This window comes from Haemaphysalis longicornis, unplaced genomic scaffold (assembly GCF_048455015.1).
Source record: "Haemaphysalis longicornis isolate Haplotype H1 unplaced genomic scaffold, Haemaphysalis longicornis Haplotype H1 scaffold_1, whole genome shotgun sequence".
Taxonomy (NCBI): domain Eukaryota; kingdom Metazoa; phylum Arthropoda; class Arachnida; order Ixodida; family Ixodidae; genus Haemaphysalis; species Haemaphysalis longicornis.
The window spans coordinates 46769588-46913766 of record NW_027526203.1 but is presented as its reverse complement, the minus strand read 5'-3'; the positions used below and the strand labels follow the sequence as shown (position 1 = coordinate 46913766).

The 144179-nt window shown below is 48.5% G+C and overlaps 2 protein-coding genes and 1 pseudogene across 3 annotated transcripts; all 3 read right to left on the bottom strand.

The window, feature by feature from the left end:
• Nucleotides 1-2275: 2275 nt before the first annotated feature.
• Nucleotides 2276-4290, bottom strand: LOC144163850 (uncharacterized). Its single transcript, XM_077694532.1, has one exon. The coding sequence runs from the start codon at nucleotides 4280-4282 to the stop codon at nucleotides 3431-3433; it is 852 nt and encodes a 283-aa protein (XP_077550658.1). The 5' UTR covers nucleotides 4283-4290; the 3' UTR covers nucleotides 2276-3430.
• Nucleotides 4291-4621: 331 nt separating this feature from the next.
• LOC144167349 (uncharacterized) lies at nucleotides 4622-5240 on the bottom strand (annotated as a pseudogene).
• A 48978-nt stretch (nucleotides 5241-54218) lies between these two features.
• Nucleotides 54219-140029, bottom strand: LOC144176169 (protein Dr1-like). 2 transcript variants are annotated; one of them, XM_077705199.1, is made up of 6 exons: nucleotides 139897-140029; nucleotides 139239-139333; nucleotides 126684-126770; nucleotides 110390-110626; nucleotides 98677-98840; nucleotides 54219-61127 (listed from the first exon to the last, which is right to left on the bottom strand). In XM_077705199.1, exons 2-6 carry the CDS (start codon nucleotides 139273-139275, stop codon nucleotides 61008-61010), a joined length of 645 nt encoding a protein of 214 aa, XP_077561325.1. In that variant the 5' UTR covers nucleotides 139276-139333; nucleotides 139897-140029; the 3' UTR covers nucleotides 54219-61007. The 2 variants fall into 2 exon arrangements, with proteins under 2 accessions (XP_077561325.1, XP_077561326.1); XM_077705200.1 differs by lacking the exon at nucleotides 126684-126770 and having other exon boundaries at nucleotides 54220-61127.
• Between the last annotated feature and the right edge of the window lie 4150 nt (nucleotides 140030-144179).

Below are 144179 nucleotides of genomic sequence, written 5' to 3'. Positions count from 1 at the left end.
AACTGTATGGTGGGATCGAAACTATTTCTTTTTATACATAGCTTGCACGTGACGTCACGCTCGAGCGCTCGCGCGGCGGTAGCCATATTGGTGCAGTGGTGCCGGCATTGCGGCGTGAGAAGTTCGGGGAGCGCACGCGGTTGCTGCTGAGCTAGTCGCTTTTCGCGCTTTTCCTGCGGCATGCCGCTGGTAGCGAGCAAAAAACCTTTAAACGCGACCTACTGCTCGGACCTTACGGGGCCTGCACGCGTGCGGTATGCGGAAAAGGCGCGGCTGTGCGACAACGAGGACCCATTCATGCTACGACCGGGCATGGACACGGCCGGCGATGTGGACTTGTTTCCGGAGATACGTTACGGCGACATACTCAACTACCTCGTGTTTTCTACCAACTTCCTCACACTAGAAGAGATGAAGGCATTCAAGTCTACCGAAGCACATAATTACTTCACGAGCGGGTGGGTGAAGTCCCTGTCGGCTAAACAGCTACAAGACGACAAAGTGCTTCTGCTCGGAGAGGTAAGCAGCCGGGATCTTTTTTACTATTTCGTCGCTGCGGAAATCTTGCACGGAATGCTCGAAATAAAAACGGTCGCGCTAGAACAACTCTTCGCTGTTGCCGGTTACGTTTTGAGACACGATCAACAGTAACGAGCGCTCGCGCAGAGATGTGGGCAAGAAAAACTTGTGCATTGCATTTTTTTCTCTCGCAGGTGAAATTCGCAAAGGTTGCGGGACCAGCCTCTGCATGTGTGGATTTTGTGCCAGAAAAGTGGGGTCGTGCTCACTCCTCATTGCACCTGTATGGCAGGAGCAGGTGAGGCCTGTTCTCATGTTGGAGCCTGTCTGTATGCAGTTGAAACAGGTGTGAAGATGAAAAACGCTACAAGCTGCACCTCAAAAATGAACATCTGGCTTCCTGCGTACGTGTAGAAGGTTGAGTTCAAGAGGCTAAAGGACATCGACTTCACTTCGTCGAGAGGGAACAAGCGAAAACTGGACGACATCATTAACAGCAGCAGTTCAGCAGTGAACGAATAAAAAAAACGAATGGATATCCCACCAGCAACCCAAGAGGAGCTTGGCGACCTGTACAGAGCATTTCAGAGCACAGGTGTCACACCTGCAGTATTTTTTGTGCTTCCAGAGTATTGCTAAAGCTTTCAGGAGCCTGTAAAAACACAGCCTGCCCACTTGAGGAAGCTGTATCTCGAAGAGAACTTGGAAGACAACCTCGACACGCTTTTGAAGAAGGCTGACGACTTTCTTGCCACTTTTTCCATCAGCGACGACACAGTGAAGACAGTTGAGGCTGCAACAAGGCAACAAAGTAACACGCCAGACTGGTTCCTTTACCGTGCTGGCAGAGTGACTGCTTCAGTGATGAAAAGTGTGTTCCACACGAGTGTGCAGATTCCTAGCTTATCACTGGTAAAATAGATTTGCTACCCTGAAAAAAATTCCCTCAGAGTTCCTGCCGTCATGTGGGGCTTAGAACATAAGCAAGATGCTTTCGAGGCTTTACAAAGCCAAAGAAGATACAAAGCACCAGAACTTTGAGTGCCACAGGTCTGGACTCCACCTGAGTGCAGCTTACCCGTTCATCGGCGCAACACCAGATTCCATCACCTCGTGCAGCGGCTGCGGGAGAGGTGTTGTGGAATTTAAGTGACCATTTTTGCTAAGAGATGCTCAAGATATCACCACAAGCATTTCATGTCTGAGTTACACTGGCGGAAAACTTCAGCTTTTGGACAATCATGCGTACTACTACCAAATTCAGACTCAGATGACAGTGTGCCATGTTGACTTTTGCGACTTTGTGGTGTGGGGACCAAATGTGCTGCACATCGAGAGAGTGAGACGCAATGATCAGTTTTGCAGAAACATTTTTTCTTCCGCAAGACAGTTTTTCCGGAACGTCATTCTGCCCGAGTTGCTCAGCCGATACTACACGAGGCAAGACAGAAGTCGTGAAGAAGAGCCAGCAGACACAGTACAGTACTGCTTCTGTCGTGGACCGGACACAGGCAAGATGGTAGCTTGCGACAACGAGGCGTGCAGCTACAAGTGGTTTCATTTCTCCTGTGGCGGACTGAAACGGGCACCAAAAGAGAAGAAATGGTTTTGTGCCGAGTGCAAATAAGACAAGGACTAATGTCAGGCTTCCACAGTTTATTTCACCACAGCTGTGCCTGCCAGTGTGAAGCAGCAGCCTATCTTGATGAAATTTGCTAAAAGAGCACGCTAATGTTTCTTGTAACTGGAATGTAGAACGAGCTTGCAGTCTTAAAATAAAGGACCACGTGGAGCGACAGCGACAATTGTCGCTCAAGTGTAACTGAGTGGATGCGGTGGGCTAATACGAGCGACGAGCTGTTGCCGACACCTCTTCATACACTGACTTCTTTATTAAGCCCGCAGTGCCATGTTTCTTTCAAAACGAACACTCTGCACATGACCGCCAGACAACATTGAACACACGTAGCATCACAATACAAAAATGTGTTGAAACTGCATTGTACAATAATTGTATTACTGCCAACCTACAAACAACACCGAAGTAATGAATCTCAAGAAGTCACATCACGTGCAGTGGCAAGGGCAGTTGCACAAATTTGTAAATTCGAAGAGTTGTAAATGTAATGCACGACACACAGAATATGGTACGCCTGAATCACAGTAGCACATAAGATCCAAACAAAAAGGTAAATGGTCACCTTGCCACTTTAGAGTCGTTGGCTGGCAAAAGAGCATTCTGCCGAGAATGCTGCTCTACACATTTCGAACAAAACAAACAGCAGAAACAGAACTACAAAATTCAAGCGTAACCACAGTGGCACTGTAGAAATTCCAGTTTGTGTTGTAGTGTCACAACAAAGTAGTGCAATAATAATATACAGACGAGGTTTCTACAGCTGAAAACTAACTAGTGCCCAACTAATTTTCAAACGCACAACCACGTGGGATATATCTTCCTTTCTTTGACTTGAACCATAACTTTGCTGCTGTTTGAAATCATAGTCGGTACAACATGTTCCATTGCATTCAAATTATAAGTAAAATAACTGGAGTAAAAAAAGTCTCTATTGATTATGAGGTTTAACGAGCCGACAATACGCAGGCGATGAGGCACACCATACTGGAGACTGGAGATCTCCGGATTAATTTTGACCACCTGGGGATCTTTAACGTGCGCCAAAATCTCGTACACACGGGCGTTTTCGCTTAAAAAGAATGTTTCCAATCACAGCTGACGATATCATGTCATTCGTCAACGGAAAGCACTTGCTCAATTAGCAGACTGTTTTAGTGATGCTACTATTGAAGGGCACAGATTAGAAAGGGCACAGCAAACAGTAACAATTTTGTCAAGTGGAGTCAAATTATCTCCAGGTCGGCAAACCACATAGTCGATGGGCAGCGTGGCCTACAGGATTACATAGTTATTTCTGATCAGCCCGATCACCCCCTCGACATGAATCCTGACATTGGCTAGTTTCCTGGTGCTTAGCACGTCTGCTGCCGACAGTTGCTTCTTGCCCTTGGTGAACGCTGGCACGTGAAGTCTCGCACAGTAGAAGCCCACACTTTCAGACACATTGAACCCTCGGTCTGCAAGAACTACGTCGCCCGGAAGTAAGTTGTCCAAAAGACCGCAGTGCTCTGTTATGTGTCTATCGCTAGCACGCCCTCCCCAGCCTTCAGAGATGAAGTTAACAATGCCTTGAGGTGCAATGCCAATCAAATACTTTGCCGTATTGCTGCATTTGTACTGAGACCATGTCTCACTTCGGGGCAAGTATGATGAAGGCCTTTCTATCTTTATCTCAAAACAGTCAATGATGACTGCAACATTTTCCCCAAAAGAAGCGTAGAAGGCTTGAGGCATTGTGCGTTGCACAACACTTCTAGACGGCCACAATATCTGAGACTTAAGGCGGCAGTAGGCAGCATGCAGCCATTTGTCGAATATGCGCGACACTGTGGCCTCTGACACGTTAAACCTAAAAGCAAGGTCAGTGATGTGCAAATGTAGCTTTAACTTCATCAAGAAAAGCAGTAACTCCTGAAACTTCAGCAAGCTGTTGTTAGCGTTATGCGACACAAACTCCGCTACAACGTTGAACAGTGCGTAAAGGATCTGAAAATTCGCCATGCCGGTGTAGTACACAACTTTGGTGTCGCTACATTTCAGCGCATCTTCAGTCAGCTCCAGCAGCTTGTTTTCATTTCGCGCAGCGTAGAGGCGCTCGTTTAGGGATAAGCACTCCATCTCCATGGCTTCAATGTCACTCATTGTCAAGTCTGTCTGGACTGGCATCCCTGGAACAAAATTAAGTTGTTGCATGGATGATCAAGCAGCGCGAAAAATTCGCTTGAGATGCGGAGAGGAGTTATTGGCGACGGGACTGGCAAATAAGCATGCGGAGATTCAACATCTTCGGTACTCCACCGGATAAAAAAAAACTTTCTCTCCACTTTTGACACGCTCGGTTTCAAACCACGACGACGAAAGTAGAGAACACAGGACTAGCGCTAGTCCTGTGTTATCTAATTTTGTCCCGTTTTTATCGCGCTACTTAACCATGTTTCACAGTTCGAACTAACAAGCCCACATTTACGTGTTGGCGAAAAAACGCTCGCCTGTTTCGTCACTGTTCTCTACCCCGACTCCTTCTTCCGCTGGCGCCGGCGACGACGAAGAAACGGCAGCTGCGTCCGGATGCGTCGTCTGTGTTGTTGCCATTGCCCAGGCTCTACGCTCGGCGTCAGCTGCACGGGCCTGGTTCCGTCGTCGTGCGAGCGTGGCGTTCGGGATCTCCCTGTTTCGCGCTGTAGCCGAGTAACAGCGTCGGGGCCCAGTCGGGGTCCGCCTCCTCCCACAGCTGTGACGGTCTGCCTACGGACGCAAGGGCATGTTTAAAAACGAGATTCTCCGTAGTGCTTCTAAGTCTCACAGATAAATAATTATCGCGCACAGGTTGATGGCTTACCTTTTACAAAGTGTGCGCCACAAACACGTATGCCAGTCCGCTTAATGTTGGGATCGGCGCGGTTTATCCGCGCCAGCCACAGACTGCGTCGTTTCACACATAGCTCTTTCGTGCGGTCGCCCTGATGCTCGATTACCTTCGGAAGGCGAAAAAAGTTTTTGTTTGTTGGACCAAAACAAAAAAAGTTTTTGTTTTGGTCCAACATGTATGGTTCGAACATCCAACAATTGCACAGATCACCATTTTGACGCGCTGGCAGTGGACGCACGATCGCTACGGCTGACTGCACCACTGCACCGGCATGGCGGAATGGTATCCCAGGGTTCCTCGCCGTGACGTCAGTGCAAGCCATGTATAGTAAACTGCGCCGACAGTGTTCACACTTTCTTGACCACGTTCGCTTCCACTGACATCAAATGTGTGCTTCGAGCTCGGTGTAACAGTGGAGACAACTGCGAATGCGATGGGTTTATCAGGGCCCCCGGGAACGCAAGCCAAGCAGCGGCGCCATGTTAAGCCGGCTGGTATGTGTACTGCCGGCATAGCCCGGTGGAACACCAAAGGGTAGGTAAGTCCCTGGATTTTTTTTTCGACGGGTGGGGGGCGCAGACTGTAAGAATTAGTGTTTGCAGACAACTGTAAGGGCCAGGAAATTATGCCTATTTCGTCGTCGTAAGAAGCCCGCGCCAACACCGTTCTCCGATTCCCGGGACCGTACGGTAAATTTGACGTGCTTTAGAGAGGATTCAGTTTCCCAGTGCGGCGGCCGTTTTGGGATCCAGGCGAAAAATGAAAACACTTGCACATGTGAGGTACTTCCGTTGCCGTATTGACAACCGTGATGCCATAAAGAAATTGCATTTTTACACGCGTTTCATTGCTCACGTCAAGGCACATAGAACCCAGTTGGAATTTTGTATTTTTCAGTATTCCATGGCCACTGCTTGTCATTTTTGGTAGGCGTAGCAAAAAGTTAGGTAACGTTTTTTTTCGTAACTAGGTTTTCGCGTCGTCATTTCGGCTGGTGACTTTTCTGGCACGTTGAGTAGTGTGGATTCTGTGGTGATTTGCAAATTTCATTACGGTGCGTTTAAGTGGTACAGTTTTCACATCAAGCAACATTCATGAGTAACACCAGCCCCATCTAGTTATGTTCGCCACGGCTGTCGTCTGTCTGGTGTGTCAACTCGCGGTTTGCAGAAACATGATAGCATTGGCAGCGCAAACGCGGCGCGCCGCCGGCGTGGAGGTCGCTCGAAGCGGTGGCTTCTAATGTTGTTACAGATGAGCTGGCTGTTGCTCGGTGCGCGAATTTACCTATGCTTTAGCAAAAGATATTGTTGGCAGTTTTGTTCCATCTTGAATAAAATGTTTTGCGCCATACTATTGGTGGAAATTGTTTCATAAAAATAAACTAGGGCACATTACCCTCCGCATGTAACAGCGAACAGACTTTCTTTTCGACGTGCAATTGACGTGTTTCCGTCATATAAAATTATGGCAACGTTTTCTCTCATGCCTTTGCACTGAAAAAGCGCTCGGCCTTCCTATGTATATGAAGAAAACGTCCTTTTGGAGTGCGTTTAATCTACAAGCAGTAAGAAAGAAATAATTGCCTAAACTACAGCGATGCACTAGCCTTATTTATGATATTTTCACATATCTGCTAACGCGTTTGTGATACTTAGCTGCCCCCCTTCAGGCTATACTGCTTTACCGCCGATAAATAACGCCACCGTTTTGTACCCTGTCCCTTTTTCACCTGCCGTTTCTTTTCTTCACGCAGTGCAAACACAACAGAATGCTACCCGTAACTCAAGATTTTTGAAATTTTTACAACGCTGTTTCTATTCCAGTGCTACGAAATTCCCGAAGCAGCAGCTCCCGGGCAAAAGATTGCTGGGGGGATTCTACAAAGGCCATCTACATCATCGGAAGTGGTGTACCTAGACCATAATTGAAGCCCAGAGAATGTACTTTTTATTTGTTTGGTATTATATTACATGAAGGACTTGAGATACCCGTCAGCTTTAGGCCAAACGTTGGGCGTTATACAGTCAGTAGCCTGAAAAAAGACGAGTTTCCTCCCTGTTTTGTAAGCAGCAAGCTGCTGAAAATTCTATAAATGAAAACAATAATTTTATTTCGACAGGTCGTTATTTGCCCTTCCACAAAAAAAGAGATTTTCATTTGTGTGTTCCATAATGGCAATCAGCTAATATTTGTATTTGTTATTTCAGTATAAGTCTTTTGTGTTCACATTTGCATTTTGGATATCAAATAAAAAGTAAACATCGTTTTCGACATGGTGTCATTTATGTAATTTTCAACTCACACTTGTGAATGCTCAATAATTCGAGAATGAATAAATACTTTACATTTACACACCCAACTCAGTTCTCTGTTCGTGTCCCAAGCTTGTATGAGTAGACTATCACTTCAAGATCCGGATTGGTTTAAGGTATACAGATACTTGCTTTACAGCTTTGCTTGCAACATGACATTATGAATATGGGGAGTTTTTTTTTATTTCGTGGTATGTGCATTGAGGCCTGATAAATCAGGTGGCAAAACACTGAAATTATGAAGATAAAACCTCATTGCATGTAAAGTGGGTTCATGAAGATGTTCGAGAAGGGCACAAATTACAAATGTGTTAGTGCAATTGCAGCCATTGCAACCCATTTATTTGTTGCATTGTTTTATATGGTCTAAACTTCCGATGCACAAAGCTGCGTTCAAGCCCAAGTGTTATTTTTTTGGTGAACTGCCTTAAAAATGTTGAAAATGCTGAACCGCGACCTTGCGCTTCCGCGTGCAATAATATAACTCGTTAATAACAGAAGCGCGAATGAAACGAGGCAACTTAAAATATACATAAATTCAGAGAATCGTCTACTAATGCGCAGCATTCTTATGCCTCCCCCGCAGGGGCGCCTTGTCTATTCAAGGTGATAGTAGTGGCGACACCGCGGACCCCGGGCCCATGTGGGTTGGACCCACCCACGCCCTCGGCTGTGCGTGGCTTTGCCGTGTCCGGAGAAAAGGGCATCCTGGTGGTTGAGCCAAAGCCAGGGTTGTTGTTGTTTTAGATCTTCATGGCCCCCTGGCAGCGGCAACACACCACTTCGGCCCCCGCTTTCCTTAGACGGTGCCCCCAGTCTGACCCGACCTGGGGGAATCAAAGTCGCCTTTTCCTGTCCTCTTCTCCATTCTTTCCCTTTCCTACGTTGTTTCCTAACCCTGTCCTGTCATCTTCTCTCTTCCCCATTTTTCCGTTTTTTCTCTAGGCGGCGAGGGTTAACCCTGTGCGAGGACATCACCCTAGATTCCGACCATAGGGTTATAGTGGTGAGGTACAGTTAACGTGTGCTTCAAAGCCACGTTCCCTTGTTGGGCTCGGTGGTGGGCGACTGGCCTTGCCACCGAATGATTCTATGTTCTGTGGCTATTTTCTCAACTCCCGAAAAACACCCTGATCGACCTCCTAAAAGGGGTCGCACCGAAGTACTCGGCACCCAACCACCTCAGGCAGTTTTCAGCAAGTACCTAGTTGTGCACTCGAACGACGAAAAACCTATCACCGACCTGTCAGTACTCTTAATTGCCAAGTGTATTGAAAACATTGTTGGCAAAGACTACGATGCCAAAAAGATGCCCTCTGGAGACCTCCTTGTTGAAGTTATGCGAAAAAACCAAAGCGAGAACCTCTTGAAGCAAGAAAAAATTGCCAACTTGACCGTCACCGTTACGCCACACCGCACGCTAAACACTGTCCAAGGTGTTATCTCTGACAAAGAACTCCTCCATGAGACAGATGATGATCTCCTTGAGGGACTGCATGGCAAAGGTGTTGTTGGCATCCGTAGAATTATTATGAGAAGAGATGGAGCAGAGATCAAGACCCGGCACATCATCCTAACATTTGCTAGCTCTACCCTGCCCGAGACAGTGAAGGCAGCTTTCGTTAGCTGTCGTGTACGCGCCTACATTCCAAACCCGAGGTGATGCTTTAAATGTTAACACTACGGTCATGGAACTGTGGCTTGCCGTGGCAAGCTCACCTGCGCGAAATGTGGCGAAAATGATCACTCTTCTGATGACTGGGAAAACACAATCATGAAATGTCTGAACTGCAGTGGCTCACACTCTGCATACTCACGATCTTGCCCATCTTTCAAGAAAGAAAAAGAGATCATTCAGATCAAAGTAACCGAAACTATAAGTTTCCCTGAAGCACGCCAAAAGCAGATTTTTTCGGCTGCATCCTATGCAGACGCCGCCCGCCGTGGTTTGGGGCGACATTTGGTCAGTACTGCGACACAATGCAGCTTAGCTGATGTGTCGCTGTCATTAACCCCCTCTGAGCAGCCACCAGCTCCTGCCTCTACAGCAGAGGCCCTGGTGGTTCCTCTTCTTGCTGGGCTGCCATCCACAGCCGAGCACCCCACCGCAACTTCCGCGGAGCCCGTGGAGAACGTGATGACGGGTGCTGTTGGGACTGGTCCGGCCTCTTCCAGTCCAGCTCCATTGGCCCACATGACACCCGAGGGCTTTGGGAGCATGAACACAGGGGGCCCTACACATACTCCTTCCCTTCCCGCACCGCAGGTTCCAACCAAGAAGCCTGCGGCGACCTCAGGAACCAATCCACGAGGTGGATGTCGGAAGGACACCCTTTCGGTGCCGCCTGAATTGCGAGACGAGGGCATGGACACTTCGACATCTCAACCTACCCAGCAGGCGCAAAATGAGCGCCGCAGCACTTTTGGCCGTGGGAAAAAACCTCCTCGTAGCACAGGCCCTAAACAAGACTCGCTGACATGAACCAAAATACGCAAATTCACAACTACATTTTTATAATCTTTATTTCATAATTGCTGTTGAAAACATAGCTCAACGGAACTGTAGGGGTCTCATAAAAACTTAGGTGATGTATATGAACTCCTTTATCAACATCAACCCAGTATTGTTTGCCTCCAAGAGACGCACCTGAATCCCAAGCAGAGTAACTTTCTGAAACAATACACTGTCTTCAGGAAAGATAGAGATGCCTTTGCTCATTCATCTGGTGGGGTTGCCATTGTGAAGCGAAAATCCATTCCATCGCAGTCCATTAGACTACTCACCAGCCTTGAGGCAGTTTCTGTCCGCGTGATGATTTTTGATTACGGTATAAACCTTATACGTACCCCCGGATCATCAATTGTCTACCTCGGAATTTGAGTCTTTCGTGGATGAGCTTCCTGAACCATTTATCTTAGTTGGAGATCTAAATGCACACAACAAACTCTGGGGTTCGGGGCGAACTGACGCTCATGGCCGCTTTATTCAACGGTTCCTGGTGCGTGTTTGTTTAACAAAAACCAGCCTACATATTATTTTTAAGTGCGAATGCACTTCTTAAGCGAGCCTGAATCGTCCGCCGCCGTAGTCCGCATAGCAACAGCTGCGGGTGCGCGCGCTCCTCGTCTTCCCTAGCAACTGGGGGAGATGGGCGCGCGCTGCCTGGCCAGGAGTGGGGGATTGGCCAGGAATCGAGCGTGAGAAGGGCTAATGCACCCGCTTAAAGGAGTACTGACACGAAATTTCAAAGCTGAGATCCGCTCTAGCAATCAAGTACAACGACAACACAAATAGGTGTCTGTGAATAAATGCATCTTTCTTCCTTTGTAGTTGTGTGTGTGTGTGATCTCTCTTTCGCGAACATTACCGAACCGCGCAAATTCAACTCGTGCATTCGCACTTTCACATTCTTCCCCTCGGGGAAATGCGGGGAATTTTTTTTTATTTATTTAATTTTTTATTTAATACATACTGCGGACCACACTTAGGTCCAAGCAGGAGGGCATGGTACAATGCAAAGAGCAATACAGCAAAACATACACAAAAAAAAAACAATGCACAGTTACTCAGTATCGCAAGTACTTCATTTGGTTATCTGGTTGCAGTCTGAAATGGTGCGCGGAAAAAACGAAAATTTGAACGTGTCCGTTCTCGCGAAGTACGGAGTTAGTGCATTTGGTTGGTGATGTCTTGTCGGTCTTGTGTTTAATGGAGAAAGAAAAGGGGTTGGATCAAGGGCAAGTTTGCGATTATATAAAAGAGACAGAAAATCAAGGCGGGACTTCTTTCTACGATCTTGAAGGGAACGAATATTATTAGCTAGCATTAGGTCTGTGGGGGAGTCCGTTCGCGAAAACCTAGAATAAACAAACCGAATGGCCTTCCGCTGAATCCTTTCAAGTTTCTTAATGTTTTGTTTAGTATGGGGGTCCCACACGATACTCGCATACTCCAGCTTCGGCCTAACGAAAGAAAAACAACTAAGAAGCTTAACGTTTGGAGGGGAATTTCTGAGCTTATATCTTAGGAAGCATGATTTCCGGAAGGCAGACGAGCAAATATTATCTATGTGCAAGTTCCATGATAAGTTGCTTGTTAATGTAACGCCGAGGTACTTATAGCTGTCAACCTGTGTGAGTGAAGACGATCCTAATTTATACACGTGTTCACTGGGGTTTTTCTTTCTTGTTACACAAAGATATACACTTTTTTCCAAATTTAATTCCATTCCCCATTGTACACACCACTTACGCACGTTTTCAATGTTTTTCTCGAGTTCGTTCTGATCATTAGTACTTATTAGGACTTCCCGAAACAAAACACAGTCGTCAGCGAACAATCTAATTTGAACAGTAGGGTCAACGACAGTTACTAAATCGTTAATATACAACAGAAAAACCAATGGTCCCAAAATACTACCTTGTGGAACCCCAGAGGTGACAGGAAGACACTGAGATTGTTCTTCGTTAATTTTTACAAGCTGTTGGCGGTTGGATAGGTAGGCTGCAATCCAAGAAACAAAAATATCCGGAATGTGAATGTTTTCAGGTTTTGCTATTAATTTGTCACGTGGTACCTTGTCGAAAGCTTTTTTGAAATCTAAAAATATAGCATCAATTTGGCCATTGTTGTCAAGACACGCTGCAAACGAATGAATTATTGTCACCAATTGTGTTACCGTGGAATAACCTTTTCTAAAACGATGTTGAAAATTTGTTAGTACGGCATTTTCGTCTAGAAATTCAAAAATCTGTTTGGAAATAATATGTTCAATGATCTTGCAGCATTGAGACGTTAAAGATATCGGACGGTAATTTTTAAAGCTGGACCGGTCACATTTTTTAAAAACCGGAACAATCAGAGCAATCCTCCAGTCACTCGGCAGCTTCCCAGTGGACAAATAAGTGCGAAATATTACAACCAGAAACTTAGCAAGTAGTTCGGCATATATGCGTAAAAAAACGTTTGGAATTTGGTCTGCACCACAAGAAGACTTGGTTTTCAAATTTAACAGCATAGATAGTACACCAGAGTAAGATACAAAATCAGCGTCATAAATGCCAGGATCCAATATAAACAGTGGACACGTTCGCGCAGGAGAAAACACGCTGTGAAAATAATGATTAAAATGTTGAGCAGTGATTCCAGGGTCAGAAATTAGGTCACCATCGACTTTCATTTCCCTTACAGGCTGCTTTTTGTCAGTTATATAATGCCAAAATTTAGCAGGATCATTTTTCATGAAGTTTGGCAGGAGTGTTTGAAAGTAGTAATCCTTTGAGCAGCGCACTGTGTTTTGCAAGGCATTTTTAATCTCTCTGATGACGTCAGGCTGTGCATTCTTCTTCTTTAATCTTTTGAGTTTGCGTTTCAAATGAATGATTTTACGTGTTATCCAGGGTGTACGCTTGTGAATTTTTTTGCGCTTGCTCGGTATGAAGTTGTCAATGCAGTAATGGCACTTGTCCTTAAACCGGTCCCATAGGTTGCAAACGTCATCACCGTCGAAATCAGCAAGACATATTTCTAGATATTCAAGCACAGATTTGTCGTTAGCTCGTGAGTAATCTTTGAAACAACGCGTCGTGGACTTATCTTGGGAGCTTAACTTGAAAAGGGGTACAGTAACGCATACTAAGTGGTGGTCAGATATTCCTGGTTCTATTGCAACAGAATATTTGTCAAAATCGCGGGGAATAAATACAAGATCCAAAACAGAACTACAGGGGCTCTGTACACGAGTTGGTTCGTTTACAACTTGTATTAGGTTATGCGTAAGCATGATGTCAAACACTATGTTTGTGTGCTTCAAAAATTCTGAACCAGCCATCAATCGCTTCCAGTCAATCTCCGGCAGGTTGAAATCCCCAATCAGAAAAATGTTGCTGTTCATATATTTTGACATGTGCTCTCGAAGTTTAATTAGATATTCCGACGATGAATCAGGAGGCCTGTAAAGCGCGTAAAGAACAAAAGAGTATCCCCAACACCAAACCTTTATGCACAAGCATTCAAGTTCGTCTATACCAGGCAACAAAACGGCCTGTATGTTGTTCCTTAAAAGAACGGCCACGCCCCCGCCTCTGGAAGCCCTGTCTTTACGTATTGCGTGATACGACGCGGGGAAGACGCTATCATCTGTTATTTCGCTTCTGAGCCAAGTTTCTGTCACTACGATAATGTGCGCGTCATTTTGAAGCAAGATAATTTCAAACTGGTCAGTTTTATTTTTTAGACTACGAGCATTCAGATTCAGCAGGCGCAGTTGCTTTTCTTTGGTTGTGTTCGCATTACTGTTAGGGGTGCTCCTGGTTTTTTGGTTGATTGGCCGTGTGGGAATGTTTTTGTTCACGATGCGTGGTTTAGTGCCTGTCCTTGTTGCCTCGTCACTGGACGATTTGGCTTTCGTTCGTCGTTTTTTCGTAGAAGTATGCGTTCATCTTTTTCGGTATCCCAAGTGTAAACGTTGCTATTGATGAATAGTTTGTCGAAAACTAACGACACTTTTTCTTTTTTGTCGCGGTTCGGTTTCGAACTTGCCCACAGCTTACGTCTGACGTCTCGCACTCTACAGGAAAAATCTTCACCAATGGAGAAATCTGAATTTTCCAGCTTAGATCCTTGCTTAAGAATTGAGATCTTGTCGTTTGCGTCTTTTGGCTTAAAAATAACTGGTCTAATTTTGTTTGGTGCTGGCCTACCTATTCGATGGATGCGCTCAATCTTAATTGGTTCAAGCTCCAGTATGTCTTGAATTACTTCTTTGTTGACAATATGTTCAAGTGTGTCACTGGTCTCGTTTTCATTTTCCGGTAAGCCGTACACTATCAGGTTTGATCTTCTACTATGGTTTTCGAGCTGTTCAACTTGCTTTTCAAGTTGCTGAATTAGGGTACTCATAGAAGCTATTTGAGTTTGGCAAGCAGCAACTTTGTCCTCCAGAATCGCCAAGGCGTCCAATTTTTTCTTTATATCGGTTAGTCGCTTTTCTTTTATGTCCTTTATGTCAGCAGCTATACTTTCTAGCTGTTTAGCAATTTTAGCCAAGTCAGGACCAGGATTGGCCTCGATGTCTCCGCCCAGGAGGAGCAATTGTCGCAACAAGCCAGAAACATCATAAGACACACCAGAAGACCATGGGCACGGCAGCACAAGTAAGAACGGGTCGCTTGAGCGAAAGCATTTTCCATAACGTTTGCTCACCTGTAGAAGGAAGACAAACGGGTTTTCAGACCACCGCATACTGGCTGTGCCGCCGTGCCCAGTGGCCGAGGAGTGAACAGGACGCTCATATATAGCCGGAATCCGCAACGGCGCCGCCTGGACGATTTCTGGTATCAGTGATGCACGCGTGGCTGATAGCTGCAAAGGCAGATGGTCCGGGTGTGCAGATGGCGACCGGCGAGGCAAGATGAGGCTGGTCGCGGGGTGCAGCGCATGCGCATCTCCCACTTGCAGATCGGAACGCTCGGCAAGAAGGGGGCCCAGCAATCCAAGGAACTGTAGAAGGAAGACAAACTGGTTTTCAGACCACCGCATACTGGCTGCGCCGCCGTACAACACACACAACACGTACTCACACATAGACTTGGCAATTGGTTCTGCTGTTGTTTTTCCACTCGTTGAGTGGCAGGTGGAAAAAAACCGCTTGGAAGTGACCATTTCCCAGTATTCCTGAGATGCCTAGACAGAGACCCCTACACTACCATTTCAACTAAAAGGTTTAAAGAAACCGCTGCGGACTGGGAAAAATTTAAGCTGAAATCTCAACTCACACACCCTTCCATAGAACACTTGGGTATTGATGAAGCTTGTAGCTTTATCACAGCACATATCCTTGACGCTGCAGAGAACTTCATTCCTCAGACTTCTGGCAACACAAGTAACCTAAGGCGGCCCTGGTAGAATGAAGAGTGTCGACAAGCACGCCAGGCACAGCACAAGGCGTGGGGCATTCTTCGCAGGTACCCAACTGCGGACAACCTTGTAGCGTTCAAGCGCACCAAAGCCAGGGGAACGCGCATTCGCCGTCAGGCCAAAAACAATAGCTGGAGGTCCTTCTTAACTTCAATAAATTCTTTCACCGATACACGAAAGGTTTGGAACAGGATAAGAAAACTTAATGGACAAAGCACACATGGCTTACCCCTTGTAGACACCACTGGTGGCACCCTAGAGGACCAGGCAAACGCGTTGGCACAACACTTTGAACACGTCTCAAGCTCTTCCCATTACACAAGCACATTTATACACTACAAAAAGTCGGCTTAGCGGAAGTCCATACGTGACCCCAAGCAATCAAATAACTCCTATAACTCTCCATTCTCCCTTCACGAGCTCATGGCTGCGTTGGCTGGTTGCAAGTCTTCGGCGCTAGGTGCAGATCACATAACGTACAGCATGATCAAACACCTTCATACAGACACAATCAACTTTCCTGTTTTTATTAGATGCGACGCATCTCTTGCTCTGAGGCATGTCCCTCCTGCGTCGGCGTCGGCGGCGTCCGCACGCCACCTGCGCATGCGCGACTCTCCTCCGCTCTTCTCTCCGACAGCTGTGCGCAACACTCTTACTCCGTCTCATTATCATAAACAACAGCTGCGTGCGCGCGCTTCGCTCGCTTCGCTCCGTTTCCCGTCGCGCAAGTGCGCGCATGCGCGACTCTCCTCCGCTGTCTCCTCTCCTTCAGGCGCTGTGAATATAAATCGGGTAGCGCGCTGCGGCGGTTCAGTCAGCGCTCGCTCTCGTTCGACTCCGCGTGACTTTGCTTGACGACTCCATGCTTGACTTGATTCTTCAAATGAAGACGTGGTGGAAGCGACGGTCCCTTCAGCGAGTGGGCTGACACAATCCACTACCATCGTCAGCTCAAACGCTCAAGGCAACGTTACGACCAATTGAACCCCCCGATGCGTCGCATCACATTAAGGTTCCCTCGCGGGAAGATGGGCGTAATTTTTTAACAGAATATGGCGTGCTGGGCACTTTCCGAAGGCATGGAAACAGGCTATCGTTGTGCCACTCCTGAAACAGGGAAAGGCTGCCTCCTGTGTTTCAAATTATCGTCCAATTGCCCTGACCAGCTGCTTGTGCAAGCTGTTCGAAAAAAATGAACAACAGAAGGTTACTATACTTCCTGGAATACAATGGTATTCTTGACAGCTGCCAGGCAGGTTTTCGGTCAGGCAGATCAACAACAGACCATCTTGTCGCCTTTGAATCCTATGTGAAAAATGCCTTTGTTAACAAACAGTTTTGTATGTCCATATGTTTTGATCTAGAAAAAGCATATGACACTGCCTGGCGCTACAGCATCCTGCGGGGCCTAAAATCTTTTGGTATTTGTGGGAATATGCTTAACACCCTTGAAAGCTATCTGTCTGAACGAACATTCAGAGTGAGGGTCGGGGCTGCAGTATCCGCACTGTATATGCAAGAAAACGGTGTTCCTCAGGGTGGAGTACTTAGTTGCACACTTTTTATAGCGAAGATGAACACACTTGGAAAAGCTCTGCCCCGTACCATTTTTTACTCCATTTCTGTGGACGATGTTCATATCAGTTTTCGGTCCCTGTAACCTATCTATTTGTGAGTGGCAGGTACAACTTGCCACAAACAGGCTTGTGAAATGGACAGAAAAAAATGGCTTTAAGCTAAATCCTCAAAAGAGAACATGTCTTATTTTCTAGGAGGCGTGGTATTCCCCCCCAGCCCACCGTCCAGCTCAATGGAGTATCTGTGCCTGTAAAGAAGGAACACAAGCTTTTGGGCATTATGCTAGACGAAAAGCTGTCATTTATTCCACATACAAAGCTACTCAAAATAAAATGTATAAAGGCAATGAATATCCTGAAAGCAGAGGTCGGCGAACTCACTCATGAGTCCACTCACTCAGACTCATTTGGACTCAAACTCACGCGTGAGTTTGAGTGAGCGCGAGGCTAGTGCGGCATGGTGAGTTTGAGCTTGAGTGAGTTTGAGCCGAGTGATCCCGACTGAGTTTGAGTTCGATTGAGTTTTACTACGCCCGAGACCTAGTGAATTCTGAGTCCATTTTGAGTTCTGAGTATATTTTGAGTTTGAGTCCATTTTGAGTTGGAGTCCATTTTGAGTTTGAGTACATTTTGAGTTCTGAGTACATTTTGAGTTTGAGCCCATTTTGAGTTTGAGTCCATTTTGAGTTCTGAGTACACTGAGTCCATTTTGAGTTCTGAGTACATTTTGAGTTTGAGTTCATTTTGAGTTTGAGTCCATTTTGAGTTCTGAGTACAATTTGAGTTTGAGTCCATTTTGAGTTCTGAGTACCTTTTGAGTTTGAGACTATTTTGAGTTTGAGTACATTTTGAGTTCTGAGTACATTTTGAGTTTGAGTACATTTTGAGTTTGATTACATATTGGGTTTTGAGTACATTTTGAATTCTGAGTACATAGGAGTTTTGAGTCCATTTTGAGTTTGAGTACATATAAGTAGCCTAGCAGGCAGCTATGGTTGCCTGTTAAGTTTTATGCGTCACTGTGGGCTCGGAATTCAGATTACCTGCGGGTACGGCGCACCAATCGCGATCTGCATGATCGGTTGGGAGGGAGGGGGTGTCTGATTTTTTTTAGTTTCTTGTTGAATTTTCATGGCCATAAGCACTTGCTGTATACCTAATTTTCGCGGCGGGGCGCGTGAGTGATAATCGTCTGGTGAGGTTATAAAAAAGGCTTGTCTTAACTTTTCCTCCTGATGGATCCACTAAGAGCGTGGGAAAGGGTGGTGGGGAAGCACACGGCGGCGCTGGCGTGCTGGTTGTTCGCCTGCTACTGTTAACGGCTTGATATACTAGGGGTCACAAAGGAAGAAGTGAGAGCCGGGGGGAAATGGGGCGGGGGCTGTCCTTTCTGCTGTTTCAAATGAATTAGCTGAATTGACTGGGCAGCGCCCCTTAAGACAGAATAATGACCACATTAGATTGGGTGAAAAGTGAAACTGATGAGGCTAAGGCGTGTAAGGTATCAAATGAAAGGTCCGGATTAACGGAATCAAGTGGGGTAAATAAACAAATGCTTCCTGATTGTAGTCATCAGGCAGTCATAATGAGTCGTACATTGGGTTAAAATTCAAAATGACGCTGTGAGGGCATGTGGGGAATCAAATTCAAGGTCTCGATGTGGGGAATCATTCGGGACGAAAATGAGTTATGGATATATCATGACGTAGTCATGGTAAGTCTTAGATTCGGTTAACATTCAAGTTCATGACGCTAGGGCGTGTGGCGTATCAAATTAAAGGTCTCGATGAGGGTAATCATGTGCTTCCTGATTATTATCATGACATAGTCAAAATGGGTCATAAATTAGGTTAAAAGTCACAATGATGCCACTGGGTGTCCGGGGCATCAAATTGAACGTTCCGATAAGGAAAATCACATGGGACAAAAGTGTGGTAGGGCTATATCATGAGATAGTCATAATTAGTCATTGATTGGTTTAAATTCAAATTGATTCCGCTAGGATGTGATGGGTATCAAATTAATGGTCTTGATGAGCGGAATCACGAGGGAGAAATACAAAAATGCTTCCTGGGTATAACCATTAGATTGTCATGGCGAGTCTTATATTGGGGTAAAATTCGAAGTGACCCCGCTAGGGCGTGTAGGGTATCAAATTTACGGTCTTGACGAGGGAAATCACGTGGTACAAATAAAAAAAGGCTTCGTAGTTCGAACCATGAGATACTCATTATGAGTCATAGATTGGGTTAAATTCAAGGTGAGGCCGCTGAAGCATGTCGGGCGTCAAATTGTAGGTTCCAGTGAGGGGAATCACGTCGGACACCTAAATAATGCGTCCTGGTTACAGTCACGAGAGTCATGGTTATTTTGACTGGTTGAATTCCATATCACCCTGCTAGGGTGTGTGAGTATCAAAATAAAGGTCTCGTCGAGGGGGATCGCGTGGGACAAATATAAAAATGCTTTCTCGTTATAATTATGAGGATATAGCAAAAGGTATACAGCAAAAGGTACACACTCACACGCTCACTAACTCACTCACTCACTCACGCACACTCACTCACACTAACACTCTCACTCACTCTCACACTCACACTCTCACTCTCACTCACACTCTCACTCACACTCTCACTCTCACCCTCACTCAGACTCTCACTCTCACTCCACTCTCACTCACACTCTCACTCTCACTAACACTCAACTCACACTCTCACTCCCACTCTCACTCTCAGTCACACTCACACTCACACTCTCACTCTAACTCTCATTCACACTCACACTCTCATTCACACTCCCACTCTAACTCACGCTCTCACTCACACTCTCACTCTCACTCCACTCACACTCTCACTCACTCTCACTCACACTCTCTCTCACTCTCACACTCACTCTCGCTCACACTCTCACTCACACTCTTACTCACACTAACACTCTCACTCTCAGTCACACACTCGCACTCTCACTCTCACTCACACTCACACTTACACTCACACTGACACTCTCACGCTCACTCACTCTCACTCTCACTTTCATTCTCACTCACACTCGCACTCTCACTCTCACTCACTCACACTCTCACTCTCATACTCTCACTGTCACACTCTTACTCTTACTCTTACACTCGCAGTCTCACTACCACTCTCACTTATACTCTCACTCTCACACTCTCACTCACACTCTCACACTCTCATTCTCACTCACTCTCACTCTCACTCACACTCACACTCAACTCACACTCTCACTCTCACTCACACACTCACACTCTCACTCACACTCACACTCACACTTACACTCACTCACACTCACACTCTCACTCCCAGTCTCACTCTCACTTTCACTCTCACTCACACTCTCACTCACTCACACTCTCACTCACTCTCACTCTTACTTTTACTCTTACTCACACTCTCACTTATACTCTCACTCTCACACTCTCACTCACATTCTCACTAACACTCACACTCAACTCACCCTCACACTCTCACTCTCACTCACAGTAACACTCACACTCAACTCACCCTCACACTCTCACTCACACTAACACTCACACTCAACTCACCCTCACACTCTCTATCTTACTCACACTCACACTCAACTCACACTCACTCACACTCACTCACAGCCACACTCACTCTCTCACTCTCACTCACACTCACACTCTCACTCACTCACACACTCACACTCACTCTCTCACTGTCACTCTCACTCTCACTCTTACTCTTACACTCACACTCTCACTTATACTCTCACTGTCACACCCACTCTCACTCACGCTATCACACACTCACACTCACACTCATTCTCACTCACTCCACTCTCACTCACACTCACACTCAACTACCCGCCGCGGTGGCTCAGTGGCTAAGGCGTTGCGCTGCTGAGCACGAGGTCGCGGGTTCGATTCCCGGCCGCGGCGGCCGCTTTTCTGATGGAGGCGAAAAGCAAAAACGCCCGTGTGTACGAGATTTCGGCGCACGATAAAGATCCCCAGGTGGTCAAAATTAATCCGGAGCCCTCCACTACGGCGCGCCTCATCGCCTGCGTTGCGTCGGCGCGTTAAACCCCACAATCAATCAATCAATCACTCACACTCAACTCACACTCTCACTCTCCCTCACACTCTCACTCACTCACACACTCACTCTCACTCTGACTCACACTCACACACACTCTCCCTCTCCCTCACACACTCACACTCACACTGACACTCACACTCACACACTCACTCTCACTCTCACACTCTCTCACTGTCAATCTCTGTGATGTCATTTGAGTTCTGAATTCATTTTGAGTTCTCAGCCCATTTTGAGTTGTGAGTTCATTTTGACTTTTGAGTCCATTTTGAGTTTTGAGTACATTTAGAGTTTTGAGTTCACTTTGACTTAAAACTCAAAATGTACTCAAAACTCAAAATGTACTCACTTTGACTTTGAGTTTTGAGTCCATTTTCAGAGTTAATTGGCGTATTCATGGGAGGTTGTGGCCATTACTACACCAGGGTGGCCTATCCTGCTCTGGTGAGGGAGTGCATTACCGGCAATGGTCGCCGCGGTCAGGCCGCACCCCAAGCCCATTTGTGCAATTCCATCAATACGCGGATTTTTTTCTTTTTTTTAATCCGGTGGGAATTCTCCGGCACCAGGATTCGAACCACGGTCCTTCTGCACGCGAGGCGGGTGTTCTACCTCTACGCCATCGCTGCATCTCAGCGGGCAATGGAGCGGAAAATGATAGGTGTAACATTAAGGGACAAGAAGAGAGCGGAGTGGGTCAGGGAGCAAACTGGTGTTAAAGACATTAGTAGAAATTAAGAAGAAGAAATGGACGTGGGCAGGGCATGTAATGCGAAGGCAAGATAACCGCTGGTCATTAAGGGTAACAGAGTGGATCCCTAGAGAAGGCAAGCGTGGCAGGGGGCGGCAGAAAGTTAGATGGGCAGATGAGATCAAGAAGCTTGCGGGGATAAATCGTCACAGTTGGCACAGGACCGAGGCAATTGGATAATAATGGGAGAGACCTTTGCCCTGCAGTGGGCGTAGACAGGCTGGTGATGATGATGATGACGATGATGATGATGACGATGATGATGACATTTTGAGTTCTGAGTACATTTTGAGTTTTGAGTCCAAGTGAGTTCTGAGTTTCGCGCTCAAGGTGAGTTTGAGTTTGAGTGAGCGCAGATGTGCCGCTCAGCATTGAGTCTGAGTTTGAGTGAGTGGTGATTCGAAAAAAAAATTATGAGTGAGTTTGAGTGAGCCGCGCCAACTTTGCCGAGGTATGCCTGAAAGTCCTATCCCACCACTCCTACAGCGCAGATAAGTGCCTGCTGCGTCTGTACAACAGCTAGGTGAAGTCGCGGTTAGTCTATGGGAGTGTAGTATACGGGTCAGCTTCGAAAACCGCTCTAAAAATGCTTGACCCTCTTTTGAACCTGGGGCTTCGCCTTTCGTCAGGAGCCTTCCGAACGAGTCCTGCACAAAGCCTATATGTCGAATGTGACCAGTGGTGCCTGGAAGACCAGCGCTTATACACTGATCTATTGTATGCTGTGAAGACAACATCCGTAAAAAATCACCCTTCTTCGTTTATTGTCAATGACATCCCTGCCATGCACTCGTTTCTCAATCGGTCGTCTATATCTATGCCTTTTTCGTTGAGAGTGAAAGTTCAAGCTGAGGATCTTGGGATTTCTTTTAGCGAGACCTACAAAACTTCGATCACAGACCTTGTTGCTCCTTGGGAAATGTCCCCGGTTTCTTGTGATTTATCTTTTAAAGCCATTAATAAAAGCACTGCACCAAGAAAACTCATCTTGCAGCACTTTCTACACCTTCGATACAAATATCCTTACACAATGTTTTACACAGATGCCTCCAAGCCCGCCCATTCTGTGTCATGCGCTGCACATCGCCCGAACTTTGCTTTCACAAAGACAATGAACAAAAATACCAGTATTTTTACAGCTGAGGCACACGGCATTTTAACCACCGTGGAACACATTACAGAAACCAGATAACACAGATCCATTATTTTTACAGACTCCCTGAGTGTAGTACTAGCTCTTCATTCAGGAAAAACCAACAAGAAACTTTATTTTGAGCCGTCTTATAAAATCCATAATGTCTGCCTACGCTCTAAAATTGACTGTAGTAGTGTGCTGTGTACCTGGGCACAGCGGAATTTCGGGCAATGAAATTGCTGACCAGAATGACGCTGTGGCGGCTCTCTGTAGTGTTGCAGATATCCTACATGTTCCCTACCTAGACATGAAGCCACTAGTTCGGAGTATACAGGTCGGAGCATTCACTAATGGAATACTAACAAGTTACTTGTCCCAGTATACACTAGGTTCTTAGTAACTGGAGGTAGTAAATGTAGCACTTGTCAAAATTACTAACCGAAGCAGGCAGTAAGCACCACTACCCCCACTAGTAAAGTCCCAGCGATAGCACTTTTCTGAGCTACATGCGTTTACTAACTGGCCATGCACAACCTAGTCATAAGCACGACTAGTGCTACCACTTCCTACACTCAGTTAATTTACTAACGATGCCGTTGTTAGTGCCAGAGCCTACGTACAAAACCGCGGGGTAGTAAGGTTCGTAAGGAGTTAGTAAATACGGCCGTTACTACCTTTTTACGACCTTTTTTATTAAGAGTGTATGCTTCGGAGGCTCTGGCAGGTACAGTGGGACACACAAATCGAAAACAAACTGCACATTATAAAACCACACATAGGGTAATACAACACACAGAAATGGAACAGGTTCACAGAAATATCAATATGCAGATTAAGAATAGGTCACACACATGCTACACACTCATATCTTTTAAACGGAACCCCACTACCAGCTTGTGAGAAATGCGGACGAAGACTTACAGTCCTCGATTGAATGCTTGGCATACCATGACGCAAGGAAACCACACTTCCCCGAACTATACACCTACACGATACCTTTACACCCATCATTGTTTTTATCTGATCAACCCCTCATCAGAAGTGAACGCCTTCTAGCCTACCTCGCTGACATTGGACTTTTCCCACGCATCTCATACCATGTGTGAGATCAGGGCCACCAGATGTAAGTAGTGAGGGTGGTTCTGGGCGTTTTCATAACGTGCCAGGGATGTCACTGCCATCCCTGTTTTATGACGCCCCCAGCACGCACCTTAACATCGTCATTGTTACCTCTCATCTGATTCATCTTCGCTTTTTAGAGTAAGGGCCCTTTACACCCATATATACACTATTTTTATCACGTACATCCCATTCATCGCCATGGCATTTTAATAGCAAATGTGACAAAACAAACATTGTCTTGGCGCTCTTTGGCCTCAGACGCCCTTGCGCCAATAAAACATACATAGTAGTAGTTCTTCTGCCGCTTCTCTTGAGTGTGAGTCTTTTAGAGCCAATTTTCTTGTCTAATTCCTGTCCGTCGAATTATCTCTATTTACCCTATTATACGATCACAGGTGTCACTTGCGCCAAATCTGTATTTTTTTGCAAATGAAGGGAGTTACAAGGCTCAGCAGTTTCCGTATTTTTATATTTCTCTTGTTCTTTCGTTTTTTCAAAATTCTCTTCGACCAATGATCTCCGATACGCTATGATAACGATTACAAATAGAATTTCCGCTAAATCTGCATTATTGTGGAAATGCAGGGCGTTATACGGTTCGCCATGTCCCGTCATTTTTTTATATTGTTCTTAATTTCTAGTTTCTCAAAATTTCGTTTTACCAATGATCTTCATTTACGATATTATAACAATTAAAGGTGGAACTTCCGCGAATCCTGCATTTTTCTAGAAATGCAGGGCATTACAAGTTACACGGCCGAGCGCTTATCCGGTGTGCACGAGAAAACGCTGATATTTTTTGTGTGCTCGCGATCTATAAAAAAAACGCAGTATCTAGAGGGTCGTCCGACGGCTCTTTACCTGGGCGTCAACGCGACAATTCTGCAGGCGTCGCGACACAATGTTATGTAGAGTGAGTGATTTAATATTGGTTTATTACATTACCAGATGCGTAATTTACTACCGCGCCCCTATTACAAAAACAAAGGTCAAGGCATGTAACCGCACCTTCAGAAGAGCTATGACGAGCAGAAAAAATTCAGTACGCCATTTCATGCTTGGTATACTTGCCACTCGAGACGAGACAGCTCTTATTTTCAGAACGACAGTGTGCCTTACGTGTTAGTTATTTGCAAGCATTGTCATAGGGGGCACTTTCCGCCAATGTCCAAGAATACTTTTGGTAACAAGGCAGAAGAACTGTTATCAATTCCGTTTGCATCGATGTAATAAATCCCCGCACGGCGCATCATACTGTTGGAACGGGCACACAGCATGACAAAAGGTTTCCGCTCGTACCAATGTACTTAAATTCCCGCAAACCGTAGTATTATGCCTCTTTGGTAGAGTGATTCAAAAACGGTGGTCGAAAGAAAGCCACTCGCCGCCGAATGTGTTATTGAAGACTCCTGCTTGACGCGCAACAGCATGCAGAATACTAGCCAATGTTTGCACTCCCCAGCAGCCCGTGGGTAGCGGCGCAGTGGTTATGATATCCGCCTGTTGATGTGTTGTAGTAGACCCAGGTTCGATTCTCCGTAGGGTTACGTGTATGTGCTTATGTGTACTTTGTGTGTCTTGTATGATGTAACATGTGTTGCAGCATTCGTCACGGGGTGCTGGCGTTGGCCTGGCAATGCGTGCGAAAAAAAATGGATGAAATCAATTCTGGCCGAGTGGCTTTTTCTTTTGTGAAAAGCAGCTTATTTGAGGGGCCGTATGATTTGGGGGCCGCTTCGTAAGCGGGAATAGATTAGCATAACGTGCCGCGTAAACAAATACGGCCAGCGGCGCGCCGAACACACGGCCCGGGGTTTAGGTGGCCCTCTGGTTAGGCGGCCCTCAAGAGGGCCGCTTAAACGCCAGATCGTGTGTTCGGTGGGCCGCGTGTTTGGCGGGCCGCTTGCGCTCGAGGCCATCTGAACCGCCGCTTTATAAGCGGCTTTAAATTGACGCAGCAGCCCGCCTGCATGCGGGTCGGATAACCAGGAATTGACTAAGAGTGTACCGCAGCATGTATCAGAAGCCATCATATTATCCCATTCGATATCAGTTATATCGGCAATAACTTGCTCTTCCGACTCTCCGTCGTACCACACACTATTGTTTTTTGTTCCAAGGCACGTGAAGGAGGTACGTTTGGCTTGGGTTCCTTGCCATACCGACATCAGGAGCAACGAGCCAGTGGACAATTAAGTTATTCTCGCTGTCGCAGCTCCCGTTCAATTCGGCATACCTAATCTGGCTCTTTTTGCATCTTCAAGATTAAGACGACATTGGCATTTAGACGCTACTCGTTCAGATTCACTCCTATCGTTTGAAAAGTATCAAGATTTAAAGTTCGGGTGGGATGTTCATTTTTGTGGTTCTCGGCAATGCGAAGTGACCTTTACCGAGCTCCGCTGCAAGATTCCAAGACTAAATTTCTATCTATTTGGAACGGGGCTTTCATCTACGGAACTATGTGCGCGGTGCCAGGCCCCTGAAACAATGGCACATTTTTTTTTCTCCCCTTTCGCCGCTTCTCGGCACCTAGACAATTACTTTTGAGACCCAATTGAGCGTTTGGAGGTTGACTTTATCGATTCCACTTATGTTATCTATTGGCGCAACAAATTTGGGGTATGCAAAAAGGAATCTATATAAATGTATTCAAGATTTTTTTTCCGCTTCAGGTCGTTTGAATTGCTAAAGGGTGCTAATTAATGGGTAAATCGGGTTTTAATCGCAACGAAGTCTCATTTTACAGCCTCCGTCTTTCCGGAAATAAGTCACTATTTTGAGGTCCTCACGAATTTCAACATACGGGTCAGCCCTGGACAATCCCCCTTGTGGGTACGTGCCAAAAACATTGAGGACATTATGCCACACATCCACATGGGACAGGGACTGAAAAGGGCGCATCCGATATGTCAGTAAAAAAGCTGAACTGACATCCATACCCACATGAGCAAATATGGCTAATGCGTACGCTCAAACGGTGTTGGTACTGTAAGACATGTATTAGCAATCAGACAAAAGGAATTTTAATGTACAATCTGTGCAAGAAAATGTTTAATTTCGTCCAAGAACATGAGGAAGAAAGGTAGGAAGGACAAGACAGCACGTGAAAGGCAGGGAGATTAACCGGGTAAGAGGGCGGTTGGCTACACTACACATGGGAAGTGGGAAAGGAGGGATTTAAAGAGAAAGTAAGAGGGCGGTTGGCTACACTACACATGGGAAGTGGGAAAGGAGGGATTTAAAGAGAAAGAAAGGGTATATAGGAGTCGGGGAGTGGAGCTCGAGGAGCGAGAAACGAAAAAGTTAAGGTGACTACAAAAACAAAGCCATGCGCGATAATAAGGCCTAAAACCGCACAGATAAACTAGTCTAATCACGAATGAAAGACAAGCTTTAGCACGATGTACCATGTTAGAATCGTTAAAACCGTCTGCCATTTTTTTCTCCTGTATTTCCCTTCCGTATTTTATATTATTCGATTCTATTGTGTCTGAGCATTTTCTTTTTATCTCTTAGCTGTTATGAAGGGTTCTCATTAAGCGGTTTATTATGGAAACTTTGTTACTAAATCAGTGAAAGTTGCCCTTCTAGGGTGGGTATGAAGCAGGCTGTGCATGTGGACCATGATGATCGAGTGCCTTGCTTGCTTGCCTCGCCTCGTGCACTACAAGCAGCCCTCGTGCCTGCCTGCCGGCATCGTTAGCGGCAAGCCTTGTCTGCCTTCTCGCCACTGCACGAAATCCGCAGTGTCACCCCGCCTCCCATCAGTGTTCCAGCAAAGGGCCTAGCGCGGCCTGGAAATGGCATCCCGCGCCGAGCTGCAGATGCCGGGGGGATCCCTAGTTGTAAGGGAACCTGCGAACATACTCAACGGAGTGTGATTTCCCGTCTGCTTGACACGATACTGCAGCCGGCAAGTATATTCCTGCGGTGCAAGTCGTCTTGGGAGGATGCAGGAGTATAGCAGGCAGAAGAGAGTGCGTGATCGCAGCCCTGGTGGTGTTGTCCACCAATTTTGTTTTCCTTAGCCTTCGGACGAAACAAAAATCGAACAAATTATCCAGAAAACGTGGCTGGCTATACTCACGAGAGTCATTTACACTGTACCCTAAAAATCAGAGGTATATAAACACAAAGTTAACTGGAAACGAACACTGGAAACCGACTGAACTGGACTGTAGGTTGTCTATTGAATGTAGAAGCATGTGTGTTGGCTAAATTATTTTTTTCTTCCAAAATATCAAAATGAAAAAAACAAATGGCTGCAGCTTACCTCCACTAACCCTGCATATGCAAAGCAAAAGCTTGTCTTAGCTAGCATGGTTACCGTAAAGTTCCGAGCGAACGTCCACCCCCGAAACATCGCCCACCCCCTTTTACGAGTGAAATATTAAATTTACTAAACGAGCCCAAAGATCACCCTCCCCCTAAAATTGAAGGCTTTAGCTTTGATGAGTGAACAAAAATGCGAATCATCTATTTATGTTTTGATGGGGTGACTTATTGGCCCTTTTCGCTCTTGAGCCGAAAGTGCGCCCATATATGGGTTTTTTTTTTATATCCCTGCAGTTTTGGTTGGCGGTGCGGCCACTTGTAGTTTTTCGCACCAGACCTGAAAGATCACCCATCCCGTTTTTTCGTTTGATACCTCTGTACTCAGGGTGGATGTTCTGTTGGAACTTTACGGCAAGTCGACCTTGCGAGCAGAATGGCTGGCTCTTCCTCAGTCCCCGATCTCCGACGCTAGCCTCGTGGCACTTGGCATTCTGGACCCTCTCCAGTGAAGCAGCTCGTTGGACGATATCCGTTGGGTGGTCAGACGCCGCTTGCACTGACTGCACGAGGATGACTAGCTGTGTGGGCAACAGCCGGCGAGAGGCAGTCGTTCGACGACATTTCAGACAACCCTAACGAGTAATCTGAGATGAGCCGAAACAAGTTATAGCCTCAATAAAACGATGTTGTGTACGGAATTTATTTTTTTTTCTTTTCATTTTTCAGCTACAAGGTAAGGGGGTCGACCTATATTCTGCATTATATGGTATGCTCTTCACACCTTTCACAGCACACATGAAGGCTTGGAATTTATCCCACAGAGGCATAAAATCTCATTGAAAATGGCATAGCTTAACCAATCACACGTGCGAACACAAATTTTACTTTGTTCTTGTCTTTTCGACCTCAGCTCCACCTTCACATAATCACCTGTATTTTGTGAGCAGATCAGTTGATAGTTTGTGCCTGCCTTGTGAACGTCCCGTGGTTTTTCTTCGTTGTATGTAAACAGTCAGCACAGCCTAACATGAAAGGCTGAAGCCAGGATGGCACTTCCCATACACCTCCTTTTTTGCGTATTCGTCTTCTGCACTGCCCCCCCAAAATGTTCAACTGATACCAACTCGCGCAAATGTTGATTCTTTTTAGCCTGCAGTAGGCAGTGATGTACAAAGAGCTAGAGACCGGGCAGATGGCATTGAAACAAAGACAAGGAGTTAGCTCCGACCAGATGTCGGCGAACTCACTCATGAGTCCACTCACTCAGACTCATTCGGACTCAAACTCACGAGCGAGTCTGAGTTTGAGTGAGCGCGAGGCTAGTGTGGCATGGTGAGTTTGAGCTTGAGCGAGTTTTATAGCCGAGTGAGCCCGACTGACTTTGAGTCCGATTGAGTTTTAGTACGCCCGAGACCTAGTGAATTCTGAGTCCATTTTGAGTTCTGAGTATATTTTGAGTTTGAGTCCATTTTGAGTTGGAGTCCATTTTGAGTTTAAGTACATTTTGAGTTCTGAGTACATTTTGAGTTTGAGGCCATTTTGAGTTCTGAGTACATTTTGAGTTTGAGTACATATTGAGTTTTGAGTACATTTTGAGTCCTGTGTACATATGAGTTTTGAGTCCATTTTGAGTTTGAGTACATACGAGTAGCCTAGCAGGCAGTTTCATGCGTCGCTCGGAATTCAGGTTACCTGCGGGTACGGCCCCATTCGCGATTCGCATGATCGGTTGGGAGGGAGTGTGATTTTTTTTAGTTTCTAGTTGAATTTTCATGACCCTAAGCACTTGCTGTATAGCAAGTTTTCGCGGCTGGGCGCGTGAGTGATAATGGACCTCTCCCTGTATGTAAACACCGTGACATCACGAAGCGCACGTGCGCGACAGGTGGCGCCTGCTGGCGGCCGCGAAGTGCGGTGGCGGTTGGCACAACGCGCCTGCGCCGACGTCCCGGCATAGCCGCGCGGCGCCCGAAAGGAACGATGTGCCGTTGGTTCGGGCCGTCACTGGCCACCTACATTGCAGGCGGGGTCTAGCTATCCTAGCTGTGGCCGTCGCACCTCTCCATGTAGCTTTCCGCATCTACAACCTCCGCAACACTTTCGTTTACGGTAAGGTCAACTGAAGGGCGACGCTTTCGGGTAATCAGTGCACGACAGAACAGCCTAAACGAGTCATTCTGAAGGTTGGTGCTGTTGTGACGCGTTCCAAGGATGTTTTTTTAAGATTCTTTGTGTACAGACACATACCAAGGAAAGCTCATTCATTGTTGCTTTCCAGGTCCGCTTAAGCTAAGCGCGGTGCCTCAGGCAGCGTATACGCGCCTTGTTCTTGGTCCCTTTGCGTCGCCCGGAGACAATCCGTACACACGATTTCATGTCGAGGGGAAAAAGGCAAGGTTAAGCATGAAAGAATTAAAAAGTAAAATGAGCAGCAATTCGAAACAAAAATATGAAGAGCAAAAGCCAAATATTATTCCAATAAAAATATCGCGATGATGTCATTCTCTACATGATTGGCCGATTGTTTTGTTACCTTTTTCTCCAGTGAAATCGCGAAATGGTTCATCGTCATTGTGAGAGTAACATAGCAGCCCGGTAGTCATTATTTCATGATAGTTAAAGTTAGTGTCCTTGTACGCCCGCTGCATACACCAGCGTCGGGAGGCCGCAACAAAAGAATATATTCACTGAGTTTGTTCGCTTAGGGCAAACTCATTTTTCGAGTTTTTTCGAGTCGCGTGAGCGGCCCATCTCGCGCCGAAGGCACGATGATACATGTGAGCACGGCAAGCATCTCTGCTTTGCCGCATCCTCAAGGCAGAAAATAATTGATCAAGGTAAAACTTTATTGCACTTACAAGCAATGAATTTCATTCGTCTTGAACAGATCCCCCCATAAGACCACACTTGTCTTTGTCGAGCTGGCGGCAGGCGGCTATCGCGGATCCCTCGTCGAAACATTTATTTCGCGTCGCCTAAGAAGGTTAGGCATTCATTGTGTTTTTTATACACTACTCTCCCTCGTCAAAACATGACAATAATTCGCAGCAAGAAAATTTGCCTCTGCCCCCCCCCCCCCCCCGGCATATTTCACTTGACCAAATTTCTGCTGGTGCTGCATGATAGCAGATGGTCGGCATCATTTCATGGCACGAATCAGCGCGGACCGCCAATGTAGACGGTATGACTGCGCTTTGGAGAACAGCAGAAGTTCGAGAATTGGAAATCTTGCTATGAGTAAGAGCAGACCATGTCGCTGCTTTGGCTGCCAGCCTCTTCGGCACATTGTGCGCATCCACAACACACGCCGAATTTACCTTTTTGGTGACTCCGAAAAGTCTGATGCCGCTAATTCTGCTCGCAACCCCGCACGGGGCACCTTGAGTATTCATGGTGACGGTGAGCAGCGACACCGCGGACCCCGAGCTCCCAACATAAGCCGTGTCCAACCGTGGCGATGTGTTTAAAGGTGAAGGGTAGAAGCCGTAAACGGTGGCCGTCGGAGCCTTGGTCAAGCTCCGGCCGATGGGCTCCCTGCCTGTCTACCAGGCAGGGAGCTCCGGGACCTCTTTGACTACCAGGGTAAGGTCAAAGGAGAAAGTACCCCCGTCTCCCTGCTTTTATACTATGCTTTATGGTATTGTCTAAACCCCCCCCCCCCCCCCAAACCGTGATCGGTCCCTGAAAAGGGGCCGCACCGAAGTATCCTTTCCTCCGTTGCCGTCGTTAACCTTTCCTGAACCGGACCATTTTTCTCGATTTCTTGTGATGGAATCCCTCAATCCAACCCACCCTCTTGCATCTCAGTCAGTCTTCTTGATCGCCAAGTATCTTGAAGCCATAGTAGGAAAAACGTATAAGTGCAAAAAACAAAGGTCTGGTGAACTCCTCATCGAAATAAATGACAAGCAGCAGTCCATGAAGCTTCTAGCTCAGACTAGACTGGCTGATCTAGACATCAGGGTCACACCCCATCGGAGCCTCAACAGCTCCCAGGGTGTGATATCCGAGACAGATCTTTTGAACGAAACGGATGCGGATCTCCTTGCCGGCTTGAAGGATCAGGGCGTCACTGCCGTGAGACGCATCACTATCCGCAGAGACGACAAGGAGATTCCCACCAAGCACACTATCTTGACTTTCGACCGCGCAGTTCTTCCACAACACATCAATGCAGGTTTTATCCGTTGCTCCATCCGTCCGTACATCCCGAATCCGCGGCGCTGTTTTAAGTGCCAGCGGTTCGGGCACGGTACAACCTCTTGTCGTGGCCGAACGACGTGTGCGAAATGCGCGGCGCACGATCATCCGACTGACAACTGTCCATCCGAAACCCTCACTTGTGTGAACTGCGGTGGTCCGCATGCAGCGTACTCCCGCAAGTGCGAAAAATTTCAATTGGAAAAAAAGATAATTAACATCAAGGTCACGGAGAACATCACCTTCCCAGAGGCGAGATAGAGGTTCGCCTCTTTCCCTCTGGGGAGGTACGCCGACGCAGCTCGCCGGGGGGCGGAGCGGCGTCTGGTTTCCACAGGGACCCAGTTCAGCGAGTCTGACCTGGTCCCTCCCCCGCCCCCCCCCTGGGTTGCCTCAGGCAGCCCAACCCGCCACCACGCCGCTTGCTAAGGCAGCAGCGGTTGTGGTGCAAACGTCTTCCGTCGGGACCGGTGCCGCTCCCGCCTCTGTCTCCCCGTCCTCCAGTGCGTTGGAGGGTACCGAGGTGATGGACACCACGGGCCCTGCACCGGTTCCCACCGCACCGCCCGTGCCACCTCTGGCGCTCCGGACGCCCTCGGCGGTGGCGGCTCAAACGAAGGGCTCCCGAGGGGGGGCCAAGTCCGGGGGGCCCGGTCCGTCGGGCACCCCTCGGACATCCGACGACGATATGGATGTCGGGCCGTTCCTGCCTGCAACGCAGCGCAAGGAACGCGTCCCGACGCCAAAGCCTCCCGACAAGCCTAAAAAGGCGAGAGTCACAGCCCCGAAAGACGACACATAAACAAACACACACACTCCAGTAGCTCTCACACTAAATAATGGGAAGAGAAAACATAATTCAATGGAACTGTAGAGGCCTTCTTAAAAATCTTGACGATGTATACGAAATACTGCATGCTAATCAGCCAAGTGTTATGTGTGTTCAGGAAACACATTTGAATTCCAAGCACACAAATTTCTTGAATAGTTACATGGTCTTCAGAAAGGACAGGGATGGCTGCACACACTCCTCTGGCGGTGTGGCCATAATCGTCCGGAAATCCTTAGCATGCCACCCTGTCACTTTAAACACTATCCTTGAGGCTGTAGCAATACGCTTAATAATATTTAATAGGTTGATAACGGTATGCTCCATATACATTCCTCCTGATGTTCCACTTTCGAGCTCTGACGTTGAGGCGCTGGTTGACCAGCTGCCCGAACCGTACATTCTAACAGGCGACCTTAATGCTCACAATTCTCTTTGGGGCTCTTCTCGTACGGATGCCCGGGGTCGCCTGATAGAGAGGTTTCTTACATCCTCTGGAGCATGCCTTTTCAACAATAAACAGCCTACATATCATAACATAGGACAAAACACATACTCATGTCTTGACTTGGCTATTGGCTCCGCAGTTCTCTTTCCTCTTCTCGAGTGGGGTGTGGGAACTGACCCATATGGCAGTGACCACTTCCCCACCTCACTTACATACATAGGTAAAGGCCCATGCAGTCCATCTTCCCATAATCGGTTCAATGAAACACGAGCTAACTGGAATACATTTACAGAGACATCCAAACTACACCACACATCCATAGGACACCTACACGTTGAAGAATCTACCCAACTCCTCACGGCGCACATCCTCGACGCCGCCGAAAAGTCCATTCCCCACGCCTCTGGTGCCCCGCGCAACCAGCGGAGGCCGTGGTGGAATGAGGACTGTAGGCGGGCGCGAGAGGCCCAGAACAAGGCGTGGGGTGTCCTTCGTCGGTACCCCACGTCGGGAAACCTCCTCTTGTTCAAACGGGCCAAGGCGTTAGGAAAACGTGTGCGCCGTGGGGCAAAACGAGAGAGTTGGCGTACATTCATAACATCCATAAACTCTTACACAGACACAAGGAAAGTATGGACACGAATACGTAAACTCAAGGGACAACAAACACACAGCCTGCCTCTGGTCAGCACTACAGGGGACACACTCGAAGACCAGGCTGACACACTCGCACAACACTTCCAACACGTGTCCAGTTCAGCACACTACACAAACACTTTCCTGAAACATAAAGCCTGTTGTGAAAAGAAGTCCCTACGCGACAGCAACAAATCACAGACTTCTTACAACTCCCTGTTTTCACTACATGAGCTGAGGGCTGCTCTAAGCACGTGTAAACCCTCAGCTCCAGGCCCAGACAACATCACATACACAATGATACAACACCTGCACGCAGACACTCTTCTAACACTCTTACACCTATATAACAAGATTTGGCTTTCGGGGCACATTCCAAACTCTTGGAAGGAGGCTATAGTTGTAGCTTTCCTGAAGGAGGGAAAGGACCCGTCGTCCCCCTCAAGCTACCGTCCTATAGCCCTGACGAGCTGCCTGTGCAAGCTCTTCGAGAAGATGGTAAATCGCAGGCTCGTGTACTTCCTCGAGTACAACGGTCTTCTCGAGAGCTGCCAGGCAGGCTTTAGGGTGGGGCGATCGACGAACGATCAGCTGGTAGCTCTTGACTCGTACATCAAGGATGCCTTCGCGCATAAGCAGTATTGTTTAACTGTCTTCTTCGACCTTGAAAAGGCATACGACACCGCTTGGCGTTATGGGATCCTTAGGGACCTCAAGTCATTCGGTGTATCGGGTAACATGTTAAACACTCTTGTTAGTTACTTGTCAGACAGAACGTTTCGAGTAAGAGTTGGTTGTGCACTCTCAAACGTTTATGTGCAAGAAAATGGCGTGCCACAGGGTGGCGTGTTGAGCTGCACTCTCTTCATAGTAAAAATGAACTCTCTTGGTAAGGCACTGCCACCTACAATCTCTTATTCCATGTATGTAGATGACGTGCAGATATCCTATAAATCATGCAATATGTCAATCTGCGAACGTCAAGTCCAGCTTGGTGTAAAGAAACTTGCCGGCTGGGCAGACAAGAATGGTTTTAAATTAAATCCTGTAAAAAGCTCCTGCGTTGTGTTCTCCAGGAAGCGCGGGGTCCATACGGACCCAGACATTACTCTTAATGGCGTGTCGCTTCCTGTGAACAAGGAGCACAAGTTCTTAGGTGTTGTGTTTGACCAGAAACTCACATTCATTCCACACATCAAGGAACTTAAACATAAATGTCTGAAAACAATGAATATACTTAAGGTTCTCTCCCATCAATCTTATGGTTCCGACAAAGAACTCCTACTACGGCTCTATACTGCTTTGGTTGGGTCTCGTTTAGACTATGGCAGTGTGGTATATGGGTCGGCGACTAAAACAGCGTTGCGAATGCTTGACCCAGTGCTACACTTGGGGCTTCGTCTCGCCTCGGGTGCTTTTCGCACTAGCCCTGTCGAGAGTCTGTATGTCGAGTGTGATAAGTGGAGCCTTGAGAACCAACGAACGTACATGGACTTGCTATATGCTTTTAAAATTTCATCACTGAATAATCACCCTTTTTATCCTGTCTTTAACGGTACATCAACATCTCTGCTCTTTGCAAATCGCCCATCCGTTCCTCTGCCCTTTTCACTGAGAGTGAGAGAGCGAGCCTCGGATCTCAGTGCTTCGTTTTTAGATGTGTACAGGTCATCCTTTTCTAACAGTTTACCGCCTTGGCAAGTTCGCCCTGTGTCGTGTGACCTCTCTTTTATGAGACTTGACAAAAATCGTGTACCACGAGCTGCAATACTGCAGCACTTTCTGTCTTTGCAGTTTAAATACACATGTGCAGAATTTTATAGTGACGCTTCTAAAACCTCCAGTATGGTGTCGTGCGCTGCTCATGGTCCTAATTTCAATGCAGCCAGAACCATGAGCGTGCACACATCAATTTTTTCAGCGGAAGCGTATGGAATTTTACTGATTGTACGACACATCCTTGAAAATCACATTCCCAATTCCATCATATATACAGATTCTTTGAGTGTTGTTCGCGCACTGTCATCGCACAAGCCCCCCAGAAACCACATAGTTAATCTTGTATTCTGCACTATCATGTCCGTGTATGCACAAAAGCATGAGGTGGTCCTCTGCTGGGTCCCAGGACACGCAGGGATCTCTGGGAACGAGTTGGCAGACGAGAGGGCCGGTGCGGCTGCACTCAGGAACACTGTGGACATTACAACGGTACCCTACACAGACCTCAAGCCACACATAAGACAACACCTGCGCAGAACATGGCAAACACACTGGGACGAACAGACAGACAACAAACTACATGTAATAAAGCCACACTTGGGACGGTACACAACTGACTCACACAACAGACACACGGAAGTCGCCTTGGGTAGGCTGCGGATGGGGCACACCCATGCGACGCACTCGTATCTGCTGACGGGATCTTCTAGACCCCAGTGCGGCAGGTGCGGAGAGGCCCTATCCGTAGTGCACATACTAATCACATGCAAGGCACTTCACACAACACGACACAAACACTTCAGAGAACTCTACAGACAACATATTCCCCTACATCCATCGTTTTTCCTAGGTGATGATGCCATTGTTTCCGTGAAACGTGTGTTTGAGTATTTGTCCAACGTCAAGTTTTTAAACCTCATCTCCTATCACGCATAATCATATCTGGCCCTATACACCAGCCATCACCATTGCCGTTAATTGATTTTATTGTTATTTTGGCTCTAGTAGCCTATATTTTATTTTAGATACTTTTGTTTGGCGCTCTTTGCCCCAGCTGGCTTTGCGCCAAAAAACTCTAACGATCATCAATTCTGCTCGCAAGATTTGCGTACCCGAGAGCGCAGCAGCCCACCGGCATCAGAAAAGCCAACACAAACAAAAACTTCACTTTTGCGCGCGTCTAATGCAGCCTCACTGCATACGCCCCGCGCGCCGATACGAATGTTTTGCCAACCAGCCTCCCGGCCACACCCAGCACGTGCGCTTTCCGTGACGTCACGGCCTCCGCGTGACGTACCCCAGGAGAGGTCCATTGACTGGTGAGGTCATAAAAAAGGGTTGTCTTAACTTTTCCTCGTGATGGATCCACTTAAAGGGTGGGAAAGGGTGGTGGGAAAGCACACTGCGGCGCTTGCTTGCTGGTTGTTCGCCTGATATACTAGGGGTCTTTGTACAAAGGAAGAGGTGAGAGCCGGGGGTAAAAGGGGGCGGCGGCTGTCCCTTCTGCTGTTTCAAATGAATTAGCTGAATTGCCTGGGCAACGCCCCTTTAGACAGAATAATGACCGCATTAGATTGGGTGAAAAGTCAAACGGATGACGCTAAGGCGTGTAAGGTATCAAATCAAAGGTCTTAATTAACGGAATCACGCGGGGTAAATAAAAAGAAATGCTTCCTGATTGTAGACATCAAGCAGTCATAATGAGTCATAGATTGGGTCAAAATTCAAAATGACGCTGCTAGGGCATGTGGGTAATCAAATTAAAGCTCTCGATGAGGTGCTTCCTGATTATTATCGTGACATACTCAAGGTGGGTCATAAATTTGGGTAAAATTCACAATGACGCCACTAGGTGTGCGGGGCATCAAATTGAAGGTTCTGATGAGGGAAATCACGTGGGACAAAAATGCGGTATGGCTATATCATGAGATAGTCATGGTTAGTCATTGTTTGGTTTAACATTCAAGGGACTCGCCACAATCGCCGCCCCCTCCACCGATTAGGATCCCACTCGAGCCCGAGGACGTGGAAGAGACCTCCGAAAGCAACAACCCAACGCCTGAAAACGTCGCGGCGAATTGCAGCGACGCTCCACGGGAAGAAATGAACACGGACAGCGAACCGAACAAGAAGAGACGGGCACTGAAGTCAAAAATCCGCGAGCAACAATACGTGACCAAAGAATAATTCCACAGCTTTCAAGACGCGTGCACCAAGCAATTAAAGACGGTCAACACGCGCCTATCAGCCCTCGTGGCCACGCAGGCTGATATGTCGGCTAGAATGGCCAACCTAGAGACGGCCGCTTCACCAACATGGAGCAAATGATGACGACAATCTACATGAAGCTCACGGCGAAGCCGCAATCAATACCGCTTCCTGAAGCACAGCCGTATACTGGCAATAAAGACCGCGGAGAAGACACACGAACGTATCATCTGGCAGTGGAACGCGAACGGGTTCCGGGGGAGGAGAGCGACATTCTTGCAGCACATTGCACGCGCGGAGAAGAGACCGGACATCATCCTCGTCCAAGAAACGCACTGCGAGCACGCCCCGAACATCCCGGGATACCACTCCTGCGCCTTTGCACTTCCCAAGGCTCCAGAGAAGGTGGCCTGCGTGCGCGGCGGCATCTGCACTTTCGTGAAGAAGGGCATGGTCAGCCTCCAACACAGCCTCCTACACGCCACGAACGTGGAACACCTAACGATAGAAGTGGTGATCGGCGCCAAGACCCGAGCCAGAAAGGAGCACGTGTACATCATGAACGCGTGCACGAAACCCAAATACGCGAAACAACGCTACGGCACGCTGATCAGCAAGATCAAGCGGCTGGTAGGGGACCAAACAACGCTGCTCTGCGGAGACTTCAACGCCCCGCACACGGCGTGGGGCTACCAATACGACACGGCGAAGGGTCGCAGCCTCCTGGCAGAGACTCAGGCGGCGGGGTACCACCTCGCCAACTACGTCACGGTCCCCACCAGACAGGATATGTCGACGGTGCGCCGAGATAACAACCCGGACCTCACCTTCAGCAACAACGCGAAGGTGAGGTGGCGAAACACTCTGTAGCCGCTCGGCAGCGATCACTGTATCCTAGAGGTCGCCGTTCCCCTCAAAAGTCGAGCGAGCCCGTATCGCAAACAAAGAATCACGGACTGGGACAAGTTTCGTGCCAACCTCGGCACTGTGCCCGAGAACATCGAGGTTATTGAGGCATGGACGGAGGGGGTGCTGCAAGAATCGAAGCGGGCCACCACCGAGTTCGAGACGGAGGAGGACGCACCCGACGTCGACAGCAGGCTAGCACACCTCATCGAGGCGCGCAACTCCCTCAAACGCCGGTGGAACGGCCAGCGGCACAACTGCACGCTGCGCAAGAGGGTGGCGTTGCTAAACAAAGAAATCGAGAAGCACTGCGAGACGCTGAATCGCCAGCGCTGGCACACCGTCTGCCAGGAGGCCGACGGGCAAATCCACAAGAGCCAAACGTGGAAGTTGCTCCGACACCTGCTCGACGACACCAAGACCAAGAGCACGCAACAGCACGTCTTGGCGCGAACCCTCCTCAAGGCCCGCCGAGAGCTCGGCGACGACGAAGTCCGGCGCCGGCTCGACACCAAGTACCTACCGGCCACGCCACCCTCGCCCCTGCCGAGCTACGAGGGCGACGTCAACCCAGAACTCGACGCGGACATCGAGGAGTGGGAAGTTCGCGCGGTTCTGCAAAAGATCAACGGAAAGTCGGCGGCCGGCCCCGACGGCGTGTCGAACAAGGAGCTGCGCAACCTGAGCGACGGCGCAATCGCGGCTCTCACGCGGTACTACAACAACTGCTGGCGCAGTGGCGTCCTGCCCCGCAAGTGGAAGGAGGCGCGCACGGTGCTCATCCCCAAGCCCGGGAAACTGCCAGACATCGAGAACCTGCGCCCGATATCGCTGACGTCGTGTGTGGGCAAGGTCCTAGAACACGTGCTTCTAAATCGGTGGCAACGGAATCTGGAGGAGAACGAGCTATACCCCAACACCATGCTCGGATTTCGGGCGGGACTGAGCACCCAGGACGCGATGCTCCTCCTAAGGCACGAAATCATAGACCGGACGACCAAGAGATCCGAAGACACAGCGGCCATGCTCGGCCTCGACTTAATAGGAGCGTTCGACAACGTACTGCACCCGGCAATACTGCGGCAGATGTCGCGCCTGAACATGGGCGAGGGATTCTTCCAATACGTCAAGGATTTCCTCACGGAGCGAACCGCGACCATCGTGGCGGGAGACCTGGGGCGGTATTCTCGTAACTGTCCCTTTTGAAAACGCCCCTTTTGCGTCCGTTTCAAGTGACGTAACTTCCGTTTAGGAGGTGAGGAGGTGGACGTTGGCAGCATGAAGAAAAGTTGACAATAGGTTTGCCGCGCTTGCGTTACGTCACTTCCGGTTGTTGGCTTTTAGCCAATCAGGACTCGCCAAAAGGGACACTTTTGAAAGGGACGCAAAAGGGACAAAACTCGAGAATACCGCCCCTGGAGTTACCGACGAAGACGCTCGGCAGCAGGGGCACGCCGCAGGGAGCGGTGATCTCGCCGGCGCTGTTCAACCTCGTTATGATCGGGGTGGCCGAACGCCTCGGCTCCCTCCCATACGACACACCACGGGCGGCAGCGACGGCGAGATCGAAGAATCGCTCCAGCAGGCCGTCGAGGCGGTCGAAGAACAACTTCAAGGAACGGGCCTCCAATGCTCCCCGGCCAAGTCGGAGCTGCTGCTGCTGCGGCCGCCTCGAAGTAACAAGGCCGACAACGACGAGCCGAACATCAACGTGCGCACGAGCGACGGTACCACCATTCCCAAGGTCGACACCCTGCGCGTCTTACTGCACATCGAGAGCACGCGCAGCAACGGTTACACGATACAACAGCTCCAAACCAAGGCACACAGGGCGATGGGGCTCATCAAGAAAATATCCACCAAGTACGCCGGCATGCGCGAGCGCAACACACTCAAACTGACACAATCCTTCGCCGTCAGTCATTTACTGGCCTACGTCGCCGCCTTCCACACCTGGAACGCCGCCGAGCGTAACAAGCTGAACGCTCTCATACGCAAGGCACACAAGGTCGCGCTAGGTCTATACACGCACACTAACACGGAAAGGATGTTAGAGCTAGGAATACACAACACAATAGAAGAGATTGCAGAAGCGCAGCAAACAGCGCAGTCGGCTCGCCTCGTGCAAACGCGCACGGGCAGGGCGATCCTAGAACGATTAGGACACAGGCCGCGGCTGCAGGAGGGTAGGGACCGGCTGCCGCTTCCGCGGGGCCTGCTCGAGAAACTGCAGGTCCCGCCGCTCCCGCAGCATATGGACCCACAAGAGAACAAGGAACGACGGCTGGCCAGAGCCCGAGCGCTGACCGGCACGTACTCCAACGACACCGGCGCCGTGTACGTGGACGTGGCCCGATACCCGGGCCGACGACACGCGTACGTGGCCGCAGCAGTCAGAGCAACGACGGGCGAGCTCGTCACGGCCGGCAGCGTGCGGGCCAGGTCGGCGGAGCAGGCGGAGGAGTTGGCCATCGCGCTGGCCCTCTCGACCCCGGAATGCACGACAGTACTGAGCGACTCCCGAGCGGGAGTCACCAACTTTGCAAGAAATCAAGTGTGCGCGAGTGCGGTGAGGGCGTGCGGGGCCCCAGACCCAATGCGCGCGCCGATAACGGTACGGTGGTTCCCGGCCCACATGGGCGCAGCGGGACCCGAGCCCAACCGGAACGAGGACGCGGACAGGGCGGCAAAGGCGCTGACAGGACGCCCGCCCGACCCGCGACCCGCTGTGCCTCGAACGACCGAGACCGACAACGACGGAGTCGACGACGACGACGGCGAGGACGTCGACGGCGACGACACGGAGGCGGAGGAGCCCGCCCCGGTGACCACGTACGGAGGGGTCCTGGAGTGGTACCGCGAGCGTCGCAGACGCTACCCGGGGCCGCACCCCGACCTCACCAGGCAGGAGGCGGTGCTCGTCCGCCAACTGCAAGTGAGAGCAACGTGGACTCCCGTTTGGGCCGTACACGCGAGCCCGGAGCTCTACGAAACCGATGTGTGTGCGGTGTGCGGGGCCGCGAGGGCCACGCTAGCCCACATGATGTGGAACTGCGACGTGAACCCTGACTCATCCGAGGCACTCCCGCCTCACCTCGCCCATGCGGTGGGCGAAAGAGGCCGCCGCGCAGTTTGCGCTGAGGGCGGTCCAACGCCAGCAAGCGCGGGTAGTTGCTAAGAGGGGGATAGCTCCTGTAGCCGAAAAGCAGGCAAATAAAGATGTTACACCCCCCCCCCCCTTAACTTTTCCTCCTGATGGATCCACTTAGAGGAAAGCACACTGCGGCGCTTGCTTGCTGGTTGTTCGCCTGCTACTGTTAATGGCTTGATATTGTCACGAAGCCAGGGACGACGCAGTTGTTTTGGAAAAGAAACAAATTTATTGGAGCGAACTTGTGCTCCCCTAACAACTCAAAAGAATACAGAGGCGGCGAAACAGCGGTCAACAAAGTGACGTGCGTCGGCGAACGTCGCAGAATCGAATGCCGCGGCGTCTGCTGTGCAGGCTTTTATCTTTCGGCGCGAGAGTTTCTGGAACCGTCGATTCACATCCAGAACATTGTAGATCACAGAAGATTATTCTGGGCTAGCGGTGTTTGGGCGAAACACTCTGCTTATCTGAATGAGATAGCCCGTGCGGCCTAAAAATAAAGAATGGAACAAGCGCTTCGCATGGGACACAGATAACAGATCCGGGCGCGGCCGGGCATTAAAAACAAACAATAAATAAACAAACCCGTATATGGTTCGCGGCATTACCCCCCCCCCCTCTAAGAATGCATCGACCCGATGCTAAAATAAAACGACAGTCCGAACAAATAGCAACAACAAAACAACAACAAAAAAGTTCGTCATCTTGCGAAGTACGGTTTGAGGCGGACCACGTGGACGACTTCGGGTCGCGTGCGTCGTCGTGATGTGCCGGAATCACCACTGGGGATCACTTCGTAGGTTAATTGGCCAACACGTCGTAGAATCTGGTAGGGTCCGAAATACCGTCGCAGAAGCGTTTCACTGAGTCCGCGTCGTCGAATGGGAGTCCAAACCCACACACGATCCCCTGGTTGGTACTCGGCGTCTCGGCGTCGGAGGTTGTAGCGGCCGGCATCCACCAGCTGCTGGTCCGTTATACGAACTCGAGCGAGCTGGCGGGCCTCCTCCGCACGTTGAAGGTATCCTTGGACGTCGGCGTTGAGGTCGTCGTCTTCTACATGCGGAAGCATGGCGTTGAGCATCGTAGTCGGCCGTCTTCCGTAGACAACCTCGAACGGTGTCATCTGCGTAGTTTCCTGCGTCGCTGTATTGTACGCAAACGTGACATACGGGAGGACTTCGTCCCAAGTCTTATGCTCAACGTCGACGTACATGGACACCATATCCGCGATCGTCTTGTTCAGACGTTCCGTTAGTCCGTTCGTTTGGGGGTGGTACGCCGTCGTTCTTCGGTGATCCGTGTTGCTGTAGCGTAAGATTCCTCGCATCGGCTCAGCGGTAAAGGCCGTTCCGCGGTCCGTGATTAGGACTTCAGGGGCTCCATGTCGCAGCACAACTTGGTTTATAAAGAACTTGGCGACTTCTTGTGCAGTCCCCCTCGGAAGAGCGGCGGTCTCTGCGTAGCGCGTCATGTAGTCTGTCGCTACGACAATCCACTTGTTCTCTGATCGTGACGTAGGAAACGGGCCTAGAAGGTCCATTCCAATCTGTTGAAAGGGCCTCGACGGGACGGCTATCGGTTGCAGAAATCCGGCGGGTCTTGTCGGCGACGTTTTTCGTCGCTGGCAGTCACGGCAACTCCGAACGTAGTGGGTGCCGTCGGATGTAATTCGGGGCCAGAAGTACTTCGCCTTAATTTTTGCAATAGTGCGAGCTGTGCCGAGATGCCCGGAAGACGGGTCGTCGTGGCACGCTTCCAAAATTTCGTCACGAAGCTCGGCGGGGATGACCAGAAGGTAATTCGTTCTCGTTCCGGGGCTGAAATTCTTCTTCACGAGGACGGAGTTTCTCAGGCTGAATGCTGGTAAGCTGCGTTTGAATGTTCTAGGTACGGTGACGTTGCATCCCTCGAGGTAGTCGATTATAACGCGTAAGTCAGGATCGGCACGCTGCTGGGCGGCTAGATCGCTCTCCGTCACAATTCCGAAGAACGCGCTGTCTTCATCAGAGTCTTGTGCTGGTGGGTCGACGGGGGCGCGGGACAGGCAGTCGGCGTCGGAGTGTTTCCTGCCGGATTTATAAACGACTGTAACGTCGAACTCCTGCAGGCGCAAGCTCCACCACCCAAGACGGCCAGAGGGGTCCTTCAAATTGGCGAGCCAACACAGCGCGTGGTGGTCTGTCACAACCTTGAATGGTCTTCCATACACGTATGGGCGAAATTTTCAAATCGCCCATATAATTGCCAGGCACTCTTTCTCAGAGGCAGAGTAGTTTTTCTCCTCCTTCGACAGACCACGGCTGGCATAGGCGATTACCTTTTCGCACCCGCTTTGTTTTAAGTGCGAATGCACTTTATAAGCGACCCCAAACCTTCCACCGCCGGCGGCGGCGGCGGCGGCGGCGTCCGCAGTCCTCCTCTCCCTAGCAACGGCGTGGAGCGGAGAGGAGCGTCGGTAGCAATGGCGCAGTAACGTCACTTCACCACGTGACCGCGCTCGCTCCGCCTCCTCGCCGTGGCTGCGCGGGTGCGCGCCGCTCCCCGCACCGCTCCTCGCGCCGTGACGTCATGGTATGACGTCACAGCGCGCCTCCTCTCCCCAGCAGCTGCCGCGCGCCTCTCTCTCCACCGTGACGTCACACTCTCTCCTCTCCCCCTCGCTCGGCTGCAGCTGCCGTGCGCCGCTGTCCCTCTCCTCTTGCGCTCGCCTCCTCTCTCAGCCACCTGGCTCGGCGCGCTCGGCGCGGCGTACCCCCCTATATATGCAGCGATAAACTGCCAGACCTCCGTGGGTCGGCTCGCGCGCGCTCACGGGCGAATGCCAACGGATTTTAACTTTACTCCCCCTCATAGCATCACCCCGTGCATTCGCACTTAACCATGTTCACCCTCGGGGAAGTGCTTGGGAGTTTTTTGGACGAGGACGGCACCCAAGCCTATATCACTGGCGTCCGTGTGTATTTCCATTTCGGCGTTTTCGTCGAAATGAGCGAGCACGGGTGGGCTTTGCAGGCGTTTTTTCAGCTCGCCGAATGCTTTTTAAGTGCGAATGCACTTTATAAGCGACCCCAAACCATCCACCGCCGGCGGCGGCGGCGGCGGCGGCGGCGTCCGCAGTGCTCCTCTATATTTAAAAAAGAAACAGCATCCGGCGCCAGGTTTCGATCCCAGGACTTTGCGGCCGCAGCGCGACGCTCTACCGACCAAGCCACGGACGCGACGGTGATATCAGTGTTAGTGACGCGCCTTATATCTTTAACGCATTCAAACTACGTCGTCAGCGGCGTGCGTTGGCGACTCAGCGGCGTTATAGCGGCTTGATAACTGCATGGTGTACACGTGATACTACAAACCCGATGGAAGAGATGGAAGAGAAGGCGGCGAGGCGGTGGGCTGCGGGGGCCGAGCGCAGGCGCCGCAAGCGGGCCGACAACCGTGCATTCGCACTTTCACATTCTCCCCCTCGGGGAAATGCGGGGGAATTTTTCTTGGTCGTTGTCCCAGCTGAAAGGGGTGCTATCTTTCGTCAAGCGCGTGAGCGGCTCTGCAATGCGTGCGAAGTTTGCGACGAAGCGCCGGTAGTATGCGCACAGTCCAAACCTTCGCACGCCCTTCTTGTCTTTCGGCCTTGGGAAGTTCGCAACGGCTGAAGTTTTTGCTGTGTCAGGTAGGACTCCCGCGGCGTTGACGACGTGACCCAAGAATTTGAGTTCCTCGTACGCGAAACGGCACTTTACAGGCTTCAGCGTTAGCCCCGACGTACGAATGGCCTCGAGTACAGACTCCAACTTAGCGAGGTGTTCGTCGAAAGTCCGGGCGAATACGACAACGTCGTCGAGGTATACGAGGCAGGTGTGCCACTTCAGGCCAGCTAGCACCGTGTCCATGACTCGTTGAAACGTTGCTGGCGCCGTGCACAGCCCGAATGGCATCACCTTGAACTCGTATAGGCCATCCGGGGTTATAAATGCAGTCTTCTCTCGGTCTCTGTCGTCCACTTCAATTTGCCAGTAGCCGGTCTTCAGATCCATCGATGAGAAGTACTTCGCATGGCCGAGGTGGTCGAGGGCGTCGTCGATTCGTGGCAGGGGGTACACGTCCTTTTTGGTGATTTTGTTCAGTCGCCGGTAGTCAACGCAGAACCTTAATGTGCCGTCTTTTTTCTTCACGAGTACGACCGGCGCAGCCCACGGACTTTTCGATGGCTGTATTATGTCGTCGCTGAGCATGTCGTCGACTTGAGTCCGGATGGCTTCCCGCTCGTGTGAAGAGACGCGGTACGGTGACTGTCGGGTAGGTCGGGCTCCATCTTCGGTTATAATTCGGTGCTTCGCTTGGGGTGTCTGAAGTAATTTTGAGTTTGCCGAAAAACACTCGCTGTAGCGACGGAGCAAATCCAGTAATCTGTCCCGATTTTCTTGCGGCAGCGCCGGGTTCACGTCGAAAGGTTGCGGCGGCTTGGAAGCATCTGCGCGTGCGCATTCAAAGTTAGCGACCGCGATCACTTGACTTGCTTCTTGCGTTTCTTCGAGGAACGCAACTGCAGCGCCCTTGTTTAGATGCTGGTACTCCTCGGTGAAATTGGTGACCAAAACATGGGATTTGCATTGCTTAAAGCGCGCAATGCCTCTTGCGACAGAGACACCGCGGTTGAGAAGCAACCTTTGGTCACCCTCTACGATAGCGTCGATGTTAGGAGCAGCATCCTCACAGTAGACGGCGATCATCAAGCTTGCGTGGGGTGGCAGAGTGACGTGATCGTCAGCGATCCTTACAGCAGCACGGTGATCGGGGTTCAGTGGCGGCGTCGTGGAGTGATCAGAGGAAAAAGTTATCGACTTGGTCTGGAGATCAATTATTGCGCCGTTGTCTGTCAAAAAGTCCATTCCGAGTATTACGTCGCGGGAGCAGTTAGGTAAAATTACGAACGCAGCAGGGTACGTGATGCCGTCTATGCTGACGCGGGATGTGCACGTTCCATTTGGCGTTACGAGATGGCCTCCTGCTGTGCGTATATGCGGACCGTCCCATCTTGTCGTAACTTTTTTCAGCTTAGACGCGAATGAACCGCTCATCACCGAGTAGTCGGCTCCCGTGTCGATGAGGGCACTACGTCAAAGCCGTCGATGGACAACTGGACGCCGGACGCTGCCTTCCTCGAGTTCCGGGTGCGTCGGGGCGTCGCATCTCGGCATGTGCGTGTTGACGGTCGGGTACTGTGCGTCGTCGTCTCAGCGGCAGGTTTGGTTATGTCAAGTACGTGTCGCGCCATGTGGTTGTCGTCGTGTTCAGGAGTCACGTCAGGGTTAGGTCGGGTCGTCGGGATGAGGGCATGTCGAAAGTCACAGTCTTCGGCGAATCGTTGCGTCGTTAGAGGGTTTTCGGTTTTCCGCCGTTGTGCAACTTCACCTCCAGAAGTTGCCGCCTTCAGTTTCCCCCGCGTGGGCTGGGGGACCTTCCACGTGAGAAGTCAGCACTGCTACGGCGGTCCGGCGACTGGTATGGGTAGGGCGACGGCGAACGGTTGAAACGGGCTGGTCCACGGCTGGTGTTGGACAGGTATTCTTCAATTTCAATGTCAGATGGGCGCTGGCCGGGTTGGGGGCGTGGTGCGTCGACGGAGAAACCACGAAGTCCGAGTCTCTTGTATGGGCAGCGACGGTAGACGTGGTCGGCCTCTCTGCAGTGGTAGCACAGAGGACGATTATCCGGTGTTCGCCATACGTCAGTCTTCCTCGGCGTCTGGTTTCGTACTACAGGGGGTCGGGCGGGCGACAGTGGGCGGCGGTAGGGCGGGGCCTCTTGACGACGTGTTGGAACAGGGCGGTGTCGACGAACAGCCGCGGAGTAGGTCATAGTAGGGAACAGGTGGGAGTAAGGGTTAATGGAGAATACCTCAGTAACCTCAGATTTGCTGATTACGTTGCCTTGCTAAGTAACTCGGGGGACGAATTGCAAAGCATGCTTTCCGTACTGGGCGAACAGAGTAGAACCGTGGGCCTGAAAATTAACACAGCAGTTTGAGATAGGTGGCGAGGCAGTGGAAGTGGTAAACGAATATATCTACTTAGGCCAACTTGTGACCCCAGATCCCAACCATGAGGCAGAGATAATTAGAAGGATCAGAATGGGGTGGGGTGCATACGGCAGACATTCTCAGATAATGAATAGCAGCCTACCATTGTTGCTGAAGGAGAAAGTGTATGACAGCTGCATCTTACCGGTACTCACCTACGGGGCAGAAACTTGGAGGCTCACTAAGAGGGTTCAACTTAAATTGAGAACGACTCAGCGGGCAATGGAGCGGAAAATGATAGGTGTAACATTAAGGGACAAGAAGAGAGCGGAGTGGGTCAGTGAGCAAACTGGTGTTAAAGACATATTAGTAAAAATTAAGAAGAAGAAATGGACGTGGGCAGGGCATGTAATGCGAAGGCAAGATAACCGCTGGTCATTAAGGGTAACAGGGTGGATCCCTAGAGAAGGCAAGCGCGTTGCAGGGGGCGGCAGAAAGTTAGATGGGCAGATGAGATCAAGAAGTTTGCCGGGATAAATTGGTCACAGTTGGCACAGGACCGAGATAATTGGAGAATAATGGGAGAGGCCTTTGCCCTGCAGTGGGCGTAGATAGGCTGGTGATGATGATGATGAGGTCATAGCCTCTGGCTCGCGAGGCGCTTCAGACGGCATAGAAGTTCCCAAAGCCTGCTGTACTTCTTCCCGGATCACGTCAGTCAGGGAAGCGACTTGAGGGTGTGGCGTCATTGTCGGGAAAAGTTTCTGCAGCTCCTCCCTCACCACTGCACGGATGGTGTCGCGTAGTGAGTCGGAGTTAATAGCGCCAGCACCAATCGTCTCCGAAACCAGCGAATTGATTGGGCGGTCGTACTGCCTCGTTCGGATTTCGAGCGTCTTCTCCATCGCGGCGGCCTCAGACGCGAATTCGGACACGGTCTTGGGGAGGTTGCGAACAAGGCACGCAAAGAGCTCTTGCTTCACACCTCGCATCAGAAACCGTAGTTTCTTTTGTTCCGTCATTTCTGGGTCCGCACGGCGAAAAAGTCGCTTCATCTCCTCGACGAAGATCATGACCCCTTCGTTGGGGTGCTGCGTACGAGTTACCAGCAAAAGCGCTGCGCGTTCTTTTCTGACCACGGTAGTAAAGGTCTTCAGGAACTCGCTTTTGAACTGAGCCCAGTTTGTCAAGGAGCTCTCGTGGTTCTCGAACCAAGTGCGAGCCGAATCTTCCAAGTAAAAGAAAACATGCCGGAACGTTTCTTCGTCGTCCCACCTGTTGAATTTCCGGACGCGCTCCAGTTTCTCCAACCATTCTTCTGGGTCTTCTGCGGGGGCTCCTCGGAATGATGGCGGATCCCGTGGCTGCTGCAGAATGACGGGACGATCGGCTTGGTTGACCATGGTGCTGGTTGCGAAGTCTTTCTTCTTCGCTTTCTCCGGTAGCAGACCGAACCCGGGTGGTAAATCTTGCCGGGGGAGGCTGGCTCTTGTTGGACTGGCTTGGCGGCTTTCAGAGGTTGTAGTGGGCATGAAGGGTGCTACCCAGCACCTCCACCAGATGTCACGAAGCCAGGGACGACGCAGTTGTTTTGGAAAAGAAACAAGTTTATTGGAGCGAACTTGTGCTCCCCTAAAAAAAATCGCGCCAATCCACCCCGTGAATGTGGTTGGAAAGCAAAGCTGTAAACGGCACCCATAACGATTACTCATGCGACGTTCCTTAAAATCACTCACATCGCTCTACAAATAGTAAAACCAGAGAGAAGTGAAATGCACTTAACCACACCATTTATTACTTCAAAGAGATATTCTTGGTAAGGTTACATCAATGCATGATGCATGAAGGGTATTTGGTTGAGTTGTATTGGTGTAGAAAGAGTGGAAACTTTTTTTTATAAAATAAAAGTAAGCGCCAACCCGGTGTTAGACGATTTGACTTCTCCGTCTCTGCGCCGCGGACGGAGGCGACGAGACTTGCGGCTGAGAAGGAGGAGGAAGAAATACTTCTGTTTAGATTTCTGAACGGCCCAGAGTGCAGCCTTGGGGAGTGATTCCTTCTTCTGTGGGGCCCATATGCAGTCCGCGCGGCCTGTGTTCTGTCCACCCGCTGCAGCTGGGTAGGTAGAGAGGGCCTGGACAGCAGCATCTCCCATTGCTCTTGTTGGGTAGTTGACGGAAAGAGAGGAGGGTGCTCAGGGCTAAAGTCGCACACCCCGATTACGGGGCGGAGTATTCCTACTTCTGAGAAAAGTTTACATTCAGCGTCGTAGCGATTCGGATGCATTACGTGTAGACGCGTAGGCTGTGGGAAGGAGCCCGGATTGTATGAGCCGTAGGGTTCTCTCTGGAAAGGTCAGGGTAAGGCGAAGGTACGGTCTGTCTCAGAAGGCGATAATGCTGAATTATCTCCATGGACGTGACAAGCGGGTGACTGTCCTCGTGCAGCTCCATAGCATGGGAGGTAAAATTTTGCGGAGGCTTGTTGGGTGGGCGTATTTGTTGCCGTCCATTGAAGCGTGAGGCGGTGTCCAGATGAGCTGAATGGAACCGTTTGGGGAGTGGTATTTTAGCACGCACAGTGCAGGTCAGGACACCCAACCCGACTGGTAATTCCAGTAGGCTTGCTGGGAATCGGTGAATACCCTCCGAACCCCTGGTTGAGTGAGAGCCAAGGTGATGGCTGCCTCTTCTGCTGCCGTCATTTGTTAGGTCAAGCGAGGTAAACGCAAGGAGATTGGTTCTGGAGGTATCCACGATGATGGCGTGTTGCTGCCCTCGATGTTAGGAGAAGTCTGTGTAGATAACTGCATGAGCCCCACCGAGGGTGGTGTTTAGCGCTTGAGACCGTGCTTTTCGTTGACGCTCGTCATGTGAGGGGTTCATATTTCTAAGCAAAGGGAGCATCTTTAGTTTTAGTCGCCAAGAGTCTGGCAGTACGTCAAGCGGAGTGACGTTCTGGGCTGCCCAGCCAATCTGGTGAAGCATGCGGTTACCCACCGCAGTTCTGAGTCGGACCTTCTGGTTGGAAAGAGAGCCTTCTATCAGCTCTTCCACCGTGTTGTGGAGCCCGTGCTAACCAGCCTCAGTGTGGACGCACTCATGAGAAGACCAATGGCCTCCTCAACCGCCTTTCTAATCATTATATAAAGCATCTCTATGTCTTCCTCGTCGAGAAGAAGATAGGGGTTTGTCGTAAGGAACTCTCGAGAGGACAAAAGCTTCAATTAACCGAAAGGTACGGGATACTTTTAGGCCTCGCTTCTTGGTGGCAACTCGCCTGATCATGTGTATGATTACATTAATGCTGTTTTTGAGGCGCTGCAAGGAGACGTCACTCTTGGTGTTGGCCTGGAAATGTAGGCCCAGGATCTTGATGCTGGGGTTTGGAGTGATGGCCTGGTCATGAAGGAGTATTTGAATGTATTCCTTGACTTGGCGTGAGGGCCGACGACAAGGAGCTGCGATTTTTTACGTGAACACGGGAGGCCACAGGCTTTAGCACATTGGCGTACTAAAAGTGAGATTCCTTGGATTGGTGTGAGCTTCCATTAATTTTTGTAACTCTTAGCACATGAGCAAGGTGCGCACAGGGCCGCTAGACGGGCGTGAGTGGTCGTGTGACGCTTTCACGTGGCATTCAACGAGAAGGCAGGGGGTAAACCCGTAGATGTGCTTGGTGAGTACACCATTTGTCTTCCGTGTTCGCGTGGGCTCGTAGCTGAATCGGTAAGACAACGGGCTCTCGCTTTGTTAGGCTATTAGTTCCAGGTTCAATTCCAGGCGGTGCCAGTAAATTCTTTTATTTGTTCGCTGGAGTTTTCTGGTGACACCAACGGTCGCGAAAGAACCCTTGGGGGGTAGAGGTAGAAAGCTTTGCTTTAAAACTCAAAAGAATACAGAGGCGGCGAAACAGCGGTCAACAAAGTGACGTGCGTCGGCGAACGTCGCAGAATCGAATGCCGCGGCGTCTGCTGTGCAGGCTTTTATCTTTCGGCGCGAGAGTTTCTGGAACCGTCGATTCACATCCAGAACATTTTAGATCACAGAAGATTATTCTGGGCTAGCGGCGTTTGGGCGAAACACTCTGCTTATCTGAATGAGATAGCCCGTGCGGCATAAAAATAAAGAATGGAACACGCGCTTCGCATATGGGACACAGATAACAGATCCGGGTGCGGCCGGGCATTAAAAACAAACAATAAACAAACAAACCCGTATATGGTTCGCGGCAATATACTAGGGGTCTTTGTACAAAGGAAGAGGTGAGAGCCGGGGGAAAAAAGAGGCGGCGGCTGTCCCTTCTGCTGTTTCAAATGAATTAGCTGAATTGACTGGGAAACGCCCCTTTAGACAGAATAATGAACGCATTAGATTGGGTGAAAAGTCAAATTGATGACGCTAAGGCGTGTAAGGTATCAAATGAAAGGTCCCGATTAACGGAATCACGCGGGGTAAATAAAAAAAATGCTTCCTGATTGTAGACATCAAGCAGTCATAATGAGTCATAGATTGGGTCAGAATTCAAAATGACGCTGCGAGGGCATGTGGGTAATCAAATTAAAGCTCTCGATGAGGTGCTTCCTGATTATTATCGTGACATACTCAAGGTGGGTCACAAATTAGGTTAAAATTCACAATGACGCCACTGGGCGTGCGGGGCATCAAATTGAAGGTTCCGATGAGGGAAATCACGTGGGACAAAAATGCGGTATGGCTATATGATGAGATAGTCATCGTTAGTCATTGATTGGTTTAACATTCAAACTGATTCCGCTAGGATATGTGATGGGTATCAAAATAATTGTCTTGATGAGCGGAATCACGTGGGATAAATACAAAAATGCTGCCTGGTTATAACCATGAGATAGTCATGGCGAGTCTTATATTGGGTTAAAATTCGAACTGATCCCGCTAGGGCGTGTAGGGTATCAAATTTACGGTCTCGACGAGGGGAATCACGTGGTACAAATAAAAATGCTTCGTGGTTCTAATCATGAGATAGTCATTGTGAGTCATAGATTGGGTTAAATTCAAGGTGAGGCTGCTAAAGCATGTAGGGTGTCAAATTTCAGTTAGGGGAATCACGTTGGACATTTAAATAATGCATCCTGGTTACAGTCATGAGTCATGGTTAGTTTGACTGAATTCCATATGATCCTGCTAGGGTGTGTGGGGTACCAAATTAAAGGTCTCGTCGATGGGGATCACGTGGGACAAATATAAAAATGCTGTTATAGTTACGAGGACATAGCAAAAGGTATCTTTCTTTATTTGCTGGGTCGGGTCTAACCAAAATTCCTTGCCAACCCGTAAGGCAGTTGTGCTATATACATGCGAAGGCTTGTCCAAAGATGTCCATCAATGCGGTATATAGTAATAAAATATTGGCGTCTAATTGCTGAATCATCGAGGCCGTATGGCATGGGGTAAAAACAAAAGCCATGCCAAGCTCTCCAACTTAAGTCACCAGACTCGAAAACTCTCTGCTAATAAGTGCCATTCAACCGTTACTTCCTCCATTTCCCCGTGTCCTAACAAACGAGGAAATCCTTCGACATACGGTGTCGTGGAAATTGTGGACGACCATAGGTAACAGGAGGCATCAGAGCTTATCAGAAAGGCGAATTTCACATTTGTTTATGAATAAGCCTTGCCGCCGCGTTTCGTGTCCGTAATTTCCTTCCCACAGTGTACCCACGTGCACTCGAATCCAGAATTGACCAATTACATGTGAGACATTAACTCCTTGCTAGAGTGTAGGAGATAGAGAGGCAACAGAGCCACCAAGACAAACAGACATTGCGACAGAAGGAAAACCGTTCGGAAAAATAAGCAAGCGCAGTTTGTGTGTGCGCTCGAACTTATTTTATTACAATACGAAATCGGCACAAGATACCAAAACTAGCACGATAACAATGTAAAGGAAAAGCATTAACTCGGGCTCTGCAGTTCTCGAACGACTACGTCACACACAATGAAAGAACAGATGACTGATGCAACACACACACACACACACACACACACGCAAACATGCACACGCGTGCATGCTGGACGTTAACAGCTGGGTACGGTGGCGGTAATTGCTTACAACTATAGCGTGGTGCTTTTCCAAGCTACGAGAGCTCATCCCACCTAGCAAATGCTAATAAAAACTAATACAAGTGCCTCAGCAAACAACGAGGCACTTTTCTGTTTGTCCCACGGGATTTCCCTCCTCGAGACCCTCAATTTGACATTATTTAGCGCCACATCTCTCTGAATTTTAACCCAATCTGAGAATATCCAAGACTCTCGTGTTACACGGTTCGCCATTTTCGATATTTTTTCTTAGTATTTCTTTTTTTTAAGTTTTTTAACATTTAGTTTGATCAATTGTCTACACTTACGCTTTTATAATTATTACAGGTTGAACTTCCGTGATATCTGCATTTTTGTGTAAATGCAGGGCGTTACACGATCCTGGCAGGGGTAGGAGGAGGGGGGTACTCGGCAAAGAATGCTACGCCTTAAAAAAACAAAGGCATATCCATGAACGCCTCGAGCTTCAGAGATTCGCGGGGACAGTTTGCTTTGACACAAGGCGTTTTTTTCAGGATGCACAGCAAGAATGCACGGAACCGTAACCCTAAACAGCTTCAAAGTAAATGAATGGAGCAGTGAGCGCACATCCCCTCGCCCAATCTTGCTTGTTTCGACCCAGGGACCCAGCACACCATAGAGTCTGGACCGTCTCTGTCATAAACACGAACACGGAGCCTACATCAAGAGTTTGGTATCCAATATATACGTACAATTGCTTGCAACCAGCGCTAGTTATCATGGGCAGCAGGTATAGCTGTATTAAATCAGCAGCGAAAATTATTTCCGACTTCACAGGAGCTAGTGTCATTACGTGCCGAATGCAAGGGTTCGAGCTCACAAATTTGCACCCGTAATATTTTTACCACGCGTGAATTTGACAACACGGAATGCTAATGAAATCAGAGTCCACCTGAGCCCGAGTAAATTTTTAGCACGAGAGAGTTGCGAGGCCATTTGAGTTCTGAATTCATTTTGAGTTCTGAATTCATTTTGAGTTTTGAGTCCCTTTTGAGTTGGAGTACATTTTGAGTTCCGAGTACATTTTGAGTTTTGAGTCCGAGTGAGTTCCGAGTTTTGCGCTCAATCTGAGTTTGAGTTTGAGCGAGCGCAGATGTGCTGCTCAGCACTGAGTCCGAGTTTGAGTGAGTGGTGATTCGGAAAAAAAAATTGTGAGCGAGTTCGAGCGAGCCGCGCCAACTTTGCCGAGGTATGGCTCCGACACGTAAAAAAAATCTAAATGGCAGAAGCTAGTATCATCGGCATAGATGCAGATGCGGACACCAAAAACCACATAACAGGACACTAAAAATAACATGTGCAACAACTGCCCCTTGCAGAAACCCTTTGGTCTATAGCCACTGCTAAGAATTGGTATTCGGGCGGTATTCCTGTGTGCCCCCTTACTTAGTTTTCGTCCCTACTTCACTGTTTTGATGTTTCACTGCTCCAGCAACCACATGGCCCATACTGCCAATATTACTGCTGCTGCAACTGAACCTTGTTCCCCAGAAACTCGCAAAGCCCATGCCAAAGTGTAGCTTGGGAAGTTTAAGGTTCTAAAAACTATTTTAAGAATTTGTGATGTCCAGAGTCACTAGACCAACAACCTGTTCATAGGGACATGCAAGCTTAGCGAGGCTTTAACGGCTTATGTGGGAGGAGGAGGAAGATAAACATCTTTTATTGTGTAGCAAATTCGTATGGAGTCTTCAGGAGGTGGAGTCCTCAGTCCAGGACCCCATATGCTTTGCCAGCCGCTACAGCCCGCTCCACCAGCCGAAGCTGGTCGGACAGGCATGAGCTGGACAGGGCGCGCCTCTCCACAGCTCGGGAGAGCTGTACGGATTTGGTTAGGGGAGTGGGTGGGAGGGGCATCCACCAACCATGTTGAAAAGATAGCGCCACCAGGGCTGAAGCCAATTTAGCATGGGCTGAGCATATCTGCTTTCATATCAATTTCGCTTATTTCCTAGACAGGTCTACACAGTTACCTGAGCAAACAGCTGTTGATGACAGGCTTGACTGAAGCCCAGGAACAAATTGCCTAATGCGTCTATGTAAGACCCCCTCAACAAGTTTCAGCACTGTGCAAGTAAAGTTACAGGCCCCAAGTCATAGCCAACATTCTTCAATGCAATTTTCAAGAGGGGATGCAAGCTAAAAGGTCAAATCTGCAAAAAATTTGTTCCATACAATATGCAGGGTTGGTTCACTTGAATGCCAGCTATATGACAGCAAACTTTGTCCTCAGTTCACTTGATAAGTCACACTTCCCTACAGCTTGAGTGCTACGCGGAAAAGCCAACACGAGCAGCCTTGTGGTACGGTGGCAAAGCTGGATTTTTTTTATTTGATTTAAAAATACAAACAATAAAAAAACAGTTTGTACTAGCACACTGCTAACTGAATCGAACAGCCAATGCTATTTGCAATGTATTCGATTATTCACACACCTGCAGTGAAATGCAAACTAAAACTTACATTATCAATGAATGTGCAAAATAACAAAAAACAGCCCATTGATTTAACCTTCAGTGGTGAACAGTTGAAACCTTACCACAGCACGCACAAACTATACAGGCCTTGCAAGCTGTATGGGTTGATGCACAACAGAGGGAATGCAAGTCGAGACTTCCTTTTTTTTTTCTCCTCTTGATGCACAGTAAAAAGGGAGCCACACAAAACTTTTACCAATAATTTGGCCTCAACCACCGCGCTGTGAATGGGTCCTTCTGCTGAATTTTCAATTGCAAAATAACTGTTTCCATGTATAGAGGCTCAAAATACACGGAGACGTTCGATGCACATGAAAGTAATGAAATCTAGTTACTTCCTTATGCCGAGTAATTTGTTAGTGAAATGTGCCACATTATGGTTTAACTGAATACGAAACAACCAATTGGAATTGCAGGCTGATAGGTGCAGATTAGTAATGGTGCGACACTGGGGATGACAAGAGCTGCGCGTTTCCATTTTGCAGGGGTGAGACAGCCCAAACAGATTTGGGAGCAGTTTTCGGAGCAGCAAAATTTTGATTTTGGAGCAGAAGAATCTTGATTTGGAGCAGTTAGGGACATTTAATACATCGTCTTGTGAGCTTAAAAAAATCATTATTTCAGCAATTTGCAGGGTCAAGTGCATATTTCAATCAGTTTTGAATACACAGAACACTCAAACAGCCTTACCTGAAAGAGTTTTTAAGAGTGTCACAAAGTACTAACTGCACTACCTTTTTCCTAACTGGTGATATTGTGTTGCGCCTGCACGCAACACTGACAACAAAAGTGCCGTTAACATTAGAGAGTTTTAGCAGTCCGTCTGTTCTGTTGGTTACTTTGTTACCGGGTTGACCGACCGGTCTGCGCCTGCGCGCGCGGAAGGGCGAGGAGGCACGGGCAACTAATCCCCCTACGGCTACGAATGCCCAAGTGCCCAGACGAGTCCCGGTGAGCACGGTAACTACGTACACGACGGAACAGACGGACTGCTAAAACTCTTATCAAATTTAAGGGCTCCGCAATTGTGGCGTTTTTTTTCTGTTTTAATGCTAAAATTATTATTTTTGTAATCCCAGGCTGTGTTGTACGAACGACTGTAGTCACGGCAACAGTTGAGCAGCTTCGAGCTAACGGTCGCATAGCCCAACCAGCCTACCCGTTTCAGTCCCCGGGGCGCAGGTTCACCCTATGGTCATTTGAGTAGCGTTAATGTTTAGCCACCTAGATTTTGGCATTAAATTTCACTTTGCATACATCAAGTTTTATAGTCGCGTTCTATAGCAACCGTGTAGTCCTGCAGCTATTGGGCGCTGCCTGAACAGGTCGCGGCGCCACAGCACAGCCCGCAACTTTCGTGTCGACCGTTCCATTCCCGAGGCTCGCGATCGCGCTTCGAAGCACAGCAACACTTCAACATTTTACAACAGCACAACAAGCCAAAAAAACTCCCAAGCATTTCCCCGAGGGAGAACATGGTTAAGTGCGAATGCACGGGGTGATGCTATGAGGGGGAGTAAAGTTAAAATCCGTTGGCATTCGCCCGTGAGCGCGCGCGAGCCGACCCACGGAGGTCTGGCAGTTTATCGCTGCATATATAGGGGGGTACGCCGCGCCGAGCGCGCCGAGCCAGGTGGCTGAGAGAGGAGGCGAGCGCAAGGGGAGAGGGACAGCGGCGCACGGCAGCTGCAGCCGAGTGAGGGGGAGGAGAGAGAGTGTGACGTCACGGTGGAGAGAGAGGCGCGCGGCAGCTGCTGGGGAGAGGAGGCGCGCTGTGACGTCATACCATGACGTCACGGCGCGAGGAGCGGTGCGGGGAGCGGCGCGCACCCGCGCAGCCACGGCGAGGAGGCGGAGCGAGCGCGGTCACGTGGTGAAGTGACGTCACCGCGCCGTTGCTACCGACGCTCCTCTCCGCTCCACGCCGTTGCTAGGGAGAGGAGGACTGCGGACGCCGCCGCCGCCGCCGGCGGTGGAAGGTTTGGGGTCGCTTATAAAGTGCATTCGCACTTAAAAATCCACTTTACGAACCCGATTATAGACGCGCGCACCGCGTTTCGCACTCAAGGACAAACCACGCCGAAGTCGTAGGCCCCACATTTCAATGAACTTTTTTTCGAGCCGCCCAACTTCCCGTAATCTGGCACCAATCTCAAACCATATCCTTGCGTTAACGTCACTGTTCAGAGCCACAACAGATAGAATGAATAGACTGGAACTCAGCTGATAGCGTAAAATAAACCAGGGAAAATATCGGTGATACGCACCGAGCGCGTTGGTAGCAGCCAGATCAGGCGGCGGCCTTGTCTGTTGCCACAGCGATGCCTAATCGACATGGCTGTTTCTGCGAACCCTGACGGAAAGCGAATCGAGTTTTAGAAGCTATCGCTTGCTTCGTTTCAGTCTTTCTATTTGTGCCATTTCTGTGTTTGCGATTGACCGACGATAAAAGCGGCGACCGGGATGCGGGAGGCTTTTGTCCCCGCCGAAACTGACATGAGCATCAAAATCCGTGCCGTTGAGGCTCTTCTGGAGCAGTTTGGCGCAATTTTCGCCATTTTCGTGCTTTTGGAGCAGCTTGGCGCAGGAAAATGGAATTGTATCAGAAAGGCGCAATATGCGCAGCTGTCTCACCCCTGATTTTGCTAAGACACTCTGTGCTCCTTTCACTTGGTAGAATCCTGAATCTCAATACTGGAGAGCGCAGCTGTTTTGAGGTTCTTTTTATGGGGCCCACTTGCTTCGTTTAATGACCCAAGAACGAAAAAAGAGCGAAGGCATCACTTGATCAGCTCGCCTGTTTACATTATTCAATAACAAACAGACAGCGAAGGTGCCACGTGGTGGACCGGGTCTGGTTGCACGAAGCCGCGACAAGAAACAGCCCAGGATTGAACCAGGCCTGGTTAATGATTCAGCCACGAACAAAAAGTGGAGATCACTCAATCGACAGCCCGAGACACTGAAGGTACAAGTTGTTTAGTGAAAAAAAAACTGCAGCTGTGCCTTGCAAGCAATGTCTGGGGGGGGACAACAGTTTCACCCCTTTTACAGCAATCAAACAAAACAATACAGCAGACTTGTGCGTTAGTTCTGACAAACACGGTTCAGCGAGTGCCCAAAAACAGTCTAGGCAGAAGACCAGCCACTGCCCACAAATGCAAGCAATGATGACCAAAAGAACAAACCCAACACTGACCATGCAATGCCAGCATGGCTTTAAAGGGCCTCGTCAGAACTACAAGGGACAAACACACGGTGCAACACCGACACACACACATACATATAGTGGAACTACTTTCTCAACCTGCACTAGAGCAAATTACGTGCAGGGTGGCGAGACTTCCGTCAATAGCGTGAGTGTGCGCTTGGATGTGCTGCCGGGCACTACTTCGGCACTGGTGAAGGAGACCAACAAATGCCAGCAAGGGCGACAAAAAGGAAAAGGAAAGCCCTACTGTGCACACGGTGCACGCGTGAACCATTGTTCTAGAACAACGGACACCCGCTGCAACAACGGGGTCAACTACCGTACGCACGCACTCCTGCACACACTTTCCTCAAACAACCACGATCAATGCACAATGTGATAAGCTCCCAATTGGTGACAGGTCCGCTTGCATGCCCAACTAGTACGCGCGTTATCATAATAGAGTACTCCGGAGAACCCAGAGTGCAAGCTTCTACTGTGGTACCACTGTTCAAGGAGAGGACTTCCAACCCGACTAGCTACATCTCGAAAAAAGCATGACAAAATGGTACCCCCTCTGTTTTCCCAGGGGCATGCCTATGCCTGTGAACAGCAATGGCATCAGCATGCCTCCCTGCAAGATTTCTGTGCTTAGGCAACCAACAGTACAGTGCCCTAGCAAGGCTGTCACAGTTTCCTGCCTTTGTGGTGGGCACCTGAACTGAACACACCAGAGAATTCCCCCGGCTTCCACAAACCCCCCTGCAAACATAGAGCATCACTCCCACACCTTGGTAGCTGTATTTGCGATGCTGCCTATCCACCTGCACCAGTGCAAAACCGGGGCAACAGCCAACTTTGTCCCCCTCACATTGTGCTCATTGAAGCGGGCGAAACGGAGTAGCCCCTTGCCCCTCCCGCTCAGTAGTCGTCCTCGTCGGCCGCGTGGGTGCGGCTCATCTGCTGCTGCAGCTGCAGCTGGGCCGCCTGCTGCATCTGCGTCCACTCCTGCTGTGCGAGCTCCGCCTGCTGCTGCCGAGCCTGCAACAAGCGAGGGGCCACAAAGACAAAGCACTAAGAGCACTGCTCTGTCCCACGGAGATGTCGGGGGAAACATGCGAGGCAGTGGTCACTCTCCAGCCACTAACGCAAGCTGCTGCCAAGAAGGATGACTGGGTGATTGTAGTACAGTTAAACCTGGATATAACGAAGCTGACAAAGATTCACAATTTTTCGTTACATCTACGTTTTCGTTATATGCAGGTTTTGAGTTAAGGCTCGCATGAATAAAGCAGAAAAGAAACCAAAATGCTCGACATAGGACATAGGTGATGGTGAACTCCTCCTTAAGGATTTATTCCACGGAGAAAGATTGGGTGATTTGTGCGTGCTGCTTTCCCACGAGCTTAGGCACTGCACGGCACTCTAAAGAAGCAAGCTCACTTACCTCTGCATTCGCAAAGGTAACTTAACCATCAATTTTGGCTTTTGACACTTTTCGGTGCCTTAATCCGTTTAAAGACCAACCTTATGCTGAAAGGGCACCTTTTCGCGAACTTGATGCTCTTTTTAGCACTCAAAATTGTTGAGAGGGTGCTAGCTGGATACTGTGCCGGGTAGTAACCTTATTCGTTATCGCCGGTGCAGACAGCATTTAAAATTGCCAGTTTGTCTTGAATAGACAAAACTTTTCGTTTTCTGGCAGAAGAAATCACAGACGAACCGACACTACAGATAGCAGTGAAGCCTCGCAACTAGACGCCGAAACGCAGGCCTGGCACCTAATTGACACCGCAATGACACTGGAAACACACGGTAGTTTCCGGTGCGAGCAAAGTTCACTAAATAAATGCGTTTCTCCGGCCAATTTTCCAGCAAACTGGTGAAAATTTTTGTTAAATCCAGGAATTTGTCACTTAGAGGTTCGTTACATCCAGGTTTAACTGTAGGACCACAGTTCTGTTTGGTCGTATCACTTGAATGCTAATGTGCACTTCGCACACTGATAACTGTTTTCAGTGCTGGCCCACATTACATCACTTAAGCACAGAATTTAGAAGTCGTTCAACAGTTTTTGTCAGTTAAAAGAAACATTTTTCATGGCTGGAATACGGCTTAGTGAGCCACCAAAGTCTAGTTCTTCCAAACGGAACAAAGTGCATTTTGTCTTTATGGCCTTTTTACTTGCAACAAGAAAGCCAACGCTCAGCCTCTTGTATTCTTCGACCCTGACCCACCCGACATACCGTTAACCAATAATACCAAAGCGTTAAAATTGGCACTTCATTCAGTCACATCAAGGCTTCATTGAGCGTGAAATTCAGACATTCCGCATCGACATCCACCAGTGAAGACAGAAGAAAGAAAGAAAGAAAAGTTGTGGTTTTTTGGCACAGCAACCTTTCGGTTATAATGCGCCAAACGCAGGGTAGAATAGTTATGCAATGGTTAAACGATGTTATTCAAGGCGCTGTGAAGATTAAAAACATTTTAAAAGGACTCAAAGATGCACATAGCTAAAACCGGTGTAGAAGGACGGTTTCCTCAAAAAATTTGAAAACATTACTAAAATCCACCAACGGTTCATCACTAAGTAAAAGTGCAGGGTGTAAAGGGTTGAAAAAGGTGTATAATGCTTTGAAATGTCTGATGCGCGCTGATTCAAGGTGTGGGCAGCTTATTAAAACATGAAGTACAGTACGAGGATCTCCACAGTGGTCATACACGGGTTTCTGTTCTTTCTGGATCAGGAAGCCGTGTGTGAGCGCAGTGTGACCTATTCGCAGTCGGTATAAAATAACCTCATAAAAATGATTTCTGTGTCTGCAACTTTTCCATTCAGATAGGTATGGTTTCACTAGGTGTAACTTATTTTCAGTCTGTCTGTCCCATTCAGTTTGCCAGTACATTGGAATGGACTTTCGTATTGTGTTCCGAAGGTCCTGGTAAGGAACCTTGGACTTCGTTATTGCACAGTGCTTAGTATCGTATGCTGCTCTATCGACAGTTTCATTTTCTGGAATGCCAATGTGGCTTGGTATCCAACAAAAGACGACACTAACCCCTGCTGATGTAAGGCAGCACAGTCGATTTCTTAGCATACCTACAGCCGCATTCTTTGAAGGGACAAGGGAGGTCAAAGCATGTATGGCGCTTAAAGGCCAACTGCACTCAAATTTCACCCTGGCTAAATGCCTTCGACATGTGTAGTAGGTACCATGAGAACTACTGCGACGCGAGCGGTAGCTCTGTGCAATGCGTGGTTATTCAGTTTCAGGCACTCAAAATAACGCCCTTGCAGACGACAAAGCACCTGCCGGCGTGTCGCGCAAACAGCCATTTAGCGGAAGTGACAAGCCAGCCGTCCAGGCCGATCGGCCTGCATCGCAGCGGAAGAATCCAGGAAACTCGTATTTCGTGCCGGTACGCCTGGCTTTCATGGCTCCGAAGAGGCTTTGTTAACCGTACGGTTCTCTCCTTTTCGAGTGTCGTCGTGACATCATGCCTGCGCGGTGTGCTGCTGTCGGAGCGCACGAATAGTGTCGTGCTTGCGGGACAAGCGCTTGCTTTTCCGTGCGCCTCCCACACCCCCGCACACACGCTCTCACACTCTCCTCCTGGCTGGCCGAGCCAGCCGCATCGGCCGGTCCGCACAGCTCGCGCCGTCAGGCCAGGCCGTCTGGCCGCTCGCGCCGACGGCTGATACGTCACTTCCGCCTGCCCGTAATGGCCGCGTTTAGCCCAGTTTCGTTTTTAAAATCGTCGATTTTTGCTGGTCACTTGCGGCGTAATTACGCACATTTTAGGCGTCCCACTTCGTACATCACGGTCTTTTTAGTCATACTATGCAGGAACAGTGATTTCGCGCGGTCGAAATTTTGAGTGCAGTTGGCCTTTAAAGGGACACTGAAGTGATATGTAAACATTGCGGGATTACTAGCGCAAATTGTAGTCCGGAGTCCGCAGGCCATGTTTCGACCACTCTAGGCGCTTTTACGCGATTTTATTTAGTAGAAAAACTAATTCAAAAACGCTGTCCTCCTCTCTTTACGCTCGCCCATTTTCTGTGGCGTTTTCGTGTGACGTCAGGAGGGGATGAGCTGGCAATTGGCTGCGCCACGGCTGCGCTACTGCACGGCTCCCCGGCCGACAGAGTCAGTCGGCCCAGCGTCTCGTCCGCCGACCGCCGGCGGGTCGTCGCAATCAAGGAGGTTAAAAAAAATTGCTTGGTCGCAATTCGTTCGCTTAGTTGAAACGAAGCCAGGCCACGTTTGTGAATGGAAGAATGTGCCTTTCTTTACTTGGTTTGTTTGTACACTGTATCTAGCTCCAAGTCAAGGTCGCTTCACACAAGCGCTGCACATGCGACGCTTCGCTGACTTGTACGCCAGTAGGAAAATATAAGGCCTCTTGAAGGCGGGAGAAGAGTCAGCGAAGTCAATATAGGTACTAAGGAAATAAAATCAACTGATATTTTTACCGTACAGCGTAAAACTAGGGCGCGGGAAGCACTTCTTTGCGCTGGGCGAACAAGCACAGCGGTCAGCAGCACGACTACGCATCGGCGAACGCTTTTCCGTCTACGAAATGCAATTGCTAGACGTGAGCTACTGTGGAAACTCGGGCGACGCTTACTGCACGATCGCAGTACAACAAATAGTCACCTAAGCGGCTTGAAATGCCAAAACTAAATAAAAGTGTAAACCGGTTGTACAATATATACCCTATATTAGCAAGGCCCGCGCGTCCCGCTCCGTAGCTCAGCGGTCTGGGGCGCTGGGTGTGTCACCGCAAATGTTTTGCAAGTCACGAGTTCGAATCCCGGCGGGTACGTGCTTTTTTTTTTTTTGTAAGTTAACTTTTTGTTTTCTGCCGATGTTTTCTATATTGAGTTCACCTTTTTTGGGGCCGCAACGTTCATGGCTACACGAACTAGTTCACAAAACGCGCGCAGGCTGGCACTGGCGCGCTAGCGAGTTCTCGTTGGCGTGCTGTTGCCATAAGCACCGACTGCTTGCAGGCAGTGGGCACAGGCCAGAATGAACAGACCCTTGGCCTGGTGCGAACACGCTTTTTACGATAAAGGCATGAGGGAGGCAAGCTCCAAATATGGGGGAAAAGCGCATGACATTTGGGCGTCTGCGGGTACGCGGAGGGCGTTCATGCACTGCGCAGGTCTCGGCAAGTGAATGCTACGACTACAAGCCGTCCTGGGAGGCTTATCTTGTGCATTTAGAGCCGACAACATGGCAGAAGCGCGGTACGATGATTACTGAGATATTGAGAATGCCCATCCAACAAAGCCATTGGTTATGTTTTACAGAACTGAAACCGAAACCGAAACTTGTGTGATTGCTAACCTTGGGCATCGTCCAATCACGGCGCCCCTCCTCTCAACGTCACAGCCTTAGTTGGTGCGGCCGCCGCAAACCGCGCATGGTAGTTTTTCTTCTTTCGCGCTTTGTAAAATAATTACCGATTTGTCAACCGGATAAACGATGAAAAGTGTGCTAATTGGAGCCAGTCTACGCAGTGCAAGCAAAAACGGGAGCTTGACAAATTCACTTCAGTGTCCCTTTAAGGAATCTGTAAAAATTGCCACTTTTTGTAGTCCATTTGCTATTATTTTAGCCCATTTGCTATTACGTCTTCAATAGCTGAGGTTATACCAAAAACCTCTGCAGTGAAGACGCTGCCCTCGTCAGCTACCCTCTCAGCTACAGTAACTGCCAACGAGTTTACAAAAGCATAACCAGTGTGACCAGCAGTTTTTGAACCATCAGTGAAGTAGTGGCAATAGCTACTGTATTTATCCTTAAGTGCAAGAAATTCTTGGCACAAAAACTGGTGTGGAAATTCTTGTTGTATTTTAACAGCGACAGGTCACATTTGACAGCACTATAGTCCTAAGGGGCTAAAGCGTGCGAGAAACTCCGAAGAGTTGGCGGGCATATCTTGAAAGAATACAGAGTCATGTGCTCCTCCAAACAAAGGGCAAGAGGGCGGACCACTCTCGGTTTGTTCTCATAGAGCTTCTTGTACTTATTTTCAAACAATTCTCCGGCACAAGGATGGTCATTTATGCATACTATTTTGGCTGCATATACTCCACTTAGGTACACTCGACGAAACTGCAGAGGCCACTCATTGCGCTCAACGTAAAGACTATCAACAGGGGAGGTACGATATGCACCTGAGGCAAGTCTGAGGCCCAAGTTGTGCACTGGATTGAGTGAGGTGAGAACAGACTGGTGAGCTGACTTATAAACAATACAGCCATAATCAAGACGAGACCATACAAGTGAGCCATAAATTCTTAGCATACATGCATGGTCGGCCCCCCATGACTTGTGCGACAAAATTTTCAGTATGTTACGTGTCCTCACGCAAGTCATTTTGAGTGTTTTATACATGTGCTCCAAATGTTAATTTGGAGTCATAAATGATGCCCAAAAATTTGTGCTTGCTGTGGACTGGAACAAGCATATCCCTGATTTTTATTTCAGGCTTGGCATGAATAACCTCGTTTGTGCGTGAAACACTCGAGGAATAGCCTTAGCCAAGGAATTTATTTGAATGGCGAAGAGTGTCACACTTAGCACACTGCCCTGAGGTACTCCATTTTCCTGGCTGAAAGAACGGGAGACTGCATTGCCTAGGCTCACAGTAAAGGTTCGTTCTTGAAGAAAATCTTGTACACATGAAAACATTCGCCATTTGATTCCCATTGCTGCAATATCCTGCAGAATGCCATACCGTCAAGTGGTATCATAAGCCTTCGCCATATCAAAAAAAGACAGCAAGGCAAAACTGATTGTTAACGAAAGCATCTCGTATCTGTAGTGTGTGCTCATATAGACAGATGGCACCACGGTGACCATTGGTGTGTGTGCTACCGATCGTGAGAGGGCACCACTGCCACGGTTGCCCATGTGTATATATTCAAAGCTGAATAAAGCATTGGGGTCAGTTGCCTGTTTCCGGCGTGGTGTGCATTCGTGATTAGCGGGCGCGTGCTGTGGAAGTACGCCCCGCAACATGGTGTCAGAAGTGGGATCGCGACGCCACTGATCCGTCGCTCTTCGCCATGGACGCCGCCGCCGCTCATTCCTCGCTCGGGGCTGCGCTACGCCCACCGCCGTCGTTCGACTTCGACAGTCCAAGTACCTGGCCGGCGTGGCTGCTGCAGTTCGAGGACTTCAGCTATGCAACGGGACTTCATACAGCGGAGCGGGAAGTGCAAACACGGTCCATGCTTTACTGCATGGGGCCGCAAGCAAGAACGGTTCTTGCGGCGACAACACTGTCAGAAGCCGACACGAAGGACTTGTCGGCTGTCAAAAAGCCTTCACGGACCTTTTCGTCCACCCCATCAACGAGTTGTACGAGTCTGCTTGCTTCCACCGGCGGACACAGCAACCGGGTGAGACTGCCGATGCTTTTTTCACTGCGCTTCGTACCATGGTAAAGCGCTGTAACTACGAATTGCCTGCTGTTGAAGATAGGCTCGTTCGGGATCGCTTCGTGGTTGGGTTGCTTGACCGCAAGCTATCAGACCAGCTATGCCGGAGCCCAAAGTTAACGTTGCAAGAGGCCTTGACTCAGGCGCGTCAGCACGAGGACGCAGATAACGAACGTAAAATTCGGAACTCGGAAGAATCGCCTTTGCTCGCCGTCGACGCTACGCGAGTACACAAAGGGAAGCTAGCGTCAAGCGATAGGCTGGCCCGTCTTTGCTCGTTCTGCGGGCGCGCATCGCATCCGCGGACGGAGTGTCCCGCCCGTCGTGCCGTCTGCAACTTTTGCGGCAAGAGTGGCCACTTCGAGGTGGTCTGCATGAAGAAAAAAAAAGTGGGCGGGAAGCACGGAAGCCTTCGGCCAATTCGGTGGAACTTCACGCTGTCGCGAGGGGGCGTCGCCCGAACGCGAAGTTCATTGAAGTGCTCGTAGACGGACGCGCATTGTCTTTCAAAGTGGACTCTGGCGCCGAGGTCTCAGTTGTTCCGAGTGCATTTCCTGGCATTCCGACCAAGCTTCAGAATCCCGAGGGTGAATTCAAGGGGCCGGGAAACAACGTCCTACCAGTTCTAGGCACGTACGATGCTACTTTGACGTGGCATGGCAAGTCGGTCAAGCAGCAGCTGTATATCTTGGCAGTTGATACGGTTCCTCTGCTTGGCTTTCCGGCCATTCAAGCCCTTGGCGTCTGCAAGTTTTTGGACCATGTTTCTGAAGATCCAGAGCCCTGCGGTCAGCTACACCTCGACCCAACCCTTTTTCAAGGACTTGGAACTCTTCCCGAGGCATACACAATCCGCCTCATACCAGATGTGACTCCATTCTCGTTAAGCGTACCCAGACGCCTGCTGCTGCCTCTTCGGGATCCGATCAAGGCGGAGTTGGACAGGCTGGAACGGGATGGTGTGATTCGTCGCGTTGACACACCAACACCCTGGTGCGCAGGAATGGTCGCAGTCCGCAAGACTTCGGGTGGCTACAGGCTTTGTGTGGATCTAACCCGCCTCAACAAGGTTATTCTGCGGGAACGGCACATGTTACCCACAGTTGAGCAATGCCTTGGTCTGCTGGGGGAGGCCACAGTTTTCTCCAAGTTGGACGCCACGTCGAGCTTCCACCAGGTCAAGCTGTCGCCCGAATCACAAGAATTCACCACGTTCATAACCCCGTTCGGTCGCTATTGTTTCCTCAGGCTTCCCTTTGGGATCGCGACAGCTTCGGAGTACTTCCAGCGACAGATGTCCAGGATCCTGGAAGGCCAAGAGGGGGTGGTGAACATGATCAACGATATTCTCGTCTTCGGCAAGACACGCGCTGAGCACGACCGTCGCCTGCAAGAAGTTCTTATCAGGCTAACAAACGCAGGGGTCACGCTCAACCGTGACAAGTGCACCTTCGGAGCCAGCAGCGTCAAGTTCCTCGGTGTCATCGTTGGTACAGATGGCATCTCTCCTGATCCAGACAAGGTGGCAGCCATAAAAGACATGCCAGCACCGCAAGACGTCTCAGGTGTTCGTCGCCCCCTGGGCCTTGTCAACCACATCGGACGCTTTCTGCCTCATGTATCAGAAACCACGGCACCGATTCGAGCATTGCTGAGGAAGAAGTCTGAGTGGACTTAGGGTCACGCGCAACAGTCTGCCTTCGACAAGCTCAAGGCTATGCTCTGCTCTAACATGTGCATGGCTCGGTACAACATAGCATACAAGACGACAGTATCAGCAGATGCCAGCTCCTTCGGTCTTGGTGCCGTCCTGCTGCAGGAGCAACCTTCCGGGGAGCGTCGACCAGTCGCCTTTGCATCGCGGTCGCTCACGCCAACGGAAAGTCGTTACAGTCAGACCGAGAAGGAGGCTTTGGCCGCATGCTGGGCTGTGCTTCGTTTTGAGGAGTATGTTTGTGGTCTGAACTTTTTCATTGAAACAGATCACCAGCCACTCCTAGCGCTCATGGGGACCATGGATGTCGACGTGCTGCCACCTCGGATTCAACGGTTCCGGCTGAAGCTGATGCGGTTTACGTACCGTATTTACACGATTGTAAGTCGACCCCATTTTTCAAATTTGACAATCCAGTGTTGGGGGGTCGACTTAGAATCGAAGTTGAACCGTCTACCGCTAGTAACGGCAAGAGAAACGAGAAATCGGGGGTGCTACGAGGTGGGGACAGCTTTGCACCCTCGTTTCCATAATTATGGTCTAAACTATGAACTGCATGGGGCGTCTTCTGCTCGTGAAAATGCGCCGCACTGACACTGCCCCGAATACCACCCGCATCCCCCCATGCTGCCCGCTACGCGATCGGCGGCGGCAACATGGCGGCACCATTCGCGAAGAGGTGCGCGTAGCTCCCGCGACCGCTTCTAACCGCTCTCTCAGATATCACTGAAGGCACAAGTGAAGACGTTTGTGCAGGAAAGGAGCTGATAATATGGTCGAAAACGACACTATAAAGCATTATCCGCACCGCCAGGGAAAGCGCCAATCAAATATCCGTCACCGTGGTAAGCCTAAACGTCTCCGGCGGCGCCAGCCGGCTGTCCTGATGAAGAGCGCGGGTCGTCAGGCTCCTCCCGCTGCCGCGCTTGGCGCGCGTTTTGCTGGTTTTGCCGAGGTAAAACTGGTAGAATTTAAAAGCAGTAGAAGGTGCCGCGCGCGCGGAATCGTCGCCGCGGGAGTGAAAAAGTCGTCCGCGCAACACCGACGCGCACGAATCGCGTGCAAAAACGCGTCAAGAAGTGTTTTATTCAACTCTAATAAACAAAATGAGTATTAGCGAATCCCTTGATTCAATACGCGGCGCTAACGTAGCCCATATCATATCATATTGTTCAGTACACTTCCGAGCGCGTTGGTGAGAGGTTAGTCGCTCAAAAGTAAATTGCGCGCGGCCGCTTCCGTCAGCCGCCATGTTTGTTTTGGTATCGCGCGGCAGTGGCCGCTGCCAGTTGCTTCGATGGTTGTCATCTCGCAGCGAATGTGTTCTTCCCGCTCAACCCACAGCGAATGGTTATTCCGGGTGCTTATACAAAAGCCTTTCTTTCTTAACATCTACCGCGCATACCGCGAGCGGGTTGTGCCGCGGTGTGGGTTGACAGAAAAGCTTCTCTTTGTGCGTGGCCTCTGCAATCTGCTGTCGGCGGCGCCTGCGCGATGTGCTGCCGGCCCGCCGGCAGCAAATTGCGGAGGCCATGCTTTGTGATACAATGTTCTAGGCGGCACTCACATTTTTTTTTTTTTGAGAAATGCAATTTTGGGGGGGGGGGGGGGGGGGGGGGGGTCGACCTACATTCGAGTCGACTTACAATCGTGTAAATATGGTACCAGGTCCTCTACGTACCTGGCAAGCTTCTAGCCACAGCAGACACACTCTCACGTGCACCACTGAATGGTCCTCCGCAACAGCTCGCTGATCATGTGGAGCTCTTTGTTGGAGGGCTTCTTCGCTCCTTCCCAGACTTCATCTCCTCACGGAAAGACGAGCTGCGCCATGCCCAAGCCAGCGATGGCGAGTGCGATCTCCGGCTTGAGTACTGCACCAAGGGCTGGCCACGGCAGTCAAAGCTGCCACTTCACGTCAAGAAGTACTGGCAGTATTGAGGAGACTTTCGTGTCTGTGAGGGGCTACTTTTGAAAGGTGTCCGCATTGTGGTGCCGTAAGCTCTTCAGCGTTCTATGCTGGATCTCATTCATGACGGGCACCAGGGTATCAACCGATGCAAGTCCATTGCCCGGGAGTCAACAGCCAAATCGAGACGCGGGTGTCTAACTGTGCCAAATGTGCTGAAACCCGCGTTCAGCGTGCAGAGCCAATGATGCCTTCTTAAACTCAAGTCTTCCCTGGGAGGAGGTTGGAGTAGACCTTTTCCACCTGAATGGTCAAGATTATGTTTTGCTTGTCGACTACAGGTCGCGCTTTCCTGAAGTCATCAGTCTGCACTTGACCACAGCACCGGCTGTCATTGCAGCCGTCAAGAGAGTGTTTGCACGCCATGGCATCCCACGGGTGGTCCGCAGCGACAATGGGCCACACTTCTCATCCAAAGACTTTTCTACATTCGCACAGGCTTACGGCTTCGAGCATGTCACCGGCAGCCCCCGGTTCCCGCAGTCCAACGGCGAAGTGGAGAGGATGGTGAGGACCGTCAAGGACCTGCTGCTCAAGTCGGATGATCCTTACTTGGCACTGCTCGCCTACAGGGACACTCCAGGCTCTAATGGGGTAAGCCCTGCACAACTTCTCATGGGCAGACGTCTGCAAACAAGAGTTCCCAAGACTTCGCAGCAGCTCGAGCCACAGTGGCCGTCATCTCGGTCCTTCAACCTGGCCGATCAAGCCAATCGAAGGAAGCAAGCCCAGGACTTCAACCAAAGGCATGCGGCTCACCCTCAATGCCCTCTCGGGTCTGGTGAGCAAGTCTGGGTTCGAGACATAAATAGCCCTGCGTTGGTTCTGGGGCCAGTGCAACGTCCCCGTTCTTACGTCGTGGAGACCCCGAAGGGAGTTATCCAACGTAATCGGCTACACCTCGTCCCAGTGTCCAGCACCCCAGTGCCGAAGGGTCCAGTTGAGCCTGCCTCCGAAGAACAACCCAAGAGTGAGCCATCCGTCAGAGGCACTAATGCGGTGGGTCAGAGTTTGTTCGTCCGACGCAGTCTTCTGTGACTTCACCCCAGTTCCGGTCTCCAAGTTCGTCTATTCGAGTGTCTAGGTATGGGAGAGAGATCCGGAGGCCCAGAAGACTGGACTTGTGATTGTGTGGTGAAGTGTAGTGAAGTGTTGTGCGTGCAGTTGGGTTCATCACTAAACAAGGGGGGATGTAGTGTGTGCTCATATAGACAGATGGCACCACGGTGACCATTGGTGTGTGTGCTACCGATCGTGAGAGGGCACCACTGCCACGGTTGCCCATGTGTATATATTCAAAGCTGAATAAAGCATTGGGGTCAGTTGCCCGTTACTGGCGTGGTGTGCGTTCGTGATTAGCCGGGCACGTGCTGTGGAAGTACGCCCCACAACAGTATCATTGTTTCAAGCCAAACAAGGTGGTCAGTTGTAGACCGAAACTGCCGAAACCACATTGAAACCTATCTAGGCAACCTGAACGTTCGAGAACCAAGACCAATCTAAAATTGACTATCCGCTCAAATGTCCTGCACAGACAACTGGTCAACGTTATGGGTCGGTAGCTTGATGGACAGTCGGGTGGCTTGCCATCTTTCAGTAACGGAATTACGACAGCCTTTTCCCATGCTTTGGGAAGCCTACCTGTTTTCCAGATTTTATTAAAAAACTTCAAAAGCACTTCTAAGCAGCTATCATTTAGGTGTTGTGGAAAAGCATAGTGAATAAGGTCAGGGCCAACAGAAGTAGCCTTGCACTGAGCTAGTACTTCCTTAAGTTCGTACAATGTAAATTCTTGGTTATAGTCTTCAGTGTTGTTGCTAGTATTTTTAATCCTGAGCTTTTCAGCACTAGCTTATGTCTCATGAACTCTTGTGTGTAATTTGTATAGCTAGAAACATCTGAAAAGTGGGCACCCAAAACACCCGCTTGCGTTAACAACAAATCGTTCCCACCGTCGGTAGAAAAAAGTGGTACCGTAAACCGTCTGTAGCTGCCTTTGACTTTGCGTACATGGTCCCAGACTTTTTTTGCACGAGTGGTAGTGTTTATTGTGCTTACAAAGTTTTGCCACGAGTTTCTTTTTGCTTCTTTTCTGATTTTTCTGGCAGCAGCTTGGGCAGCCTTAAAGCTCAGGCAGTTGTCCATGGTAGGGTACCGTCTGAACACAACCCAGGCCTTGTTTGCTTTTTCCGGGCTTCGCGACAGGCATCATTCCACCACGGCTTTGGCTGCTTAGGGATTCAGCCAGATGTTTGTGGGATGGCCACTTTAGCAGCTTTGACAAGTTCCTCGCAAATGTAGGCATTTGCTTCACCTATGGACATACTGCTCATGTCAACTCCCTCAAAACTGACCAGATCCTTATTTTTCCCAGTCTGCTCTCTCGAGCCTCCATCGGGGTGGACAGTTTTTGAGGGCTGGAAGAGGCTGGACGTCTCGCAACAAGGTGGGAAAGTGGTCACTTCCGTGTGGATCATTCACTACACTCCACTCAAAGTCCATCTCGAGCTCTGGCGACTCAACACAAAGGTCTAGTGCAGAAAAGTTTCCCGTACCCGCAGAAAAATATGTCTTGTCTCCCTTATTGAGCACAAAAAGACTTATTCGTCAACCACTGTTAGATTTGTTTTCCCCGGCTGTCGATTTTGTCACCTCCCCATAGGCAGTGATGGGCATTAAAGTCCCCCATAATAACAAATGGTTCAGGCAGTTGCTCAACAAGGTCATTAAGTTCCTGTAATGACACATTATAAAGTGAGACAACAGTGACCAGCTTGTTGACAAACTTGTGCTGCAACGGCCTCCAGTGTAGTGTAAAGTTGTATTGACTTTAGAATTGTGCCCTGTGCCACAACCAAAACCACACCCTCTGAAGCGTGGGTGCTCTCAGCTCTGTCCTTTCTGAGGAAGTGATAACTGCGGATAATTTTATCATGTATTTTTGTCAAGTTTGTTTCCTGTAACGCCACTACTTGGGGTTCATATTCATCTATTAACCTTGTGTATATCGTCAATGTTGTGGATTAGACCTCTACAGTTCCAGTGCATGAAGGGAACTGGCATTTTAGTTTTTTGGATGAGGTACAATTACACTTTTTTTTTTTTTACTTTTTGTCAGGTGCTTTCCTTGCAGGAGGTTCACTCCTTGCAGGGGTCTTGGATGCGTTCTTCCCAGCACCTTTAGAAGGCATGGGTAGGAGAGATGTTGAGGGTCTTCCAGTGCCCCTTTGGCGCCCCGAAAGGGACGAAGTGGAGGGAACAACCTCCATGGCCTTCTCAGCCGGAGCAGAGAGAGGGCCGGTAGTTGCACAGCCTCGGGGACCGGAGCGCGTGCAGTCGGCTGTGGCTGTGCTGGCTGCTGCACGGGGGGAGACTGGGCAAGGGCCAGGTCAGCACAGCTAAACTGCGTCCCTACTGATGCCAGAGGCGGCCCGGCCCCCCGGCGCGCCACCTCGGCGAAAGTGTCTTTTTGCACAAACGAGAAGCATCTTCGCGCTTCTTGAATTGACAGACTTTCTTTTATCTTGATAGACATTATTTCTTTTTAGTCTTGGAATTTCTGGCATTTCCGTGAGTATGCAGGGTGTGGCCCTGCACAATTGACACACTTTGCTTCCTGCGCTGCGCAGGAGTTCGCGTGATGATCAGTACTCACGCACTTTGCGCACGTCTCTTTGCTCCGCCAGCTCTGCAGTGTGTGACCAAACCTCTGGCACTTAAAAAGCACTGGCGTGGGTTTGGGATGTATGGACGGACTCGATGGACTACATAGCCAAGTTTGAGGAATTCAGGAAGCTTGGTGGAGTTGAAAGTCAAGACAAGGTGATTAGTGGGGATGTCAATGTCGTTACGTCGGATCATGATACGCCTGACAGCAGTAACATTTTCCTCTTGTAGGCCCTCTAGGATTTCATCCTCCATGAGGTCTGCGAGGTCAGGATCTGAAATCACTCCTTGGCATAAGTTTAGGCTTCGGTGAGCCGATACTTTTATAGTTAGGTTTGCTAACCTTTCATTGCAAACACTGCATCAGCCTGGGCTTTGTTTTCGCATTGAATGAGGATACCTCCAGAGGACATCTTTGGAGGTTTGCTTCTACCGCCGAGGACAGCTGCCAGTTCTTTAGCGACTATGAATGGAGAGGCCCTTCGTAGGGGGGCACTGGCTGTCGGTGGATTCGATAACAAAAAATCTTGGAAAGCTTTGTTCTTTTAGTAGGAATGAGACCCTTGATACAGGGTAGCTTACTGCGGTGCAAACTCGTTTCCGAGCCCAATCATGAGGAGGTTTTGTCGTAGCCATAGACTAACAAATAAACATTAAGCAGCTATGCTGGCCGCCCACCTCGGAGCCCAACACAGGAACGCAAACTTGCGTTAGCCATACATGGCCACTATAACCCTGCATAAGGAAACCTAGGGTGGCCATTCACACAGGGTCAACCCTTGCCACCTGGAATAGGAGATCGGAAAGCAGAAAAAATAGAGGACAGGAAAGATGGAGAAAAAAGACAGGAAAGCGAAAGCGTGGAGAGGGGGACAGAAAGGGCGACTGGCTGATTCTTCCTCAGCCGGGTCAGTCCGGGGGTGCCGTCTACAAGAAGCGAGGGCCAAAGTGGCGTGTTGCCTCCACCAAGGGGCCCTAAGGTCCACAACAGCTTCGGTGTCGGCTCAGCCACCAGGATCCCCTTTTCCCTGGAAACGGCTAAGCCACGCACAGCCTAAAGCGTGGGAGGGTCCAACCCACATGGGCTCGGGGTCCGCGGTGTCGCCACTACCGTCACCTTGAACGTACAAGGTGCCCCTGCGGGGAGTGAAGACAAAAGTGTGAACATTTTCTGTGAGGTTGGTGAATTAACAATGGCCCTGCAAGGTATCCGCCCATTATTATGATTGTAAAATGCTAAATTTGGACTGATGTTTTGATTAAACTATAATTTATCATTCTTCCTGTCACAAACACAACAACAATCTAGTGCTAAACTGTGAGGGGCAGCGTCGCTAATTCAACTTAGAGCATTGCTTTACCCACCTCTTGTTTGTTCTGCATTTTGAACATTTTTTGGCACTTGATAAGTCTTGTGCAATGCCTTGCCTTAGTCATGTCCTACTTCCACTTCCACAATGATTAGTGGCTCAGGCGCTGTTACTTAGGGGTCATTCCATGCCAAACGTCCCAGGTGTGGCGCTCGACCGTCTCAGATATTTTTGAAAAAAATTTTACTTGATCACCTCGTTCCCTAAAAGCCCTGGTTGCAATTTGGGGCGCGAAAAAAAAAAACTTTCTTCCGTGCAATAGCCCTTTAAAGATGCGGTTCCCGAGAAAACTGCACCAACTTTGTAAATTTATTTAAACCATTCTAGATAAAATTCAAAGGTGAAAATCTGGTTATGACACGTGTGTTTCCTGGTCTCAACGGTCACTTCAAATTAAATACCATTAAAGCATATTTTACCCTCGTTTTTGCTGGCGGAATAAGGCTAAAATGGTGCTTTTTTAACAATTTTTAAAAGTATCTTCCGCAACAAGGAAAAAACTGGAAATTTTTATCCTGCGAGACTTTTCGATGTACTTTGGTCTAACATTTTTTGTAGAGCAGTCAAGTAGAGCAGGTATTGAAAAATAAATTTTAAATTCTGCAAAAACGCACTTTTTCTGCACATTCGGACGCGAATTTCGTGCTGTAGCAATCCTAGTAAAAATACGCGCAATAGTTCGCTTTGTAGACGGTATGTCCTACTTTATTTTCGCAAAAAATCAGCATTGTAAATTTTGTTTGAAGGGTGTAAACATTTTTTGAAGTTTGGTTCACACGGGTTTGTTGTACGTTGCCTCCTATGGCTGCTTCCCTACCAACAACACCGATACCGCTGTTCACAGAGGGGACGCCGCGGGCGCTGCGGCTCTAACTTTAATACTGACCTTTACCACGTGCTGTTGTAGCCATGTCGAGCAATGGTGTCACTTTTATTCCCGAAGTGTGTTTCCCGGGCATATGCAGCGATAGCACTCTCGTGCACTCATACGCCTTTGCTATTGGCGTGGTAGGCATTTGTAGTCGAGGCTGCGCTTAGCGCTGCACTGTAGGAACCTTTGAAATAAGTGCCTACCAGAGCAGGCGATACTTCTGGCATCACTACCAGAAAACGTCGCTAAAAAGTGGAGTATTAACAATAAACAAACTTTTTTGCAATGTTTCGTAATTTCCCTTTTCAGAGACGCCAATAAAGTAACATTAATTTATTAGGTCCGGTATATTAGCACGACAAAAATTCGTGATCATCTGCTGTGTCAGAAGACGCTAAAATATTCGCTACCGTCTGCTATGAGTCAAGGGTTCCTGAATGGCAACTTGAGCTTCGCTTTCTTTTTATTGTTGCTCTTATTTCCTCAAAAACTGAGAAGTGTCGTTACAGCCCTAATTAATTATAGGAATTTAAACTGCAGCAGTGCGCCAATTTCATGAATTACACGACTACTGATTGAAACATTGCACGTACAGAATCACTAAGGACAGAAGTGGAATTAGTTGCCTTCTGCTCATGAGAAGATGCCGCCGTACTGAAGCTAGCAGAACGCGCGTAAGAATGGCAACTCATGTATTTCTTCGTCTTCGTTTTCTAGTTAATGAACAGTTGTGGCCGTTCACCTTAAAAGTTCCATAGGCGGTGATGTTCTGTTTTGATGCGGGAATAAAAGTGACCATTCATTGCTCGAAATGGCTACAACAGCACGTGGTAAAGGTCAGTATTACCGTTAGAGCCGCAGCGCCCACGGCGTCCCCTCTGTGAACAGCGGTATCGGTGTTGTTGGTAGGGAAGCAGCCATAGGAGGCAACAAACAACAAACCCGTGCGAACCAAACTTCAAAAAATGTTTACACCCTTCAAACAAAATTTACAATTCTGATTTTTTGCGAAAATAAAGTAGGACATACCGTCTACAAAGCGAACTATTGCGCGTATTTTTACTAGGATTGCTACAGCATGAAATTTGCGTCCGAATGTGCGGAAAAAGTGCGTTTTTGCAGAATTCAAAATTTATTTTTCAATACCTGCTCTACTTGACTACTCTACAAAAAATGTTAGACCAAAGTACATCGAAAAGTCTCGCAGGATAAAAATTTCCAGTTTTCTCCTTGTTGCGGAAGATACTTTTAAAAATTGTTAAAAAAGCACCATTTTAACCTTATTCCACCAGCAAAAACGAGGGTAAAATATGCTTTAATGGTATTCAATTTGAAGTGACCGTTGAGACCAGTAAACACACGTGTCATAACCACACTTTCACATTTGATTTTTATCTAGAATGGTCTAAATAAATTTACAAAGTTGGTGCAGTTTTCTTGGGAACCGCATCTTTAGGACCATTGCACGAAAGAAAAATTTTTTTCGCGCGCCAAATTACAACCAGGGCTTTTAGGGAACGAGGTAATCAAATACAAATTTTTTCAAAAATATCTGAGGGTCGAGCGCCACACCCGGGACGTTTGGCGTGGACCCTTAGAAGAGAGACTAACCCAACTGCCCGGACATGATTCACTTTGCATGCAAATGAACGTAACTGTGCACTTGTCCGAAGCCCCACAGTTGAGGAGCGTCACCCATGCCATCTGTCAACCGGCAGCAGCTGGATACCTAAAGCTGTCAACGCTGCTCAGAAACAGCTTTGTCTTCACCAGTCACAGGGTTGTGACAGTCGATGCACGTACGCCATAGACCACGCAATGAGAGCGTGTTAGAAGGCATAATTAATGCTGGACCATCCTCCACATAAGCAAAGCAAACCGCAAAGTCCACAGGCGAAAATGAGTAGCTACCTCACACCAAAGGCGAACCAAATGAACAAGCGACGGAGAAGTGTCCAAGACCCTGCTTGTTCAATACACGCCGATATGCTCGCCAAAAATGGGCGAGTAAACTGAAGTTAGCTTCCAATAAACTACAACCTTTCATACGAATATTATTCTATTTTCTATATGTTTGCGATGTGATGCGAAAGCACATCACTCACTTTCAGTTATTTTCCATCAATTGTAGCGCAGGGGCTGGCACCAGTTAGCAAAACCGTGCAGATGCGACACAAATACATCCAAAGCGCAGGCGCAGAAGGCGCATAGTGCCTGTGGCCTAACAGCTGAGCAAAAGCCAACCTCCATAGCCGCTCATATCCTTGATAAAACAGAAACCCTAACCGCATAGAAACCGAAAACAGAATGTTTCAGCAGTGTTTTTGGGCACGGGGCATCAAGCTGATCGTATCTCGGGGCTCAATTCAGGCTCTGCGGCGCAGGGCGGCGCTGATAAGAGAGTTTGGGGCAATACACACGGTTTGGCACAGGATGGAACAGGTAAAGACGCTTGGCACTCAATGGCGCAGCTATTCCACTCCTGCAGTAGGACATTACGCCCCACTTTCTGGCAATGGCACTGTATGAAGACGTGTGCTTTCACCAACAGACTGTATCAATAGCTTTCAAGCAAGTCTGCTTGCAGGGACCTCACGAGCTCAAGCTAGCATTTAGTACATTAACTGGAACCTGGAAACTTTCCCAAGTGGTACCCACCGTGGTGGCTCAGTGACTATGGAGTTGCGCTGCTAAACACAAGGACGTGGGTTTGATTCCCGGCCATGGCAGCCACTTTTCTGATGGAGACAAAATTTGATTGATTGTAGGGTTTAATTAACGCACCGACGCAACGCAGGCGATAAGGCGCGCTGTAGTAGAGGGCTCCGGATTAATTTTGACTACCTGGGGATCTTTAAAGGGGGATGCGGGGATCAGATGGCGAAAAGTTACCAAAAAAATCGTTTTTTCAGAAGTCACATTTTCGGATTGCACGTTTTATATTCCATGCGTTTACAAAGTTTCCTGTGCCAATGAAAAATATTTATGTCAGCTGAGGCAGAGTCCTTCAATGCCTTTCTGGTAGGGGTGTGCGAATATTCGAAAATTACGAATATTACTTGAATATTAAATATGATATATTCGTATTCGCTTCAAAAACTATGTATTCGAATTGTTTCGAATATTTCAACGGGTTCGAATAATCGGCTATTATCGAGTATTTTGGTTGAATAGTTTAAGGGGGGACGCGTCTTTCAACTTACGAAAACCGTCGCGAATTTGTGGTACAATGTCAGCGCAAATGGGTGGTGGCAAAATGTCAGGGCAAATGTGCGAAAAAATGGCAATTCTCGGAACGCTGTATCTCCGCAACGGTGCCACCGAGCGCGGCCATTTTGGTACCAGTGGATCAGCCGAGCGATCCTCTTTCCGGTCCTTACCGTCTCTTTCATCTTCGTTCATTCACAAACGCACGAATGGCAGAAAAATAAAGGCGCACAAACGAAGTGAAATATAGATGCTGAAGCGCGGTTGGCCTTTCTGACTGCGCGCGTGGAAACGGCCCTCCTGATTGGGCGTCGCTGCAGCATTTCAAGATGGCGGCCACCTGAATTGCGTAATGCGTGTTTCTGAGCTCATTTGCACCACTTCGCCCGGCCAAGTTTCTATTCAATCATGGTATCTGCGGTGGTATTTAACAGAGCCATTATCGATTATCGCGATGGGAATGCCTGAGATCACAAGCCATATTACGGGAAGTTGCGTGGCTGGAAAGGCGGATCGGTCACCCAACGCTTTTCGAGGGGCGCGAGACTTTACCCTGGAGGGGGAAACGTGGTGTGCGCGCTTGTGATAGCGGTTCGCGCAGTGAACTTTTCGCCTTATTTGCGATGCTTACACGCTTAGTTATTGCTAAGCTTGGCAGTAGTCTCGCTAACCTTGGGAAAGAAACGGGCGACGCGCCAAAAGCTTCAGCGAGCACGGCGTAGCCGCTGCGCGTTGGAGCATCGCCTGACTACGCAACCTGGCACGATTGAACTCCAGTAGTTGTAATTAATGCCTGTGATTTTAGATTTAATCGTAAGAGCGACCAGATGGGCCATGTCAGGGGTAAACAAAGGATGACATGTACCTTACAGTAGTTGAATTTAAAAAATTGATTTTATTTATTTTTTTAGGGAAATTATTAATACCAATGCACACATCTATAGTTTAGTGCATAGTGGCTGTGCTGCGAGGAATATTGGATGCCTTAAATTTTAAGAGTACCAAAAAATGTCTGAATATTGAAGTTGGAGTTATGAAAAATATTATGCCAAGCTTCAAAGTAGCTCATTTGTACCCTGGTGGTATGTAAACTTTTGGCACTGAACGCCTGCACGTAAGCTGCTGCTCCAGGCAATGATACGAAGCATAAAAGAAGTCAAAGCTCAGTTTTCAAATTGAAGGAAAAGAAAAGAGTGCTTAATTTGTTGCCATGGTCACTGCAGAGGAAAGTTTTGCAGTGCAGTACAAGCAACCAGCTAACCTACTTTGCATTTCAAGCCGTCTCCCCCCCTTGGTCTGCCAACTGGGCTGTGTACGCTTCACAGAGAAGCTGCAATTGATGTTTTATGGAAAAAAAAAAGGGTGCAAAAGGCACTCTAATTTTAAGGCAAGGCATTCCAAAAGCCCCGTGTTAAAAAATTATGGAAGGCTACAACCCTGGCGACTTTTGGTGAATGAAATCTATTTTTCAACTTCGGAATCGGTTTTCTCAAAAGTTTTTTTTGCTACCTACGTCTCTTGTTTTAGTGATTTCTTTGTGACCTGTAGGTGTATTTTTGATTCCGTTTTTTTAGTTTCATTCCTTGATCAACAGTTCAGGTTGTAACACTCTTGGTTTTTCAGGTTTACTTTTGGTGAATTTTTCATTCAAATGGTCATTCATTGTCTATAAGCCTGTTGTACATTCACCTCTAAAAAACGAAAAACTAAAAAAAGTTGTGTTCTAATAAAAAATCTAGGACTGTCAAAACCTCGTCCATTCATTGGGAAGTTCAAAGTGTTTTGAACAAGCTTTCCATCATGTTTTATAGGCCACTCAAGCTCGGTACAAAGTGGACAGAAAGAAAATTTTATAAATAAAGAAGTTTTCAAAATATTACTTTGAAATTTTTATGTTGTTACCAAAAAAGCATTCCCGGTTTCTGTGCAAATTTTCATCGAAATTCACAAAGAAATCAAGAGGTTGATTTCGAAAGCCACATTCGCCCTTAATTATTCGATATTCGAAGCTAGATATTCGTATTCGATTCGAATTCGAAAAATTTGACATTCGCACACCCCTACTTTCTGGTCATGAAACTTCGCCGTCATGCTATGGGAGAGCTTCGTACACTGCCGCGCCGCGGCGCTGGTGTTGATCGGAGGGCAGCTGGGGGCCAAGTCGGAGCGTGTTTGGCAGGGAACGGACCACAGAGTAAGATAAAACAGACGCTTGCCGCTTTATCAGCAGTGCGCTTTCGCTTTACGCATCGTGGGAAGCTCAAATGGACTTATCATTGTGTGAGTGGCGAAAAAATTTGGTACGAACGGGCATGCTGCTACTGCGTTCCTGCCTATCGGTATGGCTACACAGCAGCGGCGGCCGCCCGATGCCCTCCGATCTGCGGTGGAACCCCTCGCGGTAGCCTTTGTCCCCGTACGATACTTGGCCGGGAGTTTCATGACCAGAGAAGGATTGAAGGACTCTGGCTGAGGTAACAAAATATTTCCGCAAAATGACGAAAACACGGCAATTTTCGCAGCGCTGTATCTCCGGAACGACGGCACCGCCGCCACCATCTTGGACGCGTTAGATCGGCCGAGTCCTCAACTTCCGCTTTCTGGTCGCTGCTTTCATCGTCGCTCCCTCACTAACAGCGGAAAAAGAGAGACGGTGAAACGAAGCAACCGATAGATTCTAACACGCGATTGGCTCTCCGGCCGCGTTCGCTAAAATGGCTCTCCGGATTGGGTGCCGCAATGGCAACAACAAGATGGCGCCGGGTGATTCGGCGGACGTGCAGTTCGCACGCACTCCGTGTCGCTAATGTTTTCCTCGGTTTCGCGGTCAGCTCGGTTCCTGTTCAGTGGTTTCATGCTTTGCGATTATGTACAGTGACGCTATCGTTATAGCCGCGATAATGCTTGAGATCGTGCACCAGATAGGGAAGTGCGCGGCTTGAAAGACGCATCGAAAATGCGCCTGCGACATCGCCGTGGTGCGTCCTTGAGTGGGAAACTTCCCTTTGCAATGTTGTCCCCATGGCAACAAGTGAACCATTTTTTTACTTAAATCTGAAAATTTCTGGCTTCTTTTATGTTTTATTACTTTGCCTGGCGCAGCAACTCAGTACTCATACGTGCAGGTGTTCATTGCCAAAAGTTTGCATACCACAAGGAAGCAAATGAGAAGCTTGGTATAATATTGTGCATAACTCCAACTTTAAAGGAAGGGGTCTTTTTCACTACTTCTGACATTCAAGGCATCCAATATTTCTCGCAGCACAGTCAGTATGCCCTAAGCCATAGATTATATGCATTGGTATCAATAATTTCCCTAAAAAAATCATGCTGCGACAGTAAGGTAAATTTTTAACACAAAGAACATATTTTTATTCCCATATTCCTAACTCCAACCTGTTTGCATGATTATTAGAAGTGCACGGGAAACGTTGCGCAAGAAAGGCGATATGGCTTGCGCGCATCGCAGCGCACGCTTACCACGACATATCGTACTTTGATTAACCCTGATATGGCTTGTCAGGTCGCTTTTAAGATTAAATCTAAAGTCGCACGCATTAATTACAACTACTGGCGTTCAATAGTAACCGGTTTCGCCGACATATGATGCGCCAATGGGCGTCAGCTATGCCGTGCACGCCGCAGCGTTTGATGCGTCGACCGTTTCTTTCACAAGGCTACCGAGCCCACAGTCAAAACACAGCAATAGCTAAGTGTGTAAACATCGCAAATCCGACCAAAAGTTCACTTCACAAACCGCTATCGCAAGCGCCCACACCGCGTCCCTCCCCCTCCGGGGTGTGGCAACGGTACAGTCACGTGCACCACGAAGCGTTCGATGAGCCACACAACTTCCCGTAATCTGGTTCGTGATCTCAGGCCTCCCCATCGCGATAACGTCCGTGTTGAATACCACAGACTGAATGATAACGTTCGTGTTGAATACCACAGACTGAACAGAAACTTGGCTGAGTGAAGCAAGCGAAGCAGCGAAAGTGAACTCAAACCGCCCAGACACCCACGCTCACGCTATGCAGCTCAGGCGGCCGCCATCTTGCATTGTGCCGCAACACCCAATCAGGAGGGTCATCTTAGCGCGCCCCGACCGGAGGACAAATAGCGCTTCAGCATCTGTTTCTAGCTTCGTTTTTGCATTGTTTCTTTTCCATCATTCGTGCGTTTGTGAATGAACGAAGATAAAAGAGACGAGCGGAACCAGAAAGACGAACACTCGGCCAATGTAATGATATCAAAATGGCCGCGCCCGGTGGCACCGTTGCGGAGATACAGCACCCCTAAAATTGCCGTTTTTTCGCCCTTTTGCGCTGATAGTTTGTCACCGCGCCTGGCAAAACTATTTTTTATGCCACTTTGCGACGCTTTTCAGCGGAAAAACTTTGCAGACGCACAGAATAGGAAATATAGATGCCGGATATGTGGCTTTAAAAAAAAAACTATGTTTTGGTCATTTTTCTGAAGTTGAAAGCCGCGTCCCCCCTTAAAGGGGCCCTGAAAGGCGTTTTGAGCACACTAAATTGACTAGCGCAATCGTTAGATTGGGTCGTCAACATCATCTGTGCCAAGTATTACTCTTTTACGCGCAGCGGAAAGCTCACACTTTTGTTGCAAAGTTTGTCGCTTTTTTCTCACCCTTCCCTTCGTGTTTTTGGACGCCGCCATCTTCACATGTCTACGTCATTGATTTCCAGATGTTCGTCATGAGCTAGACATCCTGCTATTGGGCGGCTTTTTCACGCACTTCCGGCAAAGAGATGAGTCGTCTGCTCAGCGTCGGCTCGCCGGCTGATCTGCCAGCGGAGTGCCGGAGTGCTTGGACATTTTACGACAAACGAAACAAGTGTAAACAAACGCTTAACCATTTGTATTGAATGCAACAGGGCCATAACACGACATGGATATTCTCTTACTTGAGTACATTCCATAAAGAAGGCGTTGAAGCCACGTGACACTTCTTTCTTGCAATCGCAGAGAACGCCCTGAGCCGAATGCCCGGGTTTGACGCGGCGTACATTTTATTCAACTTTCAAACAATCCAGCATGCGTTTCAAACGAACACAACGTCACAACATGCGTTGCAAGTCCGAACCGCGATTGACAGACGATGGGTTGCCTCCTCCTGCCCCTCGTAAATTCGGCACTCACCTCGCGCGCGGTTTGCAGGGACGAACAGCAAGTCACTTAACTCTGGCGCATAAGCCGAGATGGCTTTTAGCCACGCACACTGCACATACCCCATGCGAGGTTGAGTCGTACGCCGCTCGAGAAAGATAATCCAGACCATGGGAAGCACTATCCACCCGCAGAAGCACAACGTCGCATTTCATCGCGAAACAAAGGCGTCCACAACACACACACCATCGCCTCCTGTAATGCCAAATGCATCTCGCACTTCCAAATGAGAGTGAGTAGTATGCCTGCAGTGCCCATATTGCCGCGAGGTGGGGCCCCAAGCTGAACCGGGATCACGCAACCGTAACCGACTTCTAGAGCGGTTTGTGCCTTGTTGCCAGGGCAACCGATGTTTGATATTGTCAAAGAAATGGTGCTCGCTCCAGCGCTAGAAAGCTCAGAGCCGCGGCAGAGCATGTTTGGCCAACGTTGCCACTCTCCACCACGCGTCGCCCCAAGCTGAACTGGCGTTTTGTGCACGGGTTCTGTATCGGTTTAAAATGTCTTTTTCACATGCCGCCGGCACGAATTACCACCGCGACAAAATAAGACCCGGCACCAGCGGGGCCACATCTGATACGGCGCTTTTTGGATAAACAGTGCGCTGTGCATCCAAGGGAGCGAGCGCACAATCCTCCCCGTGCGGCTGCGAGTTCGCCGCCGATAAAAAGTCACGTGCCGCTGATAGCAAAGTTCTGCAGCAACGTACACTGCGAAAGAGCAAGGCCAGGCCGCCGCACACATGCGGCCAGATTTTTCGTTCGCTTTTCCAGCCTTGAGCGGAGTGCGGGATTCGTGGTGTCAACAAAGCTTGCCCGTAGCAGACAGCAGTGTGAGAATCGCAAGAGCAGAAGTGCGTCACCGCCGAGGAGCGCAGCATCATGGGAGGGAAGGCTCGCTCGCCGTCAACAGCGGAGAGTAAGTTGAAAGGAGGAGGAAACGCGGCGCGACGATAATGCGCGGTTTTTGATTTACGATTTCTCAGCTAATACTCATCGCTTTAACAAAATTCTTGCAGGAGGAGATTGCTAATACATTGCTTTATTTGGAAGGTATTTCAGGACCCTTTTAAGGGACACTAATGGGTGGAAAGAAGTTGTCCTGTGTCAATAGATTACGGAGCAGAAAATCTAAATACAGTTAAACCTCGATGTAACGAAACACTCGATGTAACAAACCCCGGAATTTTTTGTAACTTCAAGTGTATGCATACCATGTATTTTCACTCTCTGTGTAACGAAGTGCTGTTTGCCGGAATTTGAGTGTAACGAAGTTTCATGGAGAACTAGGCATGAAATTTAAGTTGTAGAGGTAGATTTTTGGAGACGCAAGCGCCGAAATGGTGTCTCAATAAAACGCGAACGGTGACACGGGCCGCCCAATGCCGCGGATGCAGCGAGCCACAGAGTCTGTGAGCGAGCCCCTTGCCTACAAACTGCGTGGTGTGCATACACAGTTGGCGCACTGTTTCTGTCGGAGCTTAATCGTCTACGCAGGCATCAGCGTGAAGCGCACGGAGCGTTTTCTCACGCAAAAACACAAAACGTGCCCCGCAAGCCACAGGCCCGCTGACGCAGCCGCGGAGACACTCGCGCGATGTGGGTGGCTCCAGCGACCGTTTCTAACCGCTCGCTGAAATGCAACTCATAGGGGCAAACGAGGGGGGCATGTGAGAAAAAAAAAAAAGCAGATAACAAAGGCGAAATTTTCAATGCAAAACGTCATACCCGCCGCTTACGAAAGCGCCCATCAAATATCCTCCGCGGTGTAAGCCTAATCGCCTCTGGCGTTGCCGCCGCCGCATGCCGCTGCTTTGCCCTTCGTTCGAGTTAGCTCATGCTTGTTGGGTTTCATCGTTCCAGCAAGCATTTGTGAATCTTTATGAGCCTTGCGCGCACGTTTTTTTCACACTGGCATCTGCGACTGCGCGCCGGCGGCGGCTTCTGTCTCAGCCAGGAAGTGGCCCGCACGTGAACAGTTTCGCCAACAGGGAGGCGTGCACCCTATGGCAGGAGCTTCGAAGCGCTCGGGGATGCCGGGTGGCCAGACCGCCGCGGAGGATATTTGATGGGCGCTTTCATAAGCGGCGCGTACGTTTTACAGGGGTGAGACAGCCCAAACAGATTTGGGAGCAGTTTTTGGAGCAGCAAAATTTCGATTTTGGAGCAGAAGAATCTTGATTTGGAGCAGTTAGGGACATTTAATACATTGTCTTGTGAGCTTAAAAAATCATTATTTCAGAAATTTGCAGGGTCATGTGCACATTTCAATCAGTTTTGAATACACAGAATACTCAAACAGCCTTACCTGAAAGAGTTTTTAAGAGTATCGCAAAGTACTAACTGCACTACCTTTTTCCTAACTGGTGATATTGTGTTGCGCCTGCACGCAACACTGACAAAACTGCCGTTCACATTAGAGAGTTTTAGCAGTCTGTCTGTTCTGTTGGTTACTTTGTTACCGGGTTGGCGGACCGGTATGTGCCTGTGCGCGCGGAAGGGCGAGGAGGCGCGGACAAGGCGAAGGCAGGTCCGCGGGACTAATCCCCCTACGGCTACGAATGCCCAAGTGCCCAGATGAGTCCCGGTGAGCACAGTAACTACCGTAAAAACCCGAATCCAAGACGACCTTTTTTTCCAAAAATGGAAACGCCAAATCGCAGGTTCGTCTTGGATTCGGGTGCGAACAAAAATCCTAAAAATAAAAAAGAGGGGGGGGGCAGCGGCCGCCGCGAGTATACCTAAACTCACGAATTTATTCTCCATCGGAACAAAATGTGATCAGTCGCCCAACGATTTGTCTAAAAAACAAGCGCGGTCTTGGGTGCCTGAATGAGCGCGCGCGCATGTCCCTCCGCGGGAGACAGGGAGCATGCACGCATCGAGGCAGTCGAGGCTCGATGCGTGCGTGAACCGCGAAACCCAGCGCAAAATATACATACCGTAAACCATGCGCGGCGCGGGCGCGAGCAGTTCGTATGGGTTCGCAAGTACGTCTGGTTGGGAGCACTGCGGTAGAGAGTGTACCTAGCTGGTTGGTCCGCTCTGTCGTCTGCTACGGCGGTCCGCCGCGTGGATGCTCTCGCCGCTGCATCGGACCGCGGCGGACCGTGACGTAGCATCACGTGACCGTTTGGACCGCGGACTCGGTTTGTCGTGTGGATCGGCCTTTGACGTGTTGCTTTCGCTGATCGTGTTACATCGCGCCCATCGCGCTTTCAGTTGTAACTCCACTTTCGAAGCAGCGGATGCGATGTCATCCCGAAGCTACTACACAGCGTCGTTCAAGCGAAAAGTCATTGTAGTCGCGAAGGAGACAGGGAACAATCTCGCTACAGCAAGGAGGTACGGCGTTTCCGAGGCAAATGTTCGACGGTGGATGAAGGACGCTGATCGCCTGCAAAGCTGCTCTGGCACTCGGAAGGCATTTAGCGGGCCGAGAAAAGGACGGCACCCAGAACTTGAAGAGGAGTTGCTGACATTCGTTCGGAATGCAAGAAATGGCTGCATCGCCGTCACAACCGAGATGGTGCAAACAAAAGCGAGGGAAATCGCTCGGCAGCGTGGCCTTTCCGCAGCCGTGTTCAAGGCCAGCAAACATTGGGTGCAGCGGTTCATGAAGCGCTCTGGACTCTCTCTTCGACGGCGGACTTCAATTTGTCAACGCTTACCAGTCGACTTTGAAGAGAAGCTAACCAGCTTTCAACGCTACGTGATCGGACTGCGGCGCCGCCACGGCTATTGCCTGGGTCAAATAGGGAACGCGGACCAAACTCCGATCTACTTCGACATGCCCCTGACCCGAACTGTAGAGGCAGTTGGAGCCAAGCAAGTGAAAGTGAGAACGACGGGCAACGAGAAGCAACGAGTTACTGTCATGCTGGCCTGCACTGCAGATGGGAGGAGACTGCCGCCCTACATCATCTTCAGCAGGAAGACTCTTCCGAAGACAGAAGTGTTTCCTCGTGGAGCTATTATCCGCTGCAATGACAAAGGGTGGATGACGGCCGAACTGTTCGACGAGTGGATTCGGCTCGTCTGGCTTCGTCGTCCCGGAGCACTCCCGAGTCCGCGGTCCATGTTGGTCGTGGACTCCTTTAGAGGCCACACGTGCGATACCAGCAAAGCGTTGCTGGCGAACAACAAGTGCGACATGGTGGTCATCCCAGGAGGGATGACTTCCCAGTTACAGCCTCTGGATGTTTGCATTAATAAGCCTTTTAAGGACAGGGTCAGGTGCCTGTACAACGAGTGGATGCAAGAAGGTGACCACGCGCTCACTCCAACGGGCCGTCTGAAGCGCGCGTCGCTGTCTCAGCTTGTGGGGTGGATTTTGGATGCGTGGCACGGGATTCCGGACACCATGGTCGTTCGCTCGTTCCAGAAATGTGGCATTTCAAATGCGCTAGACGGGTCGGAAGATGACCTTCTCTGGCAAGAAGTCAGTGACAAGGAAGTCAGCAGCGATAGTGATTCGGAATAAACGCATGTAAGCTTTCTTTTCTTTTTTTCCAAAATTGCTTGTTGTCACTTAAGGGTTCGTCTTGCATTCGGGGTCGTCTTGGATTCGGGTTTTTACGGTACGTACACGACGGAACAGATGGACTGCTAAAACTCTTATCAAATTTAAGGGCTGCGCAATTGTAGCGTTTCTTTGCTGTTTTAATGCTAAAGTTATTATTTTTGTAATCCCAGGCTGCGTTGTACAAACGACTGTAGTAACGGCAACAGTTGAACAGCTTCGAGCTAACGGTCGCATAGCCCAACCAGCCTACCCGTTTCAGTCCCCGGGGCACAGGTTAACCCTATGGTCATTTGAGTAGCGTTATTGTTTAGCCACCTAGATTTTGGCATAAAATTTCACTTTGCATACATAAAGCGTTATAGTCGCGTGCTATGGCAACCGTGTAGTCCTGCAGCTATTGGGCGCTGCCTGAACAGGTCGCAGCGCCGCAGCAAAGCCCGCAACTTTCGTGTCGACCGTTCCATCCCCGAGGCTCGCAATCGTGCTTCGAAGCAAAGCAACACCTCAGCATTTTACAACAGCACAGGCAGCCAAAAAATTCACTTCACGAACCCGATTATAGACGCACGCACCGCGTTTCACACTCAAGGACAAACCACGCCGACGTCGTAGGCCCCACATTTCAATGAACTTTTTTTCGAGCCGCCCAACTTCCCGTAATCTGGCACCAACCTCAAACCACATCCCTGCGTTAACGTTACTGTCCAGAGCCACAACAGATAGAATGAATAGACTGGAACCCAGCTGATAGCGTAAAATAAACCAGGGAAAATATCGGCGATACGCACTGAGCGCGTTGGTAGCAGCCAGATCAGGCGGCGGCCATGTTTGTTGCCGCAGCGATGCCTAATCGAGAAGGCCGTTTCCGCGAACCCGGACGGAAAGCGAATCGAGTTTTAGAAGCTATCGCTTGCTTCGTTTCAGTCTTTCTATTTGTGCCATTTCTGTGTTTGCGATTGACCGACGATAAAAGCGGTGACCGGGATGCGGGAGGCTTTCGTCCCCGCCGAAACTGACATGAGCATCAAAATCCGTGCCGTTGAGGCTCTTCTGGAGCAGTTTGGCGCAATTTTCGCCATTTCCGTGCTTTTGGAGCAGCTTGGCGCAGGAAAATGGAATTGTATCAGAAAGGCGCAATATGCGCAGCCGTCTCACCCCTGGTTTTACAGTGAAAATTTCGCCCATGTTATCCACTTTTTTTCTCCCATGCCCCTTTCGTTTGCCCCTCGAGTTGCGTTTCAGCGAGCGATTAGGAGCGGTCGCTGGAGCTACCCGCATCGCGCGGGTGGTCTCCGCACCTGTGGCTTGCGGGGCGCGTGTTTGCGGGGAGAAAATTCTCCATGCGGTTCACGCTGATGCCTGCGTAGGCGATTAAGCTCCACTAGAAACAGAAACAGTGCGCCGGCTGTGTATGCGCACCACGTTTTCTTTTGCAGGAAACGCTTCATGGGATGAACACTTCATTATAACCGTGAATTTCAATGTAGCGAAATTTCAATGTAACGAAGTAAATTAAGAATTTTACCGACTTCGTTACATCGAGGTTTAACTGTAAACCATTCTCCCTACTAGCAGTTGTTTAAAAAGGCAGAAAATGCCAGAAATGTGAAAACAGGTGTCAACACTCAGTTTCCTTTGGATACACAAAAGTCATAAAAGTTGTGAACGGTGAGAGCTCACTGTAGAAGCATCTATAAATGTTTTCCTCGAATAAACAGCTCCTAAGCATTTGGGCACATGAAATAAATGTAAATAAAAACTTTCTGTGAGCTGATCTAACTCAAAATACGCAGACTACAGCTTTTAAACATTGAGAGACAGGCTACTTCCCTCACTCTTCAGCTGGCCATCATGCTTTCAGATTCGTCAATAATCTACGACGGTGAACGCCCGAGCTTCTCCAAGCAGTAACCTCAGCAGGAAGAGGCAAAAGGAACAAGATGCACTGCAGGTTGTTAATTAGGCGACCCGCCTGAGCTTCTAATCTCCCAATCTCCACATGCGGACGTTGGTTCCGGTAAAACGTGCCCGTGCCCGGTTCGAACCTGATCGGCATTGCCTAATGGTGAAATTCAGCTCTAGATACTGAAAATCAGGTGAAATAGGGGAGCTACTGGTGTTAAGGTGCTGGTACGACTAACACCACACATCTGGTGAAAAGTGGTTGAAAAAGTATGTTACTGCTTTGAACCATGGTTTTCTTCCCCCGGATGAAAGCTTTTTCACATCCTAAACATGAAGAGCAACTCACATTACTGGACTGCATGCATGTTTTAGTGTGCTCGATAAGTATTTTTGGTTTAACGTGGTATGGGAGTGCCAGCAATCCCCAAGCCTCACCCCTAGCCCCAACCCTACCTTTGAGCCGTGGAAGGAGCTGCTGGCCAGCTCCAACCTCTCAGACCAGCAACGACTTGGGGCGAAGGCACCGGTGGCAGCACGGTGCAAGGCATCCCGGAATAAGGAAGCCTCCCACCGGGCGGGGTGCCCTAATACCAACACCTCAACTCAAACAAATAAAGTGTATTCATCATCATCACCCCCCCCCCCTTTCCCCCCAATAATAAAAAGTCAACTGTGACATTGGAGCCAACAAACCACACTGAATAACACTGTCCGAAATTCTTTATGAAGGACGTCCCACTGGAGTTTCCTCACTAACATATTTCTCGCTAACTTGTTTTGTATGACGTCGTGATTGTACAGTAACCTGTAATATGATAAATGCTCACATAATAATATGAAAGAAATATACCTTGCGTTATGTCTTACGTTTGAAAATCAAGATAGGCAAAAAGTACCGCAGGGTAACTTTGGACTCGGGGTAACTTTCAGTGCGATAACGCCGATAGAAAATGGAGTAAGAGTTCTTTTAACTACCACTGCGACAGATATGAATGAAAAATTCTATTTTACAACGCTCAAACCTATTTTGCTATAATCAAAGTCAACCCCTCCGCATGGGATAGACAAAAGCAACAAGAACCCAACCTTAGAGACTATGCTTCGGCAAACTGCATGCACAGAAGAGCCAGGAATAGGTTATAAGAGTTGTATTTTACTGCTGGTGTCACAGTGCCTTCCCAATCTGGCAACACTGAACTTAATCACCCGTGAAAGCCGACTGATCAGACCTTGCACCATTCGGTTCACCACCGAGCCGCTCTTCATAAACAATTTGTAAATAGTGCGTGGCGTAGTTCTACCCTTGTTATGTTTGAGCCCAGGGGAGCCTCGGCCATGAAGGCTACTCAAGACAGGTGCCGGAAAGCGAGTGTGTATTTTGAGTGAAGAGAACATGAGATGGCTGTGATCGCCTAAGCCCCTTGAGAAGCGAGAAGCACCGTTTCAAGCCCGACAAGGCATCGCTCAGGCGCGTGTCTTCATCTGGCGATCTCCACTGTCTCGTTTTCTGTTTTCTCACGCGAACATAGCTTGAAATAAACACTCTTACCGCACCTGTGTTGAGTAGTCCTTGTGGCCTAAGCTCACCCGGTCGCCTGGGCCTGAATATAACAAGGGTAGAGCTACGAGACACACCATTTAGGGATTATCAACAGCGGCTCACCCCCAAGGGAGCCGCTGTTGATAATCCCTAAATGGTGTGTCGGATCGGTCGGATAACCACTGCAGTAAGTACCCTGGACCTTTCATGGCCGATAAGGTTCGAACTGGGCGAGGTAATGCATTACCGATAGCGTAGCAACATCCGCGCGTAGAGAACACAAGATAGGAAGCTCATACAACTCACCTGAGCTTCCTTAACCACCTGCAATGGATCTTCTTCCTTTTGCCGCTTTCGTATTGCTTGCAGAAGCTCTTGCGTTCACTGCCGTAGATTAGATTACTGACATTGCCAATTGCACACCAATGCTTTTCCCAAACGAAACCGAAAGCGTTATGGCTGGCTGAAGCGCAAGGGAAGCAGCATGGGAAGCAACCTGTCTCGCAATGTACACAAGCTGTAGTGCTTTAAATAAGATCAGCTCATGGAACGTTTTGGTTTATGATTATTTCATGTGCTCAACCACTGCGGAACCGTTTATTTGAGGAAGAAATTATAGATGCTCCTCCAATGAGCTCTCGCTGGCCACAACTTTTGTGACGTCATACACAGTTGTACCCAAAAGCCGTGCCTGTTTTCACGTTCCTGGCATTTTCTGCCTTATTAAATAACTGCTAGCTGCGAGAATGGTGGATTTAGATTTTTGGCACCGCAATGTACTGATACAGGCCAACTTGTTCCCACCCTTAATGCTCCTTTAAGGAGAGACGTGGGTCTTGAACTTTATTATTTGAGCTAGGGCCATGAAAATTCCTGTGCATAAGAGTCTTGTTTTCCCCGATTTCAAATATGCAATTAGTTTCAAGGTACCATATTTAGTTTTTTGAGTTACAAAGGAAATACTGGAGCCTAATTGGGTCATTTCTTATGCTCCGTTAAGGAACTTTCCAATTGAAATTAAAAAAAAAAAAGTGGAATGAAAATCTAGCCTAAGACCTGCCATGCATGCTGATGCTATTGTCACGAGAAGACGACGAAGAGGGCAACGCAGCTTGGCTCTGTGATCCCAACCTACAACGACGAAGAAGGGTGCGCGCTGCCTGCGCGGGCTCTGGCTTGGCCGCCATGTAAACAAGGTGTAAATACATTGTTCAACTGCCTCATCGTTCATGTCGTCTCTCCTGCCGCCACGTAACACTATTTATGTTTCTGTAAAAATGGTTTAATTAGGTTAATCATGCCGAGTATGCTGTTCCCACAGCCTAACGAGGTCACATTATTGCTGATTACAATTATTTAGTACAATTAATTGGTCCACTAAAAATAGCATCAGCATGCAGGTCATTTCATTCTGAATTCAACAGTGTGAGTTTGGTTGAAATGGTCAAAAAGAAAACCCCCTAAGGCTAGGCACATCGGCAAAAAACGTGAAGCTGAGTAAATTGCAATTGAAGTTTTGACACTGATTGCACAAAATTCTATGAGGGATTCTACAAAATTCTATGAGGGATTCTATGCAATAATGTTTGCAAACATGAAATGTAGTTCTTCCTGAACAAATTGAGATATTAAGTTTCCTACCAATTAGAGGAACAAATACAAAAAATAGAAAGAACGACCGGGGTGTAAATATTTCACGATGTAATGAGAAGACCTTTGGAAAGGCTATGGGAGGCGTCAGCAACATGAGCCACCTCCCTAAGTAGAATTTTTATGGCCCTAAGAAGGGGGCCTTTGTTTGTGCGGCTCCGGATGGGTCCCTTCACAGCTGTCCCGGGCTGTAGTCGCCAGACGTGTCATTCTTGTGCCACCTGGAGAACCTCTCCTTCACACTGCTGCGGCTCTTGTGGGCTGCGTTCGCCTTGTGCAAGCGCAGGCTGTCTTTTTCTATGCTGCAGCGTACAAGGCAGTTGCCGGCGGCATAGCCCAAGCTTGCAGTGACGAACTCCATTGTTGCTCGCCTACCCTGGTTTTACACTGCAACGACCTCTGCAGCAGCCCTCTTCACACTGTTCAGGGAGGCCTTGGAGTCCTGATGACAGAGTGGAGGCTCTCGCTGGCATTCTGGCTCATCCCATCAGTGCCAGCACGTCTTTGTTGCTCAGCCTGGTGAACACTGGCTCCAGGGCAACCCGAACGCAGTCGGGAAGGGGGTTCCTGTGTGCAGGTGGATCCTCGCCGTTAGCAAGAGCTCAGTTGTACTCGCACCATCACTCATCCCCGTCAAGACCCTTGCTGTGGTTTGGTGCACTGTCCATGGACGTCATGTGCAAGAGCGTTGCTTCCACTGCCCTCTTCATCCCTGGCACATCATTGCAGTTGCTGCTAAGGGCATAGCCGCAGTAGCTCTGAATCTTCTTAATTCAGTCTTGCGTCAGCCGGGCTCTACCTCCGAGTGACTCCCCCTGAGCCTTGGTCTTGTCAAGAAGACCACGCAGTTTTGTTCCCATCCTTTTGGCCACGTGGAAGATGCAGTCCTTTTTACAGATACTGATGAAGCCGTACACTCTTGCTGCAGTCAGCGCATAGAAAGTGTGGCAGTCTCCATTGCAAACAACGGTGGTGTATCGGAGTCCACACTTGGCCAGGGATCTTTGAAACATGAACAGTGCAGCCTCTACCTCCATCCGGCCTGCATTGCAGTCAATGTTCCTCTGGCACTCGTGGGCTACGTACCAGTCACTGTACCCATCATCGAGCTTGGGTCCGAGGGCACAACTGAGGCAAAAGTTGGACAACACTACAAGGTCCAAGACCAATTCTGAGTAGAGCTCTATGATGCACCAAACGCCAATGGGGGAGCTTCGCCCTCGAGTCATCCAAGACCCGTCAAAGATGACATCAATATTGCCAACTGGGTTCAAGAGATCCGCGTAGATAGTCTTGACAACTGCTGCACTGGCAGCTTAACTTGTAGTTGATGAGGCTTCACAGGCTTGAACAAGCTTGGTTTTCAAATGCCCCTGGAAAGTCTTCCGGTGCAGGCCACGGTGGAACAGGTTCATGCACGCGCTGAAGTCTGCACGGGCTGTCACACCTATGCCAATCGACTGTATTCCCTTCATGGCCCTTATATTCACTTCAAAGGGAGTGATATCTGCTGTCCCAGCAACCCTTGGGGAGGAGAACTTTCTTCTCTAAATCGCACGTGGTGCAAACGAACACAAGCTTGACTGCCAAGCCATATTCCTTACCCTTGCCCTCAGTCAGCGTCAGGGGTCCCGCACCGCTGCTACAGCACTTCGCCTGCACGGTGAAGTCGTTCAAGACATTCATGTCCACAAAAACAAAATCAATTCTAGCATCGCTTGCCTGGCTTGACACCGAGAAGGTCGAACTTCCACTGGGTCGCCGACTTTCCCGACAACGCTTGCTGGCATTGTTATGATCGTTTGACGCGCTGCTGCTGCTCGGTCGTGGAGTAGAATGCAGTGTAGACGCGCTCCGCTCTGCCTGCACTTGACGAACAACCGTTGCTACAACTCGGGGTCGCGATGCCATCGGCAGGCAACTCCGCTGACATTCCCAGCAGATCCGGAGAGTTTCGTTGATCCACTGAATCTGGCAGGGCTGATTGCGACGCTGCGCTTGCACGTGACACCGTTTTTATGTTCCAGACTTGTTTCGATGTTTTTCAGAACGCTTTCGGCGTGCTCGCTTTCAACTGAACATCGCCCAGCATATTGAAAACGTAGACCTGCAACTTTTCGCACAGAGAAACAATGTTCAACACAAGCGCAAACAACCACTCGTCGGAGGAAACATGAGCGGTCGACCGCGGGGGAAAAACAACAAACAACGATGCGCGTAGATCACCGCAATGGACGCCGCCGGGAACCCCATGAGGCACCCCATGAGGAACCCCATGAGCAGACGACGCGGAGAGCGGGCGAGCCGAGAGGAGGAAAGGAGCAAAAAGGCGGAGAGGTGCATCTAGGCCAACGGCAGAAGGGCGCGCGCTCGCACGTGCTCTGATGTAGCCATTGAGCGGAGGAGCGACAAATCAGCTATTGTTATCTGCCCTTTGAAAATACAAAGAAAACAGACGTTCCACGAAGTCGTCGCGAAAGAGAAGGACATGGGAAGATAGAGAAGAGAAGCAGCTTTCAAACAAGACCAAAATGGCCGCCATCAACGGAGCGGTTGCAGGCAGAGCGGGGCGCGAATTGCGACTAACTTTTACTCTGAACTCGCATTTTTAGCGAAGTGCAGGCATTGTATTTATCTTTTTTTTTTATACTTAGACTTCAAATTTGACGATGAAACTTTTCAGGCAGGTACTTCAGAGTATATATAACCTGAATGTCATTTTCAAAAAAATGCCAAATTCCGCTCTGACCATTTCAAGACCCACGTCTCCCCTTTTTTTCTCTCCCCGTGTTGGCTAAAAAACGAGGCAGTTTGTCATCTACCAAGTTCCATGTGCGGGAGATTACAAGTACGCATTTTATGTCAGTTGGCACCAATAAATTTAACACCATATTTACTCGAACCTAATGGGCATGCGACTGACGATTCCAAGAAAGAGAAGCACATAACTTTGTACCACAAGGGAAGCTGCTCCTTAACACTGGAAGCTCACTCACTGTGCTAAAACAGCTCTCTGCCACTCTTGAATGGCAGCTTACTGTACACATTCGCGTGTACGTATACCACCCCTGAACTCGACTTGCAAGAATTCAGAAGAAAAATCAATGCTCTTTAGAGGCTATCGTGGAACGGCACTGCTTGCCGAGAAAGGGGCAAGTTGCATTATGTTCCCTTTTAGCACTCCTGCTCTCACGGTCGGCAGATAGCAAGTGCCCCATTTTTGCCCCAAGTATTCCAAACATATCAAGCTCAGCAGAGGGGCCCCTCGTGCAGACTGTGCCCCTGCAGATAGCATGCCCACACCAAACCGCTTGGGAGCGCAAGGGGAAAGTGCAGAAGCAGCTAGGCAGCTACCATTCTTGTTCTGCATGGAAGGGTAAAGACGTTCCCAAGCTGTGCCAGACCCTGTAATCGCCTTCTACCTGGAGGGACTTCTGTCCCACACTTTCATCCAAAAGACTCCCCCGAATCCCTAAAATTCCCTAGACAGCCAGTTGTCTTGTCCCCCTCTCATTAGGGTACCTGTGCGAAGAGCTCCTGCTGCTGCCGCAGCAGTTCCTCCTCGGGAATGCCGAGGTTCTCGAGGCGGGTGCTCTGGCGGCGCCGCTTGGCCGCCACCGCCTTGCAGTCCTTGAGCACCGCCTCTGCATCCTGCCGGTATGCTCCGAAGCCCAGGCTGTCCAGCGCTGCGTAGTTAGAGAGAAGGAGAAGAATAAGGAACTTCACCATGACCCTCAAATCAATTTACTGATGAGGGACAAATACAGTAGCACAGTCGATCCCAGATTTATGGAGCCCGGATATATCGAACTACAGTTGAAACTCTTTATAAGAGACACGTACCAAGGAGCAGTTTCTGTTTCTTATACGAGAGGTCTCTTATAAGCAGGGAACTGTGCTTTCATTTACTGATCTACCTGTACTTCAATGTGGACACCCTAAGACTAAAATAAGCACAAAAGAGCACTGCAGCATGTTGCAAAAGGTTTTTTCTAATATATGTTTTGAACCCAGAACCGACGAAATAGTTCCGAATTAGTTTGCTTCATGACTATTTTACAACTTCTACAAGCTTTCTCTTCTTTCACTGTTTGCTGAAGACAAACTGTAGATGTTGAGTTCACAAGCCTGATGAATAGCCAGAGCGCACAGCTTCTCCTGCTGTGAGCTCAGGCTATTCATGACACTTGCAGGACTCGACATCTGCGATGCTTCTTGATGAGGAGCTACACAATTGGGAGCCCCCACTGCACACTCCTGATATTCTTCGCTTGTGCAGAAGTCCGCATGCACAGTCGCACTCGTACGCATGACGGTAAGCTTTAACCACTTCTGTACATTGCATTTCTATAGGCAAAGCTCCTCGTCATTGTTTCATACTGACTGATCCACTGTGTTTGCTGAAGATATAATAAAGAACGACTGCAGGCGTCTGTCATCCCCTTTGATTCTAAAAAGGATGCAACTGCAGTTAGTGACTGGTAGCGTCGAATCCCAAGTTAAAATGTCTGTTACAAGTGAGTTTATTGAGCAAAACTTAAGGACAACTTGTCCTTTATAACCATCTTCATCCGATGTCTGTTATAAAAGAGGCCAATTTGACAGGAAAGATAGGGCAGCCACCCAAGTGGGTGAATTGTGTCTCTTATACGCGACTGTGTCTTACATCCATGCCTCGCATAACCAGGTTCAACTGTATTGCATACATCGGACAGCGTGACCATCCCCTCAGAAATCTTGTGCAAAAGTATAGCACTGTTGTACTCGTATATCAAATTCCTGGTTACAGGCAGATTCAATGCATCGAATGCCCCACCGCAAATGCCCCTGCAAGTGCGCTTCTCCTGATGCGGTTCCGGCAATGACTTCTCACCCGCACTTCCACACTTGGCAAGAGGGAGGTGCTATCGCGTCAGTTGAGGGACCTTCAACACCTGCTCACATGATAACAAGGACGCAGGGAGTGACAGGGTGCAGCAGGCAGTCAAGGAGGAGGGGAAACCAGTCGGAGGCACTCGGTGTTGCGTGTGTGAACCTGCTTGATCCTCTACTTGCACGCACAGGCCAGAATCAGCAGACCCTCAGCCTGGTGCAAACATGCCCAGGGGTGAGACAGCATAAACAGATTTTGGAGCAGTGAAATCTCGATTCTGGAGCAGAAGAACCTTGATTTGGAGCAGTTAACAACATTTCTTATGTCATCTTAGGAGCCCAAAAAACAATTTTGGCAAGTTGGGGTGACAAGTGCACTTTTAATTCGGTTTTTAAGGTCCATAGCACCGCAACAGCATTCAAAGAAAGTTTTTTCTAACCGAGTATCACAAGGTACGAACTGCACTACCTTTTTACAAACTTTTTAAATTCTGAGGCTTTAATTATAGACAGCATGGAGTTCTGTTCAAAATATCAAATTAAAAAAATTGGCTGCGTATCTGCTCCTTTCGTTGCAAATGTCGACAAAAGACGATAGTTCTTGCCGACATTTCCCAAGTAAATGCCTCCCTTCGCTTTCCCGCTCACCTCTCATGCTGTTCCTCTTCCGTCGCGCCCCTCTCAAGGTAAACTCGCTGAAGTTCTGCTCAAGTCGATTTAAATTTACCGCGTTCCACTCCTTCAGGCCGGGTGCCTCGATGCCAGCACTGTCGTACGGAGGAGACGCGCGTGAATTGAGGCGTCCTACTTCAATGCTAATAGCACCGCATTTCCCTAGTCCAAGTGCGTTCCAAGCAGAACGTGGAGCCTATCTAGTGAAACCTTTTCCGCTTGATTTCTTAAAATGCCGCCAGAAGCTATAGTGGCGCGGGCAACAGCAGGTGACGGCGGAGTGAATTTTTTTTCTGCAGTAGATGTAGTATTTCATTTCGTAAAAATTGAGCATCTATGCTTTTTAATAAAAAAACACTGCAAATATCGCTTGTGTATTATTTTGTGGTCTTATATTTGCGTAATGTCTTCTTCTTGTTCAACAATGTTGACAAGTATGAACATTACACCAGACTTAGACAGGCAGATTTAGCTGTGACTATATAAGACTATTGCGGAGGCCTTGTTTTACTTTGGCCGGGTGGCTGAATCAGGTCACAGACAGACAGACAGACAAAAATTTCTGGGTTTAAGTAGCCCAAGAAAGACTATTGTCCTTAAAACTCGGCAACCGTAAGGCGTTTTTATTATCATTTGCATGCTGAAATTATTATTTTTGTAATCTCAGGCTGTGCTCTATGGACAAGTGTTGAGCCACAGCAAAAGTTGTGAAAAGCAAAGTGACGGTTGTACCACTAACAGCCCCCTCCCATTTCAATCCCCGAGGAGCATGTTCACCACGATCGTAATTCGAGTAAGTGCACATGTTAAAGATTCCCACGTGGTCAAAATAAATCCGGATCCTTCCACTACAGCGCGCCTCATCGCGTGTGTAGCGTCGGAGCGCTAAACCTCATAATCAATCAATCAATTCGAGTAACGTTGGTATGTTTAGCCACCTCGCTTTTGATGATAAATTTCACTTCAGATAGATTATTATTATTACTAGGGTGCATTAATAACTAGTCCCGCTATCAGACGCTGCTTGAACATTGCGCGGCTGGACTGTGCCGCGACTTCTGTCGTGTCGATCGTACCATTCGTACCACTGGCGACCTCGCTGTCAAACGCAGCAATAACTCGACGCTTTATAACACCGCAATGTGCCCCAAAGTTTACTTAACGCACGCATTGCGCCTCCCACAAGGATGAACTATGGCAAAGCACGGGTGTTACGTTGTTTTCGATGAACTCCGTCTTTCGAGCCGGGCAACTTGTGAAACAGATCATCCGAATAAATGAAAACCCAGCCACCCACTCAATCTAAACCAGAGCAGAGATCGGTAAAACGAACTGAGTGCCGGAACAACGAGCGGCCGCTTCACCCAGCACCATGTTTTCCATTCTCCATACCAAGACGGCGGCACCCAGTGGTGCGGTTCCACAGATACGGCGCTCCGAGTTTTTTCATCAACTTGCACAAATAGTTTGTCGCCTCAGCTGACGCAAGTATTTTTCTACGGCACTTTGCAATGGTTTTCGATGAGAAAACTTCAGAAATGCACAGAATATAATGTGTGCAACTCGCCCATGTGAGGTCAGAAAAAAGCTATCACTAAGACTTTTTTTTTATGCGCGTTTTTTTTTTTTGACGGATTGATCAATCAATCAAACCTCTAAAAACAGCATCATGTTGGGTGTGCTTGAGAATTATGCTGGCAAGTTGGCATTTTCCCCTACCCAAACTGACGTGCACGTCAAAATTGTTTTCCAGAATGTTTTGGAGCAGTTCGGCGCAATGGACCTTTTTCCAGTAGCGCTCTGCGCATGCGCTGCTCTGGCTCCCAGCAACCAATCCGCCATTCTTGGGGGGCTAGCGGTGGCTCAGTGGCTAAGGCGTTGCGCTGCTGAGCACGAGGTCGCGGGTTCGATTCCCGGCCGCGGCGGCCGCTTTTCTGATGGAGGCGAAAAGCAAAAACGCCCGTGTGTACGAGATTTCGGCGCACAATAAAGATCCCCAGGTGGTCAAAATTAATCCGAAGCCCTCCATTACGGCGCGCCTCATCGCCTGCGTTGCGTCGGCGCGTTAAACCCCCCAATCAATCAAATCAATTCTTGGGGGGGTAGATGTAAACAAAACGAAACCATGTTGGATTAGCCTGTTTCGAACACCGAGCCAGCTAAGTGCTTCTCCGTTTTCGAGCTTTGATAGCGGGTGACAGGTAGGTGCCACGGCTGCCATAGAAAAATTTCTCTGCCACCAAAACCATGCCTGGGGCAGCTTCCTCAACTGCGCAGGGCCGGTGGGAAAAAAGGGGGCGTGTTCTTCTATAATCCCCCAAGTGTGGTTCATGTGGCTGCCACAAGAGGGCTACGCTACTGGAAAAAGGTCCATTTTTGCAATTTTCAAGCTTCTGGAGCAGCTGGGCGCAGCAGAACTGATTTGTATCAGAACTGTGCAATATGCGCAGCTGTCTCACCCCTGCATGCCTCTTATGATACAGGCATGAGCCAGGCAAGCTACAAAGGTGGGGGAAAAGCACATCATGCCTCTGGTGATGCACAGGGCGTTCATCCCCTGGGCACGTCTCGGCTAGTGATCGTTAAATTCCAAGCCGTGCTGGTAGGCTTATCCGACGCAGTTTACAGCTGACAACATGGCAGAAGTGTGGCATTTACACTACTGGCATATCGAGAATGCCTAGCAACGATAACGTCAAATGGCAAGCATCTTTTTTCAGAGAACTGAAACAAACTGGTTTGAATTCCAATCTTGGAGATCGTCCAATCACAGTATACCTCATATGGACACCACTGCTTCAATTGGCGCGGCTACCGCAGACCATGCATGGTAGTTTTCTTCTTTCGGGCATTGTAATATAAGTGTCGCCTTATTGAATAGAGAAAGGATGAAAAGTGCATTTATTTGAGCCAGTCTATGCAATGCAAGCAAAAAAAGAAGCTTGACAAATTCATTTTAACGTCCCTTTGCAGGACACCTGCGAAGCTTTTTTTACAGGTACTTTTCTACCACTACATCGATTCGGTTGCTGTGGTGCCACCAAACAACGCCGACAAGAAGTGTGGAAATGAGCTTCCCAGGTCAGGTTAGACAACATCTGCCTTAAAACTTGTGCAACACGGCATTTTTTTGCTGCCCTCGTTGTCCCTTTGTCATCAGTGACAGTGGGTTAGCACAAGAATGAAACAAACAAGAAAATTGCCCGCAACCCGAACATTTCCGAGAGTCAGTTATAATACCATGGAGCTTTATCTTGCAGCAACCTCACGGCACAACTCTCACACTACCACATTTACTCGCGTAAGGAACCCACTTTTTTTTCCAGAAAATTCGGCATGAATTTGGGGGGAGGGTTCATTATGCAGGAAAAAATTGCAACAGATTTTTTAAAAGTTGAAATTCCACGCAATAAAGTTGCTAAGAGAAGCGCGTCAGAGCCTTACCATTTTCGTAAAAACACCTGGGTGATTATGTAATGGAATTTATTTTTTATTCTGAACATGCCAGTGAAGCAGAACATTCAGTGGAGCTGTCCTCCTCACTAAAGTCACTTGTGGCTTCACATTCCAAAACTTTTCTCACACCCGGAAACTTTCCTTTTTTTGGGCCCACAAAAACGCACGACGATCCTTGTCCACCGACCAAAAACCTTGTTTTCGCCCCTAGCGTACACACAGTGGGTCAACACTGAAGTGCCGCCCAGCCGCCCGGTTTCCATGTGCATCAACGCATGCTCCACCAACTTCAGTTTAAAACCGTCTGTGCAGCTCATGTACTGGCCCATCGTACGGCACGCACCAGGAGCACAAAAAAAGGTTGGAACACAGCTGAACAACAACACCACGGAGCATCATGGTAAAGTCGCGGAACAGGAAGAGCAGGGAAAGAGTGTGGAGTACATTTTGCGCTTTGTTCGCACGCTGCAATGTTTTTATGGCGCAAGGTTTGTGTTGTGTTCAGCAGGTGGCGCACTGCAAGCGCGCAATTTTTAAATTGTGAGCCACAGCACTCCTGCTCTTGTCTCCGGCAAGTGTTGAGATTTCTTTTTGTTGGAATGCGTTTTTAGCATTTATGCGTGTACTGTGGCGTGATATCAAGATACTGCGATCGTCTACAGCAGCGGAAACCATGCTGAGATAAAAACATATCCCCGCTGCATTTTTTATTCACAGTGACAAAAAAGTAAATTCTCAAGAAGAAAAGTGGGCGGAGGGTTCATAACGCGAGTGGGTCTATTAGGCGAGTAAATACAGTATATGGTTCATTGCTCTTCTTAATCACCCACACCTGAGAACGACCGAATCATGTCCAACACATCAAACATGTTAAACTGCACATTTTTGTCTTTGGCCCTTGGTATTGAGCACACCTGAGCATGCAAGAAAAGTCCAATTTCTTCTGTTGCCGAATTTTTCCAAACATTCACACCTTGTTTTTCTAATGCTGTTCACAAAACCAAGTGAGCATCGCTTTGTCAATGTCCAGAAAGGCCGCAGCAGCCACTGTATTGTTTTGTGCATGTGTGCCATGAAAGGGTGGTGGCCTTGTTTTTCAAAATGGTAGGGAGCGAGCTGCACGCAGTTTCTAACTTGTCGGTGCTATCCTCTCTTCCTCTACTCGGACCACTGACATGGGCAATGATGGCTGCCTTATCTTGCAGGGATAAAAATGTCTGCTTTTGGGCTGGCGGATGCTTGTTTTCGAGTGCAAACAAGCTGATCACTACATGCACAATGAACGCACCCGTGCTGTTCAGCAGTACATGGCTAGCCTACCCCAAGCTGCGCCATGAGTCACCACCCTGACCACCCATGACCTGACAATTCAGAGGCACAGAGGATAAGCTGTGTCGCCCCCTGGCGATATCGCTGCGAGGCTGTCTCCCCAGCCACCTGCTGCACAGCCTTTTTTGTAAACAAATATGGCTGCAGCCATGCAAGTGCACCGTGGCAGAAGTTCACGTCAACTTAGAACACACACAAAAAAATTCATTTGAGCACTTTTTGCACACTGTTAGCCTCGAATGGGCAGATAACATGACAACCACACCTGAAGCGAATTTCGTTAATGTGGGGTCGCTGTCTGAAAACATTTCGTTGCTGTCCTTACCCGCATGGCACTGCGTGGTCTTTGTTAAACACAAAGGGATATAAAGCACAGTTGTGTGAATATTGGAAACTTTATATCCCTTTGTGCTTAACAAGGACCACGGAATGCCATGCAAGTAAAGCCTTGATACAACGAACGTCAATACCACGAGATCCTCCATATAACTAAGTCACAAGGTGTAAATGTGAACTTCTGCCCCAGCACACTTGCATGGCTGCAGCCATATTTGTTTACAAAAAAAGACTGTGCAGCAGGTGGCTGGGGAGATAGCCTCGCAGTGATATCCCCAGGGGGCGACACAGCTTATCCCCTGTGCCTCTGAATTTTCAGGTCATGCGTGGTCAGGGTGGTGACTCATGGCGCAGCTTGGGGTAGGCTAGCCTTTTTAGTGAATGTTTGTTGGAGTCCAGGGACTTGGTTGTTATGAAATTGCACCGACACTTACCTCGCTGTATGGAGACTGAACATACACGGTTTCCAATGGACTTTAGGTTATTTACACCTTGTGACTTAGTTATATGGAGCATCTCGTGGTTTTGACGTTTGTTGCATCAAGGCTTTACTCGCATGGCACTCCGTGGCCCTTGTTAAGCACAAAGGGATATAAAGCACAGGTGTGGGAATATTGGAATATTGGAATATTCAATTGGAATTATTTGGCATTTGATTCAATTCGAAAGACACTGTTATAATTTGCAATATCCCTTCCCCTCACCACAATTTTTAGAAAGTATTGAGAACGTTTCGCAACCGCAAAGTCTGAAAGCGTATACGCTGCGAATGGTTGGTGCTTTTGCAAAGGCTGTACAGTCAAACCCTGTGAAAATGAAATCAAACGACTAAGAAATTCCTTCAGCAATGAAATATTTTCAAATAAAAAATATGGAAATTTGCTGAAGACTTGAAAATATTTCATTGCCGAAGGAAGGACGACGGCGGTGGCCTGGACCCCGTGCGGCGGGGCCCCGGCCGGACCTGCGGCTGATGCTGTGCATGCTGTGTGGGGACCCGTACGCGCCCGAGCAGGTGCTGGCGCCCCTGCTGGCGCAGCCGGGCTGCCTGGCCGCGGGGCCGCCGCACTGCCTCAACCTGGACTCCTTCCTGGGCCCTTGCCGGAGTCTGGGGTTCCGGTATTCGCCAGGAACTTCCGGCCTGGTCCACCCTGGTCTGCCGGGCACATGGTCTCTCCTGCCAGTGCATCGTCGCTGCTCGTCCGCATGCCCGACGGGATCACGTGGCACCGGCATGCTGACCATGTGAGGCCTCACCTGGCAACCTCAGCCGCTCCTTCAGGAAGCCAGCAGGCAGGGGAGCCAGCTACACCGACCGCTGCCAGCACCGCACCAGGGGCTGGTGCTACTCGTGCCTCTGCGGCGCCACCTGCAAGGCTGACGGACGGTGCGAGAGGGGCACAGGCAGCACCCCATGCTGCCACACAGACATCGACACCTGTGCTCAGGCGGAGTGAGAGACAGCGGAGACCGCCGAACCGTTACTCGCCGGGGTGACAGGTGTCGATGTCGGTGTGGCAGCATGGGGTGCTGCCTGTGCCCCTCTCGCACCGTCCGTCAGCCTTGCAGGTGCGCCGCAGAGGCACGAGTAGCACCAGCCCCTGGTGCGGTGCTGGCAGCGGTCGGTGTAGCTGGCTCCCCTGCCTGCTGGCTTCCTGAAGGAGCGGCTGAGGTTGCCAGGTGAGGCCTCACATGGTCAGCATGCCGGTGCATCGTGATCCCGTCGGGCATGCGGACGAGCAGCGACGATGCACTGGCAGGAGAGACCACGTGCCCGGCAGACCAGGGTGGACCAGGCCGGAAGTTCCTGGCGAACACCGGAGCCCCAGACTCCGGCAAGGGCCCAGGAAGGAGTCCAGGCTGAGGCAGTGCGGCGGGCCCGCGGCCAGGCAGCCCGGCTGCGCCAGCAGGGGCGCCAGTACCTGCTCGGGCGCGTACGGGTCCCCGCACAGCATGCACAGCATCAGCCGCAGGTCCGGCCGGGGCCCTGCGGCAGCGAGCAGCACCTGGTAGATGTGCAGCCGGCCTATACCATATGGAATATGCCATTACCCCAATTTAACTCTTTCAAGACCGCCGGAAAAAGTGATGAAAAAGGGAGGTCTCGGTACAAATTTTTTATTACATAAAGCAAAGGTACCATCCTGCCTTAGCATATACCAAAATGCAGCTAATTATATGTTCTCTGACATACAATACCAAGTTTTACTTCAACACTGACGATAGAACCATGAAAAAATCTGAAAGTAAGAACTTCGTAAAAAAACTACAGAAAAAGATAGAAAAAAGCGTAAATATAAAAATATACAAACAGAATAAAATTATTTCAGGATATACAAAATCTAACACAATGCTTTGTTTCTTCATCGCGAAAGTTTGATGCGGCTAGGTGAAACTGGTTTTTTGTTTTGTGTGATCTTTTTGGCACTAGGACCATGGCTACGTCGTCGCCCAGGTACACGTCGGGCTCTTGTCTCAGCGAAAACTTGGTCCGTTTCTGCACTGGTGGCAGGAGATTACCACCATAGGTAGTTAACACCCTAGCGAACAAATATAAACCAGCCAGAACATATTTAGAGCACACATACCTACTCCAGAGCCAATTGAATCCAAAACCAACACCCACCTTTGAGCGCGATTTGATGTTCCAGGCTGATCGACACCCGAATCCTCACTCAAGCTGAAAATCGATCTCTAAAGCCGCATTCCGACTCTTCACTGCCACTCTCGTCGTTAAAATCCACAGTAGAAGGCGAAGATATGCGAGACGAGACGAGGCGGATTTCTTATCGTGCTCGCGCGAGTATGACGCCATGTTTGTTTACATTCGAAACCACTGCCCATCAGAATAAAATATCTGATGCGTTGCCGCCTGGCGATAAAAAAAGAAACTTCACAAAAGAGAAAACTCCAGTTTTCAAACTATCTCCTAGATGTCGCTAGGTGTTCCACCGAGCGAAAATTTGTATTGTGCAGGCTCGCGAAACCATCGATCATATGTGATCGACGGCCTATGGAGCAGTCCCGAAAGAGTTAAGGGGAAAGCCTTCAACCACCATTCAACCATGAATAGTGTGCGACAGGCAATAGGGCTGGCCCCTTTGGGTTTTCGATATGCTTGTTTTAAACAGAACCAATCAAAAATTAGATGCACTTACAGCGCTAAGTTAGAGATGAAAAGATTCGCTTTCCAATAAGGCCAAAATTCTGCAACTGCACTCGTAGAACGAGTGTGTCACAAGTCACAGGTAAGTGCCATTTGAGCATCAATATCTTGCAGACTTCAGTTGGCCTAGGTCCAACTATAATTAATGGATATTATGGTTTAAGAGCCTATTCCCCAAACCTGAAATTATGCCAGCTGAAAGAAAAAGACCACACCAAATCAAAATGTCAGTTTGAAAAAGATAATTTTTTCGTGAATCGTTTGTCCCAAAGTGCCAAGTTCCCTAACCCCATTTACAAAAGCGCACCAACCTGTCTGCTGCTGTCTCTCTAGGGAAAATGCAGCAGCAGTACCTCTGCATCACAGCAATGGCGCCACTATTAGTTTGCAATAAGCCAATGCACGAGATCTTACACCAGAATGTTATGTGCACCCCAAATTTTGGAGCGCACATAGCCTGGCCACAACCAGGGGCATGTTAAGCAAGATGGTTTCCTGGTGTTTCTTTATGCAAATGCCTCACTTGCCAAGACTGCCTGTCCCTTGTGCCCAGTTATTAAACTTCCCAAGGGACGTGGGTGCCTGTTGTGTACTAGCAATGCCCCACTAAAACTAAATTGGAACCTTTGGGGTTCAAGTAGACATTTCCTCCAATCCATGGAATAGAGCCTTCCTCAGTCTGGGGACCTCGTGGGACAGGAGAAACGGGCACTTACAGCTACAAAAAGACCCCACGCAAGCCAATGAGTGGCAGTGCTTGTTGTTTGGACAGTGGCAGCAATGCCTGCCCCTTCACATAACAGCAACCACTGCTGCCACATCCCCAGCAGTCAACCAGAGAAGAAACCTTCAAAACACGTGGCCATGCTGCACAGTTTTCAGGTGCTGGAAAAAAAGTGGAGGGAGGAGAGTTGTGCAAGTGCTGCTACCACTGCCTCATGTGTGCAGCTGTCTCAGAGTAACTCGATGTACGCAGCTGTGAAACTCCCCGTCCACAGTTGGTCCCCTGCACTGGGGGCAAACGGGCAAGCACGGGGAAACTTGACTAGCCATCTGGTGACAAAGTTGTAGTAGTACTCAAGCACAAGCGGCTGCTGCTGTAAGTCAAAGGAAAATAAAAAAAACTAAAAACATTACGCATTACCTAATCTAGTGCTTCCTCATTTGAAAAGCAAGCTTTATCTCATCCAGCTGTGTTATTAAAAGCAAATGTTTATCAATAAAGTTCAGCTGTTGTCCCCTAGGTGCTATGCGCCAATACCCTTGGCCCTCAGCGCCAACGAAGCAGGGGTGCTCGCACAGCCCAGATTCTGAAGCGGAGTTCCGCAACTGGTGCACATTGAAGAACCCTGGCTCTGCCTATGCCTCTACCGGAGGTACGCAGGAGTGCAAAGCCCAGCCCACCTCCGAGCACGTGGTCAGCAGAGATGGTCTTCTTCTGCTGCCGGTTGCAGATGTCGTTGGCCTCGGTGGACAGGTGGTGGATGAACTCGGTGCAGCAGGCCAGGATGAGCTCGCGCGCCTCGTTGGCAATGCGCACGTTGGGCAGCAGCTCCTTGATCATCTTGTTCATGGCCGCCCGGGGCACGGTCAGCTCCTCGTCCTCGGCACCCGCAGTGCCACCGCCGGCTGCCGCCGACTCTGCGCAAACACCTTGCTCATGTCTCGGTCCGCTTGCAGGCATCGTTAACCACACCCAAAGATTCACAAGCCGTTACGCAGGAGCTAAGACTTGGATCCCAACGACAACGGTGAACTAGGCTCCTACAGTTCATACCACAAGCTGCACGCAGCACTGTGGAGGCTACACTGTAGCGCCCACTGAGGGTGCCTAACTCACCGCGAAGGAAAGCGAGAATAGGCGCCAGGACCTTGCGGTTCCACCTGTCGAGAGGGGAGACTGAAAGGTCCTTTCAAAATCCCCTTTGTGGTGAATTAGGCACCCTCAGTGGGCAGTCTAGATCGATAGACAGATAGTTTATTGCACATCATAGTGGTACAAGAGTTTCCTTGCCTTCCTAAGCACGCAGTGCTTGTGGAAAGGCAGGCAGAACAGCAGCACCCGACCAGACGGGCAGTAGAGGTACTTTTTGTGGAAAGGGAACAAAAAACGTAAAAAAGAAAGGATCGCAATGACAAGCAGCCATTGACATATAAAAAGAGAAAAAGAACGTGACAAAAAAAAAGGACAAGCGGTATCATGAAGATAAATGCGCACTGCACTGGTACGGTTGAAAAAAAGAAAAAAGAAAAGAGAAAACAGTGAAAAAAGACAAGCAACGGAAAGATAAAGCGTAATATCGAAGGCACTATACAACAATGCATTTTTGCACACGCGTCAATAACAATCACAATTCATTGTCATCTACAAGAAATGTGTCCAAGCACGTTATGAAGAAAGAAGGCACCATTTCTTTATAGCATGGTTTCTCAAAGTGGGTTCCGTGGAACCTAGGGGTTCCGCAGGCCCCTCCTCAGGGTTCCGCGAGCCACTGATAAATTTTCCCTGGTTCCGCAGTCACAAAGTCTTATATGGTAAACTTGAGGTGCGATCGATCTAAGGAACCTCCATTACTCACGTCCGAGTAATGGAGGCGCGTAACAGAAACGCGCGAGCTGCGCAATAAATCTCGCCAGCAGCTTGTAGCCAGCCAGATGCCGAAAACGGGCCACGTGGTTAAACTATTGCACTTGAATCTCGGCCTTATATCTCCTGTTTGGAGATAGGTGCCGCTAGTGTACGCATTTGCGTAAAGTCGACGGGAAAAAACACGATACCCTTGCTTGCTTTTGAATTTATTGCACGTTAATGTAGCATGAACGGAATGAAAACTGGCGGGAGTGAGGGGGGGGTGGAGGGGGGGTTCCTTGCCACTTAACGGAACTTAGCAGGGTTCCCTGGGACCAACATGCTTGAGAACCCCTGCTTTATAGTCTTCTTTACATTTTTTAGGCTGGATATGTTAAACAAAATGGCACATAATAACCACGTTTCCCCTTTCCATAATTCGTAAAAACACGTGGGATGTAGTATCGCTCGGTTTGTCTCAATAACCGGTCCTTTTTCACGGGTGATTTATATTCAGTGTCATAATATCGAGTAGTGAGGATAATATTGCTGCATAGTTGGTGAAAATTTAACATCTGTAATTCATTCATTACCTCGGTAGTTTTAAAGTCATGCAAGCGTGTTCCATGCACTATGTTCTTGGACACTCTGTGAATAATCTTATTTATTTTCATTTGCCTGGCTGTAGTACAGCCCCCATATATTGTTATTCCATATCGAATGACACTTTCAGCTAAAGACTGGTATACTTGGTACCGGGTTTGCATGTTGCAACCGTCCCGGAGCTTATAAATACATGCTGACTCAGCTCTTAGTTTTTTACATATTTGCATAATTTGTTCGTCCCAGTTTAAATGATTATCAATGTAAATACCTAGGTACTTTATATGCTTAACATACATAAATGGTGAGCAAGAACAGTTTTCGCAGTCTCTTGTGTGTAGAAAAATATTGAGGTTAGGACAGAATACTTCATAAGGGCTTCTGATACACATGATTTTCGTTTTTGTTTGGTTTACGAATATATAGTTTGTCGACATCCAAGTTAACAGCTTGCTTATATCATCTTGCATAACTTCAACGGCATGTTCGTACGAAGAGTGCACATAAATTAACGCAGTGTCGTCTGCATATTGATACAAATCGGACGAAAAAGAGGGTGAATTTAAGTCATTTGTATAAATGTTGAAAAGTAGAGCACCGATAGTAGAGCCTTGAGGAACTCCATACCTTACAGTCATTTTGTTACCAATAGTGCTACCAATTTTCTCCGCTTGTTGTCTGTCATTAAAATAATTTTCAAAGAAATCGGCAAAATTCCCCCTAAAGCCCATTAGTTTCAGCTTATTAATAAGCATTGCATGATCAACTGTGTCAAATGCTTTAGTCATATCAAGAAATAAAACTAACACTATTTGATTACTGTCCAAAGCTGCAGTAACTACATCATTAAATTCTTCAAGGAGGGAAATGGTACTTTTGTTCTAAGTAAATCCGAAATGAGCCTTTTAAAGAGTTGAATATTTTGTGCAAAACTTCACCATAATTTCTGAAATATGTTTTTCCATTATGTGGGATAGGACAGCTAAAATTGAAATTGGTCTGTAATTAGCTGGACAGCTTTTAGAATCTTGTTTATGTATTGGACGTACTACAGCAATTTTCATGAGATCTGGAATTTGCCCTAATGACAGCAATGTAGCCTTCACAGTGCTGCATGCAGTTTGTGGTATGAACTATAGTTCAGGACCATCGGAGCAGACCACAGCTGCAGCTTCGCTGAAGTTCTATGTTTTTTTACACACCTTGTGTATTTTTTACACACTGTGCAACGAGGAGGTGCATTTGAGCCTTTAAAATTGCCAGAGTGGCAGCAGGCCCTTCAACGTCAACATTAGCAGCTCATAGCAACTCATAGCAAATCAGATCATTATAAAGTTCAGTGAAAGTACATGGTTGCGGCGGATGCCGCTTATGCACGCATCCCCCGGTAAGGAGGGCTAGACATGTGCATATGCCGTCGAAAGTCTAGACAGAACTGACTTCTCAAAAATTGTTTATTGATACACACAGATGGCATGTACCTACAGACTGCGTTTAGGCAAAACCATCGAAGTCTTCTTCCTCCGACTCACTAACAAATAATTCAGCAACTTCAAGTGGATGTTCCGCCGGCACATCGCTGTCGTCCTCCGACTCACTGATGTCGTCTTCGCCAACATCGTCACCACTCGCGCACCAGATCACTCCGGCATTTATGAACCCGGCTACAACTGTTTTTGTAGAAATGGAGTCTCAAGAGTTGGAGACCCATTTGGCCACCTCTCCAAACGTCGCGCGTCTCTTGCGTGCTGTCGTAAATCAGCGCCATAAAGGCAATAAAGGTGTCAAGGCAGACGGAAGTGATGCGAACGGAAGCGGCCCGAAAATCATAACTTATCAGCAAGCCGTCATTTTAAAAATTGGCAGCACGTATACCTGTTTTAGAGTAACTCTGTAATTATTTATAAGCCGCATTTTGTTTTTGCAACTTAGTTTGATGTTACTTTGAATTTATTCTGAACTGTAGTTACTGCACATAGCAGGAAGTGGCGCGTGGTTGTCGCAGGCCATTATCATTGTTTTTGACGAGAAAAAGCTGCAAATTTTTTTATTTAACATCGCAAAGCGACATATCGGCTATGAGAAATGCCATAGCGGTGTGCTTCGAATTCATTTAGACCATAGAGCTGTGTCTCTTAACGTGCGCTGGCCAGGCGCGGCCGCCGCGAACCGGATTTATTCCATACATAAGTCGCACCGCACCGGTGTATAAGACGCACCTACGAAAATTTCAGAAAAAAACCGCGACTTATACACCGAAAAATACGGTAAACTAAAGCTGTAGAAGTGGCGCCAGCGCAACAAAACGCCCATGAAGGCTGGTGAAAAAAAAAAAAAAAAAAGAAGAGTGGGAAAAGGAACTTAAAATTTCCACCCTCACTTGGAAGACAAAAGACACGGGTCTCATTTATGCCTGCGGGGAAAAAGGGGCATCCAGGTGGCAAATAAAAGGACACTTAAGAGAGTATGCAAGCAAAGGGCGGAGAACGACTAGCTGGATACTATTTACTATTTGCCCCTACCTTACTGCCTTCCGGCACTTCGTTCCTCTCCAATTAACACGAGCTCACAATGAAGAATGAAACTAAGGTTGCTTCAGCTGAAATTAAGTCTGTATTCTGCACTCACGCCTACTAGCTATTACCGGAACTATTATCAGAGAGGCAATTAATGAAGTTGAGCCCCAAAGCATGAAAAACAAGCCTTTCTTTTTTTTTTTTTTGAGGGTAGAAAAACCGCGTGAGAGACAAGACAATAAGAAAGGGACAGGACTGGTGCAGACTCAGAACTAGCTTTATTGAAAAAACGAACATGAATATATACCACCTATTGCACATGCGCACAAAAGATCCTTAAAGGATCCAACAAGGCCACACCATGCCTAAAGAAGCATGCTACACGGTTTGTGCAATGCACTAATGGGGTTGTATACTCTATACTGCTCACATGCGCGAAGGTATATGTGGGCCAGACTGGTCGTTGTGTCACTGACCGTTTGAGGGAACACCAGCTATCAATGAAAAACAAAACAGGGTCTCATGTTCCACACCATTGTATTGCCTGTGAAGACAAGCCATGTCAGCTACGGTTGAACGAAACGGAAGTGCTGAGCAGAAGCCGGGAACGAGTCGGGCGTGAGTTGATTGAAGCCTTTTTTTATCCGTAAAAACCATAGAAATTGTGTAAGCGAACCTTCTGTTATGTTGTATGGAAGCGAGTTTGAATTTTTGAACAGGATGGTGCATAGATAAATAAAAAAAGCAAACGGGGAAAAACTAGCCGCTTTGTGCGCATGTGCAATAGATGGTATATATTGATGTTCGTTTTTCAATAAAGCTAGTTGTGAGTCTGCGCCCATCCTGTCCCTTATTGTCTCTCACGTGCAGTTTTTCTACCCTCAAAAATGCAATACCAACTAGCCCAACAACACGCTGTAGTAACCTTTCTTTTCTTTTTTGTTTCACAGGATTGTTACCAGTTCTTTGTGTACGGCCTCTATATATAGTTTGCCCTGCTACACAAGCCAAAATGCAACATGCACATCAGTCACAAAAGTGAACTGTATCAGTAGCTCACGAGACCACCTTGACAGGCACATCCCCCTCTTGGATAAACTCGAATTCAGGCAAATGCCCCAAATGTTGCCTCACAAAGGAACATTCGAAGCCTATTCCAACACCTGTGCAACCTTTTCGTGCAGTGCGACTTCCCAAACTGCCTGTTGACAAATGTGCTCAACATCTGGTGGTCATTCAGTGCACTTCCCGGAACAGAAGAACAAAGAGCCCGTCACCCAAGAGCAAAAAGGAGGGGTGATGCTAGACTGTTGCCAAGCGAACACAATTAGGGAGCAGCAAGGCCGGACGGTTCCTTGAAAAATTGTGGTGGTCGGCCCCACTGTGGTCAGTGCGACCCAGGTCAAGTCGCCGCTACCTAGGAGACCCTCCAGCACAGACAGTGTGTCCCTAGTCTAGGGACACTGTCCTAGCAAGGAAATGGCCACCCTCAATTGAATGACACTATGGTACAATGCACATTTCTGGCTGTCTTGCAGTCTGAATGCTTTGTTTGAAGAGACCTTCCAAGCACAACAGAGGATCTTGCGCACGGCCTACTGCACTGGGTGGAACAGGATGGACAAGGGCGTGTTGGAGACTAGCGGGCGACGAAGAAGAGACCCAGCGCTCGAGCGGAGCGTGCATTACTATCATTATCATTGTAACTAAGTCATCACCATTAAAAGGGTCGTTCGATCAGGGGTCCCACGGCTTCGTTTTCTGGCGGCGCACCCGCAACGAGGTGTCCGATCCGCAACATTTGGTGCCGAATCCCAAGGGAAAACGAGCGGCTCCCACCGACGTGGGCAACGAGCGACGGCGACGACGAGTTTCAAGCTTCGTCCTTCTCGGAACCGCACCCAGGGAGGCAACGCGCAGACCGGGCTGCCTACCAAGCGAATAAGCCAGACTTTTTCGCTGAACGATGGACCGGCTGAAGGCGAAACGCGCTGCAAGGCGAGCCCAAGCGCCAAAAATTTCGACAGAGGCGTCAGCACTCATCGAGAGTAACTGCTCCGACCGGCTCGCGCTCCGGAAGGTGTTGGACAAGCTCATGGCTAGCCGCGAGGAGCTTAGCAAGATCGACGCCCAGGTTGAGGACGCAGTTCCTGTCGAGGAGCTGGAAAGGGAGTACGAGTCGGCGGCCCATTACAACGACCAGACACTCGAGGCTCTGACTCGCCTTACGTACCTGCTCGAGGAACTCGGCGTCAGCGACACGGCGCAACCTGCCCCCTTGGCTGCGGTTAGCACGCCACAGGCCCCAACGACGGTTCCATCTCAGATCTCTGGACCCCGTCTGCCCACGCTCACCATCCTGCCCTTTCATGGAGACGTGTGTAGCTGGACGTCGTTTTGGGAGCAATTCAACGGCGCAGTCTGCACCAACCGGGCTCTCACCGCTACCGATAAGTTTCATTACCTCAGAAACTACTTGTCGGGTGAAGCAGCAGCTGCCATCACCGGGCTGCCAACATCGACAGAAAATGATGGAAGATTTTTGGAAGCGATGGAAACATGAATATTTGTTGCGGCTACCATCAGCGCATCGCTCAACAAATTTAAAGGTCGGCGACATTGTGCTAGTGGACGTTCCTAAGACGCCCAAGTTATTCTGGCCACTAGCCCAGGTTCAAGAAGTGTACCCAGGCACTGACGGATTGGTTCGAGCCTGTTCAGTGCGGTTGCCAGGAGGCAAGCTCATCAAGAGGCCAGTACAGAAGCTACGTCTTCTAGAACTGGATCCCGCCACACTTGAGGCCCCGGAGGATGTTGGAGACTAGCGGGCGACGAAGAAGAGACCCAGCGCTCGAGCGGAGCGTGCATTACTATTATTATCATTGTAACTAAGTCATCGCCATTAAAAGGGTCGTTCGATCAGGGCCCCCACGGCTTCGTTTCCTGGCGGCGCAACCGCAACGAGATGTCCGATCCACAACAGGGCGCGAGGTGGTAATGGTTAACCCTTTCAAGGTTACGGACATACGTGTACGTCCTCTGCAAACACCTTCAAAATGGTCAATAACTTAGTACATGTACGTCATCGCTTGTATGTTTAAAAAGCGCGCCTTTTTCGCCAACTTCTTTTGCTTGGCATGTGCTGCCACACTGCGGAAATACGTCAAATTTTTTTCTTGCGCCGATGGCTCTTCTTTTTATTTCGTTATGATTTACAACAGCAGCACGCCAGCTATCGCTTGCGCATCCGGTAACAAGGGGGCACGCTGGGTATCGCCCACCTAAGGCCCCTTATGCCCACTGGGCGCCTCTCGCTTCTTGCGCCTGCGAAACTGATGAGGCTCCGGGCGATTCCTGCTTTTTGTGCCCGCGAAACTGATGTCTATCCGATTTCGGTTCACTCAAAAGGTGCCGGCTTGTTACTCTCTCGTTTTTATTTAGATTTTTTCTTGTGTTAATCATCAACAAACCACATGTATGTAACAACACAAACAATTTTTTTTGTCACATTATGGTCACCCTGAAAAAGTTAAATAATTTTTTGTTGAAATAGATTCATTTGAAGAATTTAAATCAGCAATAAAAAAAATCAACCCTGGGGGGTCGCATTTGACAAAAAAATTCGACCCTCAAAGGGTCGAATTTTACTAAACTTACTAAAAGTGCAATGACTCAGCTGACATTCCTCTTGAAGGAAGCACTGGATGCATACAAACATTGAACAAGCTGTATAGAGCTGACTACACTTGTTTAAACCAGCAAAAGAGGGCGAAACACTGCATTTCAACTGTGTACCCCTAGAATCGGTGACGACGACTGGAAGCCCAGAGTGAGACTTTGCGCATTACCCTGAAATTAAATTTTTTCAGCGCTCAGCGCAATCGAGGGCTGGCTTACACACATTTTAAAGGAGCCATGAAGAGAAAACGCAAGTTTGTTTTATTCGAAATATTTCGTGTTTTATAGTGCCCCCAGCGCTTGTCCAGATACAGACGATGCTTTATTCACTGAGAAATTAATCAATTTAAATTAAAATGTTGATTTTCCCGCTAAATCGTTTGTTTTCGGGTCTGCAATGACATTACAGGAACCGACCTCTCTGCAGCCAAGAGTTCCTTGATTCACGCGTCCGCCGTACAGGCTAGAGACGTGCATACGCTGACGCCACCATTTTGGGTCGCTCACTTGCCGCCGATGTAAGTCATTGTGTCAAAACCGCGCTAAAATTATCGCCGCAACGCGGTTTACTGGCGAAGTTTGAATCATCTCATTTGTTTCGCGTTGCTAGGTCTCATGGGAAACGAAAAGAACAACGTGTTGAGCACATTGACCCAATTGCAGTGGCATGGGACCGTTCAAAGGGTGTCTCCACCCTGTACGGAGGTGCTGGCTCAAGGTACCCTACGGTGGAGTTCCCGCGTTTCTTTATGTTACTTGAACCTAGATGGCGCCACCATAGCGTGGCAAGCCTTTGGTTTGTTTTTGACCGTATTTAAACCTGGCTTGTTTTTGTTTTGGGAGAAAATAATCGTTCCCTAAAACAGTGCTCGCTCGCCAAATATGGTCACGTTAGACACCTTCACTTGCGTCCATCGGCCAGTGTCGTCCGAGACAACCCCAAAGCCCCGCAGTGCTGTGCAGCTAAACCATGCATAGTGCACACAGTACCAACAGCAGTACGCATCAGTACTTCTATGTTTACATGTGCTGTCGTAACTTCCACTGTTTGTCCCACCATTCTTATTGCTTTGCAAAGAATGTGCCCTAAATTTAAGCACAAATCGCTCGTTCGGCTAGCTGATACGCTCTACCTAATTTGCGTCTGCTTGTGCCGGCCTCCACCAATCGCAGAGCTGGCTCGAATGACATCATAGGTTCTGTTGCGCGAAATGAGCTGGTGGGTCACATGGCCATTCCCTTTTTTCCTAATTATGTAGCTTATTTGAGCGAAGTTTACAATAAAAGTGGTGTCAGTACGATTCTAACGAGGCAATCTTTTGAATGAACCAAACTTGTGTTTTCTCTTCATGGCTCCTTTAACAGACTTCGCGACACGTGATGCTGCCACCACTTTCTGTGTCGTCCTGCTTACACGCATAAACACCGCTTTTGTTTCTCTCAAACAAAGGATCTGCAGTGCCCACCGCTTGGGCAGTGCAGAGAAAGGTGTGTGGGTGTGTGTGTGCCACCTCTTGTTTAAGAGCTGCTACTGTGCACCGTCAAACTAACGTTAGAGCATGTCCCTGTCCAGCCCGTATATAGACGCTTCCAGCTATGCCCAGCAATTCGGAGTCTACAAATGGATACCTCTGAGAATCTATCTTGTTCCTCGGTGAGATATTTACCTATGTAAGGTTTAACTGTGTGCAATTTGTTGTTGGATTCTTTGTTGCATTCCTGCTGCCACATTTCACGAAGTCTCCGTCGTATACCTAGTTTAGTTTCATGTCCAGATATGGAACCAGAGGTTCATCTACGCGAGTGCGAAGAGCAGCTGCTGCAGCATACCAGTTGGTAATTTCATTTCCCGTATGCTGCTGTGCCCCGGCACCCAGCACACTACTATCCTCAAATCTGAAGCATAAGCCAACACTATCTTCCTAATGAGCTGGTTTAATACAGGGTTTTAACTTGGTTTGGCCAAATTTAATGCCATCACGACACTGACAGAATCTGTAAAGATAACAGACTGTTGTATATTCGTTTCTGTGATGTACTACTCTACCGTAATTAAAATTCCATATGCTTCTGCTGTAAAAATGCTGCAATTTACGTTCAGTGTCTTTGTACTAGTGAAGTTGGGGCCATGTGCAGCACATGAGACAGCCGAAGCGGACTTCGAAGCATTTGTGTAAAAAGTAGTATAAGGGTACGTGTGTTGCAAGTGTAAAAAATGCTGTAAAATAAGTTCTCGTGGCGAGTTTCTTTTGCTGATTTGTCTAAAACATACATCACAAGGCACTAGATGCAGGTCCCAAGGAGCGACAAGGTCGGTGGGAGCAGTCTTGTATATAAGTCATTAAATGAGACCCCAAGTTCCTGTGCCTGCGTTCCTGTTCGAAAGGGGAATGGCACGGTGATAGATGGATGGTTAGAAACGAAATCGCCATCCGACTTGTCCGTGATGATCGAGTTACATGGATGATTAGTCAACGATGCTATCTTGAGAGCATACGTTACTGCTGTATACGTCCGCTGGTGCTCTAAGCACCATTGGTCACACTTAACATATAGGCTTTGGATGGGACTTGTCCGAAAGGCACCGGACGCAAGCCGGAGCCCTAGGTGGAGGACTGGATCCAACATTTTTAAGGCTGTTTTAGTGGCGGATCCATATACGACACTGCCATAGTCCAGGCGCGACCTCACCAAGCTGTTGAAGAGACGCAGAAGGCACGCTTTATCTGCTCCATAGGACTGGTGGGACAAGATTGTCAGTATGTTCATTGCCCTGATGCATTTATTCTTTAGTTGTTTAATGTGCAGAATAAACGTAAGCTTGTCGTCTATCACAACACCAAGGGATGTATGTTTCTTCTTTACCAGAATGGCCGCACCATTTAGAGTAATATCAGGGTCAGGCCTTATACCACGCTGCCTCGAGAACAAAACACGGGTACTCTTTTCGGGGTTCACTTTAAAGCCATTCTCATCATCCCACTTGGCAAGCCTGTTCACACCTGGTTGAACCACCCGCTCACATATGGATAGGTTACAAGATTTAAAACTGATATGTATATCATCCACAAAAACGAAGTAAAAAATAGTTGGCGGCAGTGCCTTTCAAAGAGTGTTCATCTTAAATGATAAGTAGTGTACAGCTGAGTACCCCGCCTTGTGGAACTCAGTTGTCCTGTGTGTGCATTTCTGAAAGTGCTGCACCAACTCTTACTCAGAAGATATGCTCAGACAGGTAGCTTTCTAGTGTGTTCAGCATGTTTCCTGATAGAACATACGACTTCAGGTCGCACAGGATACTGTAGCGCCAAGCAGTGTCATACGCTTTTTCTAAATCGAAGAAAATAGACATGCAGTGCTGCCTGTGAACGAATGCATCTTTGACGTACGACTCCCAGGCCGTGTATCTGCCCGACCGAAATCCTGCCTGGCAGCTATCAAGGATTCCGTGATATTCTAAGAAGTACATAAGTCGTCTATTAATCATCTTTTCAAGCAACTTGCTTAGGCAGCTGGTAAGGGCAATGGGACGATAACTAGATGGAGAGGAAGGATCCTTGCCTTTTTTCAGAATTGGTACGACCATTGACTCTCTCCACGCCCATGGAAAGCGTCCAAGAGACCAAATTTTATTGAAGAGGGAAAGAAGAGCGTCAGTTGTGTCCACGTGGAGGTTTTGTATCATTTCGTATGAGATTTGGTCTGGGCCAGGTGCTGAATTTTTACATGCGGCCAGGGCAGCCTGAAGCTTCTGGAGCGAGAATAGGGAGTTGTAAGAGCCCTTCGATGGCTTGTTGTCGCGTATGGGTTTGTGCTCAGCGGACTTTTTATACTGTATAAATGTGCTCATGTGGTGTGACGAACTTGATACGTGTTCAAAGTGTTTTGCAAGCGTGTTTGCCTGGTGCTCAAGCGCGTTACCTGTGGTGCTGACAAGGGGTAAATTGTTTGTCTCGTATTCTTTGAGTTTCCTTATTCGATTCCATGCCTTGACTGTGTCAGTGTAAGAATTAATAGATGATATAAAAGAGCTCCAACTGTTGGTTTTGGCTTCTTTGCGGATGCGCTTTCCCATGGCTTTGGCGCGCTTAAAAGCTATGAGGTTCTGGGCAGTGGGGTATCTACGAAGAACACCCCAGGCCTTATTTTGTGTTTGTTGTGCACGCCTGCATTCTTCATTCCACCAAGGCCTCCTCAAATTAGAAGTACCACAAGATGCGTGGGGAATGGCACTTTGGGCATACTCAAGGATATGACATGTAAGAAAAGTACAAGATTCATCGATGCCTAAGTGACTGATGGTTCAGTAACAGAGTTTTGATTTTTTCTTAAACTTTGCCCAGTTGGCACCGGATTTTCTGAACTTTTTATGCGAAATGGGACTGCAGGGGCCTGTTTCTAGACATCTGAGGGTACCTGGGAAGTGGTCACTTCCGTAGGGGGTTAGTGTCGACCTCCCATTCAACAGATGGAAAAAGAATGGAAGACCCAATAGCCAAATCGATGTGCGAATATATGTGGTGTGTTTGACTGTACAGTCGAATCCCGCTACAACGAAATTGACGGGACGCGCGAAAAATTTCTTTGAAGCGAAAATTCGTTGAGGCGAAATTCGCCCCAACACACCACGGAAAGGCCCGAAAAATAGCCCCGTATGTTTCCGCATCATTGGCAGCAAAAAAACAATGTTTAGAAAAATGAGTGACGTGCAATAACGTCATGTTTATTAACAAACATACCAATGGTTATCTGTGTTCATTGCAAGCAAAGAACGCGTTACGGAGGGGGGGGGGGGGGTGAAGAAATGCAGGCGCAAAACGTATTGCTGCACAACAAGGCGCGCCCACCGAGCTGATTACTTGCAGATAGCTGCTAGGCCGTCGGAAGCCCCCCTCTCGCTTATGGCAGGAGCAGTGCCGTTATCTTATCTCTGACAGGGCACGGCAGCTACTGACCTTGGCAGGCAAGACGCGCGCGCTTGCATTAAACATGACCGCGCGCTCGCGACTAAGATAGGATGACTTGGCTTCAAGACCAAACACGCAAGCATGATTTTTGCTCTTGGCTATGAAGAATGGTAGAAGGAAAACGGCAAGGACAGCTGCTCACGAGCCACAACGCATTCATGACATGACGGCGCCGCGCCAGCAGCGGAGCACATTCGTGCAATTTCAATTGGATACAGATTGGCTGTAGCTCCGGCTCCGGCTTGGCGAACCGGGCCTGTGCCTCATGTAAAGACGGCCAGCCACATCGTTATCACCATCAAACAATGCCGTCCGCCTATGAGTTTTTTTTTTTTTCGTGGCGGTGTGGGCACACCCCGCATGTTTTCGGTGAAACTAAGCGTCCTGAATGTTTTAAAAGTTGCAGATAGCTGGCGCTATGCTTATTTTATTGTAAAATAATTGTTCAAACCCAGCCCAATTCACCGAAAATTTCGTTGAAGCGAAAGCAAACCAGAAAAATGGTTCGTTGTGGCGAGGACTTTGTTACATTGACTTCTATGGCTAGCTGACGGGGAATTGGAAATATTTCGTTGAAGCGGAAATTTCGTTGAAGCGGACTTCGTTGTAGCGGGATTAGACTGTAGTATGTTGGCTGTTTTTTGTTGAATAGGCAAGCACCGGATGATAAAAAAAACTTTTCCAGCAAGTGGCCCCGGGTATCTGTACGTTTAGACACCCAGAGTTCACAACGAACATTAAGATCCCCTAGTAACGAAAAAGGTGGTGGAAGTTCGTCTACTAGAGACTCAAAATCTGAACTTGATAGGTAGTAGTCAGGAGGAATGTATAAGCAGCAGACTGTTAATAGCCTATTAAAAAATATTGCCCGGACAGCCACTGCTTCAAGAAGAGTAGGTAACTGAAGGAATTGACAGGGGACATTTTTGCAGGACAATCGCTACACCAGCACAGGAGTGAGTGCAGCTGTCTCTGTCTTCCATCCTAAACAGTGCTTAACAACACAACGACGAGGAAGAGGGGACACAAGACGGCGCTTCCTCTTCCTCGTCGTTGTGTTGTTAGGTGCTGTTTAGGATAGACGGATACCAACTAGCCCAGCTGTCGATTCTGTTGTCTCTGTCTTTCCCGAATTCTGTGTATTGAGTGAGGAAGTTGGTTTGTGTGGGTTTCAGGTGTGTTTCTTGTAGGCACATGATATTCGGCTGATGTTTGTGGAGGATTTCATAGATGTCATCGAGGTTTTTCATTAGGCCCCTACTTCCATTGCATTATACTTTGGGCTACCAGAAAAGCCTAGGAGGTTACGGGGCTGTGTACGGGGTTCTCTGGGCGATGCTACCTACGTCACTGTTCCTGTATCAGGGCCCGTGACTCAAGGAGCTTGGGGTTTTTTTCCCGCGGCCAAAACTGCCGCAATGCTCTTTTGACGACTGGGATGCAGGCCGAGATGGCGTAGTATCCATGTCGTCATCGAAGTTTTCAAACGTTGACGAGATGGAGGTCTTGCGACACCCACCCTGCAACGTGTTTGATGGATTGGCAGGGGATCCTACCACCACCTAGTGTGATATGTTGGACATGGCTGCGGAAGAAGGGCCTCCCGCCTCCACACCCATCAGCACCTTTTTCGGCGGCTGGAGTGTGTGGAGTGGCACCCGAAACGCCAGTTCCAATGGTTTTTTTTTGTTGTGGTGCAACACCTGCAACCACAGCCGGAGTTGCAACAGTGTTTTGGGCTATCACAGGCAGCACCTCGGCGGACTTGAGTACCCGCAGAAACCACATGCCGCCCTATTCCCCGGGCGGGCTGCATCGGCATAGCTCCCTGAAGGGAGCAGTGCATGCCATTTATGCGCTTGTGGGAATGACAGATTTTGGGTCACTTTGAGGTTGATGATCTCTTTTTCTTTGAATTTCTGGCAAGAGTGAGAATATGCTGCGTGGGGTCCACAACAGTTGCTGCACTTGAACTGTGTTGTTTTGCACTCGTCAGTCAGATGGTCGTGTCCGGTGCACTTAGCACACATTTGTTTCCCTCGGCACCCATTGGTTCCATGCCCATACCGTTGGCACTTAAAGCAACGGTGCGGGTTGGGTATGTACACTCTGGTCTTGCAGTGGATAAAGCCAGTGTTGACAGACTCTAGCAAAGTGCAACGATCAAAGGTTAATATGATGTGCCTTGTCTTTATTTCCTTTCCGTCACGTCTCATTGTGATGCGTCGAACAGCGGTTACCCGCTGCTCGCGCAAACCTTCAAGGAGGTCCGAGTCAGTTTCATTTATCAGTTCTGCGTCGGAAATGACACCTTGGCAGCTGTTGAGGGTGCGATGGGGAGTTATATCAAAGTCGGCTAACTTTGTTAGCTTCAGAATGGTGTTCAATAGGTCCTTGTTGTTCGCTTCGATAAGCAGGTATCCAGAGGTTAGTTTTTTCGCTTGGTAGTTTTTGCCTACGAGACTTTCTATAAACTTTGCTACTAAGAACACAGACCTGCTGGTAATGGGCGTTGCCTTATCAGCTGCCTGCATTATTAGAAAGCGTGGAAAGTTGTCGGGATTGGTGAAAAGCAGGTTTGAAGTAGGCTTGAAAATTGCTTCGGTGAGGGCCCTTTTTGAGGCCAGATCCTTTGAAGAGAGGGGTTTTGAGAATACCATGCACCATAGTATAAAGCAGGGGACCGGGGTTCTTTCTTCATTTACCTTACTCTGGTAGTCAGTGAGGTCCCGGAGCTCCCTGCCTGGTAGACAGACAGGCAGCCCATCGGCCGGAGCTTGACCAAGGCTCTGACGGCCACCGTTTACGGCTTCTCCCCTTCACCTTTCAACACTTCGCCACGGTTGGACACAGCTTATGTATGGGAGCTCGGGGTCCGCAGTGTTGCTGCTCACCGTCACCATGAACACTCAAGGTGCCCCGTGCGGGGTGCAACACTGTTTTCTTCTTAACAGTGCACCAAGCTAACAGACCTGTCCTGTTTGACCCCACTGTGAGAGTGGCATTTATTTTGCTTTCACATTTTGCCAACTTGTTAGTGCCACAGGCACTGACGGCAACTTCCCCCTTCTTGAAATGACCCATTCGTTTCGTAACCTACCCAGCTGAAAGCACCGAGGATAATCCTGTTCGTAAGAGGAGAAAGTACGGGGACTTTAGGTAACCAATATACCCATCCCTTCTCCACCACAAATCCGGGTGCAACAAAACCACACACGTGACCACCGCAGCCAACCAAGGCACTCATTGGAACCACCATGGCACCGCATGCACCCTCCCATGACTGGGCCACCACAACCCTCTGTCTCCCTCCCTAAAGCCTGCCCAACAGACGTGCCCACACGCACCCTTCTTCCAATACATACCACTCTCGGAACTCCGCTTCGGAACGTGACGCACGCCCGCAACCCCCCTCTTGGCAACGCTTTGCTCACTGTCTACTGCCACGACACCTAACCAGTGGGGTGGGGAAGAAAAATGAAAACGCAACAGCTGGATAAAAATTAGAGGAAACTTCTCCTTTTTAGCCTCACAAGGTTTTTTTTTTGTTTTTTTTTGCAATGAATAGCACAAAATTTGCATTATTTCAAGTTTGAAGATACTCACTGAAGCAAAAACACCACAGCACCCAACTCTGCATCTCAAAGAACAGGGTGGCTTTTTTTCTATTACATGTGCCATATTTAAAGCGCTCTGTAGATGTGCCCCAAGAAGTAAATTGAGCACGGGTTGGAGAGATGTGCCTAGCCAGCAACCTCTAGTGATTTTTTTAAGAGTCATTCTATAATAAAATCGGGCCACACATATTCTATTTATGGTGGCAGCCGTATAAAATAGAAATTATTCTAATTTCACAAAGCCGTGCTCAGTTTACTTTTTGTGGCACCTGTACATGCACAAGTTCCTGCGGTAGTTACCAAGTTTAGGACCCCCTCTAGAGTTGGGCAACCTACCTCCAGTGTTGCCAGTTTTACATCTCGCCAAAAGGAGCTGTACGTCCTGGCTGCACAAGACGCCATGCTTTTGAATACAGGCTTCCCACCAGAGTCATGGTCAAAATATTCCACTTGCTATGCCACCCAGTGATGCTACAGATGGAGAGGACTCGGCAAACAGTGAAACCCAAGACGTGTGGATGCAAAAATGTGGCTTGTATTATGGAAAGCAAGCGAGACATTTTGCCCTGTGCACGCCATGGTTTCGGGTAACCAAGCTGTGCCGAGAAGAGAACCCACAGGACTTGGCAACCAATATGGTATCCCTTATAACCCACAGTGGATGCTGTTGACCACGACTGGTTCTGTGCGTTACGACCTGCTTAGTGGCCCACATTTGCTTGTTCAATAAGGGCTACGCAGCGCCAGAACTAAAAGAGGCAAACAAAACCGAGTGGCTTTCTCATCCACTATTCATCAGCTATATGCAATTGTTATTTTATTATAGGCAATAGCCGGCTCCAAATTGACCAGTACGTTCTAGGTACCAATCAGTAACGGTCAGTACCGATTCGTGTGACCAGTGCATTTCATCCCACAAGACGCCAGTAGCACAGCATGTAAAGAGAACCTGAGCATTATATTCAGCCCATAGAGTTAATACTACTGACTCTAGAGGAAAAGCTGCCCGGCCAGCCCGCACATTGAAACAGTGCAACACCCGGTCGTAGACATGATGCCACCCTCAGGGCGTTGCCTGCTGTCTTTTTGCCTACTAGAGTTGGCGGCAGTAGTGGGTATTCACCTAGTAACCAACGCATTCTATCATGGCAGCCACCGTTGCTGTGAGTGCGCCGTGAAAACTTTGCTGTGCAGAAACGTTGTATGAAGTTTTTCCTGTGGTAGGTAGCAAACTTTTGTGCCATGCTGCCGCGTTAGATGCAGTTTTGCATTCTCCGCAACTGAGAAGGGTAGCGCGTAGATTAGCGGGTACTTCGTACGCTTGGAGAGGTAGCTTGTGCGGGTGCGTCAGGGGAGTTCGGTCGTCGCTTCAGAGTTGAGTGGACGTGTTTTTTCGTGCTCCCGTGCTTCGGAGGGGCTTCATTTCAGCGGCCCGTTGCAAGCGCGGGCCGTTGGATGTTGCCCGGCTTTCGCTCTGCTGGTGTGGGCGGTCGAGTGCCAGCTCCCGCTCCCCCCCCCCCCCTCCCCCTTCCCCCCCCAGTACCTGTCTCCAAAACGGTTGGGACAGCCGCAGACTTCACTCTTCGTCGCACCAAGCTCGCCTCCGCGCTTCACCGTTCCCTTCGAGGTTTCTCGTCTCCCGGACGCAGCATTACGCCAGCCAACAGTGTTCGTGGCGCGTTGTGTGCGACGGAATCGACCACAGTGGAACTACTCTTCTCTACTCTTTCCTCACTTTTCTAATCTTTACTTTTCTCTCTCTCCTATCCCATTTCCCCTACTATTCCCGCTTCCGGACTGTGTTATTTGCAGGCGAGCTCCCATGAGAGCTTAATAATATCCCCAGTCCATTTATTTTCCTTCTTCCTTTAAAAATAAATCACTTCCCCCTGATTGCTTTTTTCCCCTGATTTTTTTCCTGGTGGCTTCCCCTGTATTCGTGCATGCGCTGTTTCTGTATATATCATTTTGTGTGTGGTAAAAGAGTTCAGTTGATATCCAGCGCTAGTCCTGTGAAGTCTTTTCTTGGTTGTCCCGTCTTTACAGCGCTATTTTAACATGTTTCACACTCCTCCCCCCTCCCCCCTTTATGCGTCAGCTGATTGTTTTCACAATCTATTGAGGTGCTCTTTGCTAAACAAACACGCTTTCTGTGCCTGTGCCTGTATACGAGGCCTCTGCAGCACGTGTGTCAACTTTTTTCTCCAGTTGAAATGCTTTTAGGTAGTGGCCCTTGCATTAGCTTAGATTCAATAACCGTGAAATACCCAAGCCTAATATTACTATGTTATGTGCATCATGAAACTCACTCAAGAGATTTTCCCTTTTTCTAGGTACGCTTAGAAGATTTGTCATTGATTGTATGCTTGGGGACGTCACACAAGATACATGATTAATGTTGTCAGGTTACATTAGGTCGCAATTAATCTATTTAATAGCAGCTTAAACAAAATCTCAACAAAAGCAAATCAGAGACTAGAAGATATCATGTAGAACGCGAATTTCCATTCTGGGTTTGTGGAACTATAGCTTTCAGTACTTCCAACTACAAAGAAAGTAGTGCAAGTGTCCATTAGTCGCTGCAGGGCTCTTTACCTTTTAGAATTTCATGCCCCCTCTCCCAGAATAGAGAAATAGGAAAATTGTGTGAGGAACTAACTATTTCCAGCAAAGCTATTGCAGGTTTAAAGCCAATAAACAGACAGGGTAAAAAGCCAAAAAACCTTTTTGAAGAAAAAACAATTTCATGATAAAAAAAAACCTAAGCACAGGAGAACGAAATAAACAAATACAAGCAGAGGCAGCATAAAAGAGCAAAAAAATGAACACACAAAATGAAATTCTACGAGGCAGTTAGTCACAAAAGCTTGCCACGAAGGAGCAGACATCTCAGGAGAAATTTTTAAAAATTAGAAATTATGTACCCTATTTACATTATGTACACAGAAAATCAGACATATTTCAGTGGTTTTAGACAAGATGGAGCTGAAGTAGCCAAATCAGTTCTTGCCTTGAAGAAGCAGATTGAAGTGAATAAGAGAGAAAAACAGTCACAGGTGCTGTAGGGGTGTTACCAGCATGCAGAATCCTTCGTTTGCCCATTTTGTCATTTTGCCTGCTTGTTTTATGCCTATCTTTTTTTCGCCCATGGTGCTGTCTTTGTACTGGCCATTTCCAAGCCATGTTTTTTTTTTCTCCCGAATTTTTTATCCTTTATTTTAGGCCTGTCCTTTCCTTTCCTTTCAAGTTTCCTGTTCCCATTTCCACATGCAGCACAGCCAGCTGGACAGTTCTTCTTTCCTTGGTTAACCTCCCTAGCTTTCTTCTACAGTTTCTTCCTTTCTTTGAAGTCGCACATTAGGTCATCTTAGCCTTGCTCTTACCATCACAAACTTCCCTAGAGGTCTGGTGGTATTACTGGTGGTGAAATAAAATTTGTTGGATGAGAATTGCTTGTACATATGTCCCTCTTGCTTTTTCTGTGTTTATTTTTGCTTGTTCTGGCAGCCAAAGAGTAATGTACGTATGAAAAGTAACTTGTGCGCAAGATTTTATTGGGCTCAGCTTGCACAAACAACGTCTCACACCTCAAACAAAACCAGTGGAAGGATGAGAAGGCAAGGCTGGCAATGTCAACTTTCTTTTTTTCGTTGCCGGAATTGCAACACAGAATATGTTCTATGGTGTGAAGCACATAATACACGGGCTGATGGCATTGTGATGGCCCATTATTTTTTATGAAAATAAGAATGCTGATGACCACAATCTGAATGAGCATTAGCCAGAACTTTTATAATCAACTACAGCAGGGGTTCTCAAGCATGTCGGTCCCAGGGAACCCTGCTAAGTTCCGTTAAGTGCAAAGGAACCCCCCCCCCCCCCCCCTCCCGCCATTTTTCATTCCGTTCATGCTACATTAACGTGCAATAAATTCAAAAGCAAGCAAGGGTATCGTTTTTTTTTTTTTTTTGCCGTCGACTTTACGCGAAAGCGTACGCTAGCGGCACCTATCTCCAAACAGGAGAAATGCGCATGGGGGTAATATAAGGCCGAGATTCAGGTGCAATAATTTAACCACGTGGCCCATTTTCGAAGTCTGGCTGGCTACAAGCTGCTGGCGATATTTATTGCGCAGCTCGCGCGTTTCTGTTATGCGCCGAGATGTGCTTACTGACACTCGGGCGGAAGTAATGGGGGTTCCTTAGATCGATCGCACCTCAAGTTCACCATATTATACTTTGCGACTGCGGAACCAGGAAAAATTTATCAGTGGCTCGCGGAACCCTGAGGAGGGGCCTGCGGAACCCGGAGGTTCCGCGGAACCCACTTTGAGAAACCATGAGCTACAGCATTACTGGAACCCAGCTTCGGTAATGCGACTTCGTCATCATCCTTGTTGCTGTAAGCACGCTGGAATGGAAGCGTGGAAATTTCACAAGGTCTGGTGTGACACCTTTGTGGCCACCGGTTTGATGTTGGCATAAATGAGAAGGCTGTGCTACACATATCGAATTCCTTCCTTCTACCGCGTATCGCATTCGCATATCGCATTCCTTCCTTTTAGCTGGTGTATACAGCTGAAGATTGACTGATTGATTGATTGATTGTGGGGTTTAACGCGCCGACGCAACGCAGGCGATGAGGCGCACCGTAGTGGAGGGCTCCGGATTAATTTTGACCACCTGGGGATCTTTATCGTGCGCCGAAATCTCGTACACACGGGCGTTTTTGCTTTTCGCCTCCATCAGAAAAACGGTATATATACAGCTGAAGAACGCCTCCAGGTGGCCCTGGCTGAACCGATACAGGCAGATGAACTGCCGCAAATAATAAAATTGAGAGTTCAATTTATTGTTGGCTTTCTTAATGACTGCCATATGCAATGCACATTAAGTGTCTGAATACTCTATATTAGCAATCGATAGTCTCATGCTAGGCAGTCTGATTCACCTGCAATAGTTATGTTTGGCAGCTATCTCAAAATTAGCCACTATGATTGAACTAATGAGTGGCAATAGCAATTTATAGGTACACTCAAATTAATTTACTTTTCAAGGGAGACGTATATCCTTCGTCGACTTCGCCTTGCACAAAATACATGACGGTCCCATCGCGACCCAAGAAAGCGCATATGTGTTACCTCAACATGCTCCCTAGGCAGTTTCTGTCGACAGACAGATTTCCGGCCGAAACTGCAGGCATTGCAGGCAAAGCCGCCTGCAGGCGGGGTGGTCCTGATAATGGACCTCTCCCGGGGTACGTCACGCGGAGGCCGTGACGTCACGGAAAGCGCACGTGCAGGGTGTGGCCAGAAGGGTGGTTGGCAAAACATTCGGACCGGCGCGCGGGGCGTATGCAGTGAGGCTGCATTAGAAGCGCGCAAAAGTGGAGTTTTTGTTTATGTGTTGGCTTTTCTGATGCCGGTGGGCTGCTGCGCTCTCGGCTACGCAAATCTTGCGAGCAGAATCAGCGGCATCAGACTTTTCGGAGTCACCAAAGAGGTAAATTCGGCGTGTATTGTGGACGCGCAATGTGCCGAAGAGGCCGGCAGCCAAAGCAGTGACATGGTCTGCTCTTACTCAGAGCAACACTTCCCATTCTTGAACTTCTGCTGTTCTTCACAGCGCAGTCATACCGTCTACACTGGCAGTCCGCGCTGATTTGTGCCATGAAATGATGCTGTTTACCAACCATCTGCTATCATGCAGCACGAGCAGAAATTTGGTCAAGTGAAATAGTGCCGGGAGTGGGGGGCAGAGGGAAATTTTCTTGCTGCGAAATATTGTCATGTTTTGAGGAGGTAGAGAAGTGTATCAAAAACACAATGAATGCCGAACCTTCTTAGGCGACGCGAAATATATGTTTCGACGAGGGATCCGTGATAGCCGCCTTCCGCCAGATCGACAACGATAAGTTTGGTCGTATGGGGGGATCTGTTCAAGACGAATGAAATTCATTGCTTGCAAGTGCAATAAATTTTTACCCTGATCAATTAAATTCTGCCTTGAGGATGCGGCAAGACAGAGATGCTTGCCAGGCTCACATGTAGCATCGTGCCTTCGGCGCGAGATGGGCCGCTCACGCGACTCGAAAAAACTCGAAAAATGTGTTCACCCTAAGCGAACAAACTCAGTGAATGTATTCTTTTGTTGCGGCCTCCCAACGCCGGCGTATGCAGCGGGCGTACAAGGACACTAACTAATGAGTACTGAAAATTATTTCACTGCGCGGTCGCAAGCTATACGGACTAACCATATGTGGCTGCTATGTTACTCTCACAATGACGGTGAACCATTTTGCAATTTCACTGGGGGAAAAGGTAACAAATCAATCGGTCAATCACGTAGAGAATGACATCATCGCGATATTTTTATTGGAATAATTTTTGGCTTTTGCTCTTCGTATTTTTGCTTTGTTGCTGCTTATTTTACTTTTTAATTCTTTCATGCTTTACCTTTCATTTTTCCCCTCGACATGAAATCGTGTGTACGCCACTGTCTCCGGGCGACGCAAAGGGACCAAGAACAGGGAGCGTATACGCTGCCTGAGGCACAGCGCTTAGCTTAAGCGGACCTCGAAAGCAACAATGAATGAGCTTTCCTAGGTATGTGTCCGAACACAAAGAATCTTAAAAAAACATCCTTGGAATGCGTCACAACAGCACCAACCTTCAGAATGACTCGTTTAGGCTGTTCTGTCGCGCACTGATTATCCGAAAGTGTCGCCCTTCAGTTGACATTTCGGTAAACGAAAGTGTTGCGGAGGTTGTAGATGCGGAAAGCTACATGGAGGTGCGACGGCCACAGCTAGGATAGCTAGACCCCACCTGCAATGTAGGCGGCCAGTGACGGCCCGAACCAACGGCACATTGTTCCTTTCGGGCGCCGCGCGGCCAGGCCGGCCCGTCGGCGCAGGTGCGTTCTGCCAACCGCCACCGCACTTCGTGGCCGCCAGCAGGCGCCACCCGTCGCGCACGTGCGCTTCGTGACGTCACGGTGTTTACATACAGGGAGAGGTCCATTGGGCGTGAACAGAAGTGGCCGTTTCCGTTCATTGGCGAAGGCACCCAGGGAAAGACAATTTTTCTTATCGATCCACCACACGGGTGCCCATCTCACATGAATGAAGTTTACTCCTGCTCTACCTCCTCTGTGCAGGTATATACATGGGCCATATGAGAGTAGAGGTGCAAGTAGACATAATACAACAACGTCGCTGATCCACCGAGTTTAAGAAATGTGTCATGCAAAGCATCAAATATATTCTCGAAAATTTCAGATTGCATGTTTCAGCGATCGAAGGAGCATGCACAATCGCACACACGCATACAGGAGATTTCTGCACCTACATTCGGGATTACCTTTCGGCTTCGCCTTGTCGTTTTCTAGGAAACCACCTTATTGTGCAAATAAAGTTACCAGTATTATTATTAGTTGGCGGTTGTTTCATCTCTCACTCAAGTAAAACACCGTTCAGTGAAAGTATAACAGCACTCGTAAACAAGAGCCTAGTTATACGCTAGGCATAATAAAATGTTTCGTACATTTGGTTGTTTTTAATTTACGAATCACATACGGTCAAAAGGAGCCGATCTGCCCAGCAATGTCTCGCGTAACATGATATGACCGGCTGACGGCGAGTTCAAATTGGCAGCAGCCACTACGGACATGTAGAGAAGGTGTCCTTGAAGATAGGCGGCGGCGGCGGCGGCTTTATTCCGTATCGTCGGCAGTCTTCGCAAGCAACGAAGTGACACAGCAGACACTAAGGTGTGTTAGAGTGAACCTTTTTAAATTACCCCCCCATGACTGACGCTCCTCACAATATACCGAAACTGAATTTGGTGCCTCAGCCCGACGTCCTCTTTTTGCTTAATATTTCATTTATTTTTGTTCGTCAAGCATGAATGCTTCAAGAAAACTAATAAAAAGCATACAAACCCGTTAAAAAAAACTCAGTTATTGCCATAAAAGTTGCCTAAATTTAGCTTAGGGCCCTAAATTTGTGCCTCATTTTCAAGAAAAATTGTTAGCCATTTCTTCAACTACTGATCTGGCAACTACAGCGTGGCATCATGGCGGCATCCGTGTTTAGACACATTTTTGAGCCAGCTTTACCCGCCTGATTCAGCCCCACGTGACGCAGCATGCCACCCCTAGCCCGCCCCACGCGGGCTCCTGTAGGCACCGGCTGTGCGAGCAAGCCGTTGTCTACAAAGCCACTCAAGCTCTCAACGAAGGGGGACTAATCTTAAACCTACCACTAAAACCCTCAGGGTCCCAGCATAGAATGAAAAATCCAGGAACCGCTTTTGTTTCCCCCCTTATGTGCGACGAAGCTCCTCCCCTTCCCCCCATGCTGGCCAGCCTGAAGATCCTACACAGGGAGCCGCTGGCCATCCATCGTTTCAGTAAGGTTAAGAACGTGACACACAGGGTTGCGACCATCAGTGGAAAGAAGGGTGCCTGCCCACTGTGCCCCAATGTCCAATGTTGCGTACGGTGCAAGCCAGACTTTGCACCCACTCCATCGGATTGAACACAACGCTCGGGCCTGGGCACAGCTAGCTAACGGGCTCATTTCTTTGGAACGGTGACCCCTCATCATCTGCCAGCCAAAGTGGACCTGTGATGAGCCTGTGGCATCCCACACTCAGACCAGGGAGCATGTGATGCCCAAGCAGACTGTTTGCCAGGGAAGAACCTTGCGCAGCACGTTCCCAGCACAGTTCTCACTCTTGCATCAGAGAGCAAGGTCGATTGGGAATGCACATCAAAGGTCCATGCGGTGGAGATCGGAATGAGCGAATGCACGGCAACTCATTCCCATTTCTGAGACACTCCTTGCACGGAAAACAGCCACTCCACTGACAAAAACCAAGCTTCAGCTTCTCGGGATGTTCTGTTCTGCCTTACCTTCACAAAATATTTCAAGTGGTGACTACAATGTAAGGACAGCCAGCTGTTTTTTCCCTTCCTGTTAATGCTTGCTTGAGAGAGAAAAAAAAAAAAAGCTTTCACCTCATGTTTGCAGTCTACGAGGTATCAAAAAAAAAAAGTTACACTTAAAGGGACCCTGCAACACTCTTTGAGCAGTGCAAGTAAGCCTGCGCGACATTTAGCTTACACTGCCAGGAATAGCTAAACCAAATATTACATGTGCCCGTGAAGCAGTGAGCGTGCAAATCACCGTGAAAGACGCAGAAAAACCAACCGCGCTCTCTGCAGTTCTCATTATGCACCTCTGGCATGGCCTAAATGACGTCATTGAGGCCATGGCTGTCCATTGGTTGCCACTGGTCAACTTGGCGGCTTATTTCTCACATTTCCTAAGACGATCCGCCATCGTCGGCGCTGTGTGCGCACCTCTCCTATGCCCAAACCTGTAGGCACAGTTTTGCCGTTTCTTTTGTGTTTTGAGTGCGCGCGGAACTTATTTATTGCTTCAAAAACGCCCTACCAGCCCGAGCGCGTGCTTGCGAGCACGCAGCCATGCCAGCATTTTTAGTGGCACCAGACCGGTAATACACCCCTCCACGTTGCGAAAAAAATGGAGAAAACTCCGTGGCCTGTGACATATCGAAGGCTACGGAAGAGAACGCTGCAAGCCACGCCCCTCTTCGGGAGAGAGCACGCAGCTTTCGTCGCGTTGTCCGCAGTCGAGTTGAGAGGGAACGATTAAGCGTGATTTCTCATCGTGCGTAGTTTCGGTTATAGCGAACAGATTTTAATCATTCTTGCAGTAGGAGATTGCTGGAACAACAGACTTTACCGCAAAATACATTCCTTGTAGTCGATGGTAAGTGCTGCAGGGCCCCTTTAAGTACAAAAATTCGCTACTGTCCAATTGGCAATTTGGTGCCCAAACTGTCTTTGGAACCTACGACAAACAATATGACCCAGTAAGTGACTTCGGCAAATGAAAGCAAAGTGCTTCAAGAACCTCTCCCAGGAATGTTCTGCGGCCCTTTTCCAAGTTTTGCCCCCTTCTGAGCACAAGCTCTGAGCCACACAACCTAACCGGTGAATTCCTCATTCATCAATTTGGCCCTTTTTTCACAACGCAAACACCTTTAAGGGGTGCAACAACAAAATTACACAGACCCCAAGCTGGGCGAAGAAATCTATCAATACCCTTTTTCTCTAAATAACAACTGTAAGTAAGAAAACTACAGCTGAATCTTGGGGGAAGTGGAAAGAGACCATCTCTACTGCTGTAACTGCATGGGGCCAGGTGCCAAACTAAGTTTAACTAAGTTTCTACCAGAAATGCCAGAGTCACTTATATAAACATGCGGTGACGGTACACTAGAGTTGGTTCTACCATGCAAATGCATACACTTGATTTCCGCACAGTCTTACAAATTCCAACATGAAAATTTCGTTACAGCATTGTCAGTTCCTGCATTCATCAGCACACCATTAATTAGTTCCATCCCTGTTACACTCGTCCAATGTATTCCCACAGACCTGTTAAAGGGGCATGCTTAAATGGGCTATGAAGACAAAACCCAAGTTTGTCTTATTCGAAAGATTTGGTATTTTATAGTGCCCTCAGCACTTCTCCAGCAGTAAACAATGCTTTATTCGATCAGACACTAATCAATTTAAGCCAAAATTTCCGTTCTCCCGAGGATAGTGTGTTTCATGACGTCGACAATAACCTATCCAGGGCAGGTTTATAAAAGACAAGTTAGTATAGTAACGCTGCCGCCCACGGCAAAAACATTTGTTGTTAGCCTTTACCATCTCCCTTCATAGATGGCAAAACGACACCACCGAAGAACCACTGTCTGCACAAGGTCTGTTTTCTTACCGGACTTTGTACCTCACTTATTGTAGCACTCGATGGTAATCGTGTCGTGAAATATTGTGTACGACTGGACAGGAAGGGTCACATAAGTGGCAGCGTCAAGTCAGACAAACCCAACGCACTTGAAGGCTGTGCAGCGTCGGCCCGCATAGCACGTGCCTTACACACTAGTGCATTTCTATGTCTAAGTGTTCATTCATTAATTCAATTGCTTAGCCCAACATTCTTACTACTAAAACAGAATGTGCACTAAATTTAAGTGCCAATAGCTCATTGCACAAGCTTATAATCCCTGTTAAACCCGTGTAATTTGCGTTGGATTTTATCGGCCTCAGCCAATCGCAACAAACTGCCCATGGTAAGTCATAGGTTCAGTGCAGAAAAGTAGCTGGTGTGTCACATTCCCATTCTCTGATTTCCTCATAATGCAGCTTACTTGATAGAAATTTGCGTTAAAAGTGGCGTTAGTGTTATTCTAACGAGGGAATCTTTCAAATGCAGTTTGCCTTAACGGCCCCTTAAGGCATTAGGAACATTGGTGCAATGTCATATGCATAAATAAACCGCCCTTACTGACTGAGTGAGCTCCCTTGAACTCGAACAGGAAATGCATCGACGAGGCCTTTTGAATACAACATTTATGCACAACAATCTCCAAGCCACGTTTTTTAATCGACCTTTATTTTGTGTACGCTAGAATGACTCAATTCTGCACCAGCATCCAGCGAAACCCGCAAGTTTACAAAGCTCCCCCCAGCCCCCCTCCCCGCCCACCAAAGAAAAAAAACAGCACAACTTCCGCACTTGGTGCGAGGTGCCCAGGGTCAATTAATTTGACCCCTATGCTTCGTAAATTGTCTCTAACGCCATTGCTAGCGACGAGTTAAAACACTAATCATTTGCAACGGACGTTGATTGTTTTTTAAGAGAGATTACTAACCCCTGTAGCCAGCGAACATAAACCGCGGTGTTATTACGCGCCATCGCGGAATAACGGAATTGCGTAGGATGAGGGGTATTGCTTAAGCCTCCGGGACGGTGCAAAATATTTGCGCATAAAAAAAATACAGAGGACGCCCATCGCGCAATAAAAAACAAAACAACGTGCACGTGGGATAACTTGCATTGGCCTCATGCACACATGGGCAGCACTGATTCATCACGTCGCTACACAATGCCCTCCACTGCAAAACATTTCGAAGCAAACACGCTTGTTCGTCGAAAGTACGCTACAAAAAAAAAAAACTACACTATTCCAACCAGAAAAGGAAAACACGCCCCCATAGAATGCGCGTGCCTTAGCGTGGAAAAAGGGCACGACGTAGAATTATGCACACAGCATGGAAAGCGGCAGTTCGAAGCAAAAAGTGTGTGTGTGTGTGTGTGTGTGTGTGTGTGCGTGTGTGCGTGCGTGCGTGCGTGCATACATACATACATAGAAAAAAAAAGAGGAGTGCTTTTCAAGCTATTCAAACAGCGAACACCACGCACCTTTTTTGAGAGCCATGTCGTTGTGTCTCGAGTTCATCGTAGCGTCAGCAGTCGGAAGCGACGACGACTTGTCCCTGCCGGCTGGTATCAACTATCTGCGCATTTTAAGGCGAACAGCCGCCAAACAAATATGTCACACAACAGCCGCGACGAAAGTGCACTACTCGCTAAACGGACGAGACGAGAATTTGAAATCACAGTGGGAAAACCGCGGAACAAGAGACGCCGCCGCAGCGTTCGTGCATTTCATTCGCTTTTCGCACGTGCACGCGTGGGGCCTGCATGCCGAATTAAGTGGTACTTATTCTCCGCCGAGCCCGCCAAGAGCATTCCGATCTGTTAACCTATTTAAAACAGGATTTGTTGCAACCATGGCGAAAAAGCCGCTTGAACTTGCGATACGCACCGAGCCTCACTCTGGGCCGTACGGGCCACGCCGTCGCCTCAGCTCCGCAACAACGACTAATTTGACGCATGCAAATGCTGCACGCGATCGCAGCCCGAAAGAACAGCGCGAGGTACTGTATTGCAGAAGCGCGAATGCGCTGGCATACTGGACGGCGTAAGCCTAACGCTTGGCTATATTCTGCGGCGTTTCGCTGCCGTTACATTCACTGCAGAGGCTTTAAAAGCGAACAGATCGAGTCAGGAAACTCACCGCTGTACTTCCAAACTAAATGGTACCCGATTAACAACGTCATAGGGAGACGACAAAATAACCCGTCGGAGGGGGTCAATCCGTGGTCCGCGGCGCTTTCCGCAATGTCAGCCATTTATTCTCTGACAGTCGTGCCCGAGATAGCTATTAAGTGGCGCCATCTGGAGCTGAAGATCGGAAACTGTGTTTACATATACTGACGACAGATGACGCTGCGTGTTCAAAAAAAAAAAGCAGGCATGTTGCCGTTCAAAAAAATTGGCCGCGTATCTGCTCCTTTCGTTGCAAATGTCGTCAAAAGACGATAGTCTTTATCGACTTTTGCCAAGTAAATGCCTCCCTTCGCTTTACCGCTCACCTCTCATGTTGTTCCTCTTGCGTCGCGCTCCTCCCAAGGTAAAGACACCAAAGGTTTGCTTAAATCATTTTAAATTTCCCGCGTTCCACTGCTCCAAACCGGGTGTCTCGATGCGAACGCTGCCGTACGGCGAAGACACGCGTTAATCGAGGCACCCTACTACAACGTTTATAAACCGCGTTTCCCTACTCCACGTGCGTTGCAAGCAGAACGTGGAAACTATCTAGTGGAGCCTTGCGTAACTGTTGCCGGTTGATTTCTTGAAATGGCGCCAGAAGCTATAGTGGCGCTGGCGACAGCAGGCGACGGCGGAGTAAATTCTTTTTCTGCAGTTGATGAAGTATTTAATTTCGCAAAAGTCAAACATGTTTGAATTTTAATAAAGGAACACTGCAAATATCACTTCTGTATTGATTTGTTGTCTCATATTTGCGTAATGTCTTGTTCTTCTTCAACAATGTTGACAAGTATGAACATTACACCGGGTTAAGACGGGTAGATTTAGCTGTGACTATACAAGACTATTGCGCAGGCATTGTTTTGCTTTGGCCGGGTGGCTGAATCGAGTCACAGACAGACAGACGGACGTACATACAGACACACAGACATACAGACAGACCAAAATTTCTGGGTTTAAGTAGCCCAAGAAAGACTATCGTCTTTAAAAAGTTGCGCCAATCGGCCAATCCACTCTACGAATGTGGTTGGAAAGCAAAGCTGTGAACGGCATCCACAACGATTACCCATGCGACGTCCTGTAAATTCAGCCACGTCACTCTAGAAATAGCGAAACCAGGGAGAAGTGAGATCACCCAGCCAAACCCTTTATGACTTCAAAGAGATATTCTTGGTAAGGTCAGTAAGGTTAATTCAATGATGATGCATGAACGGTGGTTGGTGGAGTTGTATTGGTGTAGCACATGAGTGGACACTTTTTTGTATAAAATTAAAAGGAAGCTCAAAGCCGGTGTCAGACGATCTCCCTTCTCCATCTCTGCCGCCGTGGACGGAGGCGACGAGATCGGCCGCAGAGACGAAGGAGGAGGACGAAAAAAAGAAGGAGGATTAGGAAAAGGAGAAGGAGGAGCACGAGGAGAAGGAGGAAGTACATCTATTGTAAGGGCCTTGGGTACTCGGTGAGGTAAGGCCATCCCTGTTCTGTGGTAAGGCGTTTATTTTACGACTAAGCCGTCTCGGAACACCGGTCCAGCAACCAACGAAGATGATGATCCGTCTCGTAGAAGACGAAGCCCAAGCAGCATTGGCCGATAGCCAATCATTGGACGCCCCTTGGCTTCCCTTTGGCTTCCGATAGCTTGGCCAGACGCCGGCCTGTACGCAAAAGCCATTCGTGGACAACGAGCGCTATACGACCGGCCTTGAGGACACGCATTGGCCGGTGTGCAAAAAATCACACTGGACAGCCGATAGCTTGGCCAGACGCCGGCCTGTACGCAAAAGCCATTCGTGGACAACGAGCGCTATACGACCGGCCTTGAGGACACGCATTGGCCGGTGCGCAAAAAATCACACTGGACAGCGCGCTCATTCAGACGTAATTTTTGATCATAAAATTTTATGAAGAGTAGTAGCCTATATGTGACGCAGGTATTTATGAGTGCCTTTACGCACGTCTTGGCATTTTCTTGTTAGTTGAATGACCACTCAAGTTCACTCAAAATATTACTGAAGTTTGCGTGTTTTTGAATTTGTTTTCACGCGCAGCGCACAACAAAAAAAGTAGTTCCAAATCATTTTCACGCGTGTGTCAAGTAGCACATTTAAATAAAAAGTATTGGCAGGTGTAAATGCCGACAGCCTTGCCTGTTGTTGCATATTGTTGCATGAAGTCTCACTGTAGAGCACTCGTGTGCGTTATTTTGCGTGTATACATGCGCACCCGGCGCGCAAGCAGCACCACTCGAGGGCAGCACTGCGGTCGTTGCCCGCGGCGGTTCCCCAACATGACAGATTACGACGGTTAGAGCGCGGTGAACAGGCCACAACGCAGCAAAAAGTAGTTACCTAAAGAGCCACAGCACCGTGCCACGAAACAAAGGATACTTAAACTAAAGTGCAGCTTATTCAAAACAGCGTGAGAGAGAGTGTTAAACGTTCAGTAGGAATTGGTCATTTGTGTGTCCTAACGCAACGGTGAACGTCGAACTACTTCAGCGTTGTGCCTTTGCGCGTTCTTTGAACCCGCGGCGGGTCAGGTGGACGGGCGCGTTGCACCGACGGCTCCGTCTCTTTTGTGGCATTGAAACTGCGGTAGTACTCGTGTCTGTGAGGTGCGTTTTGGTGTCGGTGGCTGTGTGGAGTATACCTGACTGGTGTAATAACATCGTTTGCCTGCTACGGCCGCCGCTGAAAACGTAAGTCACCATTTCATTTTTTCGCGGTGCGGGAGTGCTCGCGCTCGTTCCCGCCAAAACTTCAGCTGTCGTTTATAACTGGCGCTCGCGAGTGCTGCTTAGTGTTGTTGGTTCTTGCGAAGAAAAAAGTGGTCACATACATGTGCTTCCAATTGTGTGACGCCAGTTCTAGCTATCCTTTTTCCGGCTTTGTGTTTTCCGAACAAGCAGCCGTGCTCCCACTGCAGGTTCACGACGTTCAGCATGCGTTGAAGCAAGACTCGTGTGCAGTATAAGAGTTGCGGATGTATTAAGCTGGCTTAATTAAACTCTACCTATTAATGAAGCTTTCGTTTCATTATTTTCTTGAGCAACGTAAAGGTATTGTCGAGCGACCAAGTGGCTTCTCCGTCGCTCCGTCGGTTCCGTTCGCGTCTTGCGCGTCTGACGGGGCAGAAGTGAGCGAAGGCACAACAAAATTTCACGGAACCGCTGGCGTGTTGCTTTGTCTATTGTACTTTTTATATTACCTTGCGCGACTGCAATACGAGTGAAGCCCATTTTCGGTGAAATTCCGGAATGTTTTCTCAAGAACGAGCCAAGTAACTGCTACCGTAAAACGCAGTATTGAAAAATGAATAGTGCAGTACGTTTTATGTTTCATAGCGAGTGTTAACAAGCTAGAACTTTAGGCTGAATATTTTCACACGGACATGTGGTAAGGCTTGTATAGGTGCTGTATTTAGTAAGCAGCGTGAATTTAGCATTATAGTGAACTATTTTTTTTTTACTTATTACAGGCGCTACGACGCACAGGTGTTTCCCGTGGACAAGTGGCGGGTGCAGCAGTGACAAGCTTTCCAAGCTGGGCTATAGTGCTGTTCAACAACATATTGTGATCTTGGCACATCGGCGAATTACCGGGAATGAGGGTCCTGTTTTCATTTACCTGAATGCTTCTGTTTTGTAGGCATCTCAAGCAGTTAAACGAATGATAATTGGTTCGCGCTTCATGAGCAGCGCTTTCTAAATTTTTTTCTCGACTGTTGTGTTTGTGTTTGCTTTCTGTTTGTGTTCGTATTCTTGCTACTGTTCTTGCCACTTTGTGTTCGTATTCTTGCCACTGCCAGGTTTCTCGTATATTTGATGTGCATAATAAAAAAGCTACACAGAGAGACCCGGTGTGTTGCTCAATTGTTTTTGGCAAGTCACTTATCTATAATTGCTTCGCAAAGTTGATGCAGTTTGCTTATTGTGCCTCGCGGTCCCATTTCTGTTTATACATGTCATTGTACAGGAAATTATTTAACGAGTGCGCATTAAATAAATAATGCGCACTCGTTTAATAATTTCCTGTATACTGGCATGTATAAAGCAGAAATCGTGCCGCGAGGCAACTCATAAAATAAGCATTGGTCATAAGGACTGGCCACAAAGCCAAAAATGTGCATGGAAATAGCGTGGGGTCCACCCATTGGCATTATAATGGCAAGATACTTTGCCAAGCGTTGTCCAATATTGGCCTTCCAGGGCTTGGCCAATTGTTGGCTTGTCACCTTTCCCAAACACCA

Coding starts and splice junctions, on each gene's coding strand:
- LOC144163850 (XM_077694532.1), bottom strand. CDS start 4,282: ATGGAGATGGAGTGCTTATCCCTAAACGAGCGCCTCTACGCTGCGCGA.
- LOC144176169 (XM_077705199.1), bottom strand. CDS start 139,275: ATGAACTCGAGACACAACGACATGGCTCTCAAAAAAG. Junction 110,627..126,683: donor GAAGCGGAGTTCCGAGAGTG/GTATGTATTGGA, acceptor GTGTTTGCGCAG/AGTCGGCGGCAGCCGGCGGT. Junction 61,128..98,676: donor AGCAGGAGCTCTTCGCACAG/GTACCCTAATGA, acceptor CGCTTGTTGCAG/GCTCGGCAGCAGCAGGCGGA.